General features: G+C 43.3%; 11 protein-coding genes, 1 long non-coding RNA gene, 3 other non-coding genes and 1 pseudogene across 17 annotated transcripts; 11 read left to right on the plus strand and 5 right to left on the minus strand.

Moving 5' to 3' along the window:
- The window catches only part of LOC136182434 (high mobility group nucleosome-binding domain-containing protein 5-like), a 5,980-nt pseudogene extending 298 nt beyond the window's left edge, over nt 1-5,682 (plus strand).
- A 4,206-nt stretch (nt 5,683-9,888) lies between these two features.
- Nucleotides 9,889-20,897, plus strand: LOC109983589 (alpha-1A adrenergic receptor-like). Its single transcript, XM_065963353.1, has 5 exons — nt 9,889-11,001; nt 12,136-12,387; nt 13,579-13,954; nt 17,889-18,010; nt 19,116-20,897. The coding sequence occupies exons 1-5, from the start codon at nt 10,687-10,689 to the stop codon at nt 19,407-19,409; spliced, it is 1,359 nt and encodes a 452-aa protein (XP_065819425.1). The 5' UTR covers nt 9,889-10,686; the 3' UTR covers nt 19,410-20,897.
- Nucleotides 20,898-26,858: 5,961 nt separating this feature from the next.
- On the plus strand, nt 26,859-34,743 carry havcr1 (hepatitis A virus cellular receptor 1). 2 transcript variants are annotated; one of them, XM_020633243.3, is made up of 7 exons: nt 26,859-26,959; nt 28,549-28,887; nt 29,869-29,940; nt 30,138-30,196; nt 30,294-30,384; nt 32,206-32,233; nt 34,349-34,743. In XM_020633243.3, the coding sequence occupies exons 1-7, from the start codon at nt 26,926-26,928 to the stop codon at nt 34,476-34,478; spliced, it is 753 nt and encodes a 250-aa protein (XP_020488899.2). In that variant the 5' UTR covers nt 26,859-26,925; the 3' UTR covers nt 34,479-34,743. The 2 variants fall into 2 exon arrangements, with proteins under 2 accessions (XP_020488899.2, XP_020488900.2); XM_020633244.3 differs by having other exon boundaries at nt 30,297-30,384.
- A 129-nt stretch (nt 34,744-34,872) lies between these two features.
- LOC109983517 (cornifelin homolog B-like) lies at nt 34,873-38,235 on the plus strand. 2 transcript variants are annotated; one of them, XM_020633245.3, is made up of 4 exons: nt 34,873-35,634; nt 36,949-37,084; nt 37,615-37,772; nt 37,884-38,235. In XM_020633245.3, the coding sequence occupies exons 2-4, from the start codon at nt 36,979-36,981 to the stop codon at nt 38,004-38,006; spliced, it is 387 nt and encodes a 128-aa protein (XP_020488901.2). In that variant the 5' UTR covers nt 34,873-35,634; nt 36,949-36,978; the 3' UTR covers nt 38,007-38,235. The 2 variants fall into 2 exon arrangements, with proteins under 2 accessions (XP_020488901.2, XP_065819142.1); XM_065963070.1 differs by lacking the exon at nt 34,873-35,634 and having other exon boundaries at nt 35,644-37,084.
- A 3,606-nt stretch (nt 38,236-41,841) lies between these two features.
- nhp2 (NHP2 ribonucleoprotein homolog (yeast)) lies at nt 41,842-44,836 on the plus strand. Its single transcript, XM_020633360.3, has 4 exons — nt 41,842-42,132; nt 42,614-42,683; nt 42,775-42,880; nt 44,125-44,836. Exons 1-4 carry the CDS (start codon nt 41,967-41,969, stop codon nt 44,248-44,250), a joined length of 468 nt encoding a protein of 155 aa, XP_020489016.1. The 5' UTR covers nt 41,842-41,966; the 3' UTR covers nt 44,251-44,836.
- Nucleotides 44,837-56,524: 11,688 nt separating this feature from the next.
- On the minus strand, nt 56,525-58,384 carry foxi3a (forkhead box I3a). The gene is made up of 2 exons (XM_065963100.1): nt 57,754-58,384; nt 56,525-57,411 (listed from the first exon to the last, which is right to left on the minus strand). The coding sequence occupies exons 1-2, from the start codon at nt 58,289-58,291 to the stop codon at nt 56,735-56,737; spliced, it is 1,215 nt and encodes a 404-aa protein (XP_065819172.1). The 5' UTR covers nt 58,292-58,384; the 3' UTR covers nt 56,525-56,734.
- A 1,810-nt stretch (nt 58,385-60,194) lies between these two features.
- Nucleotides 60,195-76,680, minus strand: lcp2a (lymphocyte cytosolic protein 2a). The gene is made up of 21 exons (XM_065963115.1): nt 76,146-76,680; nt 74,041-74,103; nt 73,810-73,856; nt 73,036-73,107; nt 72,903-72,928; nt 72,381-72,421; nt 71,802-71,988; nt 71,267-71,361; nt 67,937-68,006; nt 67,768-67,845; nt 66,785-66,810; nt 66,379-66,398; nt 65,371-65,481; nt 65,257-65,275; nt 65,128-65,143; nt 64,944-65,031; nt 64,086-64,138; nt 63,561-63,643; nt 62,886-62,960; nt 62,533-62,682; nt 60,195-61,781 (listed from the first exon to the last, which is right to left on the minus strand). Exons 1-21 carry the CDS (start codon nt 76,221-76,223, stop codon nt 61,632-61,634), a joined length of 1,548 nt encoding a protein of 515 aa, XP_065819187.1. The 5' UTR covers nt 76,224-76,680; the 3' UTR covers nt 60,195-61,631.
- Nucleotides 76,681-77,843: 1,163 nt separating this feature from the next.
- Nucleotides 77,844-79,057, plus strand: LOC114920280 (uncharacterized). The gene is made up of 2 exons (XR_003808592.2): nt 77,844-78,182; nt 78,449-79,057. It is a non-coding gene; the product is annotated as an uncharacterized lncRNA (long non-coding RNA).
- Nucleotides 79,058-79,580: 523 nt separating this feature from the next.
- Nucleotides 79,581-84,116, minus strand: zmat2 (zinc finger, matrin-type 2). Its single transcript, XM_020633349.3, has 6 exons — nt 83,993-84,116; nt 83,104-83,203; nt 82,581-82,704; nt 82,351-82,424; nt 82,116-82,261; nt 79,581-80,255 (listed from the first exon to the last, which is right to left on the minus strand). The coding sequence occupies exons 1-6, from the start codon at nt 84,008-84,010 to the stop codon at nt 80,112-80,114; spliced, it is 606 nt and encodes a 201-aa protein (XP_020489005.1). The 5' UTR covers nt 84,011-84,116; the 3' UTR covers nt 79,581-80,111.
- A 1,178-nt stretch (nt 84,117-85,294) lies between these two features.
- On the plus strand, nt 85,295-92,810 carry slbp2 (stem-loop binding protein 2). The gene is made up of 9 exons (XM_020633389.3): nt 85,295-85,452; nt 87,002-87,163; nt 87,769-87,849; nt 88,090-88,170; nt 88,902-89,045; nt 90,189-90,359; nt 90,585-90,747; nt 90,992-91,118; nt 92,063-92,810. Exons 1-9 carry the CDS (start codon nt 85,403-85,405, stop codon nt 92,125-92,127), a joined length of 1,044 nt encoding a protein of 347 aa, XP_020489045.1. The 5' UTR covers nt 85,295-85,402; the 3' UTR covers nt 92,128-92,810.
- A 7,068-nt stretch (nt 92,811-99,878) lies between these two features.
- fam53c (family with sequence similarity 53 member C) lies at nt 99,879-109,109 on the plus strand. The gene is made up of 4 exons (XM_020633344.3): nt 99,879-99,954; nt 101,523-101,580; nt 102,487-103,496; nt 103,862-109,109. Exons 2-4 carry the CDS (start codon nt 101,574-101,576, stop codon nt 104,156-104,158), a joined length of 1,314 nt encoding a protein of 437 aa, XP_020489000.1. The 5' UTR covers nt 99,879-99,954; nt 101,523-101,573; the 3' UTR covers nt 104,159-109,109.
- Nucleotides 109,110-110,745: 1,636 nt separating this feature from the next.
- LOC109983604 (heat shock protein beta-11) lies at nt 110,746-111,903 on the minus strand. The gene has a single exon (XM_020633393.3). The coding sequence runs from the start codon at nt 111,823-111,825 to the stop codon at nt 111,178-111,180; it is 648 nt and encodes a 215-aa protein (XP_020489049.1). The 5' UTR covers nt 111,826-111,903; the 3' UTR covers nt 110,746-111,177.
- A 2,972-nt stretch (nt 111,904-114,875) lies between these two features.
- On the plus strand, nt 114,876-114,948 carry trnaa-agc (transfer RNA alanine (anticodon AGC)). Its single transcript has one exon. It is a non-coding gene; the product is annotated as a tRNA-Ala (tRNA).
- A 2,795-nt stretch (nt 114,949-117,743) lies between these two features.
- Nucleotides 117,744-120,390, plus strand: LOC110006193 (early growth response protein 1-like). Its single transcript, XM_020661383.3, has 2 exons — nt 117,744-118,557; nt 118,938-120,390. Exons 1-2 carry the CDS (start codon nt 118,344-118,346, stop codon nt 119,963-119,965), a joined length of 1,242 nt encoding a protein of 413 aa, XP_020517039.1. The 5' UTR covers nt 117,744-118,343; the 3' UTR covers nt 119,966-120,390.
- Nucleotides 120,391-123,181: 2,791 nt separating this feature from the next.
- On the minus strand, nt 123,182-123,254 carry trnav-aac (transfer RNA valine (anticodon AAC)). The gene has a single exon. It is a non-coding gene; the product is annotated as a tRNA-Val (tRNA).
- Nucleotides 123,255-126,406: 3,152 nt separating this feature from the next.
- On the plus strand, nt 126,407-126,479 carry trnav-cac (transfer RNA valine (anticodon CAC)). Its single transcript has one exon. It is a non-coding gene; the product is annotated as a tRNA-Val (tRNA).
- The last annotated feature ends 3,311 nt before the right edge of the window (nt 126,480-129,790 follow it).

The raw sequence follows: 129,790 nt of genomic DNA on the forward strand, positions 1-129,790 counted from the left end.
ACAGGCAGGCAGGCAGGCAGGCAGGCAGGCAGGCAGGCAGGCAGGCAGACAGACAGACTGACAGACAGACAGACAGACAGGCAGGCAGACAGGCAGACAGACAGACAGACAGACAGACAGACAGACAGACAGACAGACAGGCAGGCAGGCAGACAGACAGACAGACAGACAGACAGACAGACAGACAGACAGACAGGCAGGCAGACAGACAGGCAGGCAGGCAGACAGACAGACTGACAGACAGACAGACAGACAGACAGACAGACAGACAGACAGACAGACAGACAGGCAGGCAGACAGACAGACAGACAGACAGGCAGACAGGCAGACAGACAGACAGGCAGGCAGGCAGGCAGGCAGGCAGGCAGGCAGACAGACAGACTGACAGACAGACAGACAGACAGACAGACAGACAGACAGACAGACAGGCAGGCAGACAGACTGACAGGGTGTGTTTGTGTTTGTGTGTGATTCATCGTCTGCTGTCAGACTCCAGCTGGACCTCTTCATCTTCATCTTCATCCCTTCCTCCACCTGTTGCTCTGTTTCATCCTTTTAGTATGAACAAAACTCCTCCTTCTCCTCCTCCCCCCCCCCCCCCCCGTCCTCCTCCTCCTAACTCTTGACAGTCTTTATCCTCTTCAACATGTTCTCTTGTTTCAGATACCTGAACAGGTAAAGAACATCAGCAGATAACGTTACAGATGTTTGACTTCTTCCGCTTCATAAAGTCTCTTTAAACTCTGACGGAGTTAACCTCCTATTCTCCTCTTCCTCTTCTCCTCTTCCTCTCCTCCTCCTCCTCGTCCATCCGTCCGTTCTTCAGCTGTGAGATCGTCTGCTGCTCGTCGCCATCGCTCGGGTCCATCTGGAACCACATTCACACACTAAACAAGAGCTCGCTGTGTTTGTGTCTGAAGATCATCAGAGCTATCTGCTTTAAGAGTTCGACTCAGAGACGGAGATGAGACACAGAGAACATGAGAAAGGCATTATGGAGATATTAGAGACTGTAATCAATCACATAGAATCGGACCCAATAGATCATATAGATCATAAAGATCATATAAATGATGTAACACAGATGTCTGATATGTGATGGTTTCTTACAGTTTTTTCCAATTGCTAAAACACAATTTTGCAAACTAGGCTGGTTTTATCAAAATACTTAACACAATTCACAAAACCACACACCCAAACTGCAAAATACCTCATATAGCCTGCATAATGAAGCACTGCAACCAAAACTACATATAGCATTATCAAAATAGAACTTTTGCACCAAATGGCACACACTTCATTCATATTACCAGATTTTTGTCTAACCAACTACACACTGTCGGGCATAATGAAAAGCATTCTCATCTTTAGTATTCTTTGCCATAATACTAAAATAGTTCAAATTGTAGAAAATTCTTCAGATTGTTCACATACACAGAAATATTTGCAGATACACACACGCTGTTCAAACATTTATTTTTTTATTTTTCACCAAACAAGTCAGTGCTACATATACCAGTACAGTAAAACGGCTCAAGTTGGGCTGATCTCTGTCCAGCCTCTCGCATTGTCAGCCCATGCTTGATGACATGATCAACTAAGGTTGCTCTGATTTCATTTGAAAGTTGTTGTCTTCTTTGGCCATGAACTCCTCTACCAGCTCTACCCCTACATCTCACTCTTCCTCCCCCTCTCATTCTCACCCTCCCTCTTCCTCATCCTCTCTCTGCAATGTCTTCCATTGTTGTAAAAAAAAGATGCTCACTTGTGGTCTTTTCATAGTGCTTACTTCCTGATTGAAGTGATAACAATTAACCATTGAGGTGTTTGGCCAGGTAGCACATATATAGCCAATTAGCTCATGTAGTGTCATTTTGAATGGCAGTGTTTTGAAATGGCAAACATGTGACTTTATGTCAGATTGTTGTGTCTTATGCAGAGAACCGTGTTCAGTGCATTTAAAAAGTGCAAAATGTGTGTAAAGCAGAAAATGTGTTTAGACTTTTGGAGACTTGAGAAGAGGTTTTGCTCTCTGTGTGTCAGTTTAAATAATTGTGCTATGCATGTCATTTTAGTTTGTTAGCAATTAGAAAAAAACTGTAGAGTCGGTCTGAGAGCTTCATATCTCTCTGCAGCTTCTGAACTCTCAGACTCGATATGTCAGGAATGTGTAGCCATAATTTAAAGGAACATGCTCCCATTTTAACCTGACTGTTAATAATTCAGGGTCAGAATGTGTGTGAGTGCTCCCATGTGTGTGTGTGTGTGTGTGTGTGTGTGTGTGTGTGTGTGTGTGTGTGTGTTTCAGTGTGTGTGTGTGCTCCCGTGTGTGTGTGTGTGTGTGTTCTGCTGACGGTTTAATGTTCACTCCAAATGTTCTCACTGTGCAGCCTTTGCTCAATAACATGAAACTTTCAATCATTCTGTCTCAAACAAACGAATCCTGCTGCTCCTTCTATGGAGACCAGTCTGAGCAGGAGGTCAAAGGTCACAGAGTCTGATCAGTAAGTTCACCTGAGTGGGCTGAAAACCTGCAGTCAGAAGCACACTGTGAGGTTCAGACAGGAGAGTTGAGCTCCTTCACAACTTTAAATTAAAGTGTTATGAAACAATGATTTTAACTCTGATGTGATTCTAGTAAAAATAAAAGTAAACCCATACCTTTGTGCAGGGCCGTTTTCACACTTTCTAACTGGGGCGGCCCACTCTGATTCATGCATGGGTGGCATGACGTTTGTGTGCACACGCACACAAATATGTTTAACTTTCTTACCCCTCCTATCCCCACTAATGATCTGTACTGTTAGTAACACAATTTGGAAACATGTAAATCTTGTTATTTGATTGTTTAGGGACACAAAAACAAAAGTGCAAAGTCACAATATGAAGTGCTTAGAAAAATTGCATGCTGACTCTTGAACGCTGTCTTTCAATTGCAAAAATAAATGTTTTGGCAGTTAATTCCATCACGAGCTTAGACAGCGTGCACGACTATTCGCTCTGAAATTTTTATGGAAAGAGCAAAGTGTTTATTTATGACTGAAAGTGTGACCATTAGCCCATTAAGAACAGGCGGAATAGTTGAACTTAAGCCCCGCCTCTGATTAGACATAATAGCCAATCATAGATTTGGATTTCGGGATAGCACCTAGTGTGGCCAATCAGATTTTAAGGAGGTCCCATGCCATCCCTCTAGACATGCCCCTGCCTGTATGATACCATGGCAACCAAATAGAAGTCCTGGGCCCTTTCCGAATTGTCACAGTTCAGTAGGCAGTACGTACTATTCAGTATGGAGTTTCAGTATAATGAACTTTCGTGGTCATTCAGTTTGCTTTTTTTGGGTCCACCTCAGTATACTGAACATTTCAGTATGGATACTAACTTCCGGGTTTCATGCAGTATGGATCGGATGCGTGCTTTCAGGAAATGAATTGTGTTTTACCACCCACAATGCTGTGCGAAATTAAACGTAAATCGTCACGTCACGTCCGCCTCCAAATCAAAACAAACGAGCGTGGATTAATTTAATCAATTTTTCATCTTAATTTAAAGTCCCGACTGAAATCGCTACTTTTAATTAACAACAGAAAATATAACAAATATCTGCATTATTATAAAACCTTTCCCCCTCTATGTAAATAATGATTTAACTATTTAAATGAGTCTTTATTGGTTTATTTTATATTCTGTATATTACTGTCTTTCATTTGTACTTTCCTTTATGTACTGTATGTTATTTAGTTATTTAATCTGCCTTTTACTTGATTTACATTGTGATATTGTTTTTTTGTTAACCTGACTGTATATGAGCATTACTCTTCTTGAATAAAGCTCAGAGCAAAGAAACTCAGTTTCTTTGCTCTGAGCAGCTAGCTCAAAATATGCTAAGCTAAGCTAGCCAGCTGCTAGCCTGTTTAATGTACAGACGTGAGAGGCTAACACTGAAGCTAATTCTCACCTTGTGATTAAAGCATTTACAGTAAAGTAACTGTGTGACATGGAACCCAAACAAGCTGAGTGTTGTATGAATCATGGGAAATAGATTCCCAGAGGGCGAGCTGATGTGAATGTTTGAACAGAAATCTGACGTGAAGTGATTGAAAGCTCTTTTTTTATTTCTCAGACGTTTCCTCAACTTTCAAGGACGTTTCTGCCTTGAGCGGCAGTTAAACTTGGTCCCTGGTGAGTCTGTGTATGTTTGTGTGTGTGTGTGTGTGTGTGTGTGTGTGTGTGTGTGTGTTGTGTTGTGTGATCAGCCCTGATACTCAGTCAGTCAGGTTCTAAAAACAGTCGACAAAGAGACGAAGAGTTTCAACTCAAACACAGAGTCCTTCTTTGTTCAGCTACTGCAGCTGTAAGATTTATTTCTGATTGTTTTCACACGTTCTCTTTGAAACTAATCTCAACCCATCACCCCCGTTACGTTATTCTAATGATCTGACTTTGGGAATGAAATAAGCTCCTTTCTTCCAGAGTCCAGGACAGACGATCTGAAGACGACATGATGATGCTCGTCAGGGCTTCCAGATGTCGACCTTCTTCACAGTGAATATGAATTTCAAAGAAACCGAGAGGAAACGTCTCAGTGAGACAAAGACAAGGACTCACTGAAGGATAACCACATTACATAAAGAATGTAGAAATCATGTGCAGAACATTTAATAACATTAAAAGATCAAAGGGATAAATATAGACGATGAAGACAAAGAGTAGAAACACAGAAAAAAAGATCTGAACATTTAAACTGACAGGAAGAGGAGGAGGAGGAGGAAGAGGAAGAGGAAGAGGAGGAGGAGGAGGAGGAGGGGGAGGATGATGGGGAGGAAGAGGAGGATGATGAGGAGGAGGAGGAAGAGGATGAGGAGGATGAGGAGGAGGAGGATGATGATGAGGAGGAGGAGGTGGAAGAGGAGGAAGAGGAGGAGGAGGAGGAAGAGGAGGAGGAGGATGATGGGGAGGAAGAGGAGGAAGAGGAGGAGGAGTAGGATGATGGGGAGGAAGAGGAGGATGAGGAGGAGGAGGAGGAGGAGGATGATGAGGAGGGAGGAAGAGGATAAGGAGGAGGAAGAGGAGGAGGATGATGAGGAGGAGGAGGAGGGAGAGGAGGAGGAGGAGGAGGAAGAGGAAGAGGAAGAGGAAGAGGAAGAGGAAGAGGAAGAGGAAGCGGAAGCGGAAGAGGAGGAGGATGATGAGGAGGAAGAGGAGGAGGAAGAAGAGGAGGATGAGGAGGAGGATGAGGAGGAGGAGGAGGTAGAGGAGCAGGAGGAGGAGGAGTAGGAAGAGGAGGAGGAAGAGGAAGAGGAGAAGGATGATGAGGAGGAGGAGGAGGATGATGATGAGGAGGAGGAGGAGGAGCAGGAGGAGGAGAAGGAGGAAGAGGAGGAGGAAGAGGAAGAGGAGGAGGAGGAGGAGGATGATGATTAGGTGGAGGAAGAGGAGGAGGATGATGAGGAGGAGGAGGAGGAGGAGGAGGATAAGGAGGAAGATGGGGAGGAAGAGGAGGATGATGATGAGGAGGAGGAAGATGATGATGAGGATGGGGAGGAGGAGGAAGAGGAAGAGGAGGAGGATGAGGAGGAGGAGGAGGATGAGGAAGAGGGTGAGGAGGAGGAGAAGAAAGAGGAAGAGGAGGATGATGAGGAAGAGGGTGAGGAGGAAGATTTGATGTCAAACAGATGATAAAAAGTTTCCCTGTTTCTCCAAAAATGGATAAAATATACAATTTGTATCGAAAGTATTCAAGGACAGGACTTTAGACATATAACAATTTCAAATTTTAAATAATTGTTTTTGGAAGGCAGGAGGTGACACACACACACACACACACACACAGACACACACACACACAGACACATAGACACAGACACACACACACACACACACACACACACACACAGACACAGACACACACACACACACACACACACACACACACACACACACACACACACACAGACACACACAGACACACACAGACACAGACACAGACACAGACACACACACACACACACACACACACACACACACACACACAGACACACACAGACACACACAGACACACACAGACACAGACACAGACACAGACACACACACACACACACACACACACACACACACACAGACACATAGACACAGACACACACACACACACACACACACACAGACACAGACACACACACACACACACACACACACACACACACACACACACACAGACACACACAGACACACACAGACACAGACACAGACACAGACACACACACACACACACACACACACACACACACAGACACACACAGACACACACAGACACACACAGACACAGACACAGACACAGACACACACACACACACACACACAGACACACACAGACACACACAGACACAGACACAGACACAGACACACACACACACACACACACACACACACACACACACACACACACACAGACACACACAGACACACACAGACACACACAGACACAGACACAGACACACACACACACACACACACACACACACACACACACACACACACACACACACACACACACACAGACACACACAGACACACACACACACACACACACACACACACACACACACACACACAAACACACACAGACACACACACACACACACACACACAGACACACACAGACACACACACACACAGACACACACACACACACAGTTTTACAAGCTCCTCAGACAGGTTGAGTTAAAGGAGAGATAGAGGAGTTATGATTGACGCCAACAGTGTAATGAAAAAATGTAATTATAAGGTTATTATATAACACACACACACACACACACACACACACACACACATAGAAATTCCTGCTTTATAAGTGAACAGATTTAATAACAGACGGAGTCGTCACGGCGCTCTCGAGGAAGAAAACATTCTTTTAAATGCTTTTAAATTCTTCAAATGCTTCAAATGAGGAGATGCTAATGTCAATGCTATCAAGAAACTTCTTTACTTCTGAGAGTGAAAACAATCAGAAAGTAGTTTCTATTTACACGACCACGACATGCTGGCAAAACACAAGAGCACATTGAGTGCAATACTCCCCCCCTCCCCCTCCCCCATCCCCCCATGATGCACCACAGAACGCCAGGAGAGCATTCCTGCCTGTGGCCATCACACTGAAACCACATATTACATGCTGCCTACTACAAAATCAATAAACTGCCTACTGCACAGTAACCCGACCATTAGTACCGGTACTTGCTGCTTATTCTATTATTTCTATTTCTATATTCTTATGAAGCTAACTTGAAGATGGATGAAGAAAGATACGACTTTTGGTGTCAGATGGATTTATTGATTTCTTTGTATCAAACCTGAGACGTAACTTGGGTTAGACGACTTCCTGCAGGCGGTAAAGCTGCTAAACATGAGACAATGATGACACTGCTTACGATACATGCTAACGGTATGTCTCAGTCTGTTCTGAATAATATCTGCAGTGATGTACACTCTGCTTCTCTCTCTCTCTCTCCCTCTCTCTCTCTCTCTCTCCTCTGAGTCTCAGCCGTCTTATCAAACAGTACAGAGATGCGCTAACTGGCTGCTTTGTAGCTGAAGGCTGCTGTGTGAACTAGCGCCGTAAAGACGTACACACTTCTCTCCACATGACATTTTACCCAAATGTTTTGTTAGCATCCTCTGATTGGCTGTCAGAGCCGCAGGTCCACAGACCGACGTCTCCTGTTGGTCCCTCTCTCAGCTCTTGTGTTTGGTGCCGTGAGGCCTTCAGGGGTCGTGGGAAGGAGCAGCTTCTGCTGGACGAGGATTTCCTCTCAAACTGAGATAATCAGATGTATTTGTGTTTGGATTAAAGAAGGTTCAGATGTTTGAGAGAGGGCAGACATGAATCCTCCGTCGGTTTATTCTCATACTTTAACTGATGTTTGAATGCAGGGCGCTTAGGTTTGAAGCGTTTCGACCTCCTGCACCTCTGAATCTTTAGAATCATATTTAACTGGATATCTTTGTAAAGATGAAGCCTCGCAGAGAGCTGGCTCAGACTGAACCACACTCTATAGAAAGATGGATGGAGCAACAGCCGCCTGGAAGTGAAACTCCTGCACACAGTTTGTCTGCAGGTTTTCACTCACTGTGTCTACATGGACTTCATGAGTCTGGTCCTGGTTCTGATCTTATTCAGGATCTGGGGTTTACCTGCACTCAGAGAAACCTGATTCTTCATCTCCCTGTATACATGATAAATACTCTTATCCTGCATCATGATTACTGCTTCTGATTCATGCAGGCGCCTGTGATGTTTATTTTTTTACAACACAAACATTCAGAAACATGAGACCACTGAGGTTTCTTGAGGGTTCAGCTCTATTAAACGCCAACACGGCGTTGAAGATATGACATCTCCACCTCGAGACTATCAACAGGTGAAGAGAGCAACAGCAGATGTGAAACATGTCGTCTCCTATGTCGATCTAACATCTGAACTTCCATTTATTTAAAGACAAAACTCAGATTCTCCAGAAGACTCTCGTTGACACCGCCATGTTTGTTTTCTGATACGTCACTTGGCTGAGGCGGCGCCTGTGCAGGTAGTCGGTAAGGTGTATACGTCCCAGTATCCTGTTTTCCATGTTCAGGTACTTCTTAATTCAGTTGATCGTTAGAATCACCAAGCTTGTGTCCTGTCATCAGGTTGAACATTTTCACTTTATAACGGAGATCTACGGGAAAATGCTTTCAGAGCCACATACAGACACTGTAATACCACAAATGACCACCAGGCAGCTGGAAGCAGAGCTGAGCTGTGAGGCAGTATCAAGGTGTTCGTCCATCAAAGAGCCCCCCCCATTTATTAATAATATGTTTACACATCTGCAGTGCCGCTGATGATCTGCGCTCTGATTGGCTGTCGTGGTGCACATTTCTGACAGGTCTGAAAATAGAGCTCACACACTCCCAACAGGACGCTCATATCACCTGAAACTGTCCGACCTTGGGACACACACACACACACAGACACAGACACACTCAAACACAGACAGACACACACAAACACACACACATAGACAGACACAGACACACGCGCACAAACACACACACACACACAGACACACACACATAGACAGACACAGACTGCTATACCCTGTTTCGAGCCATGATATTTACGCCCCTGTGACGTTTCTCCCCCATCCTGAATGTTGCTGAGGCAGAGGAAGAGTGCATTTGTTGGCAACTATTTTCAGCAGCGGATGAATCCACACCCCCGGAGCAGAAGTGTGTGTGTGTGTGTGTGTGTGTGTGTGTGTGTGTGTGTGTGTCATATATCCCACATTGTGAATGAAATATCCTCATAGTGTCTCTGACCCGTTAACTCTACTCTGACCTGAAGTCATCACAGCGACACAATTATTCACTTACAGGCCGCAGCATGTCGGATCATGAGACCACATGAAGACATGTTGACCTTGTTGGATTAACATCCTTATCTTTTATATGTATGTCATTTAAAAGGCAGTGTTTTTCACCTCACGGCCACCGTAGATCGATGATCAACGATTGTTTCTTCACATGAAGGCTCTCTGGGGTTTTTCGGTTTGAATATAACACCAGTTATAGGGTCAAACCAACAGGTGTTGCAGTGATGGAAGCGGACAAGAGAACTGGTTCAGATAGAAGTGATTGTACCCGACCTAAAAAGCCTCTGCATGTTTCTAATAAGCTCCACGAGCAGAAACGTGCTCAAACTAGGATCAATATCGCAGATGCTTTTGAAAAATGGAGAGAGGTTAGAACACAGAAAGGTTTACAGACCGATGCAGAGCTGGATAAACACTGAAGCTTCAGTGTTCACCACATGGCAACCTGTGTGAGCATCAACTCAAGAGAGGAGGGGCCAGGGAGACTCGTTTTGTTGACTGAAAGACAAGTTAGGGTGAGAGTGACTCCAAATCCCCCTGCATTAACAATCAGGTGACGCCACTCAGTCTCGTCCATTATTATTTAGAGTCTCCGACTCAAAGAACCACATAAGAGGTTTTTGCAACTGAGGGCCACTGTAGAGCTGCATTAAACTCTCAGTCATAAATCACATTTATGAGAGGGAGAAAGATAGATAGAGAGAGAGAGAGAGAGAGAGAGAGAGAGAGAGTGTGTGTGTGTGTGTGTGTGTGTGTGAGAGAGAGAGAGAGAGAGAGAGAGAGAGAGAGAGAGAGAGAGAGAGAAGATCACCATGAGAGAAGGATGCAGCACTTTGTGTCTCTTTTTTCCCAGCTGAAACTTTCCCACATTAAACACTTGGACCATAAAAGGACACACACGCTGCTCCGTGCTCCGCTCCTGCATCCTCTGTGTAACCCGAGCAGGAGCTCCAGTGGCCGGCAGGAGGCTGTCTGACCGCCCGGAGACACCGAGCTGACCCTAGCCTCCACCACCTGCTGCTCCGCGCGCTTCCCGCTCAAACCGAGACCGGCACGAGCGCTCTTCACAGCCATGGAGTTAGACCAGAGAGAGACAAGGGCGGGAAAACTTCACAGAAAAATAAACCAAACTGCGACCTGCTGAGGAAGAAAGAAAACTCACATCCGGGTCTGCTTAGGCGAATTCCTTAAAAACATAAATTAATCAAATATTGAACTTTAAGACTTTATTAAACCCCGAGAAGGAACAATCTGTTCTCTGGACCCCCTCATCATGGATCTGTGGACTAACTCCTCCGCGGTCCTCTACCCCGGGACACAGGCTCCACTGCCGGACTCCAACTCCTCCATCAACCGCTCCGCCGCCTCCCAGCACGTCCCCGCCCCGCTGGACCTGCGCCGGGCGGTGCCGGTAGGCATGGTGCTTGCCTTCTTCATCATGTGCGCCATCGTCGGGAACATCCTGGTCATCCTGTCGGTGGTCTGTAACCGACACCTGCGGACCGCCACCAACTACTTCATCATCAACCTGGCCATCGCCGACCTGCTGCTGGGGACCACCGTGCTGCCGGTGTCCGCCACGCTGGAGGTCAGGCACAGTCAATTATTGATCGATTACTGATCGAATAGCCTATTGATCGATTGTTGGTTGATTGTTGATCGGTTGTTATTTGTTTGGTGGAAATTTAAATGTCGACAGCTTATACATCAAACATGGATGAAGAGTAAGAAAATAGTGAAACAAAAATATAATTACTGTGTTAGGCTAAATAATCTCGATATTCTTCGTTTTATTTCACAAACTGAATAATAATAAATAAATAATAGTAAAGAATGAACTTTGGAAATTAAACACTTTGGAAATTAAACTAGGTCTTAATACATTTTCATTTTTATATCAGCTGTTTGATTTATTATTAAAATATTTAACACATCTCAAATATGACATTTGATTTATAAAGTTTTATAAAGAATAGGTTCATGTGACTTTAAATCTTTAAATTTGGTTTCAGGGAGAGTCACCTAGCTATAATTAATAAAACATACAAAGTGCAAACAGGTCACATGGGTCAAAGTTCATAAAGTGTTCAGATTCTTATCTACAATGTGACAACATGTTTTATTTATTTTATTTGTAAATGTATTTAATTCAAACAATACAATTAAAAAAAAAAAAAAACATAAATCTCAAATTTTGAATGAAAAGGAGCAGAAGGAAGACTAATCTTATATAATCAGCCCACCAGACATTTGTGTTGATCTGTAAAAGTTACAGAGTCCGGAACATTGAAATAAATGAGATGAAACAGAGCCGGTCTGAGTGAAACATTTCAAAATGTCCTTCAGTATTGACTTTGTTCACAGACTATCACCACAGTATCACCGTATTTCTCGGGTCCAAAGTGTCTCTCGACCGCTTCAATTGGCAACATATCCTGTGTGATATCGGTGGTGACAGCGTTTGTCTTTCCTCGCCATCTGTTGCCCCTCTCGCTGAATGAAGCCAGATATTTGAACATTTATTGTTTTAAATATGAAACGCTGAAGACAAACTCGTGCACGCCGTTTAACCTGCATCATCATGTTTAGAAAGGTAAACAGCGTGCAGCTTTGTCTTAAATGTTTGATGACTCTCTCGCCTCCTGCTCACCTGTCTGGTCAAACAGGTGAACTTTGTTTGACTAAAACAAAGAGCGCGCTCAGTGACGTCCTGTTTCCACAGATTCTGGATTACTGGGTGTTCGGTCGTATCTTCTGTGACATCTGGGCGGCGGTGGACGTAATGTGCTGCACGGCGTCCATCATGTCTCTGTGCGTCATCTCCATCGACCGCTACATCGGCGTGCGCTACCCGCTGCAGTACCCCACCATCGTCACCGAGAAGAGGGCGCTGCTCGCCATGCTGGGCGTCTGGATCCTCTCCACCGTCATCTCCATCGGCCCGCTGCTGGGCTGGAAGCAGCCGCCGTCACAGGTACTCATTACCCATCATGCACCACTGAACCTGAACCGATAAGCCCTTGAACACCTTCAACTGCCTGAGAGGTCTTGAAATCACGGCAAGGGTCAGAGGTCAATCCCGAGGTTAACCCCTGACTGATGAGACTCTAGGTGACTGAAGGTAAACGAGGTTTATGACAGGAAAGCGTTTAACGAGGAATTCAGGCTTTCATTGATTCTGAGTACAGGACAGAAGATTAATAATTTTTATTATTTTCATCTCTCTGTTGAAGATTTTTCTTGAGTCCATAAACGATCAAAAAGCTTGTTGAAGGGGGCGCCAATAACCTAGCGGTTATGACACGTACCCCGTGTATAGAGGCTAGACTTCATCGCCGTGGCTATTGGTTCAAATCCGACCTCGACCCTTAGCTGCATGTCCTCCCCCTCTCTCCCCCCAACACTTCCTGTCTCTCTTCAGCTGTCCGATGTCCAATAAAGGCAAAAACGCCCAAAAATGTATATCTGGTTGAAGAGCCCAGAGTGACGCTTTTAAACGTCCTCTTTTGTCAAACGCGAGATTGAAACCTCAGCTTTCTAAATATTCTGTGATGGACTGACTAACAGGTGTCAGATGGATCAGACAGCCTGAGTGAGAGTATAGCCCCCTGTATTTCAGAGAGATTATTGAATAATGAGATAAAATGTCTGTCTCTGCTCCCCTGGAAGCTTTTATTGTGAAAAGCTGCTTAACATGAAGGACTTCCTGTGGTGACGTATGAACACAGACACGTCTTCTGAGTCCTCATGGCCTCTAAGAACTCACATCTACTGACTTTGTACAAAGATGATGGTTCTGTTGTTTTTATAACACCGGTGTAATGGTTTAAAAAGTCACCGTGTTAACTGGTGACTTTCAGCAGTATGTGTCTGTGGTCGTAGTGGTTACAACAGATGCTGGAGACAGAGAAAGTGTTCTTACGAATGATGTCAGAAACATTGATCATATATGTCTGTTACCATGACAACCACAGAGGCATTCAGCTGAAAGTCATCAGTTAACACGGTCACTCTTTAAACCGTAACACTGGTGAATTCAGTTAATATTAACAGATGAACTGATATGAATGTTAACGTCTTGTTAAAGGATTAATTCTGTTCCATAAAGATTTAAACGCCTGTTCAACGTTAATCTGACCTTGAACTCTTCGCATGTCTCCTGCAGGACGACACCGTGTGTGTGATTACCGAGGAGCCGTTCTACGCCCTCTTCTCCTCGCTCGGCTCATTCTACATCCCGCTCTTCGTCATCCTCGCCATGTACTGCCGCGTCTACGTTGTGGCCAAACGCACCACCAAGAACCTGGAGGCCGGCGTGATGAAGGAGCGTCAGGAGAACTCCAACGAGCTCACCATGAGGATCCACTGCAGGAACCAGCAGGCGCAGGAACCCGGGGCGGCCGGGGCCTCGACAGCTAAGAGCTCGCTCAGCCTCAAACTACAGAAGTTCGCCAGGGAGAAGAAAGCTGCGAAGACGTTGGGCGTAGTGGTCGGCATGTTCATCCTCTGCTGGCTGCCATTCTTCATGGCTCTGCCTCTCGGTACGTGATGGTTAAAAAACATGGTCGTTAATGAGGACGGGTTTATGTGACCACGCACACAGTATGTACCAGATCAATATTTAAGGCCCCTACGATCAAGGGGGTGTGGCCTGATTCTTGGCCGTTAGGATGTTTGTATGACATATAAATATCATAACGGCCGAACGAGGCTAACAACAGGAGAACTCAGATAAATAAAGTTTGTCGTCACCTTTCATCTAAAGAGACGACTCGATTATTCATAAAAACGTTAACAAACATCAAACTGGGATCCCTGCAGAGAAACTCATCGTCCACAGAAAATGTTTAGTTTTCTTCATATCTGAAATATTTGACCTGTTTCCTGCTCGTGAGGTCAGCGTCCAATCAGCAGTCGGCGTTTCAAGGACAAAAGCCAGAAAGGAGAGTGTTGTTCTCACAGAAGGAAAAGGCAGGAAGTGGAACACTCGAGGTTCTTTTTATTTTTGGAGCTTGATTTTCCAAAACATCAAGAGTGGAGCAAAGCCAGACGCTCGCCTCGGGCTGTCGGATCAGAGGGCGAGGAATCTGACAGAGCCGATAAGATGTCAGATAACTGAGTGCGTGTCGGATGACTTGTTCCTTTAAGGCCGACCAATCGTGGTCAACACGTCCGTTACTTCCACCCTGTTGATCCTGAGTGTTTCAAGGCGATAATTTAACGATCCACCGTTTCAAACCAACGCTCAAAACAAACGCTGTTTCATAGAGCACTGCTGATCAGACTCTTAAACGTCATGTTGGCCAAGTCGACGCGTAGGCGGGTATGTTATTCACTGTTACGGCTGTCATCAGCATGCCAAGTCAACAACGACGTCCTTGACATGCGGACATTTTAACGCCATTCCTCGTCCCACCAACCCAAAGTCTGTCTGTGTTGTATGAAGCAGCAGTGACCTCCGCCGTCCAATCAGGCGTCTCTGCTCGTCCACATAGTGGGAGAGTAACCGCGTGTGTATGCGTGAGCGTTTAGAAGTCCAGTTTGCAACGTTAGCACCAGCACTACTTGGTTACATCTGCCATCGCACTAATCGTCGCACGATGACTTCACACGGAGGAGAAACCGGCGCACAGCGAGACGTTTTCCCCGTCTACACAGAAACACCTTAAACAGAGTTTCTGAACATCTTCACCCTGGAAGGAGTTTTACTAAAGGAGAGTTTACAGTGACCTGAAACGCTGTTTGTGTACGAAAGGTCAAAACGCTCGTGGTCAAAAGTACCCGCCTACCTGACGACGAGGCAGGATAATGATTAAAAACAGGAAATTATTCGTCATCCGGCGCCTTCATGTCCAAACAGGCGTGGATATCTTCAGATATAAAACCTGACTTCAGGACGCCTCTGACTACAAACCTCTAACTGCTATATGTCAACGTTAACGTGTTGGTGGACTTGTCGTCTTGTTCGATGATTCGTGTTTATTTATTAACGCGTCAGCACTCTGAGACTGTCGAGCGTTAACATCAGGGAGATGAAGGCGTTTGAAAACGTGAGGATTTGAAAAGTATCGACATGTTGAAAGGAATCTTTTCTGCAGCTCCATCTTTAAATAAATAATGTTACGATGTCTAAACCTCAGTTGTTGACGTAATCCCCGACGTGGTTTCCTGCTGCTCGGAACGAGACGTTACGAGAACTTGGCGAGACATCACCAGAACCTGAAGTCACGTTTTAGCGACGTATCAGAGCAAAGCTGCAGGACAGACGCCCACGCAGGCAGCGCTTTCAAGGAAGCTCACTCAGATGTCCCTGTGACTGCAAACAGAGCTGGCCAATCAGAGGAGAGTGGGCACGGGGGGAGGCGGGGCCTTAAAGAGACAGCAGCTGAAATGAGGGATTTTACTGACGTCAGTATCAGATCAGTAAGGAGGTTTTTGAGCTTCACATCTCAGCTCTGCTCATCAGGTGACTCAGAGTGACATCATTAGCGGTGACCGTGCGTTTAATAGATCTGCTTTAATCTGACCTCCTCAAACTCAGGAGACCTAAGAAGTTTCTCTGTGATGTCTGACAGCAGTTTATAACCCTCAAACAGGAGCTGTGAGTGTTTGAATGTTGCTGAGTCTGAATCATTAATAACCCACAATCCTTCAGGCTGCAGGCGACCTCTGGAGCGCCGCAGGTTTCATAAGAGAGAATAAAGCGGCGTGATGTGAGCGGGCTGCAGACTGAACCTCAGGACTGTGATCACAGGGGTTAGGTGTTGTTGATTCAGATCAGGAGAACAAGCTTGGATTAAAGGGGGCGGGGCCTAAAGATGGTGACCCTTAGGCACAATGAGGAAAATGTTTACACACTGACCCAACATTTCAGAAAAAACGTGAACAAAAACTTTTACAGCCAGAGAAAAGAACGTTGATGCAAACATTCACTTCAGTTTCATCTCTGTAAAAATTAGAATAAGGAAATCTTAACGTGAGTTGATGAATCGTTACATTACAAAAAACCACAGAAGAAGAGTGGGGTTAGGAGGAGGCGTCCTGGGAACAGGGGAGATATTTACATGAAGGACGTGGCTCCAACCCAAAACCTCCTCAGACTCTCGCTAAAATAGATCCTTCTGCACTTAAAGAGACCATCTCCAAACTTGGAGATACACGTTTTGCTTTTACAGCAGGACAGTGATGCATCATGGTCCACCGTCACATGTGTTTCTCATGGCTGAGTTTAGAGGCTTCATATATAGTCAGAGGCAGCAGCCTGAGGCGCAGGATGGCCTTACAAGTCCATACTCAGGGCAAAATAATCCAAACTGCTCAGGAGTCTGTTAACATCAAAAACCTGATCCTCAAAATCCCCCGAAATCCTCTGAAGTCCTCCGACACTCTGCAGATCACCTGCTCATACAAGGGTCAGCACCTGTGAGAGAGGGGAGGAGGTGAGGGGAGGAGGCGAGGAACTAGGGGACATGAGAGGAGAGGAGAGGGGAGAGGAGAACTGCACACTCAGCCCCTCATGCATTGGATTGTGCAGCTTTCCCCCTCTAACCCAGAGACCCCGTCTGATTCACAAACACACACAAAGGGTTAAATGTTCCTGTAGCTGTGTCTCTTCGTCTCTGTGTGTCGCTGCTGTTTGTGTTTAAATGATCCTTTATTCAGTCATTATAAAAATCCCTGACTCTAACTTATTCACAGTTAATTTAAGAAAACATCTTCACCTCATACCTGCTCCTCTGGTGTGGTGTTGAACTCCCCCTGCTGGTGAAAACACTGACCTGCACCTTCATCTGTTAGGGCACACTCACACTAGCAAAGTTGTCCCATACCGTTCTTGTGTTTAATCATGATTGCCCCCCCCCCAATCACAGAGTGGGGGCAATCACTCTGTGCTCCAGGACTAACCGGGCATGATCACGGTTACTTCTGGTACCTCACATCGTGATACAACACATGCATGACTTTACGTGGTCATGAAGCGTGTTCAGTTTACAAGACGGGCGGACTCGAGAAGAAAAGAAAAAGAGGCGCTGTCGGGTCCGTATCTGCACATCGGAAAACAACTCAGAGACCATGAGAGCTACTTTACTGACTTTGTGTCTTAATGAGAGTCATGTTAATCAGATACAAACAGAACACTCAGGGGTTTCTCCTGAATGAAGGCTGTCCATGTTGCGTGCTTGTGCTCGTGCATGAACTGTACCATGCTTAAGCACACCTCTTCAAAGCATGCCAGGGCCGAGGAAGTGTACAGAGCTCGAGCACGTATCAGAGCACTCACACTGGTCAAACAAACTGGACTTTAGGGGTGAAGCGTGCTGAGGCACGGTACGGACTGCTACTGTGAGTTTAATCTGACCTCAGAAAGGAGTTTAGTGTCAGATTAAAGAGATGAATATCAGCTTCCTGACAGACTGGGTCACTTCCTGTTTGTCTTTATTTACTGTTTGTGTTTGTTTGTTTGTTTGTTTATAGGCTCGTTCAGCAGCAGCCTCCGGCCTTCTGAAACGTTCTTCAAAGTGATTTTCTGGTTGGGATACTTCAACAGCTGCCTGAACCCTGTCATCTACCCGTGCTACAGCCGCGAGTTCAAACAGGTGAACAGTCATCATCATCACAATACTAATACTACTGTTAATACCAGTGCTGGACACACACACACACACACACACACACACACACACACACACACACACACACACACACACATATAGAGACACACACACACACACACACACACATATAGAGACACACACACACACACACATATAGAGACACACACACACACACACACACACACACATATAGAGACACACACACACACACACACACAGTGAAACACACTCACAGAGACACACTCACACACACACACACACACACACACAAAGAGACTCGCACACACACACACACACACACACACAGAGACAAACACAGTGACACGCACACAAACACACATGCACACACACACACACACACAGTGACGCACACACAGACACAGACACACACATATAGAGACACACACACACACACACGCATATAGAGACATGCACACATACACAGAGATACACGTACACACACAGTGACACATACATACACACACACACAGTGAAACACACTCACAGAGACACACACACACACACACACACACACATATAGAGACACGCACACACACACACACACACACACACACATATAGAGACACACACACACACACACATATAGAGACACGCACACACACACACATATAGAGACATGCACACACACACACACACACTTATAGAGACACACACACACACACACACACACACATATAGAGACATGCACACATACACAGAGATACACATACACACACAATGACACACACACACAGACACACACACATACACACACACAGTGAAACACACTCACAGAGACACACTCACACACACACACAGAGACAAACACAGTGACACGCACACAAACACACATGCACACACACACACACACACAGTGACACACACGCACACACAGACACAGACACACACAGAGACACACACACACACACACACACACACAGTGACACACACACACACACAGAGAAACACAGTGACACGCACACAAACACACATGTACGCACACACAGAGATACACACACGCTACAGCCATCACGTTTCCTGTTCTCGTTCTGATTTGTTTGTTTTTTCGTCCTGTTGGTGGTTGCAGGCGTTTATCCGGATCCTGCGCTGTCAGTGGAAGAAGAAGCGTCGCAGTTGGCAGCCTAATTATAACTCTCGCTCTCGTCACAGCTCCAACAACTCGTCCTTCCAAAATGGCTCCCAGCAGACGCTCTCCTCCGTCAGCGCCAGCCCAGGCTGCGTTAACTCCAAACTCCGCCCCCCACAACGCTCCTCCGACCGGGAACTCCTCCCTGGCTCGGCAGGAAGAGGTCGACTGAGCCCTGTGTCCCCTCTCGCTATGAATGCTGGGACGGCATCAGGGGTCAGTGTGGGGAAATGATTGAGACTGTCAGAGAACGCCATGCAGGGATACTTCCTGTTGACTCCGGTGGCCAGCCCACCATGACAGGAAGTGGTTTTAGAACACTCTTAAGACAAACAGGTATCACTGCTGACATCACTGCTGACATCACGAGACGCTCTGCTCACTGAGGAGTCGCTCAGGTGTAATGATGGGGGTCAGATTGTTCTCACTGACTCCGCCTCCTCACCTGGACCAGTTGTACAAACATCACCTGAACGCTCCACCTCCTCAAACCTTTTCACCTCTGACCTTTGAAAACAGCAACATCAGCGAGCTCATTTTAGCTTGAAGCTAGGGTTAGCTTCAAGGTTAGCCGATCATAGCCTTCACGTGACGTTACACGCTTCCTGGTGGCCGAGAAAGACTTCCTACTGTTGCACGCCACGGTGAAGTTACCAGTTTTGTATGTTTTAAACTTAAGACAGTTGTTGTTGAATGTGACGCTCTAACCAGCGAGGAGACGAGCCCGGATTCTTTTTCCACAGAAAACCCGGAGAGGAGGAGATCGTGGATTAACACTGTTAGACGCTCTGAGAGGGAACGAAAGAACAGACTTCTCGCCATCCTGACATCAGATACTGTGTTCACTTGATCTAAATACTCCTGCCTTTAACGAACCCAGAACTCTGACTGACAGAGGCGGGGATACTGTTACTATGGTTAGCTTACGATAGCTAGCTATCAGATCCATGAGCAGGTTTTAGCTGCTAATCATGCTAGCTGCTCTTTAGGTTTCACAGACTGATGACATGAGCAGCGAACACGAGGAGGTCATGGGAGCTTAACGTGTCAAACTTTTATCTGATGGTTAAAACCCACCTGTAAACAGCAGCAGCGTCGTCATCTGAGCTAGCTAAATGTAAGCGTGCTAATTTTAGCTGAACATCTGTAAGATGTGTTCGTAATGATTCACTGGTCGTACCTTTCGTACGTTAGCTTAGCATGTTTCAGTGACGTGGGCTTGTTTAGGACAGGACATTTATTTTGAAAATCTTCTTTCATGATCACATGAGAGGAAGTGACATCACTCTAAAATTTTAAATAGTATTTTGATTAATAGATTTTCACTTATTAGTTTGATCACAGCAGCACCAAGTGGACATTAGAGGAAGTGCAGCTGCTGCTCAGTGTGAACACTGTTTTTATTCTTTGTTTTTATTGTGAAAATCTTCACATGGATGTTTCCCCTGTGTGTGTTTGTGTGTGCGTGTGTTGTGGAGATGCTAACAGTTCCCCCCTGCCTCCAGTGTTTGTGCTAAGCTAGGCTAATCACCACCTAAAGCTGAAACATACAACGTGGAGCGAGATCACAAAATATTCACATATTTTAACGATGATTTAATTGAAGAAGAATAAATATGTCACTTCCTGCTTAGCAGTGTTTGTGGTTGTTGGGGTTATTTACCCCCTCTGAGTTCATCTGTTCAATTGTATTCAATATTAAAGTGTTTGATTTTCACAAAGGGTCCGGCCTCCTGTCAGATCATCATCCTGCTCGCTGTAAAAGAACCTCAGGGTTGTGAAAGTTGAGTTTCTGCAGCCCTCTTCCTGCTGACGTACACGAGAGATGACGACAACACACCTGTAAGAAGTAAACTAATCTTTTATATAACGTAAATATTTTTCATTCAGATGATTAATAAACACGGCTTTGTTACAGTCACAGCCAATAGGATAAGTTCCTTATAATGACCATCAGAGTCTTTTTCTGCGCTTCACTGCGGTGCAGTTCTGCCCTCCTACCAGCAGAGGGCGCTGATCTGCAGCATGGTGCTGTTTGTTACGGTGATTGTGAACAGGTAATTGTACCTTTTTAATGTGGATTTAAACGTTCAGGGTTTCTTACCTACAGAGAGGTGAGCACAGGGCTGTCAGGAACTAACTATGGGATGTAACTGCTGGAAAATGACAGATAGAAACACGGCAGGTCGTTTATTTTCTTCTGTACGAGGTTTGTTTGAGAGTTCATCAGTCAAGCACGAGTCAGAGTTCTTCCTTAAACAGATTTAAAAACAACAAGAATGTAGAGATCAGAAGACTCTCAGGTGGAGTAAAAAGGTGCCGTAGAGGACAAATCCATGAACTGGACGCGCTTCAGGTGTGAGCGGGTTCGAATCCAGCTCGACCAAAATAAATTCTAATTTTTGGACCAGAATAATTCACTACGTTGTACATGAGATGGTTAAAGTGAAATGCATCCACCTATTGTGAAACAACTCATGCGGAAAGATAGGAATGACCTGAAATGTTCAAGAACAGTCCCTGAGTAAATTTAGAGATCACCTTGCCCAGCCTCCACCATCACACTGTGTTCACGTCCTCCTTCATGAACAGCCTGCTCCAGCTCAGCGGTAAGGAAGTGTGGACATCAGGAACGAGAGAAATACAAAGGAGAAATCCTCCCTGCATATTATCCCGTGACGTCTCTAGATAACACTTATTATTTGGCGCTTTACAAATACTGATTGATTGATTTTATTTTCACCATAACTATCAAGAGAAGACAGTAAGAGAAATACCTTCTAGATATTTAATTAGACACAGTGATAAACACTCGGCTTCAAGAAGCAGAAAAAGTTGACACTAACATTCTCACTGTGACCACATTATAAACATGTGCTATAAACACCTCGGGTTAGGGTGCCAACATTATTATTTTTGACATGGCACACAGTCACACTTGACATGCTGATTATTGACTTATCAGGTGGGCTCCTTAATAATTGCAGCATGCATTCACAGCATTTGACCAACGATATAAAGCCCTAGGTAGCCGTCACCTACCCTCAGATAATAAATTACTTTAAAACAGGAAAGAAAAATGGCTGAGAAAGGGGAGATGAGCAAGGAAAATGTATGGCTTATTGACTCCTCCTGAGGGGTAGTCACAGCTGGAGGGTGGGAAGCAGTTTGAGGAAGAGTTGTGACAGGTATGCTGACTGTGCGGCTGCCTCATGCCGCCTGTCCGGTTGACTGTGCGGCTTACTGTCCGGCCATATCAGACCTCCTGTCTTTATAGGACCAGAGCAGGTTACACGGGGAGAGGGGGACAGAGGTACACCGGGAGCAGAGCAGGCCTTGGAAATTCTGAAAAATAAAGCATATGTCTCTTAATGTGGTTTCTTACAGTTAGTCATACAAGGTGATCATTAACACCATGTTTACTTTATAAGTACAGTATTTCAACTGGGGTTAAAAATATTATTTTGGTTGTGAGTTGTTTGTTTTGACAAATCAGAAATAAGTTTACTGTCGACTTCATCATCTTCTGTGCACATACAAAACAATGCATACTCATATTAAACAAAATGTAATCATCCTGTTACATGAACAGTGTTTGTCATGTTTCCTGCATTATGAGAAAACAACACTGGATATTGCACACTAGACAGACAGATAGATTGATAGATTCTTACATGCATGGGAAAAGATGATACTTCTGTCTGACACCTAATAATTAAAATAAAATATTTTTAATTCAAACCAATCTTACACGCAGGTTTTTAAAATAGTCATGTACCATGATATTAATTCAAAAATACCCCCAAACATTAACAAATATAATACAAATAACAAAGTATATTACATCCGTAGTGATAAGGACTACCATAGAGAATGAATGGGAAAAGTTAAGGAAGTTAAGGACTACTCCGGGATTCAATTCCCCGACGGGGAGGCAAACTTTTTTATTTTATTTATTTAAGAAAATCCGAATTTTACTAAAAAAAAGAACACTTTTTTGGAGAATCTTGAAGTTCACAGTTTCATGGTAATGTAAAATCGTTGTTTGGAATAGTTGCTCAAATAGCTACACCACAAATACATGCAATCACAACTCTTACAAAACAAATACAGACATGTAATCTATTATTTTATTAATAGCCTGGTTATATTAGACAATTGTTTAACTCTACTTTCTGTATTAACTCAAATTAAGTGGATGGGGATGTAAAGGTCTCTCTCTCAACAGACTGTAAAACCAGAATTTCACCTCGGGATTAAAAAGTAAAATAAAAATAATAATAACCCGTATCCCAGGCAGTAGATCAGCCTGTAGGGACCTAGGTTGGGAACCGAAGGGTCACTGGTTTAAGTCTCGGTGCGGACCAGATCAGAAAGTTTGTCTGGTAGCTGGAGAGGTGACAGTTCCCTTCCTGAGCTCTGCAGAGGTACCCTCAAGCAAGGCACCAAACAGCAACGCCCCTGCATCGGATCCTGTCTGGTATAGGCCTATGTGTTTATTTCTGCAGGAACTTTTTACAGTGTAGAGCTCTGCTGTCAGAGTCCGAGGTTCAGGAATAGGAAGCAGCTAAAACAAACAGGAAATCCTGTGCTGGCCGCCTATGAAACATCTGCTTGACATGTTCACACATCAAGTGGAATAACTCTTAATAGCAGTGGTATAAAATCCTACTTACCATAAATGTATATTTTTAATCATTACATATTTTATCAAAGTCATTTTTACAATTAAAGTACCAGATGATTTTTAGTTTTTTTAAGTTTGAAGATTAGCTGTGTGTGTGTGTGTGTGTGTGTGTGTGTGTGTGTGTGTGTGTGTGTGTGTGTGTGTGTGTGTGTGTGTGTGTCGACAGTCAGTGTAACTGTCCATCATGAAGATCGTGTTTCTCCTCGTCCACTTCTCAGGTACTCTCTACATATTGCTATTCTTTAATTTTGATGCAGTATTTATAACAGTAGCATTAGCATGGTTAGCTTTGTATATCATTCTTTCACTAAAACTGTAACATGTACTTGGATGCTCATTATGGTTAGCTATCAGTATTGTGGCAGCTTAAAATTTAAAAATGCCGCACAGACTGAGTGGGCCTGTACCTGTGACTCATTCGTATTAAACATTCAAAGTCCAGATATGTTTGTAGATTTATTGAACAAAATAGTGAAAAACTATTTCTGAGCAAAACGGCCAAAAGATGCCCAGATGACCAGAAATGTTTTGCTTCTCAACTCAGACAAGACTGAAGTTATTGTGCTAGGCCCTAAAAACCTCAGAGATACTTTTTCTAATGATATAACTGTCCTAAATGACACCAACCTGGCATCTGTTAGCACCATTATTTGATCAAGATATGCCCTTTACCTCGCACATAAAACACAAGGACAGCCTATTTTCAGACTATTGTCCCTCATTCATGAACAGCCTGCTCCGACCTCCACCTCAGCGGTAAGGAAGTGTGGACAACAGGAGCGTGAGGAATACAAAGGAGAAATCCTTACTGCATATTATCCTATAGCTCTTTTATCAAGCGTCTCAAGAAAACACTTGTTATAAATCTGCAATATACAAATAATGATCTGTAAATTGCCTATGGGAAGTAGAGCCTTCGGTCATCAGGCCCCTCTCATTTGGAATCATCTACCAGTCAGTGGCAGGTATGGACCAGCTCCTAGGGCTCACAGGTAACCATGTTGCTGACACTGATGCTTCAGTGTTTAGCCAGGTCTGCATCAGTCTGTAAACTTTTCTGCCTTCTAACCTCTCCATTTTTAAGAAGAACTAACCCTAACCCTCAAGAAGGAGAACATACTGGCTGCTGCATTGTTGTCAGAGAAGCCAGCACTTCAACATAGCATGTTTCCTTAATGTCTGATCATACAGTAAGGTCACATTATCATTTCACTCACTATACATCTTACTGGTTGGACCTTTAAACATTCTCAGTTATTACTAGTAATACTCCACCTACTTTACCATTATTACTGAATTAAATGTCGCTGTTGTTTTTGCTGCCCTGTTATTCCCTATCTACCTACATCTCCCCTTTCCCATTTTTTAAGACCAGCACAGTTTTGGCAGATGGCTGTTTATCATGAGTCTGGCCTTAGATTTCTGCCTCTTTAAGGAAGTTCTTCTTGCCACTGTAACTTTGCTAAATGTTGTTAAGTGCTCGTGATGGATCAACGTTGGGTCTTTGTAGATAACAACAAAGGAAAGGGTCTTATACCTGCTCTTTTGTAAAGTGTCTTGAGATCATCTTAATTTGTATATTGCTAATTCATGTTGATTGATTGATATTCAGTTAGCAAACAAATAAAACAATCAGAGTACCCTACTGCTCTGTTTTGAGATGGTTCCATTAGGGGGCTAAGGGTGTTCATGGAGGTTACTGAGTGGTTACAGGTTCATCCACCAGAGGGCAGTGTCACATAGAGTAAACCTTGATGTAAGAAAGCAAAACAGAAATGAGGACAGAGAAAGTTCATAGTGAAGCCTTTGAAGAGACGATCTGGATTCATAAATAAATGTGCTGAAGGATGTGAGAGTCCGGGATTGTTCTTTGTGGTTACTGAAGATTTATGAGAAGATGGTCAGGGTACTGAACCAGAATCATGTTGAACAGGCAGAAACCTGGAGCAGAACCACACTCATGTTGAACAGGCACAAATCTGGAACAGAACCTCACTCATGATGAATAGACAGAAACCTGGAAGAGAACCAGACTCATGATGAATAGACAGAAACCTGGATCAGAACCAGACTCATATTGAATAGGCAGAAACCTGGAACAGAACCAGACTCATGATGAATAGACAGAAACCTGGATCAGAACCAGACTCATTTTGAATAGGCAGAAACCTGGAAGAGAACCAGACTCATGGTGAATAGACAGAAACCTGGATCAGAACCAGACTCATGTTGAACAGGCACAAATCTGGAACAGAACCAGACTCATGTTAAACAGACAGAAACCTGGAACAGAACCAGACTCATGATGAATAGACATAAACCTGGATCAGAACCAGACTCATGTTGAATAGGCAGAAACCTGGAACAGAACCAGACTCATGTTAAACAGACAGAAACCTGGAACAGAACCAGACTCATGTTGAATAGACAGAAACCTGGAAGAGAACCAGACTCATGATGAATAGACAGAAACCTGGATCAGAACCAGACTCATATTGAATAGGCAGAAACCTGGAACAGAACCAGACTCATGATGAATAGACAGAAACCTGGATCAGAACCAGACTCATTTTGAATAGGCAGAAACCTGGAAGAGAACCAGACTCATGATGAATAGACAGAAACCTGGATCAGAACCAGACTCATATTGAATAGGCAGAAACCTGGAACAGAACCAGACTCATGATGAATAGACAGAAACCTGGATCAGAACCAGACTCATTCTGAATAGGCAGAAACCTGGAAGAGAACCAGACTCATGATGAATAGACAGAAACCTGGATCAGAACCAGACTCATGTTGAACAGGCACAAATCTGGAACAGAACCAGACTCATGTTGAACAGGCACAAACCTGGAACAGAACCAGACTCATATTGAACAGTAGAAACAGTAACAACGAGAATCAGCTGGCCACACGTGACAATAATCAAAGTTAGTCATCAGTGTTAATTTTTACATTTAAAATGACAGTGGTTAATTTTTTACAGCGTGCAGATCAGCTGTGGTGTGTGAATGTGGTGCATGCGAGGGCTGACAGTTTGTCAGTGTGACTCTGTTCATCATGAAGACACTTCTGCTCCTCGTCCTCCTCTCAAGTAGGCTACTTTATATTTATTTTTTGATATACTCTTCTTGTTATTTACATCTGCAGTCACTTGGAAAGTCACAATTCAAGCATCAAATAGTTAACCCTTTCTATCAATTATGTTTACTTTCCGTTACTCTCCTTTTTATGTGATTTAAAGAAGAGCAAAAACTGTTTAATGCAGGTCATTTAATCTGACTCTGAACCGCTGTTGAAGGTATGTTTTGTGTTTTTTTGCATTCTATAGATGGACAGGTAGCCCCTTCTTATTTAAATATTACGATCCCTAATACAAAGTGTGTGTTTCACTATCAAAGTCAGTGAAAGCCTTGAAGCTGTGACATGATTAAAGACCTTTTGTCTCAGTTACATGAGAAACAGCAGCAGATCATAATAACAGATACTGAAGTCAGATATTAGAGTACAGGCACTAAACAAAGACATGGTGGGTTTCTCTTGTTTTTATTTCTTATCATATCTTTTGTTCTCTTTGGTCTGTATCTAACCCTCTGAGGGACATTTCTACCTTAGCACACTCAGCAGAGTGAACTTTAGTAAAACAGATCACAGACTGAGAAGAAAAACAATAAAATATTGTAAAAAAAATAAAATCTGTAATATGTAATAATCTGTAGCTCTGTGTGAAACCACATATTAACATACTGCCTACTACATGCTAGGATAAGTTGTACTGCATACAGCATGCTAACCTGACTGTCAGTATCCTGCACGAATTATGGAATGGTTACAGCGCTGGAGGCGGAGCCCCGTTTATGCGTATAAAAACTGCTTGGTGGCACATGAAGCAAAAACAGTCGAACTCGTTACTGGGCCCACAGAGCACGTTCAGTCCTGTGGCTCAGATCTGCGTTCATCATGTCAACAAAATATCTCTGAATTCAGCTTTAACTGTATTTAATAACTTTTAGGACCGAATTATTTATTTAAGTGTTCGTATCGGGAAGATGATGTACCTAAAAAGGAATGTATACACTGATTTATAGACGTCTCATTCCTGATACAAGCTTTTGGAAAAAGTCTCTTTGGGCCCAACGGCATCACCAGACGCTGCAATACCAGGTTCTGCCAACACGTGAAAATGACTCCCTTGGCTTGGTTAGGATCCCGTTAGCCTCAAACTAAACTACGGGTCATGTGATGTACTTCTGGTCCCAGGCACGTTGAATAAGCTAGCTTCAAGCTAGCACAATCCTCGCTGGGGGTTCAAATTAAAAACATCATGGGCTTCTGGACTATATATGGACTATACTAGATACTATGGCTTTAGATTTAGAGAACATAAAACATAGCATGTTATAGCTTACAGTCCTAAAGAACACTAATCGAGGACCCACGTAACGAGTCCTGATGTCTGGGAGTAAGTGACCAGTCAACATTACTTATTGACCCCTCCCCCCAATCAAAGCGGTTTAGACCCAGGTCTGATTTCAGAACGTACACAACCGTGGAGACACTAGAGGATGAAAAAAACAATCCCATAATAACAGAATCGTTCTTCCTTTGCGTTTTCAGACATCATCTGTCATCTTTCTGCTGAACACGGCGCTGATATTTACAGGCTTTATTGTGTCTCCTCAGCCAGTGAATGCAGCAGCAACCTCGTTGGTCGAGTGGGTCAGAACGTCACTCTGTCCTGTAGGTACAACACAAAGGAAAATGGAGCGCGTTCAGTGTGCTGGGGGCGAGGACTTATTCCATCATCAGGCTGCGACAACCAGCTGATCTATACAGACGGACACAAAGTGACCGAAGAAGCTTCCAGAAGGTATCAGTTGTTGGGTCGACTGGACGAAGGAGACGTTTCTCTGACCATCCTGAACCTCACAGAGACAGACGCTGGACGCTACGGCTGCAGAGTGGACATAAGGGGGTGGTTTAATGACAAAAAACACCACATTGTCCTGACCATAGACACAGGTGAGAAACTTGTTGGTTTGTTAATTTGTGAAGTTCAGTATGTAACTCTGACTGGCAGTGTTTAAAATGGGTTCTGCAGTCCATATTCTAGACGTTAAGAGAGCTTAAAACCACCTGCCTTCTCTGGTCCAAACAAATCCAGAGCATTCAGGACCAGAATCTAAAGTTAGAGGGAGGACATACTGGCTGCTGCATTGTTGTTGATGAAAAAAGTAGAATCTGTTCTACGGGGTCTGAATTTTAGTTTGTAGAGTATTCTGGTTTCTACGTTTGCAGTCTGAGAAGTATCGACCAATCACGAATCTTTGGAGTTTGTACGGCAAGCAAAAACAGGAGGAACACAATCCACCATGATGACTTCCTGTCACCCATGAGCATGAGAGAACAGCCAACAATCTGTTCTACACTTAAGTGAACAATCTGCACCATGTCTGAAAGCCAATCAGTGCTTAGATTTCCACTCTTCCTTGAATGCATCGAAAACGATTGATCCGACCTCCGTTCAACAAATACTTGAATTGAATTAATTAATTGTTTCGAAATTACGAAACATGAAACTGAGGAGAGGTACAGAGACTTTAGAGCTAATGCTAATGCTAACTCTTGTAAATAAACAAAGTTTTATACATCTGAATTTCTTGGTTCATCACGAGGAGCGTTCATCAGTTTCTGTTGAGTCTCAGTTTAACAGTAAATAATAAGTCACACAGAGGCTTCACTCTGGATCACTTCAGACGTCTGACAGCTTCCTAAATGTTTGTTGGATGGAGGTCAGAGCGATCACTTCAAGGACGTCAGGAAATCTAAACACTGATGGGCTTTGTGACACAGTCGAGCAGATTTGTGGCTCTAATAAAATGTTTGTATCTAAGTTTGAAGTTCAAAGAAGATTTCCGGTTATAAGTAAAAAATTCCTCATGAGAATACTGTCGACGCTAAGACACTTTTTTGTTCCGTCCTGACATAGATTTTGTGTTTCAGATGAACAATCAACCACAGAAACAACACAAAACACAGAGACGACGACAGGACCAACATACAACTACACAGCAGGTACAACTGTAACACACACACTGACACACACGTACACACACACACGTACACACACACACACACACACACACAGTCACATGTCAGTCCGCATCAGTTCGCACAGATTTCAGCTCAGTCATGTGTTTTTCCTTCGTGATGACATCATCCACTGACACAGCTGCACTCACAACATCTGCTTTCACTTCTTGGTTCTGCAGGTCAGCTGACCTCTACAGAGAGCGCAGTGACTTCCTCCTCAGCCGGCATGAAGGGCGAGGTGAGATGGTCTAACTTCTTGTGTCAAAAAAACAGAACATTTTCCGACTTGCTTTTGTATGTGTGTTTATGTATATGTGTGTATGTGTGTTTTACAGCAGCAGGAGAGCAGCAATCTGATGCTCGTTCTAGTGTTGGTTTTGTTGGTGCTGATTAGTATGGCAACAGCCGGCGTAGTCCTCTATATCAGTAAGTCAGACATCAACAGTGTCCGTACACCTGTAAGCTATTCTGTCCTCATCTGTCCTCACATCTGTCCTCACACTGGCCCTTAAGCCTGTATACAGTCCTGTCATCAAGATGACCCTCAATTCTTCCTCATGTCCGTGTGCAGCTCTGTTGTTATGGGCAGCTGTGCCTCAGTTGGTAGAGTCATCGCCTCTCAACCGAAAGGTTCAGGGTTCTTTCCCCAGCTGGGCAACATGTCCGATGTGTCCTTGGGCAAGACACTTAACCCTGAATTGGTCCCACTGCTTTGGTGGTGGTGTGTGAATGGGATTAGTTACTTCTGATGGATGATACTACATAGCGATCACTACCATCAGTGTGTGAATGGGTAGGTGTGACATGCAGTGTAAAAGCGCTTTGAGTAGTCGGAAGACTAGAAAAGCGCTATATAAATCCATTTACCATTTGTTATGTCTGTCTGTCTCATTTTGACTTCAAATTTGTCCTCATATCTGTCCTCACGTTTGTCTTTAACTTTGTCCTCATCTTTATCTTCATATTTTTCCTCATCTTTGTCCTCATCCTTTACCTCACACCTGTCCTCACATCACATGCATTCAGTCTTGTCCTCAGGACAACCCTCACTTCTTTCTTATGTCCATCTGCAGCTCTGTCCTCATATCTGTCTTCATGTCTGTCCTGGTGTCTGCCCTGGTGCCTGTCCTCATGTCTGTCTTCATGTCTGTCCTGGTGTCTGTCCTGGTGCCTGTCCTCATATCTGTCTTCATGTCTGTCCTGGTGTCTGTCCTGGTGCCTGTCCTCATATCTGTCTTCATGTCTGTCCTGGTGTCTGTCCTGGTGCCTGTCCTCATGTCTGTCTTCATGTCTGTCCTGGTGTCTGCCCTGGTGTCTGTCCTCATGTCTGTCTTCATGTCTGTCCTGGTGTCTGTCCTGGTGCCTGTCCTCATATCTGTCTTCATGTCTGTCTTGGTGTCTGCCCTGGTGCCTGTCCTCATATCTGTCTTCATGTCTGTCCTGGTGTCTGCCCTGGTGTCTGTCCTCATGTCTGTCTTCATGTCTGTCCTGGTGTCTGTCCTGGTGCCTGTCCTCATATCTGTCTTCATGTCTGTCCTGGTGTCTGTCCTCATGTCTGTCTTCATGTCTGTCCTGGTGTCTGTCCTCATGTCTGTCTTCATGTCTGTCCTGGTGTCTGTCCTGGTGCCTGTCCTCATGTCTGTCTTCATGTCTGTCCTGGTGTCTGTCCTGGTGCCTGTACTCATGTATGTCTTCATGTCTGTCTTCATGTCTGTCCTGGTGTCTGTCCTGGTGCCTGTCCTCATATCTGTCTTCATGTCTGTCCTGGTGTCTGTCCTGGTGCCTGTCCTCATGTCTGTCTTCATGTCTGTCCTGGTGTCTGTCCTGGTGCCTGTCCTCATGTCTGTCTTCATGTCTGTCCTGGTGTCTGTCCTGGTGCCTGTCCTCATGTCCGTCCCCCTTAACCTGAGGATGAAGCTGTGGTCTGTCCGACATGATTGAGGTCCTGTGAATGTGACCCAGTTTTATATTTAGAAATATTTCAGCCTTTCTCTCCATGACTCTAAACTGCTTCAATTGAGATCGAATGTGACTCTGTTTCCTTTCACCTGATCTCTCTATTTGTAATGGTTTCACATCCTCCCGTTTCCCTCTTATAGTGACATTTATAGATTCTGCTCCCTCTCATGAAGAACTGGCATGTTGTTTTTTAACGTTGGATCTTTACGGCTCTCTTTAAACTCTGCGTCAGTCACAGTGAACTTTCCCCCTGGTTAACATGTTTTTTATGTCTTTGTGTCTCTGCAGCGAGACGATGGAGGCGACTGAACAAAATGTAAGTTTCATAATGTGACTCTGAGATTGGGAAACGTGAACTTCTCCTTCTCGTCTCAGAGCATCGTTACAGCCGAGGACGTCGGGGTTGATAAAAGTCATTACTCAGCACATCTCATGAGTCGACAGATTCACCCGGGGGTCTGAGACCACCAACAATCGACATCCTCATCCTGACGTGTTTCACGCCGTTCAGCGAATCTTCGCTGAGTTCAGAATGAAACTCCTCAAACCTCAGTGAGAACAGAAACTCTGACTTCAGAGGAAACACTTGATTCATTCAACATTTCCAACAGTCGAGCTGCTGACACTCCTCGAATCAGTCTGACAATACGTTCATCACAGTTTATTATCATCAACACATTTTGTTACAGTTGCTGCACAATCCTGATTAGTCCAATAAATTCAACAAATTAAACAAAAAATAAATAAATGGAGTTAAAAAAAGACACGCATCATTTAGTTTTAAATCCCTGAGAGAACGATAAACACTACAAACTTCAGGTGAATGTGGTTTTAAATCAGAAAGATCAGAAAGCTTAAAAATATGTTCGATGTCAAACTTGACTTGACTCACAAGACATACGATTGTCAAGCTATAAAAACATGCTGCTCGCTTCCCCTGGCAGGAATTTATAAGTTAGGCAACAAGCTTAGCGTGACCACACTTCCCAGTTTGACCCAGACATCCCAGTTTATTAGGCTCCTATAAACCCTATTATGTCCCTTTTTTGAATCAACCAAAACAACACACCATGCTAACAACACTGATTTGTCTGTAAATATGTCGATCAATGTCGTTACTGCTGCTGTATTAACCAATAGACAAACATCACACGAGTCAGAGGTCTACCAGCAAATGAAGATGCAGCGGAACAGGGACTGTTCAAAACTGGGACATGTTAGGGCTTTATAGCTGTTTATGTGGACTTGGGACACACAGCTGAAAAACGGGTATGGTCACGTTACCCCTGCTCCCCGTCGTTATGCTAAGCTAGCTAACTGTTAGTGCTGTCTTCATCATACATATGAAAACGATTTCACTCTGAAGTCTTTTTCATGAAAAGATGAGGTGCTTTACGACGCTGCTCAGAATAACATATATGATTTATAGTTACCACGAACCGGAAGTTTCACAGATGGAGAGCGATGAAGGGAAACCTCTGAGTTTCCTCTGATCATACTGATGATGAAGTGACATTCAGAGAGCGCTAAGGCGCTCGGACTGCAACCGACACGACCACAAATGTCAGTGCATAAATTCGTCAACCTGAAGACGGCAGTTATAAAACCACTCGAAGATGTTTATCAAAGAACCCTAACCACAGTTTAGACACATGAGACCCTCTGCAGCTACAGGACGAGCAGCTGCTGTCACAAGACCAAGAAACTGTATTCACTGCAGTTATTTAAAGGAGCAGTATGTAACTCTGACCCCTAGTGTTTAAAATGTGTACTGCAGTCCAAATTCTAAACATTGTAGAGAGCTGTCTCCCCCCTCCTCTCTAAAGTCGATGCTCACACAGGTTGCCATGTTGTGGACACTGAAGCTTCAGTGTTTATCCAGCTCTGCATCGGTCTGTAAACCTTTCTGTGTTCTAACCTCTCTCCATTTTTCAAAATCATCTCCAATATTGATCCTAGTTTGAGCACGTTTCTGCTCGTGGAGCTTATTAGAAACATGCAGAGGCTTTTTAGGTCGGGTACAATCACTTCTATCTGAACCAGTTCTCTTGCCCGCTTCCATCGCTGCAACACCTGTTGGTTTGACCTGATAACTGGTCATATCTGGCAAACTGAGGGGCGTCCAAAACGGCCGTGTGGGGGTGCCTTAAAACCGCCAAACAAATCCAGAGCATTCAGGACCAGAATCTAAACTTAGAAGGAGGACATACTGGCTGCTTCATTGTTGTCAGAGAAGCCAGCACTTCAACATAGCATGTTTCCTTAATGTCTGATCATATAGTGAGGTCACTTTATTATTTCACTCACTACACATCTTACTGATTGGACCTTTAAGAAGATAATAATCAGTCAATAATTTAATTTAAGAATTTAAATGATGGTTGAATTCAAAGCAGGCTGAAGTTAAAGTGAGTTTGTTTCTTTGTTTCAGTCCTCCGCAGCAGGTCAGCAGTACGGTTGAGTTCAATCAGAGCTCGTCCACGCTACAGCTCCACAGACGAGGATCAGCCGTGGAAAACATCTACCAGCTGGACGGAGGAGAGTATGAGTACTGCCCCTGAGCCCTGAAGCTCCGCCCACTGAACACATGACCAGCTCTGGACATAATCATGACTCATCACCAGAGCTCCTGCAGTTCCTCTAACTGCCACCAGGAGAACATTTAAAGGGGCAGCTTGGGGAATTGCTGGAGGGCACAACCAATCAGGGAGCTTCAAGCTATTCTATCGTCTTAAGAACAGAGAGAATACTTTATCTAGGTCTATCTTTATCTCTTGTCCAAAAATGGTCACTTCTGGTTCCTAAAATAAAGATTCTTGTAACTTTTTTTTGTTTTATTTTAATTTAAAAAATGAGCATTGTGTCTGACTTCATTTTTTCAGGTATTTTATTTCAATAAATTCTGATAAAAACATATACTTTACAGATTTGAGAGATTTTCTACGGAAGTCCTGAAGGGCCGAAGCCATATTTTGAATTTGAGTCCGTTTTTCTGTCATAATGAGAAATCTCTGTTTGTTTTCTAAACATCACAACATTGTTTTTTCATGCTAAGTTTATGTCTATGATATCTGCAGAAAAAAGACGAAAATTAACTCTTTATAAAAAAACGGCGTCATCCTGAGAGCACAACATAAAAGTCAAGATCTCACGAGAACATCTGAATTTACTCGAGATCAAAGGAAAACCTTGTGTATAACTCGTAAAATGATATAAACGAGGAAATCTCCAGAAAACAATCAGATCTAACTCGTTATCTCAGGAAAAAGAGATTTAATATCTCGATATGTAAACGAGTCAAGATGTCAGGAAAACAACCGAATGATCTCGTTAACGTGAGAAACCAGCGTTAGCTCGTAACACGCTACGACCAGATGAAGATGCTATCTCAGGAAAAGCAACGTTTTTTGTTGTTTCTTTTCCTGATAAATCCGTTGAGATCAACTCAGTTATCTTACGTTTGTCCTCTCAGGGCTTCTGTAGTTTTCCGTATTAAGAGAATTACAAAAACATATATGATATAAAAAACATTTATATTTTCTTCATCTCGTTCAGTTCAGTGTTTGTGATTTTAAATAGAGAAGCCTCTGAGAGACTCCGCCTCCAGGCTCCTCACCTGAGAAATGACATCAGACAAGTTGGACAGGTTGATCAGAAACCTCCGTCTGACCTCATCCTCCAATCTGGCTCATCAGTCTCTGAGTCCGACTCACACAGGTAAGATCCTCACCTGTTTCTCATTCTTTTCTTCTTTGGTGGTTTTGATCAGATTAGATGTTGATAAAGCTCTCTGATGATCATCTTTGTGTTCTGCTCTTTGTTGTGACTGAATATGAAACATGTTGCTGTTTTAGTTTTGAACTTTGTGACCATCACAAACTAACTCACTGATCTGAATCTCTGATTACTATTAGGAACTGAACCGCAGGATTTAAATTGAGGGTGTGTTCGAATTGTCATTTTAGCTTAGGAATGTTCCTAACTGAGTGAAATGACCCAGAAGCATTTAAGTGGCGGCCATGATGAGAGCCGTTCGAATTCTCTAAAAGCTAAGGAAAGGTGGGTCAATGCTTCCTTTATAACATCCTTTAGCATAGGTTACACTAGATCATCCTTTACCAAAGGAGATGAGATATGCCGCCCCACAATTCCTTGCGGCCGCATTTAAAGCGAGTCGCGCATCCGACCGTTCACGAAAATGAACGATGATTGTAAAGTGACACAGATCATGTAAGAGATAAAAAGATAAGAGACATTTTTATCCAGATGATGTTTTATTCAACATATTTCATTCACTTAAGAATGTTTTGTACAGTTGTACGTTTGTATGCTTAAAACATTCTGTGTAGGTTATATCCATAGGTTATATCTTGCAGAAATGTAACAATTAATTTCATATTTATTTTGATGTTGATTTCTGAGTGGACAGGAAGCTGATGGTTTCACTTTTCTCACTTGTAGCCTGGTAGTCTGTATTGCTTTTATTTCAATCCCAACCTTGAAATGGAATGTTTTTTAGATGTGTTTTTTGTAGTCCATTTTCTGAACATTGTAGTTTCAACACGGCAGACCCACGACATTAACCTCCGCCGGCCCGTCGCATTTAATTACGTCGCCTAGTGGATTGTCAGAGCAACAAGATCTCCTTTCCCTAAGTCCTTTATGAATTCTCCTAACATCTTTCCTTAACCTCATGACGTTTTCCCCGGGGTTAAGGTAAAGTGGATAGTGAAAGGAGATAGGAGGTACAATTCGAACGCACCCTAAGGTCCTAAGCTTCCATCTACAGGAAGCTGTTTACTGTATTTCAAAATAAAAGCAACGTTTAACTCAAACAGCAAGTCAAGTACTCTCAGCTTAAGACAGTTACATGATAGTCTGACAGCCCTCCTTCTGACACATGAGCGTACTTGTTTTGTGAAGATTTACGTTCACGATGTAGCAGCTTGTTTAGGCTTGGTTCAAAAGGAAGTATATTTGACCTTTACACATATTCTAAACAGTCAGTATGAATTGTGTACGTGTGTGTAGTTGTTTGTGTGTCCTGTGTTGTGCTGCAGAATGAACTTGTCCGTGCGCACGCAGCCTCATCCTCTGGGGGCTTTCTCTGATGACGTGGCAGAGTGGAGCTCTGGGATCTGTGACTGCTGCAACGACACCAGAGAATGTAAGCTCACACTTTCTATACTGCTGGTTCCCCAACAGTGACATAAAAATATCATAGACAATATTTTTTCAGTCATATGTCATAATATACACAACAGAGACAGGGACATCACCGACTGACGCGATTTTCTTACAGTCTGTTTACCTGTTGCAGACGTTACAGCCCGTTTACCTCGTTACAGCCTGTTTACCTGTTGCAGACGTTACAGCCCGTTTACCTGTTGCAGACGTTACAGCCTGTTTACCTGTTGCAGACGTTACAGCCCGTTTACCTGTTGCAGACGTTACAGCCTGTTTACCTCGTTACAGCCTGTTTACCTGTTGCAGACGTTACAGCCCGTTTACCTGCTGCAAATGTTACAGCCCGTTTACCTGTTGCAGACGTAACAGCCCATTTACCTGTTGCAGGCGTTACAGCCTGTTTACCTCGTTACAGTCTGTTTACCTGTTGCAGACGTTACAGCCCGTTTACCTGTTGCATACGTTACAGCGTGGTTTCTAATTACCAAGAATTGTGTTTGTGTGTTTCAGGCTGTTTTGCGTTCTGTTGTTGTCCCTGCTTTGCCTGTATCACCTCTAAAGCACTCGGTCAGTGTCTCTGTCTCCCCCTGCTTGACATCTGCGGCGCCTGCACCTGCCCCATCACCATGTCCATGAGGGTCTCTGTACGCCACCGCTATGGCATCAGAGTGAGTACAGAACTGTTCATCTATATTCAGTGTGTGTGTTTATCCTGACACCTTTGTGTGTGTGTGTGTGTGTGTGTGTGTGTGTGTGTGTGTGTGTGTGTGTGTGTTCAGGGCAGCCTGTGCACAGACTGTGTGTGCTCCGTCTTCTGTCAATCCTGCGTCTGGTGTCAGATCTCCAGAGAGATGAAGAGCAGGGAACTTCCCGCGGTGCTGGGTGACATCATCAGCCGCTGATGACATCATGGCTTTAACATCGTTGCCTCCTGTCCATCCTCGTACATATCGACGAGCTCTTTAATGTTTAGATAACTCATGTTTGACTTCATGTGTGAATGACTGTGATTGTTTAAATGTTTCCTGACTTCATGTTTGTGTTTATTTATTTTAAAGTATTTTTATTTCTTTGATTTTGCAACACTTATTTCATTTATCCTGAAATGTAATAAAACACTTCCTGAAGGTGTCCTATGAGTTTATGATCCTGCAGCGTGGCGAGGAGGCGGACGTTTCATATCGAGGATCTGTGTGTTTATATCATTTGTTTTTAACGGTAAAAAGAGAATTGAGTGTTAAGTTTCTCCACATGTCTCTCAACTGTTCATCTCCTTCCACTGGTTCAGTTACAGCACGCATCAAATGTAAAACTCTGCTGCTCGCTTACAAACGTCTCCTCCGTCCCTAAACTCTCTGATCCAGGTCTACGCTCACTCCCGCCCTCTACGCTCCGCCAATGAAAGGCGTCTCGAGATCCAACGAGAGATTCACAACAGGGTCCTGAGTCTCTAATTAGATTCTTATCCTCTGTCGCCCCTCGGTGGTGGAACGAACTACCAAATTAATTTGATCTGCAGAGTTCCTTTGCACCTTTGAGAAAAAGCTAAAGACCCACGAACACCTACGACCTTAATCGTGCTGCAAAAAAATTGTTCTGTGCTATGAATGATTTACGTCATCACACAGGTGCACCTCCATTACAGCAGCAGTATCAGATAATCAGGTGTTTTAAACTGTTTATCAAAACGATTTATATTTATATGCACATATTTCTGCTGCTTTATTCTACAATTCTATAATTCTACAATTCACTTTGATTCACTTTTATGCAAAGCGACATACATCAGAGAGTAAGTACAACACAAGCAAGGATCTAGAAAAAAAGGAACAATGTCAGTAAGAGCAAATGATCAGCTTTGAGTCCGATTGGACACACAGGTGCTGACAGGAAGTGACCAGAGGCAGAGCACAACATTGAGGGCAGTTCTTGAGAGCTCTAATCAATATAGAAACCATCTTATAAGTCATCGTTATCAAACAAAAACCATCGTCATTACCATCATCATCATCAATAATATCGAGACCATCATCATTAAGTTAGTAGGTATTCATGAAAGAGCTGGGTCTTTAGCTTTTTCTTAAAGGTGCAGAGGGACTCTGCAGATTGAATGGAGTTTGGAAGTTCATTCCACCACCGGGGGTGACAGAGGAGAAGAGTCTAGTCAGAGACTTAGGACCCTGTTGTGAAGGTTGGATCAGACACCTTTCATTGGCAGAGCGTAGTGGGCAGGAGGGAGTGTAGACCTGGATTATAGAGTTTAGGTAAGGAGGAGCTGTTTTTGACGCTGTTTTGTAAGCGAGCAGCAGAGTTTTAAATTTGATGCGAGCAGTAACTGGGAGCCAGTGTAAGGAGATGAACAGCAGAGTGACGTGTGCTCTTTTAGGAAGGTTGAAGACCAGTCGTGCTGCTGCATTTTGTATCATCTGCAGAGGTTTGATAGTATGTATGTATGTAGGAAGACCTGCCAGTAGAGAGTTGCAATAGTCGATGTGTGATATCACAAGAGCCTGTACCAGGAGCTGTGTAGGTAAGGTCTGATCTTCCTGATGTTGTACAGGGCAAATCGACAATCGAGGCTACTTGAATCTTAAAAGTTAGCTGGTCATCAATCATGACACCCAGGTTCCAGGCAAACTTTGGTTGTTCCAAGCTGGATATTGATCTGTGGTTGCATAGAGGGACTGGCTGGGATAACAAGGAGCTCAGTCTTTAAAAGATTGAGTTGAAGGTGGCGTTCATTCATCCATTTAGAGATATCAGCAAGGCATGACGAGATTCTTGCTGAGACTGTAACATCGTCTGGTGGGAATGACGGGAAGTGGTATCGTCAGCATAGCAGTGGTATGAGAAGCCATGAGAGCAGATTATTGAATCAAATGGAGAAGAGAAGGGGACCAAGCACTGACCCTTGAGGTACCCCTGTGGATAAGCTGTGCGCTTTGGACACTTCTCCCTTCCACGACACTCTAAAGGATCGCCCAGAAAGGTAGGACATCAACCAGCAGAGGGCAGATCCTGAGACGCCAAGTTCAGAGAGCATGGATCGGAGGATTTGATGGTTGACTGTGTCAAAGGCAGCAGACAGGTCTAGCAGTAATAGAACTGAGGACTGACCCGCAGCTCTGGCAGCTCGTAGCGATTCTGTTACTGACAGTAATGCAGTTTCAGTAGAGTGGCCCCACTTAAAGCCTGACTGATTTGGGTCAAACAGATCGTTTCTGGACAGAAACTCAGAGACTTGCTTAAAGACTGTGCTCAAGTATTTTTGACAGAGAGGGCAGAAGAGAAACCGGTCTGTAGTTTTCAACCTGGGCTGGGTTTAGTGTGGGTTTTTTGAGCAGAGGGGTGACCCGAGCTTGCTTGAATGCGGTGGGGAACACACCCGTTGACAGAGAGGAGTTGATGATATGCTTAAGTGCAGCATTAAGCAGAGAGGAAATGGTCTGCAGGAGGCTTGATGGTATTGGGTCCAGAGGACAGGTGGTGGGCCGAGAGTCTAGCACAAGCTTAGAGATTTCATCCTCAGTCAGAGAGGAGAATGAGTCGAGTGAGGCACTTTTGGTTGGTGCCTTTGGGCTGAGTTGGGCAGAAAACTGGTTACTGATGGTTGCAACCTTTTCAGTAAAATACGAGGCAAACATGTCTGGTGTGAACAGATCGGAGGGTGGAGGAGGAGGTGGTTGAAGCAGTGAGTTAAAAGCAGAAAACATTTTTCTTGTGTCTGTGGCATTGCATATCTTGATCTGATAATATGTTGTCTTGGCCGTTTTTAGGCTGGAGGAGAATGAGACAAGTCTTTGCTTATAGTCATTGAGGTCAGCGGACTGTTTGGATTTTTGCCATTTTCTCTCTGCTGACCTCAGCCCTGCTCTTTGCTCTCTTATGACTTCCGTGAGCCATGGGCTAGGGTGGGTTTTGCGAGCGAGTTTGGACACCAGAGGGCAGAGCTTGTTCAGAGATGAGGCTAGTGTGGAGCAGAGTGTGTCTGTAGCCTCGTCTGTAGAGAGTGCGGTAAAGACCTTTTGGGCAGGCATGGCAGCCATTACCTCATTAGACAGCTGAGTTGGCTTGAGCGATCGCATGTTTTGGTGGTATGACACCATTTGTGGCTGTGCCTGAGGGAGTTCCGGCAAGGAGATTGTGAATTGAATAAAGAAGTGGTCTGATAGATGCAGAGGGGTGACAGTCAGGTTTGCTGTCGAGCAGTTCCGAATCAGGATTAAATTAAGAGTGTTGCCTGCTTTGTGGGTAGGAGGAGTTGGGACCTGCGTGAGGTTAAATGAGGATAGGAGAGCAAGGAAGTCTGTTGCCTGGGCTTTATCAGAGTGTATATTCATGTCTCCCATTACAATCAGTAGTGTGCCATCATCAGGGATTTCTGAGAGTAGCATGTCCAGTTCCACAACAAAATCATTCAGATTACACCCTGGTGGGCGGTAAATAATAGCAATGTACATTTTAATAGGAGCAGTAACCAAGATTGTGTGATATTCAAATGAGGAGTTGTTGCTCAGTGGGAAGAGTTTATTGAATTTCCAGGTATTAGAAATGAGGATACCTGTACCACCTCCACGTCCAACAGAGCGGGGTTGTGTGGGGTTATTGTGTGTAGTGTAACTGTAACGAACGATTGTCCCCCTGAGGATTAATAAAGTCTTTCTGATTCTGTGCAGTCTGTTGTTATCCTCCGGTCCTCTGGGGGGGGCGCTGTTGTGTTCTGTATTGAGATGAACAGAAGAAGAAGAAAGTCCAACACGTGCGGCTTCCCCACAGACTGCTGGTTGTGTTAGCACTCGGAGAACTCAGATCGGAAACCATTCAACGTTTATCGATAATTATTTGATTAATTTGGATCCGAAATGACGAAGACGAAGAAGGAGAAGCTTCCGGTGGACGCAGAGGAGCCGGTGGCTGCGGACGGGACGGAGAGGTCGTACCAGGATCTGGTCGCTAACGTGAACCCGATCGCTCAACCTCTGGCCTCCAAAAAACTCAGCAAGAAGCTCTACAAATGCGTCAAAAAGGGTACAATGAAATCCTCCTCTCTGCTGTCCGTTCACTGTTTTATTCAGAGATCACCAAATCCCTTTTTAAATCTGCAGGTTTTTACTTTCTCCGGTGTGTTTGCAGACTTTCCGGCCGCAGCAGGTCGAGAGTTTGGATTCATATTTAATCTTTAGATTCTGCTGATTAATTCGGCTCATAATTATTTTTAATTAAAAGCCATCATAGAGGTAGTGTTGCTATCAGCTGCTGCTCTGCGGGTTCATGTGATTTAAAGGAAACTGTTCCAAACTAGGTTTATAAAATAACGAGTTTAACTCTAGTTTGTTTGTTACAGAGTTTTTACACTCTGTATGTGATCAAATCAGATCTTGTATGAGTCGTTGGACTATCAATAATAATTGTGCTTACGTCATATCAATAATGAGATGTTGTCCTGAGTCCTGCATGCACAGAAACGCGTGGTGACGTCATACTGATGATGATGTTTATTCTGTTGCAGCGGCCAAAGTGAAGAACATCCGCAGAGGAGTAAAAGAAGTTCAGAAGTTCATCAACAAAGGAGAGAAGGGGTGAGGCGGCCATGTTTGTCACATGTCATTAATCACATGCATGCTACACTGCAGGTGTAAACTAACCTTAAGTGTGTGTGTGTGTGCGCAGGATCGTGGTGTTGGCTGGAGACACGCTGCCCATCGACGTGTACTGTCACCTGCCCGTCATGTGCGAGGACAGGAGCATGCCGTACGCCTACATCCCCTCTAAAGTGGTGAGACAAACACACCTCTGGTCCAACCTGTGTTAGCGCTCTGCAGCAGATGAACTAACAATATCAAAATGTCATGATGTGATAATATTGAACATGGAGGAGGGCGATGAGACGGGTCACATGACCTAAACAAACACGTCACTCTCCATATCAGGGTTAAGCAAACACTTCCTGTATAGTATTGGGCATGGCTGGACCTTCTCCTCGCCGAGTGGCTTCTCGTGTTCCTCGTCGTCTAGGTCACCTCCGTGTCGGTGTCAGCATCTTTTCCCCCCCTCTCATTTCTCAACACAGAAACAGAAACGCTTCCACACGGCGATTAAAAAGCAGCTGCAGCGTCTACAGCTTCGTCGCTGTCCTCCCTCACGTTTAACACAAGTTTTCGCTGAGCTGAGGCAGCGAGCGGATTACAAAGGATGTTGGTCTTCGTAGTTCCCACTTCCCTCCGCTCTCTCGCTGAGGCTCAAACAAAAGTCAAGCTATCGTTTCATACCGCCACAGGTCCACGCCGGTATCCAGACACTTTAGATCTCACGATGTCGTGAAATTGACGATACGGTTACATCCCTGCAAATTGCGTCTTTTTTAAAGTCAAGATTAATCAGCAAATTGTAACCACGTTTAAAATTCCAGTAATGAGCTTTTTAAAACCGTTTCCGTATCGATGACATGAATCAGTTCCTCCTGCTGTGTCGACGAGTGAATCAGACGAATGTGAAGAATTTTTTTTTACGAAGTCGACTCTGAGATGAATTTATTAACGCCACGCTGCTGAACTAATGAGGTCCGAAAGGGTTAACGAGCGAACTGGCTTGCCCTATTTAACAGCAGTTTGTCGTAATGACCCGACTTTAATCGACGTCTGAGATCTCGCTCTGCGTCCCTTTCTTTGCCAACACAGCGTGCAATAAACTGAGCGGAGATGAATGTTTAATCACGTCAGATGGCGTGCAGTGTGGGATGGCGGCGGCTGCACGCTCGGTAATGACGGCGTTAATGTCAGCATTTTATTTATAGTTATTGGTTGTTCCGGTGTTAAAGAGGAAGAGGAATAAATATTTATTAAAAGTGTCAATGTTTTTATTCCAGTTTAAAATGTTTGTTCAGCCGATGCAGATTCAAGCTACAACATAAAAATGATTTCAAGATGTTTCGATCCACGGCGGCCATGTTTGACTTGATGTATTTATGACGTCATGTGTTCCTGAGCGGGTGGAGTCTGATGTTTGTTGGTCTGGTTTCAGGACCTGGGTTCGTCTGCGGGCTCCAAGAGGCCGACGTGTGTGATCCTGATCAAACCTCACCCGGACTATCAGGACGCGTACGACGAGTGTGCGCAGGAGGTGAGCGGCCTGCCCAAACCGCTCTGAGGCGGCAGCCAATCCAAGAGCAGTTCTGCGCCGAGATCACAGGAAACCCTCCTGTTCTTCTCACGGTTGTCTTTTTAACGTTTGTGTGTCTGCACCTGATTAATGAACGTAACGAGACGTAAATATGACGACGTTTCAGGCGATGGATGGCGAAGCTAGGCTAACAGTTTTATGCTAGGCTAGGCTAACAGTTTCCCCCTGCTTCCAGTCTTTATGCTAAGCTAGGCTAACATTGTGCTGGACGTCAGAGCGAGGAGATTAAATAAATCTTTTCTTTTTTTCAAACTGTAAATAAACAGTCAGCTGTTGTCTTTTCATGATGTCACTGCACGGTGATAAAAATGAATTTTCAACTTTTTTCTAAAACAAACGATTTATCATGAATTTATTTTAGAAATATCAACAGTTTTGTGGATAAATCAGAAACAATCTGGATTCTCAGTTTGAATGTTTGGAGCTTTAAAGACTTAACCTTCTTCTGTGGTTTCTCTTCAGACTCTCTGGAGGTTTCTGAGTTTCTCGTGTTGTTAAAACGTTTACTTTGAATTCTTTATGAAAGTTTTTTTTATTAAAAAAGTGAACTGACTGTTTGTAGTTTCTTTGTCACTCTTTGGCCCTTTTTCAAACCATCCCCTACACATTCTGTGACGGTGTGCACCCCGTTAGAAGTCACACTCTCAGCTGAATGAAGTCCCCTTCATCAAGGTGTAGGGTAGAAATACAGCGCCAGGCTTTGGGACTAACTTCCCTCTCTCAGTGGAAACAGGAGCTGTGTGTTACCATGGTTACTCAGCGGTATCTTGCGGGAACAGCTTTTTTTGTAGCTAATGCATTCTGTAAAAATGTTTATGTAGCCTAGATTATTCTTCTTTAGTTATATTAGTGTAGACTTATAACAAAACTATTAAATTGAGCCTACATTGTTTATTGTAATTTGTAATTTCAGTTAATTTATTGTAATTTTATAGAACAGGGTGTCCTAAATTAATGCAAAGACAAGGATAATATTGTTGAACATCAGGGCAGCAAAAAGTGTATTTTTTGTTGTTGAATTGAGATTTCAGAAAGACATCAAAAGTCGAAAAATAATGATGGTTTTTCGGAGTTAGTTCCAGAGGTGGGGGAGCGGCAACCTCTAACCATATGATCAGACTTCAAGGAAACAAAGGAGACTTTGTTGAAGTGCTGGCGTCTCTGAACAGGTCGACTGGAAGCGTCTGAAATGTTCCTCGCTGCGTTTTCAGAAACAAGTCGACTTTTGTTCCGCTCATTTTATCTTCACAGAAGAAGTTGAACTCGTCAGTTGGATGTGGATTATATTTGATGTGATGAGAAACATTATTACATCCACATGTGTTTTAAAAACAAAAGGTCAAATTCTAAAGGTCATCGGTAATACGAACGTTTCAATGGAAATCAGATTCAGAACATCAGAATCCAAACAAACATTTTCTGTTTTTGTAGATTTCATCTTTATATTCAGTCTGAGGATTCTATTTCAAAAGTTTAAGAGCTGTAGATCGGTCTGTAGGAGTCGGGTTGGGAACCAGAGAGTCGTCTGTTTAAGTTCTGGTGCGGACCAAAGTGTGGAAGTTGTTCTGGTAGCCTTTGAGCAAGGCAGCGAATCCCCAACCGCTCTGATGGTGCTCCCTGTTTAGCAGCTCGCTGTAAAATCTCTCCTCTGATGCTGTTTGTGCAAGAGTGAGAAGCATGTCTCTCAGAGTGTAACAACAGAATTAACCCTTAGGATTAATAAAGGATGTTAAATAAAAATGATGGCCTCAGGACCCCTGGTCTAACATCACATGTAGATTTTTAAGAAGTGAAAATTCTGAATTTATAATCCACACATAATGTTGTAAATAAAATAATATATTGTTTTTTTTAATTTCGTTATGTATAGTTGTGTGGTTTAAAATGAACATGTGTTTTTTTGGTGGTTCACTCTGCTGCTGTTCTATGTTTCCGCCACACGGAGGCAGCGTTGTATCACTTTCTACAGCTGTAGTTCCTCCTATGACCACCGGGAGGCAGCGCTCAAAACTGAAACCCTCCAACCCAAAGTGCTCTTAGCTTCACACTGAGCGTCAGACACCCATAGCTCTTCTCAGGAGTTTAAACTGATGCTAGACTTTAAATAATAAATGTAGGGTTGTGATCACCAAATCAAACTTCATAAACACGAGTGTAAAGACTTTATAGGTTTGATCTCAGGCTGCAGAGTCGAACACAGAGTGACTGAATGTGACCTGTTTATGTGTCAGCCCAACATCTCTCTGATGATTGGACAGATGTGTTCACCATGTCTTCATCTTTATGCTATCACTCCACTAACAGAATCTCAATGTGAACTAAAGAGTGGAGAAGAACATACTGGAGAACATGAAACATAATGCAGCAGGTTCATTAGAGCACAGAGATGGTAGAGGTGGCGTGCAGACAGTCTATGGTCGTGCAGCGATCACAGGGAATAAACGTCACCACCCCCTCCCACTCGCTCCAGGTGAATTCTCCTGATTATATCCTGCTGAGTTCTCACATCAGATCACTCTGACTTTCTGCAGAATAAATACGAGGAGGCTGGAGGAGAAACTCCGGGTGAAGAGGGAAACATTCAGCTGTGTTCACACATGACGCTCAGCAGGAAAATATCGACCTATCTAGACCTTTAAAGGAAGCGTTAGGATTCTGTCAGAGCTTCTAGAGGAGCTTAAAAACTGAACCTCTCCTTCACCACGTGTGATCAGTGTTTGCCCTGAAGACCCCTCAGGTGTTTCAATAAACCTGAACCTAACTGTGACTCTGGGGGGGGGGCCTTCTGTTTGGCCCCGAGCCCTTATATAAACCAGGTACAGTCCTGTGGATCGTTGATTATTCCCTGAAGTGTAAAGGTCGAGTGGCGTTTAGAAAGAGGTCAGCTGTTCTGTTGATTGGACGACGACGATGTAGGTGTTAGTGACCCGTCAGAGCAGTTGGAGTTGAAGGTGATCTCGATCCTTCAGCCTGAGGGCACGAAAAAAAGGAAGAGAGAGATTGTTTCTCCTCCGCCCACCCCCCCCCCCCCCCCTCCGTCCTGTTCAGACTCGTCCACAAATCTCTGAACTGTGAGGATCATAAACTCCTGTCAACACAGAGCCAGAGGCAACGGAGAGACAGACAGACAGACAGACAGGCCGCCCGACGGTCTCACCTGAACCGGATCAGATGGTTTCACTTTAACGGACGCGACAGGAAACACAGGGTCGTCTTCATTAAAGCTGTCAGTGTACCTGCATGTGGGGGCGGAGCCAACGTCTACGCTGTAAAACAACCTGTCAAGTTTCTATCTGAGGACCAGAAAACTGTCAGCTAATGAGGTGAGGGACCAGAGTTTATTTAACAAGTTTTTATAACATAAATAAATTATTTAAGACCCACTGATTCATGTTGGATGCATTTGAAATACTCTCCTCCTATTGGCTGTTTGTTTTCTTGTTTAAAGGTTTCTGCTGCAGGCCTGAACACACACTCTCTGTCACACACACACTCTGTGTGTGTGTGTGTGTGTGTGCGTGTGTGTGCGTGTGTTACGTTATGCAAATGTGAGGCATCAAGCCATCAGCCTGGCGGTTAGTGGGTCGACCACACACGCCGCAGTGCTGCCTGCTGACGTGCCTCTGAGCAAGAAGAAGTCTGAATCTGACAGAGGATTAAAACAATGACAGGGAGCAATGAAACACACTTAACTATCATAAATATGTTCTTGTCTCTTTAAATGGTCAGGGCTTTCTGTTTAAACTATTGTTCTCAGCGAGAAACTAAATCTGTTAAAAGCGTCCTGATGACGACAGGAGCAGAGAACGTTCCACTTTTAGTTTCCAAACACTAACAGACTTTTTAAATGTTAACGTCAGACATTTTTTACTTCATATACATTTATTTTAAACACAGTGTAGAAACTCTGTTTGAGCAAGTCAAACCATAGACCGTAAATACGAATGTTTGAAGTCTGAGTGTCGTCACCCGTCTGTTCCTGCAGGAGGCGCTGGAGTCCCATCGATGGCGGTCTCCATGCTGGAAATGCTGTCTCAGTCTAACTTTCAGTCAACCTAACGACAGACTGAGAGCTGGAGCTGAGGCGGGCTTTAAACCTCCTGACAAACTGTTACACCGTGCCCGCCTGTCAATTAGGTCAGCTACACGCCTTATTGTGAAAAACTCTTATCCTTCATCAAATCAAATTAGATTTGTTTTGTTGCACCTGGTAAACGTGGAGCTTTATAAATTCATGATTTAAATTTTAATATGCAGGAGAGAGGACACATACTTCAACCTTCAACTTTAAACTAAACACTTCACATTTATTAACAAAGAGAGAAAAAATGAGATAAAACACAGTGTGTGATTATGCACATAACACAATTATGTCATCAAACCGTCTGTGTGTGTGTGTGTGTGTGAAGCAGTAATACTGATGCTGTAGTAATACTGATACTGCTGACAGGTGAGTATATTCAGCAGGTGTTCAAAGACGGCAGCTCGTCAGACTGAGGAAATGTCTGTTTTAAATCTGTGCTGATTGACGAGGTGGGAGGAGCTTAAATTTACGGAGTGTGACTGATTCTGATGTTCATCCTCACACTTGCTTGTCTGTCAAAGCACTTTGTTAACCTGTGTTTTATGAATAAAGTTATTTATCTTATTTGTTTGTTGTTCTGGTGACCACAGCCAACAGTCCTGCTCCGCCCCCCGCCTCTGGAACGCCCTCCCATCAGACATTCATTATTTTATCTCTCTCTCCATTTACAAAAAAATCTCATCTCGAAACACATTATTTTAAACTGTCATATTTAGTCTGACCATTCTCCATCCTGTCTCATGAATCCTCTCATGATTTTATACATCCTGTAAATTTGTCTTTTTAATGTTCATTCTCTGCTCTGAAAGGCACCTTTAAATAAAATGTATTATTATTATTAAAAACATTTCACCAAACACTTGTCAGGAAACGTTAATGTTATTGTGTTTAGTGAAACCGTTTTTCCAGTGAAGTGCTTGTACAGTTGACCTTCAGGGCCACCATAGTTTAAAGTGGACGGTCGTGTTAAATCAACTGTTTAAAAACAAAACACATGAAAGAGTGGTGTTCAGGTTCATCAGCGAGCCGTTGTCCTCTGTGACATTTTTTATTAATGAACCGTCTGCTGACTTTCTCATGAGGCTTTCAAAGACACACACACACACACACACACACACACACACACACACACACACCACACACACACACACACATACACACACACGTGCAAACACACACTCACACTAACACACACACACACACACACACACACATTCTCCTGTTGTTATTAGTTCAGGAGAAACTGGAGGAAAAGTTCTTATAGGGGCGGACGACATGCTGAGACAGGACCACTGACACACACACACACACACACACACACACACACAGAGAGAAAGACGGAATCGGGACGTTATGTCAGTTATGGTGGTAACCTGGTTGAAATAATAATAAACTGATACACCTGAACAACATAAACTCCTTACTCCTGTAACACAGCTGTGTCCAATGTTTCTTATATTAAAATATTTCTAATAATCTAATATTTCAGAATCATTTGAAGCCTCAACCTAATCATAAAAATTTTAATTAAGTCATGTCCTTAAAGAATGACTGGGGTAATTAACGTGAAACAAATCAGACGTAAAGCAGGTGACAGTTTTAGTTCAGAGGGATTATAACAGACAAAGTTAATAGTTATCATGAATTCTGACTTTTTACAAATCTGCATCACAATGTTATTATTTCAGCAAACTCTCGGCCTGTTTATTGTCATGAAATCTCAGGATACTGCTGTGGAGGTTTACAAGGAGCTGAATCAAAATGTGCCCTTTTTTTTAGCCTTTATCAAACAGGACGACTAGAGAGAGAGGCAGGAAATGTCTGGAGGGGAGAGTGGGGGGTAACATGCAGCCAAACTGACAGAGTCCAATGTTTTTAAAAGACACGAGTAAAACAGAAGCTGAAACAGAAGGAGGTCTGTGAGCTTTGACTGTTTCCTCTTAACGCCCAGACACACCAAGGAGATCTTCGGCTGTCGGTTCAAGTTGGACCGCCGGTGAGCGCTCGTCGTTCAAGTTTTTATGGTGTATCCAGCTCCTTCGCCCCCCGTCGGCTTTTTTTCAGCCGATTCAACATGTTGAATCAGCGTTGAAGGTCGGTGAGAGGAATCTCTCTGATTGGCTGTTCGGAGGTTTAATTTCTCTCCAGCTCTCGACACAGGTTCAGGAAAGTCCCTTGAGCAGTAGTATCCATGCTTTCCCCCATTAGTGCGGTTTCTCCTTATTTGTCTCCTCCGTCTCTTCTTTTCTTTTTCCACTAAAAGACCGAGGACTGACAACGCCAGCGCCATTTTCAACTTTTTATCAGACCTTATTCTCCATTAGTAGTCTACCTATAATACGAGAGGTGAGCGACAGCAGTGTGAAAATGGTCTTCTGGTATCGTAACAATGGACTACAGCTGCCTGCGTGGAGAGTTGTTTCCTCTCACTGCAGAACGTACGTGGTGGTTGGCCGTCGGCTTTAGTCGTTAGTTTTGCGGTGTGTTCAAGTACAACTTTTTGGTCAGACGAGAGGCAATGCCACAGACGCCCTTGGTCACCACTAGTTCTTTGCCAGCTGCTCGGTGTGTCAGAGCCTTTTGAATCCTCATTTTACTGGTTGGTCTTGTTTAGTCTTCTGTTTGTGTTGAGTTTGTAATGGTTCTATATTTGTAAAGTATTACTGTTTCTGTATTTCTTTAAGTCTGATGATTCTTTTTAAATCGTAAAAACTGAGTCAGGGATGGTGGTTGCAAATTAGCCACGGCTAGAAACCTGTATACAAACTGTACCTAACCCTAACCCCCTGCATCGACTCGTTGCAAGTGTCGCTGTAAAATAAACAAATAAAAAATAAAATAAAAATAAAATGCAGAGGTCTGATTCAAACCCTCGGCCGATGTGATGACTATAACCTCCATGTTGTACACAGGGAGCTGGATATAACCACAAGGCCAAGGTTTCACTTTTTAAGTGTTACTTGAACCCTTTTCACACATACAGATCTCCTGAAAAACCACAGAGATTAGTCTACCCGGAGTGGCTTTAGGCTATATGTGAATTTTCCGCACAGACTTCACCCGGAGTTTCTCCGGCCAGACCCCGAGTATTTTTTCTGCAGAAAGTCCAAGTGACCATTTGTCAACAGCTAGGTCGGGAGAATCTCCGGAGTGGTCCTCCTGTAATTATCTAGATATCATCCGGAGTGCATATGTGAAAATGGCTTTGTATGTATAAATTGGTTGGTATAAACAAGTTTTTTAACCTCTTTTAGCAGATTCTCATCAGAATGTTTCTCGCACTTTATTTCAGTTTATTAATTGCACATATATTTGCATGAATGAGCAGCATCGATACAGTTTTTTCTTATAACTAAAGTTCCAGACCTCTGATTCACCTCCTGCAGAGCAGTTGATCCTCTGTTACACTTTTAACCTCCGAGAAATAAAACCATAAATCGTCTGTCAGCAGAGATCTAACTGTGAGCATCATACCACCCAGTCTGACATTCAAATCCTGAGGTTTAATGAATTATGTCATCAAACCGTCTGTGTGTGTGTGTGTGTTTCAGTAAACAGACGGCACACTTTCAGCCCTCCTCTTCGTGTTGTGTCATCAACAGTTTGATGAAAACTATCAGATCAGATACGACTGACACAGTGTGTGTGTGTGTGTGTGTGTGTGTGTGTGTCTGTGTGTGTGTGTGTGTGTGTGTGTGTGTGTGTGTGTGTGTGTGTGTGAGCGTGTGTGTCCTGAATTCCCATTTCTAAAAAGTCAATTGAGAAAAGTTTTATCACCAGAATTACTTTTTAATATAGTTTTCATGATATAGTAGTTAAGGTTGAAACACTGAAATAACATCAAAGACATTAAAACACGTCTGTTAATGAGTCATCGTCAGAGTTTAATGATTATGAATCAAATAAACTACTTTTTAAAACAATGCAGAGATTAAACTAAGAGCTGCAGAAATGAGTAAAGCATGATAATGATGTAATGAGCTGAATCTTAAATTAGCTTTAAGTTTATCTGCTGTTTATTTTTATTTCTTTTACCACGAACAGCTGTTACATCACTCTCAAAGGCTCAGTCTTTAGGGGTTTGGGCTGGGAAAGTAAGGGTCGTGGGGCCATGTCCCGCTGTGGAAAAATCTGGAAGTTGGTCTGGTGGCTGGAGAGGTGCCAAGTCACTTCGAGGCACCCTTGAGTAAGGCACCAAACCCCCCACCGGCTCAGGAGCGCTCACTGTGTGCAGCCCTCCTCGCTCTGACATCTCTCCATCAGTGCATGTCCACAGGATCCTGTTTGTGCGTGTGTGTGTAGCATGTTCAACGACAGTGAAAAGTATATCTTCTTCTGCAAACACACACACTTCATTCATAAAAACAGAGCTTTGAACTAATAAGACACAGGAGATGTTGGTCTACCTCTGCCAAACTCAAGACACTTTTTTGGATCTGAATTTATAATTTACAAAGCTCAATAACACAACAAACAAACAGGAAGCATTACCTACAGCTGAAACAGATGTGATGATCTTGTGTGTGTGTGTGTGTGTGTGTGTGTGTGTGTGTGTGTGTGTGTGTGTGTGTGTGTGTGTGTGTGTGTGTGTGTGTGTGTGTGTGTGTGTGTGTTGTTTCATGTTAAACGAAAACACTTAAAGACATTTTAATTTGCTGCTCACACACTCCTCTATGCTGTGTTTATTGTGATAATAAAGATCACTTTCAGCTGTCTCTAATGACATTCACTCCTGTGAGTGTGTGTGTGTGTGTGTGTGTGTGTGTGTGTGTGTGTGTGTGTGTGTGTGTGCGTGTGCATGCATGTGTGTGTGTGTCCTGAGGGCATTTCTGCCTGAGGATTGGAGGTGTGTAAACAAACAGCACACTTACGGTGCTGTTGACTTCATCCATAAATCACGCACACACATACACACACACACACACACACACCCTCACACACACTCCTCATGTTGTGTCTAAACAGAGGACTCTATCAGATGTCTTTCAGCTGCATTGATCATCTGATGGTATCTGTCTGTCAGAGTTCGCCTGTTTATGGTCACACACACATCAATGGACGACATCAATGGACACATTAACATTAACATGGATACTTAATTAAACCTGAGCTGTTAGCGGCTGTGTGATTACGCCGTCCTTTGTGTGACAGACCTCACAGAGAATAACCTTCATTTAAACTCTGATGCTGTCTTTGTATTTCACACCATGCTGCATTCAGGGAGCTCATTTTCAGCCAACACATAAAAAAAAAAATTGTACCATATTTATCCCCCAAAATAAAACAAACACTTTTTAGGTCAGGTAAAGTAAGACAGTAAATCGTTAATAGTAAAGAAATGGCACTAATTGTGAAATTACATTTTAAAATTACTTCGAATTTAATTCCGTAGTACCCCACACTTAATCTGACTGCTTTAACTCGCAGGTTTTGATTTTACACAAAATACATATTCAACAACAAATATGCTGAATTTTCCCAAGATAGCCTGAAGTATACAGACTTTTTAATCTCCAGCATTGATAAAAAAACAACTCCAACGTTCTGTTTCAGGTTCCTGCATCCAAAGTTTAATGTAAGCACAACTGAAAAACTCTAAGCTTTAAAATACACTCGAGGTACAGAGAGCTCAAAGGTTCATAAGTGAATTAAATATAAACATAGATCAATTTAGATTAGATATATGTATTTCAACATATAAACAGGAAATAATAATAATAAATAATGAATGCAAAAAAACAGTACAAGATCTAATAATATCATCTAAAAATTTCCTAAAAAAACAAACAGTATATGTTTGAAAAGGAGAAAGATTGTGTTAATATTTATTTAATTCTACCCATTCTAATCAGAAAAGTTACTAAAGTTTTAAGACAAATGTTACTAAGTAGAAGTTTAAAGAGTTCAATTTAATTACTTACTTTAAGTACTTCAGATTGGTACGGAAGCCCTGAGTTATCATGCATCTAGACATTTTAATTTATTCCATTTTCCCATGAGTAGCAGTAAATTTAGGTTTTTTTAACATTTGTCTTATCTCATGATAACGACATGATTTCAGTTTAAGCTAAAAGTTTCTTGAGATCTTGATAAATTAACTTGTTAACAAACAATAAAAGAGTCCATTTTATACTTAGATTAAAAGATAAATCAAATTCAAATTATAAAAGAAATACAATTTCATGTCTAACTTGTCTTAAGTTTCAATCCGTCGTGTTGTGTTCGAGTTTCTTTCAGATCATTAGATTAGCAGCTACTTCACTGTCTGTGGGAAATCTGAGTGCTGTGTGTGTGATCTGCTGACTGAAATTCTCTGACCTGTAATCTTCATCATCTCTGCTGCTGACTCGCCCTGCTCAGTAAAAACTGCAGAGTCAATGAAACCCATCTCAACACAAGGAAACCATGCCTGAGAAGGGATATCAGGACTCAGCAGATTCTCAGAGGATCACAGAGCGACTGTTTGTTTAATTTGTTTATTTGATGTTTGTTTGGTTGTGTGAAAGTGCTGATGTCATCATTCCCCCACCAGCTCATGGATCTCAGTGGGAACAAAGGAAGAAGAAAGCATTCTCGCCAGAGTTCAGACTGCAGAGTCAATTTACAGCTGAGACAGCAAAACTCAACCCACTCAACTCGACCCAAGTGAATATTTTAGACACACCTGAATTTGAATGAACTGTAACAACATCAGCTCACCTGCAGATGTAAAGACACATGGGTGCTGCACACTTTTATAAAATCAAATTCAAGACTTTTCAAAATCCAAAGAAAATTTAAGATTCAATTTGTTGTGGAAATGACATTTGGTGATTTGAGGAGAATATTAGCCTGATTGAGAGGCTAACACTAATATTAGCCTGATTTAGAATCTAACACTAATATTTCATTTCATTTCATTTTTTTAATTTGTCACGTACATGTCAAAACACACAACAGAAAAGGAAAAAGAAAAAGAACAATTCACACTTTATCCCATAAAGCCTGCCCCCTTACTCAAAAAGCAAATAATAAATATCTGGATGGTCTGTCCAATTACAATCAATGAATGAATACCATGCCAACATAAAACAAATCTGACAATTCAGTCTTCACTTCCTCAGAAGTTAGAAGGAAAACACACACAAAACACACTAACTGCCAATTTCATACCGTCTGATAACTTTGTTTTTATACATTTTCTTAAACTGAAATATCTGAACACAGCCCTTCAAATCATTATTTAAAGAATTCCACAATTTAATTCCAATGACAGAAATACACCTCTGTTTTAAAGTTGTCCTTGCAAACTGATGCTTCATCTTCTGAGCTAAAAACAAACATCTTTTGTAAACTTTCTGGTAATACTTTACTCTTTGCTCTGAACATAACTACAAGTGTCTGTAACTCAACTAAATCTTTCAGTTTCAATAAACCTGATCTTAAAAACAGCCCGTTGGGGCGCTGGTGGCGCAGTGGTTGGTGCGCGCGCCCCATGTATGGAGGCTGTTGTTTTAAGCGGGCGGTCCGGGGTCACATCCCACCTGTGGCTTCTTTCCTGCATGTCATTCCCCACTCTCTCTCTCTCCCTGATTTCAGACTCTATCCACTGTCCTATCTCTACATTAAAGGCACAACCCCCCCCCCCCCCCCCCAAAAAAAAAACAGCCTGTGCTCTCTATAGTGGACTTTATGAATGATTCTTACCGCTCTTTTCTGTAAAATTATAATAATAATAATAATATTAGCCTGATTGAGAAGCTAACATCATTTTTAATATAAGGCTAACTTGCATCAATGCTAGTCAGTCAGAGAAGCTTACATTGATATAGGCTAAGCATTTTGGAAAAGCGAACATATTCATAAAACAATTATTGTGTTAGTTAAATATGAAAGTTAAAAGATCTGTTTTGAGATAAATTTAGAAGTTGTTGCTGCTCAGAATAAAAGGTAGTTTGGCCTCAACAACTTCCACAGCACATTAGCTCATAGCAGTGCTCTGTATACAATAATATATTTTCTGATGTAGCCTCAGCTGCCAAATATCTTTTATGATTAAACTTTCTTATTCATCAGCCTTTTAAAAGCAATAAATCTTGTGTGTTTTTTGTCTCAGTTTGTTTGCAACTGGTAAATATGTGAAAATTAAGGATACGCTCATAATTCAAATCAGTTGTCTCTTTTTTTTAATGCCAAACACAAACATCAAGTTCATATAAACACTTTAAAACATTCAATTTTAATTTGAACATTTAGAAGAAATAAAAAACGATAAATACAAACATTCAAACACATTACAGCTCAGTGCATCTTTCAAACATCCACCTGAATGATTTATATCAGTTCTTAATGTAAACAGGTGAAACATCAGGTGTCACATCAGGTGTGTCACTGCTGGAGAACCAGAGGGTCGAGGGGCAGAGTGTCAGAGAAGCCACCCGAGAACAAAGTCTCACACTGGGCCTGAAGAAGCTGCTGGGCTTCCTGGAGCTCCGGCAGGAGGCAAGACGCCGTCTGCAGGTCGGTATAGAGCGGGGGAGAGCCGGGGAGAGGGTCACCAAGGGAGGGGAAGTGTGACTGGGTCAACTGGGAGGAGGTGAAGAGAGGAGGAGATGGGGAGGAGTAGAGAGGAGGAGAGGAGCTGCAGGAGTCCCACTGAGGCACCACAGCACCCGGCGAGTAAGAGGAGACGTATCCCTGAGGAGGAGGAGGGGGGGAGGCGTGCTTCGGTACCTGCATGTACAGGGAGGGGGAGTCTGTGTGAGGAGGGGGATGAGGAGATGGAAAGGAGTCCTGGAGGTGATACAGGAAGCTGCTGATGTCGGGGGGGCAGCTTGAGAACGCAGGAAAGTCACTGCTGCTGCAGTGCCTGCTGGGAATTTTAGGGCTGGGTTCTGAGGAGGAGGATTCAGAGAGAGACGAGGGGGAGGCGGAGGCGGAGGGGGAGGAAGATGGTTTCTCTTCAGTGGTCATGTTGTCAGCCTTCCTCTTTCTCTTGCGGCGAAAGTTTCCGTTGTCAAACGACTTCTCACAGTTTGGATCCAGAGTCCAGTAGTTACCTTTACCTGCAGAGAGGAGGAGGAGGAGGAGGAGGAGGAGATGGTTAATAAAGATGATGCAACTATTTATCTTCCTTCACAGCATGTAAGGCAAACACAACTCATGAGCTTATGCAGCCAATAAACAACATAAAGTTGGTTTTAACAATGTTTTGTTAACGGAACAGGCGGTCCTCTTATTTTACACAGAAACTGAGTGGAGTTTGGTTCAGAGGAACAATGATTACTTTGCCTGGTTCTTGCTCAACTGACTTTACAGAAACTTTACACAAGGAAGTTTAAACTCTACAGACAGATGTTATAGAGATGAACTGTCTCAAAGAGTGATTGACAGCTCAGATGTCTCACCTGGGTCGGTTTCGTCCCGGGGAACCTTCCGGAAGCAGTCGTTGAGTGACAGGTTGTGGCGGATGGAGTTCTGCCAGCCTGCCTTGTTGCGGCTGTAGAAGGGGAAGTTGTCGGAGACGTATTGGTAGATCTGACTGAGCGTCAGCCGCTGCTCGGGCGCACTCTGTATGGCCATGGCAATGAGGGCTGAGTAAGAGTAGGGCGGGCGGACCAGTCGGAGAACTTCATCTGGAGTCGACAGGGAGAACCAGGGGCTGCCGGGGAGCAGTGGAGTCTGCAGGGGAGGAAAGAAGCCTCCAAACACAGAGGGGAGTCCTGAGGGGGCGGGTCTTGGGGTGGGGATATTGAAGCAGAGGTAGGGCTCACTGTGGTCGTTTAAGGTCCACGGAGCCGCACAAAGGCCGGACTCATGAGCAGCCTGAGGACTGTAGAGGCTGAAGTCAGACGGGTCGACACCCAGAGAGGAGAGCTCCTGCTGGGGGAGAGATCGAGCAGCAAGAGGGGAGGACAGACTCTCTTCCGACACGAAGGACGCCATGATGGAAACTCTTCTTCACTTCTTCTGTCCACCTAAGTGAACATGCGACCACGCTGCTGTTACAAAGATGTGTCCGTGTGTGAGTGAGGAGGACACACAATGCTGCTGCACCTGTCCTCCTGTGAACACCTGAGATACTTATACTCTGAGGCCCCTCCCACTAACAACCTGATTGGCTGCTGTACTGTGTATCTCTCTCACACACACGCACACACACACACACACACACACACACACACACACACACACACACACATGATCAAATGAATACCTTGTGTGTGTGTGTTTGTGCTGTGGGTTAATTTGAATAAGAGTAGGTTAGATTCTTCCCCTCAGGCAGATCAGAGCCCGAGGATTTCATGCTGAGGTATGTGACACACGCACACACACGCACACACACACACACACACACACACACACACACACACACAGTTTTTACAGTTTCAGACGTTACAGCGTCTCGTCTGCTGAAAGATTCTGAAAATCAAACAGACAGAACAAACTCTTTGTCAAACAAACAAACTCAAATGAACACTTTTAGTCTGATGTTTATTTCTTTGGATAAAAAGGGATGTAAAACAGCGTCCTGATAATTGATGTATTCTTTAATCTCTCAGTCAGGATCTAATAACATGACAGCGAGACGCATCAGCTGCTGATGGATAAATCAGTATAACCTGCTGGTTGTACATCTAAATGACTTGACCTGTCCCTGTGGAACTCAGCGAATTATAGAGTGATGAGACACAGAAGTCTGAAGGAAACACAGAAAATAATCATGTTTCCCTAACAAGTTTAAAAGATGGATTTTAGCACAGTTTTAGAGACACCCATCCCTCAGGAACATTTCACTCACCTGCAATACCAACTGGAAATTTATCAAATTGAATGCCCCACATGTGATTTTCTAAGATGCTTCAGCAGACATATTTTGCAAACGATTGTTATCCTGATGTTTCCATTGAAAAGTAGCTTAAATGTCCAGTGATGAGAAATGACACCAATAATGACAGACCAAAAACTGCAGTCCCTGTAGTGTCCACTAGAGTCTGTCTCCTGCAGAGAGTCAGACCCCATGTTATGTTACTTTATTAGTGAATAGTTAGAGCCTATGAAGATGCAGGAAATTAAGCGTTTATTTTGAAAATCAAAATCTAACCTCTGAAAGTGATTAATTTGAAGAAAGTTTCATGATAAAAACTTTCTTTTTCAAAGCTTCAGATGAGTTTTGATGTCGGTCTGTTTGCTGATTCGTCAGAGCAGAAAAAGACAAACAGACCATCAGCTGTTTGAGGTGTCGCCCGTGCTATTGTTCTTCAAATGAACCCCCTCCCTCCCAAACACATACACACACAGTCAGCATGTCTACGTCCACATTAACATTTGAGTCCTGATGAAAGGCTGACATCAGACGTGTTAATGAGTCTTTAAAGAGTCTTTAAGGCAGCTGATGCTTAAAGAAGAAAACAACATTATGGCGTTTGAGAAGTTTTCACAGTGATGTATGTTTAAAGGTTGTCCTGAAGTTTGAAATATTAAAGCACTACTTGTTTGTATGTTTTATATATGTATGGCGATAGCAGCAGAAGGACGCTGTCTGCTTCCGGGTGAAAGCCCCGGCAGAAATTCTCGAGCATGCGCAGAACGCGAAATCCGATTACGATACGGTGGCTGAGTTTACATGTTGTTAGTTTGCCCACTATGAACGACTTATCTAGGAGTTCTTTTATGATTATGAGATGTCCATTATGGGCCGATTTTGGTCCAATGTAGGTCGGACTAAGATGTTTACATGCATTTTAAAAGTCCCTGCTCCGTGACACCGCCCCTCCCCCGACAGTGATAGTCTCCCACTTTGAGGGACAAGTTTTAAAATACAACTCAAGAAGATTTCAGGAGCAGCCATGATTCATCAATCTTTATTTGTTTAGCACAGGTAAATTACAAAAGTTCCTGGTTTGAATCCCCATCTGTCAGGAGCCTCTCTGTGTGGAGTTTGCATGTTCTCCCTGTGCATGTGTTGGTTCTCTCCAGGTACTCCAGCTTCCTCCCACAGTCCAAAGACATGCTCATTAGGTTAACTGGTGACTCTACCTGAAGTTAAATATTTTAACTTCAGGTAGGGTTAGGGTTAACTAGACTTCTTTCTTCAGAAAGAAACAGGAATCATACGAGTGAATACAAACATAAAATGACACCTGAAACCTTTTACAGGTGAATTAAAAAACATAAACTCGTCATGAGAGTTTTGACTTCTTATCTGTTCACCAACGAAGACAGACTGAACCTCAGGTGATTCACACTGGTGTGTGTGTGTGTGTGTGTGTGTGTGTGTGAGTGTGTGTGTGTGTGTGTGTGTGTGTGTGTGTGTGTGTGTGTGTGTGTGTGTGTGTGTGTGGGTGTGTGTGTGTGTGTGTGTGTGTGTGTGAGTGTGTGTGTGTGTGTGTGGGTGTGTGTGTGTGAGTGTGTGTGAGTGTGTGAGTGTGTGTGTGAGTGTGTGTGTGAGTGTGTGTGTGTGTGTGTGTGAGTGTGTGTGAGTGTGTGTGTGTGAGTGTGTGTGATGACAGTTGGCAGTGGCAGCAGTAATATTCGCCCTGCGGTGCCTTCGAGGACAACGCAGACAAAACAATACATAGTCTGAGCTTTAACTGACAAATGATGACAGGGATTAAAAAGGGGCTCATGGGAAAAACTATACAACAGAGTCCTAAATGCCCATTTCTTATTTTTAATTACCAACTCATGCAGATAAACTCTTGCAAACTTTGTAAACTGCAAATACATTATTAAACGTTGCCAATGTAATTGTGCAATTTACACATTGGCTCCTTTAAATATTTTTATACGGATTTAATAAAGAGATTAAACTCATTATTTTTGTGAAGTGGGAATACTGGAAGCTTGCTCTTTATTTCACAAACAGAAATACATGAATGCATCCTGAAACACTGGATTTAGCAGGGCTGGACGCAGATACAGATCAGTGCAGAGTTTGAATTTGGAATAACTGCTACTAGAGGCTTAAAGAGACAATACAACATTTATGTGACGCCAGACAAGAGGACGTCTCAAGAAAAAATTAAAATGAAAACCCCTTTATTGACAGAATAGTTCCAGAGCTTCAGAGTGTAAAAAGTTTACCGTCCCAAAAAAATGTAAAACTTTAAAAACAGAGCAACGTCACAAAAATAAAAAATGTGGAAGACGAGAAAATAAAGCAACGTGCAAAAATCTGACATTTCTCTCATGATCACACCTCAACTACTGAGGAGAACATTCATCTTCATCCTGCCTGTTGGGTTTAACTCAGGCTTAGTTTTTATGATCCGGAATGATCCAGTCAGGACCAGTTCTGTCCGGTCATGTAGTACCCGGCCGGGTCGGAGAGCAGACACTGGTTCTGCTGGCTCGAGCGCTTGTTTTTGGCGTCAATGAGGAGAAGAGGAGACTGGGAGTAATGACTGATGATGCCACTCACTGAGGGGAAAGACTGCACACACACACACACACACACACACACACACACACACACACACACACACACACACACACACACACACACACACACACACACACACACACACACACACACACACACACACACACACACACACACACACACACACTCACAGTTAAAGATATTCAAGTTCAAGTTTATGCACAATACATAAAGGTGTGTAAACAGGTTGTGAAACCAGTCCAAAAGTGCTTGGTGCAGAAGGCACAAACAAGGGTGCAAAAGAACAGTTCATAGTGCAAATGTCAGTGGTGATGTTTCGAGGCTATGGTAGGCAGACTGCAGCCAATGATCTTGGAGGCTCTGCGCACTACTTTCTCTAGCTGTTGTTTATCAATATGTTTTATAAAGAGAGTATGTCCACTAGAGTCTGTCTCCTGCAGTGAGTCAGTCCCCATAGAGCCCCATGTTAAAATGTCCAACTTTACAGCTGCAGTTTGATTATTATTATTCATTTTGATTATATAAGCACTGAGAGTTATGCATACATTTTCAGAATTAGGGGTGTGGCTATGTTGACTGACAGGTGAGTGTGTTAAGGCCCGCCCCCAGCTCAACCTCTTTGTCTATTTCTTGATTATCTAAGGGGAAGGTTAAATAAAGATTGAATTAAGGGAACTGAAAACCTCAACCTTCTCTCAGATATAAAGTGACTGCATTCTTTAGAGGACAGGCTCAGCTGTCAGCACGACTCTGTGCTCACTCAGGTGTACTTCCTGTTTACCTCCTGCACTTTGAGTCCAGTTCCCAGCAGGAACTGGTGGTTCTGCTCTCTGATCTGGATGTTGAACACTTTGTCCTGGTAAAACACCATCAGGGTGAACGGCTGATTGGCCAGCTGCCGCGTGGAGTCCCTCACCAGGTACGCCCCGTCCTCAACACAGACACAGAGGCAGACATGAGGAGGCGGAGTCACAGAAGTAAAACTACTCTCCCCTCACGTTTTACTGACCAACTACTTTTAATACAGTACACAACAACCTGTATACGTTCATCAAAATACCACTTACACCTCTCTGCATCAACACTGATAACCCAGTAACGCTGAATATATATATTTTTTAATTAGTTTGGTACCTTGTTGACTCCTTTCAGACATCCCTCAGCCTGACCTCTGGTCACTTTACCAACGTACCAACGAGGGTCCAACTCCTGCAAACACACACACACACACACACACACACACACACACACACACACACACACACACACACACACACACACACACACACACACAATGTGTCAATCAATGATATTCGAGACAGTTTTGCATTGAGTAGACATTTGGAGCAGCTGTGGATCAGTGGTAGAGTCGTCGTCTCTCTCTGCAGGTCACGGGCTCGATCCCCAGCTCCTGCAGCAACATGTCCGATGTGTCCTTGTGCAAGACACTTAACACTTGGCTCCTGCTGCTTTGTCAGTGGTGTGTGAATGTGTATGAATGGATGAGTTAATACTGATGGGCTCTTTACGCAGCAGCCTCTACCATCAGTGTGTGAATGTGTAGGTGTGACCTGCGGTGTAAAAACACTGTACAACCTCAAGTCCATTTACATTTCTTCTCAGTGAGATCCTAAATTTTGGAATTAACATGACATTACGTTAAAGTCTGTAATCTCTATTTGAGAAAATGTTTGCAGTTCTCCAATCCTTCACAACATCTCTAAACGTTCAGTCTTGTGTTTATGTTGAGGTCATTTTCAGGTTTTTATGGAATGTAATGAAAACAAAGAAATCTCTCCATGTGGTTACCTGAGATCTCGTTGATGTGGTCGGAGGAGGACGAAAAGACTGTCTGTCTGATCCTAAGAAGCTCCCTCTCGGCTCTCCAATCGCTGCAATACACAGTGCATGCATGCACACACACACACACACACACACACACACACACACACACACACACACACACACACACACACACACACACACACACACACACAATATCAGTACAGTACTTCCTGAGTCTTGCTTTTTAGGTGTTATACTGAGAGAGTCAGCACAAGAAAAACAAAAACATAATTCTACTCTTCAGTCTACCAACACTTTGAAATTTTAACTTAGTTTGATGTAGTTGAATCTTTTATCAGGGTCACTTAAATACAAATAAAACATATATTTGCCACTGACACAAAAAAAATTAAAAATGTAAATCAGCGGTGTGAAAAGAAACAGACAAGTTTATAGAAGAATTTAAACCAGAGCTCTACATCTGTTGTTCATCAATCTGAATAAAATAGTTTAACAAAATGCTGAATTGATTGTTTGTGTTCTTCTTACCAGGGTGAAGCTTTTGAGGCAGCGACGCTGTAGAGGGAACATTGGGAGGCAAACTGCTCAAAAACACACAAAAAAGCCAGTTATACATTTTTGAAGATTGACTCACTTTTGGAGAAGGCCTCTGGTGGACACTAGAGGAACTGAAGTTTTGTGCACTTCTGCATTGGCTTAATTTTTTGAGTTTGCCGCTTGGACAATCCTCCTTTTTTTCTACTTGACTTTATAGACTTGGAATAATGTGTTACACTTTCACATCTTTATCTTTCAGTCTACCAAAAACCTAAGGCCCTGTTAAAAAAAACTGAAACTGTAATCTCCTGGTTTTAATTGGATGTAATGTTTGAATTATGTGCTTTTGTCTCTTCTGTTTTAGATTTATTTTTTTGCTGTTATTGTGTTTTGTCTTGGCCATGCCTCCCTATAAACACAACTTTTAAACTCCTTTACTCGATAAAGGTGAAAAATAAATGTATATAAAAGACTCACCAGTGAACCTTTATTAAGGTTTTAAATCACTAAATATAACTCTGTAGCATGTTTGCTTGTTTGCAATTGCTTCATGGTTGGAGAAAATTCTTCACAGATATTACAAAATTCAAGGGGCTTTCCTGAACCTGTGAGGAGAGCTGGAGAAAAATGAAACGTCCGAACAGCCAAACCGACATTGGTTTGTAAAGATGTAAAGATTTAGTTTCTTAAATGGATAATTTCTTGAAACAGCTGAGAAAAAGCTTCAGGACAAAACGTTGCATTTTGTAGAAATGTTAGCGGGCCTACCTTTGATCCATGAGGTACTCCACAATTTACTAGATTAAACAGGCATGATTATTGTCATAATAATGATTTTATCATTTATACCTGTCTCCGTGACGTGGAAGGGGACCCGGGAGTCCAGGGCGAGGGTGAAGACTTTTATTGTGGAGGGGGAAGGTGTTGTTTTTAGGAACTGGAAAAGAGAAAGGAGTTTAAAGAATTTCTCACATATTGATGGTGATCGAAGAAACAAAGGGGAGTAGATAAGACGAGCTAAAATTAATCTCACCTTCATCATTTGTCTGCTGAAGAGAGAGAGGAAAGGATCAGAGGTCATTTCAAACAAATTAGCTGTCAAAATAAGAGTCTGTCAGTAAAGAAAGGTTCAAAATAAGAGTCTGTCAGTAAAGAAACGTACCTCTCTTCTTGCATCGAACCTGCAAAATAAAACGTGTATATGATCAAAAACCTAGAACAAGCAGTTTGACCATCTTACAGAGTTCCATATTTATATACAGCCAATGATGCTGACCTGTTGGGAGGAGCTCTGGCAGAGGAGTTACTCCTGCCGATAGACGTGGAGGGAGGAGGTAGAACAGGAGGTTTGGACCAGTTAGGAGGATCGGGGGTTTCGGGCTGAGCCCTAAAAACAAACAGAAACACACAACTGTGTCATGAAAGCGTCACACATTTGATATTCTCTGTACGTTATGGGGTTACATCATAAACTCCATAACAAACAAGCCATTTGAAAGTTGTTACATTCAGACATTTTACAAATCTCCTCTGTGATAGTGGCTTTATTAACCAAGACACATTTCCTTTTTTTGCATATCTGAAGGGACAAAGTTTAGTTGGCTGTGTTCAACCTTCACAGATAAACCGACAGATGGCACTTCATGGTTAGGTGTGTACAGGGGCACCTCCAGGTATTAAGGGCCCCATAGAAAGATATCTTAGAATACTTCTCCCCAGTGGCATGTAATGATGTTAACATTATTGGAATATTGTCTGAACTGCACTTTAGAACCTCTTTTATTTGCTTACACATGTCATAGAGGTGGGATGATGCACTTATTCAGTATTTAATGGAGAAGAGCCAGATAGATAGAAGATAGTATTGTCTGCACAAAATCTGATATTAAAGGCCGTGTTACAGCAACAATAGTTTTAATGGAACATGTTAATGGAAATGGATCCAGAAATAACCCTTGTGGGACACGGGGGTTAGTTCCCCAAAATATAATAAAGAATCTGCAGTCTGAAACTAATTCACATCTGATGTTATGTGCTATCTGAATTACAAAATGCCTGATTTTATTTTTGCCTGTACATTTTGTAATTTATCCTCATTATCGCCCTTTAAATCAGTTTTTACAAAGGCAAAGTTGGGGATTAGAGTTAAAATTATGGTTTTTTTATTTTGCGTATGATACAAACTGAGATTAATCTATTACTGTGTAAAAATCTTCCTGTCGATGCTCTCTGGTTGATTATCAGTGTAATTCTCATAAGTGTGAGTTAGTGATTGTATTCTTACCTCCATGAATGTGCCCCAGGCTATAAGAAGGAGAAACAATAAAACAATAAGAGAATAAAAGTTTAGACTAAATTCATGTTACACAGAACTTATTTGTGTCTGTTGAGCATCAGGAGTTCCTCAGGGTTCTGTTCTCGATCCTGTTAAGTTTTAGTTTTTCTGTCTTAATCATAGAATTGGATTAAATGTAAGTGAAACTGTAACAGACAACGTCGTAGATCTATATTTGAAAATCAGCTTCTTCCGCTTAGGGCTGTGTACAAATTACCCACTTAGAATAAATTAATGCCAGATTTATAAAAGTTAGAGATCACTTTAAGCGAAATAAAATGATTCCACCTGAACACTGCTCCATATAATGAGATTGTTTAATTATTGTGAAATAAAATCCACTTTAAAAACTCACTGTGTTCACTGTGTTGCGATGAGGTCCTGTGAACAACAGAAGACTTCATGTTAAAGTGCTTAAAACATCAGCCTATCAAATGAATAGATAAAAACTTATAATAGAAAGGTTAACTCTTCAGTTTGATTTTAATCCTTTAACTCTGTTGTTGTTATCGTCTGTCGTTTCTGCCCTGAGCTCCTGTCGAGGTTAATATTTGATTTTAAGGTAACCATATTATATCGTCTTCGTCTTCAAGAAACATTAAGAAAGAGAAGCACAAAACACATGAAGATATTTTCAGATAAATATAATATAACACCAGGGGTGTGTCCAGACTTTTTGGACTGGGGTGACCAAACTGAGGCCCCGACTTCTGCAGGGGTAGTGTGATGTCACACACACACAAATAAATATCAATTATTTACCCTTTCTAACCTCACCAATAATATCTACTTTATAACACAAGATAAGCTAATGTAAACATTGTAAACATTAGCTTAATGTTTTAATGACTTACTTAAAAATGTCCATGCAAACTCCAGCACAGTCTAACTTCTAATGTTTTGGTGCCGACATATGGCCAGTTAGTTCATTGAGTGCATTACTTTCCCGTACACCTGTACTGTGCAAAGTTTTATTTACAATTTAAAGTACAAACAAAATAAAATACGCTGCACTGATAAGTAAAGAAACATACGAGCAGTCTCTGCAAAAAAAAACCTAATAGTTGATTTTAACTGAAGTCCCGCCTCTCACTGAGCAAATAGCCAATCATAGTTTAGGATTTTGGGATGGCACCTGGGGTGGGCAATAAAAGTTCTAGGAGGGCCCACACCACCCCTCTCGGGTTTAAATTCAAATGAAATGAAACCAAACGAGTGAGATAAATGAATCTGTAAACAGATTGAGGTTTAGTTAAGTGATTAAAAAAGTTAAAATAAAGTGATTAAATGATATAAAACCTACAGAGGTGATCGTTGTCATGTTTCGTTCAGGGTTACCTCTGTTCGGGGACGGGGTGGATCCTGCATTTCTACCCGGTTTGTCTCTACGAAAGATCTGCGGAGGCCCAGGAGGAACTGGACACAACAACAGATGCACACGTCATGAACCGTTACCACAACAACAGAGTGCTTCCTGTGTGGACAGGAGCAGCTTCCTGTTACTTACAGTTTCCTGATGGTTGTCCGCCGCCAAGAGGGGAGGGGGAGGGGTCTCTCCTGGCGGGCGACTCACCTGGCTGAAAGAGGCAGAGAGAGGTCGAGTGACCAGCTGATTCATGTTTACAATGTTTAAAATCACCTCAAACCAAATCTACTAAAGCTGTTTTCTCACATGCACTCTTTAAAATGCTTAGAAGAAAGGTCTCTTAGTGGAGACAGGATGTATAAAAGAGACGCAGCGCTCTCATTGACTAAGAACCATCCAATCCAGACAGTACTTGCTAAAGATGATTTCGGAAAAACCATAGATAACATACAGAACTCCTGGATTAGATTCCAACTGAAAGTCTGGAAAGCTGTTAAGGAAGACTATTATTTACAAGATAAAATACGACTAGTAAGACTGTGTGCCTATGACCATGATTTTAAACCTAACCAACTGGACTCCAGATTTAAAGACTGGACAAGTAAAGGAATAACCACACTCTTTTCAGTTACTGATGAGGGACACTTGATGGATTTTCAGACTTTGAAGAGAAAATATGCCCTTGAACAACAGGACTTTATAATAATTATAATAATTTATAGGAGCCTACAAATCACAATTAAAAAGAGGTTTCATATCCAGACTATATAAAGGCTTTATGAAAAAAAAATCACATTCAACAGAATATGTAAAAAACAAATGGGAAAAAGAAGGCAGTTTCACTATTTCAAAAGAAGAATGGCACAACTATTGTGATTTTCAGTGGAAATGTACTAACTCACATACATGGAGAGAATTTGGATGGAAGTGTCTGGTTAGGTTTTTTATCACCCCGAAACAAAAATCTTATTTCACAGGAGAGGATCCAAAATGCTGGAAACAATGTGGGAGCCAAGATGCTAACCATTGGCACATATTTTGGGACTGTCAAACAATTAGAAATGTCTGGTCAATGATCCACAACACTCTGGAAGTCAAATTTACAAAGAAAATACCATCTGAGTTTAGTACTTATTTTTTTGGGAAAGTTGACTATATTGCTGGTCACTTCAATGTTTACCTATTTGGCATTCTGATAACTGCCTGTAAAAAAAACTATAACTAGACACTGGCTACACCCTGACCCCCCCATGACAGAGGAGTGGGAGGATACAGTCAATTAAATCTATGTTATGGAAAAAATTACCTTCTCACTTCGTTTACAAATGGATAAATTTAAGCAATTATGGTCTAGATGGGTCTCGCATGTACGTTTGTCACGGCCACACTTCCCAGAATTGGTCAATTAACAGATACTTTAACGTTGATGTTGTTATTCTCATGCATACATGTGTATGTGTACTGATGTCTTGTATGTTTATCATGCATAAGGTGTTTTGTTTTCCTGTACTTTGTTTTCTGTCTCTTGGGCCCTCCGCTTTGAAAACATGTTGAACTGTCGCCCTACATATTAAAGAAAATAAATGTAACGACACATCCCTCTTTACAGACTGTATACAGTTATAGAGTAATAAGGTACATATTGTTAAAAAAAAGAAAAAACTTGATGATGTTAAGGAGGAAAATGGTCTCAAGATTATCTAGATGTTTGCTGCAGACTTTCACTGTGGACCCTTTATACCTTCTGTTACTGCATGGCTAATTGTCTGTAAATTGTTCTCAACCATCCTCTAAATAAAGAATTGTAAAAAAATTAAAATGAGATGCGGCGGAAATCCAAGACGACAAGGAAGCAAAGTTTGATGTTATGATGTCTGTTTTCCATTCTGCTAATGCTATGTGTTAGTGATGTGTCGGTCATGAACGATTCATTCAAAACGAACGAATCATCTGGGTGAAGGAACTGAACTGAATCACTTATTGAAAAGAGTCGTTCATTTCTCAACTTCATTTGCGCTCTCCTCTCTCCCGTCTCGTGTCTCTCTCTAGACCGTAACAGTCGCTCAAAGCCCGCCCTCCCTCTCTCTTCATGTCAGTGATACCTACTGACTGAGCCAACAGGACGGAGTCGGTCGGGAGCTCTGTGTCACTAAAGCCCGCCCCTACTTATCCCTCTCATGTCTCCAAAATTGAGGAAGTAGAAAATATATTATTTAACATTTAGGTGTTGCGAAAATGTATGTGCTTTTTATAGCTGCTGTCAGTTTACAAACGGCTTTTATATCCAACTCAATTTCACTCAGCTGACTGTTTTAACATCCACTAACCATCGTGTTTCAGTCAGTACAGTGTGTGTGTGTGTGTGTGTGTGTGTGTGTGTGTGTGTGTGTGTGTGTGTGTGTGTGTGTGTGTGTGTGTGAGTGTGTGTGTGTGTGTGTGACTGAGGCTGGTGACTCGCAGTCTCGCTCGTTCATGTTCACTGAACGAACTGAGAGGAAGAGAGAGACTCGGACGCGGAGTTCTCGTTCAGTTCGTTCAGTGAACGAGAACTCCGCCTCCTCTCTCTTCCTCTCAGTCAGACAGTCAGTGAGTGATTCGTGTACTGAACGTACTGAACAGAACGGTCGGGGAAAATAAATGTGATTGTTTTAGCAACTTTCAGTTTGCAAACTGTAACTTTATCCAACTAAATTCTCAGCTCATTAGTTTATTATTCACCACCTGCTGTTCTCAGTACGATCGCGAGCAGAACTAAACGTTTTGCCGTGTTTCAGCTTATTAAATTCTGATTCACAGACAGAGCTGCAGAGAAGTACTGAACGATTCTGTGAACGAATCTTTTGAACGAATCACTTTGAACTGAACTGATTCTACTGATTCAGTCACTGAAAAGAACTGCTTTTCACATCACTACTATGTGTGTACAGACAGTATGAACTAGAGAGGGGAGAAGAACACGCGGAGCAGAAACAAATGTTTCTGGGTGGAGTTGGTGTGTTTCCTCCAGCCAATGACAGCGCAGCAGGTGAGTTTAGGAGTGGATCTAATTCAGTGATTGGACGAGATTCAAAGTGGTGAATATGACGGACGTGGACGTAGCAGCAAAGAAGAGAAAATATAATCAGAGTGAGGAGAAACACCAAGTGGATAAAGCTCGTTGGAAAAAAAAGGGTGAACCTTGTGTTGTCTTTTACTCGTGGACGTGGAGTTGGTCTGTTTCCTGTTGGACAGGCAGGTGACAAACACCGGCAGTTAGCTTGTGCAAGCGTGCATTAGTTCGCAGTGTAGGTACAAGCAGTAAACATACACACTACGTCCTGCAGTGAGTGGGGCTTCTGAGGAAGATGAGCCCAGGAGGAGGGGCCCAGTTTGAATGTTTGCAAACATTTGACTGACTCTGCCTCTAACAGGTAGAAACCTTGAACAGAACCAGACTCACCAGAGATCAGAGAAAGAAAGACAGAGACTCACCATGCGGGGAGACGGTGCAGAAAGGGAGGCTACAGGGGGGCGGGGACTCAGAGCAGGAGGCGGGCCTCTGGATGATATATGGTTATCTCTGTTATCTACAAACACACACATTAATATCATTCTTCCCAAGTGGATGAAAACATTTATTCGATTTGAGGGAAACTTATAAAAATGTGATAAATCTTATGAACAATGTTTCTTGAGGCCGTGGGAGTTGTGTAACGTGTCTTGGTGTGTTTTATTTATAACATTTCTGTGTTATTCTTACGACACAGGAGTTTTGTGCAACGTGCTTCCTGTTGTTTATGTCTCTGTTTACATGTGGCTTCTTGTTTCTATTGTTTTTCTAACAGGGAGGCAGCTAAATGTGTGCAGAGCTTGGATTCCATGACAATTTCCTCCAAGGATCGATGTCATGTCATGTGGTAATGTGTCGTGTCTTTTCATTTCTCATGTCTGAATAAGAACTAGATGTCAAACATTAAAGTGTATCATACAGTAACGTCAGAGAGTCAGAGCCCCCCCTGGTGGTTACCAACGTAATCGCTGTTTCCCATGGGCAGGGTGCTGCACAGTTTGAGAGGCAAGTCCTCGGGAGGCTCGGTAGGAGGTGGCTCATAATCATTGGCCGCGTCCTCGTTTGGGGATTCATAGTCCCCGCCGCTGCCCTCCTCCTCACCACTGTACGGACTCTCATAGTCATCATCGAAATCTTCATCATCCTGACAGAGCGGAGGACACAGAGAGGTGGATGATGAGGGATGGATGGAGGAAATTATTCAAGGATAGAACCCACAACAACCTGAAAACCACCAACCAACAACCCTGAATCACCGAGGAACAACCAAACCGCCGGGAGGAACATCCTACAACCAGGCTCTATAGTATTTATAAAGATGACATGTTTAAGCCCGTCAGAGAAGGGTTCATTTATCTCATTTAGCTTTAGAAGGATGAGAAGACCAAATGTAAAAAGAGGCTGAAACCTTTAAAACAGCAACTTTTTCTGGAATAAAGCTGCACAAATTGGAAATTCCCCGACAGGGTCAGAGTATTTTTTTTGTTCAAATGAAAACAAAAGTGGAAAAAACAGAAGAAAGGCGGCCGAACGTACAAACTCGTCTTCTCCCCAGCCCTGAACGTCAGCACAGGTGTCTGCAGACGAGGAGACAGAACTTTAGCAGCTCATTAACACATAAACATGTCGACTCAGATTAAGATCTTTAACGATTGAGCAGAAACAGAAAATAATAACAGATAAAACAAAGAGACAGAAACCTACAAAAGTGGAATCTGATGTCAATAAACTAAAAAAGAAAAGATTAATTAAAAGTTTTAAAAGCAGAGTAATCCACCATGTGTTTAATATAAAGTCATGACGTCGTGTTGTTCACATTACAAATACCATCAAAGCAAAAGAACAAATCATTTATGACATGATGAAAGGGATTTTTGTCTCTTTTCATGTAAAACTATGATTACTATATCATGTCCAAAAACAACAAGATATCAAAGTGTGATGAAATATAACAAAGATGTAGAAATAAGATTTATATAATGTTATAAAACATATTAACTATATTTAGCACAATATTTGAAATTAGATAATATTTATGTTGTAAAGAACAGTTCCTACCTGGTTCATGACTTTTGGGAGTTGCTCTGTAAAAAACAAACATTATATTATTTAGATGCAAACATTCAATCACTAGATTAACTGTGTTTGTGTCATTTGTTTTAAAATAAGTAAAAAGATTTAGAAAATATACCTTTTACCAAATCGTAAAAGTCCTCGTTTCTCCTCCTTTTTGCTGATTTCTGTGCTGATCTTTAAGATTAACCTGTCAGCATACAGAGTTATAAATAAAGGTTATTCAAACCTGTCCACAAACAGAGTTATAAATAAAGGTTATTCAAACCTGTCAGCACACAGAGTCATAAATAAATGTTATTCAAACCTGTCCACAAACAGAGTTATAAATAAAGGTTATTCAAATCTGTCAGCACACAGAGTTATAAATAAATGTTATTCAAACCTGTCCACAAACAGAGTTCTAAATAAAGGTTATTCAAACCTGTCAGCACACAGAGTTATAAATAAAGGTTATTCAAACCTGTCCACAAACAGAGTTATAAATAAAGGTTATTCAAATCTGTCAGCACACAGAGTTATAAATAAATGTTATTCAAACCTGTCCACAAACAGAGTTATAAATAAAGGTTATTCAAACCTGTCAGCACACAGAGTTATAAATTAAGGTTATTCAAACCTGTCCACAAACAGAGTTATAAATAAAGGTTATTCAAACCTGTCCACAGTCAGAGTTATAAATAAAGGTTATTCAAACCAATCCACAGACAGAGTTATAAATTAAGGTTATTCAAACCTGTCAGCACACAGAGTTATAAATAAAGGTTATTCAAACCTGTCCACAAACAGAGTTATAAATAAAGGTTATTCAAACCTGTCCACAGTCAGAGTTATAAATAAAGTTTATTCAAACCTGTCCACAAACAGAGTTATAAATAAAGTTTAAACTTACGGAGCGTGAAGCTTCGGGAACTTCTGCAGGTCGTTTTCACTCAGATTCTAAAAAAAACACCAGATGTCAAGTTCAACAACTGACTCCTCTCCTTTCATATCTCCTTACCGCCTTCTATACCTCCTCATCTCCTTTCATATCTCCTTATCTCTCCTCTCCTCTCCTCTCCTCTCCTCTCCTCTCCTCTCCTCTCTCTGTTGTCCAAGCATAAATGTTTGTTTGTGAACTCACCACAAATCTGGATCCGGTGATGGAGTTCTTCATCACGACTTTATCACAGCCGGATAGATTCATCTGAAACACACCACAGGTATGGTAATGTTAAATCAGTGTGCAGTTTGAGACGGATTCACTCCTCTCCTGAACACCTGTCTCTTACTGTAAAAAAAACTTCATAATATCGATCATTAAAATAACAGAGATGTCTCGCTGCAGGTAGTGTTGAAAAGAATCAAAGAGCTGGATTACAATAATCCCTCTGTTCGGGGGGGGGGGGTCCAGACTTTTTTGACTCGGGTGGTCCAACTGGGGTCCTGACTTACCGTAAACAGGCATAAAGTGCACGTGCACACCTGAAGAACGTAACTGACCCTTAAACAAGAGCATGGCAACATGTAAATCTTCTGAGTTTAAAGGTCACATATCCTCCTCCTCTTCAACCAGTGTAAATAAGTCTCAGAGCTCCTCAAAACATGTCTGTGAAGTGTCTTGTTCTAAATCCACTCTGATCCTGTATTTGATCATGTCTATAAACCCCTCTATTTCAGCCCTGCTCAGAACAGGCTGTTTCTGTGTCTGTACCTTTAAATATGTAAGCTGTGAGCTGTGTCTGACCACGCCCCCTCACTGGAAGGGCTTGGGTGTCTCGCTCCATGTCCTATTGTTTACGGTGAGAAAACAGACTCAGAGGGCAGAACAAACACCTAGCTGTGGGAGTGTCACCCACCTGGGGGAGGGGTTACTGCCCTTTGTGATGTCATGAAGGGAAAATCTCCAATCGGCCTGTTTGAGCACACATTTTCTGAAAAGTGGAGCAGGCAAAAGACGGAGAGGATGGACTTTTTTCATCATTGGGGGGTTTGAGACAGACTAGAGACACAGATTAGAGTTAGAGGAACATGGAGAAGAGGATTTTATTTTTTATAGACTCCTTTCTTTCCTTCGCCCCTGTCTTATGAAACATGAAAAGCGTTGATTTTCAATTCAAAGGACTAACAAAACAAAAAATGTTGCATTCACATGTCAAGGCAACTACTAACACAACCTGAACACTTAGTTGGAACTTAAGTCCCGCCTCTGACAGGGCAAATAGCCAATCATAGTTTAGGATTTTGTGATTGCGCCTGGGGTGCCCAATCAGATTTCAAAGGGCCCCATGCCACCCCTTGGACATCGTTCTGGACACGCCCCCTGCCTCTGTTACTTCCACAGCAGGCGTGACGGCAGAGCAGCGAGGTGGACTGCGTCCTCTCTTTAACCTTCAAGCAGACTCTGGAAGTGAACCAGGATGAATCTTGATCACAGATTCTAAACATGAATTCATGAATTTATCTGTAGAGGAGTTCTATCCTCTGTGAGGAGGAAAACATGAAAAACAGAAGAGTCCAAACACATCCATAGGGGCGTAATCCTGGAGCTCTTCAGCTCTCATCTGACCTGTTTAAACTTCTGCATAGAACGCCAGATGATCGTTTCACATTGAATCAAGCGGTATCATTTTGTATCGTTTTATCAGAACTTATATCTTATCGTATCATGTCATAGCGTATCTCGTCGTAGTGTCCATAACAAGTTAACCCCTGATGTGCTCCAGGATTACATCATAGCTGACTGGTTTTCTGTGTACAGCTAATGCTACCTAAAAGACTTGTGTGCCGTTTTATCTGAACTACAAACAAACCAGAACCTCCTGATAGTGAACCGGTCCAGAAACTTCAGATTCAACATCAATACTCAGACTGAATCAGAGCTCACAGTGAGCTAAATATCTGTGTGATGTTACTCTGAAGCTAAAACGCTACAACAGCCTCCTCCATGTTTGACTCGCCTGCTCTCCATCCAATCAGAGGTAAGCTCTGTCAGGACATCTCGCCATTGGTCAAACGGTGCACATCGGACTACAGCGATTTCTTTGGTTTTAATAATTCTACCGAAAAGTTCTGAGTCTCGAAGCTGCTGAGACAAGTGTCTGTGTGTCTGCAGCTGGAGAGGAGGACGAGAAATAAAGGAAGGTAGAGAAAGAGAGAGAGTGAGAGAGAGAGAGAGAGAGAGAGAGAGAGAGCGAGAGAGAGAGCGAGAGAGAGAGGGAGGGGAGGGTAGATGGATGGATGTCTGACCTTCTTCAGGTAGTCTGCCAGCTCCTGAGAGCTCCACCCCATCACCTCCAACCTGGATGGCACTCGGTCTGAGCTCATCCTGTGCCCTCCAAACCCTCTCAGAGACTCGATGTCTGTCCGTCCAGCTGATGTCAAACCCAAACGTTCTGCTCTAACAGACCGAGGCGACCATCACCAAACGCCTGCTGAGGACTTCTGTCTTCCTGCTTCTTGTCTTCAGTTGGCCGTTGACTCTGTGGCATGTGGGCAGGCCTCGATCCTCACTACTCCTTCCTGCTGAGCACGAACCAAACTTCTCTGAAATTGTCTCCAAAAATAAAATAACCGTCAGCTGTCTTCAGAAAGTTCGACTTCCTCCAATCAGCTCGCAGCTCTCTTACAGTCTGAGAGTTTTCAGCGAAGAGGACAGAAAGAACGAAGCGACGTTCAGGCCGACATGACACCAAGGAACCAAAATGGCTTCCTTCTCTCTCTCTCTCTCTTTCTCTCTCTACTTCTTCCCCTCTTTCTATCTGTCAGTATCTGCCTCTCTTTCCTCCCCTTCTCTCTCTTTCTCTCAGAGGAAGTGACTGTGCAGAGGAGGGGGGGGTGATGAAGTGTGACCACAGAGCGGAACAGACGTTGCAGTTGCAGCCGCAGCCGCTCTCTGCAGCTCTACGATGTACACTTAAAAACAGAGAGAGAGAGAGAGAGAGAGAGACAGAGACAGAGAGAGAGATAATCTGATCTCTGCAGCTTCACCTTCATCCTGGAGCTCAGGTCACATTAACCGTTTCCATCAGTGCGTTCAACCACCTCAGTGGCGTTCAGACTGATGGAGGGGATCACTGGTGCCTTTCAGGTGTTGGGTTTCTGTTTTCTGCCGATTTGCACTTTCACTCAAACGTTCAGAAGGAGGAGAGACGGTTTCACTGCGCTGTTCTCTCAGAATTATAAATGATTAGGATATTATTCTGTCTCGTCGTCTGTTCATTTAAAAATGAAAAAAGTCATTCGCAGCGGAGGGCCATCGATGCAAAAAGACGTGATTTCTACTCATTATTAGTTTTCACAGAAACATCCTTCATACGGCCGTTTACAGACTGTGGGATGTTAGGACTGTTCAGAGAGGTCGTGAAGGGAGCAGTTTCGCCTTCAGTCTGAATGTCATAGGGGCGTAATGGGGGGACAAAGTGACCCCCCACCCCCCTCTGTACCGTCTTCAGAGTGTAAGAGAGGAGAGACAGGATCAGCTGAGCCAACGAGGGAGAACAGCGCTGTGTGTGTGTGTGTTGCCGTGCTTCCTCAACGCAGAAACAGACTGGGACGCCAATATCACGCTGTTGCAGAATCAATATGAAAGAACAAATAATTGACGACGGCTGAGCTTAGTCAGAAGTTTGGATGCCTAAAAACTGAAGATTACCCCGTACGGGTGTCTAGGACAAATATTTTGGTTGCCATGGTAACAAACAGGAGTCTAAAGTTCTGGTCGTGTGTTAACTCTGAACTGTAGGATGCTCAGAGTGAAGGAAGGTTGTGTGTTTGGTTTTGGAAGTGTAGAAAATAAAGACCTGCTGGATCATTTGAGTGTGTTGGAGCTTGTTCGACTCGCTTTCTGCTCTGCGGCGCCCCCATGAGGACGCTTCTGTCCAGGTCTTCTTTTCCACCTTCCTCCCGCTGAAGGTGTGCTATGGTGTTGACTAGCAGCAGGTGAAAACCTTCTCTTAGACATTTCTCTTCCTGTATCACCTCCTTCTTTGTGACCTTTCAGCTTATTTAACTTGATCTTTTTAACTGTCACAGGAAATGCCCTCGCCTCCTTCCTCCTCCGTCAGTCACGTTGGCGGTGATGTCACACATCCAGCTGATCTAAAACGGAGTCTGATAAAAGTCCAGATCATGTGACACGTTTACCTCGACCAGCCGAACCCTCACAGCTGGATTTATAGCGCCGCCTTGGACGTGATGACTAGGACACTGACGGAAGAGGTGCATTCTGGGAGCGCACACGCCAAAATAAATCACCACATGCAGAAGTGACGCTCAGTGCTAACAGTAAGGACGTGGCTGCAGCCTGAAGAAGTCCAGTTTCACACGACTTCACTTCCACATTCAGTCTGTCTGTGTGTGTGTTTGTGTGAGTGTGGTGTTTGTGTGAGTGTGTGTGTGTGTATGTGTCTGTGTGTGAGTGTGTATGTGTGTGTTTGTGTCTGTGTGTGTGTGTTTGTCCGTGTGTGTCCTTGTGTGTGTGTGTGTGTGTGTGTGAGCTCTGCAGGCCGTCTGGTCTAAAAGAACTGAACTTCCTCTTCTTCTTCCTGTAGAATAAAGTCTGTTCAGGCTTCACCAACAACACGACTTCCTGAACAACCATGGCAACAACCCATAACAATTCTACAGTTCACTTAGCAGACGCTTTTATGCAAAGCGAGTACATCAGAGAGTAAGTACAACACAAGCAAGGATCTAGAAAAAAGGGAACAATGTCAGTAAGAGCAAATGATCAGCTTTGAGTCTGATTGGACACACAGGTGCTGACAGGAAGTGACCAGAGGCAAAGCACAACATTGAGGGCAGTTCTTGAGAGCTCTAATCAGTATAGAAACCATCTTAGAAGTTGTCGTTATCAAACAAAAACCATCATCATTACCATCATCAATAATATGGAGACCATCATCATTAAGTTAGTAGGTATTCATGAAAGAGCTGAGTCTTTAGCTTTTTCTTAAAGGTGCAGAGGGACTCTGAAGATCGAATGGAGTTTGGAAGTTAATTCATCTATAACAACAACAACAAACAATAAACAACATTTGTGTGTTGTTGTTTGTTTTAAAGTTTTACTCAAGATAAGGGCAACAAACATTTACAATTTTGAATCGTATATTTGATATTCCATTATTTCACTTTTCCAAATAAAAAGCTTTTATTTTGAAGGTTGGTCCTGTCTTAAGACCTGAGTATACTTGCTTTAAGCTACATGACCTCATGACAACAGCCCTGCGTTACCTGCGTCGGTTTGGAGCGTTAGTTGTGCACATCCTCAGAAATGAATGCTACGCTTCCGAGAGATGCAATATGCAAATAACCACTAGGGGCAGTGTAGAGCCGAAGGTGATGAGACAGTGGAGGAAGGTTTTGAATAAAGGTAAACAGATCAAGTTGGCATTTAGCAACAGTATGTCATTGCCGTTGCATAGCAACAAACATGAGTACACAAATAGCCCCCTCTAGAGGAATCCTCGAGTAACGCCTTTTGAACATTTACGTTCACATCACAGCCGGATGCTTACACGTACGAGAGGTTTAAAAGAAAGAATATTTGAGACTTTCATTCAACTGATCAAACTTTACCTGGAGGAACATTTGATGAGCGTTTCTGCTTCGTCACTTTACTGCAGTGTTTTTTGTGATGCATTCACTGACACAAACAGTGTCGGAAAAAATGAGAACTACCAATTATTTAAAAAAAAGATGTTTATTACAACAAGAATTCCCCAAACAAACAACCAACGAGTTCAGACAATCAAACTAAACTCTACGAGGTCGGAGTTTAAAGTCGCTCGTTTCTTAAATTAAGTCGTTGAAACTCTTCAATGATTTATATCCAAACTTAGTTAAAAAACTTCCATGTTGGGAGGGTGTTACTACTGGAAACTAAACCATTGATCTGCAGTCATAGTCTCGTTTTTCACTCTGCTTCCTGCGTACACAATCAGCTCAACATGGACTTCCTGTCTCATCTTTACCTGCTGGGTTCAGAAAGGACAGTGTCGAGGATCAAACTACCGGAAAGAAGGAGCCTGGATGTAGATAAAAGGAATATTTTAAGGAAAAAGTTCTGAACCAGGAGTGTGGAGTATCAGCTGCAGCAGAGCTCCTCCATCCCCGTTCTGGTCTCAAAGTCCAGCTGACTGAGGGGGCGGAGATAAAACCAGGTTCCTGTCTTGGAGCGCTGTGGTTGGCACGTTGGAGTCGGGCTGCAGAGCGTCAGTGACCCTTCTTGGATGAGCCAAAACCCGAGAACCCCATCACAGCCGCCATCTCGTCGTCCTCCTCGAAGTCCACGTCGTCCTCCGCACGCCGCTTCCTCTCCTTCAGCTTCTCCTTCTTATAGGCCTTCGCCTTCTCCTCCTGACACACACACAAACACAAACACATTGTGAATTCATTTAGGACAGTGGTTCTCAAACTTTTTAGACTGCGTACCACCTCCGAAAATATTTGGCTCTCCAAGTACCACCATTATGGTAGATGTTAAAATACACAGTAGGCCTATTTCTACACATTTTACGCAGGAGGTTATTTATTATTGACTGTTGGCAGCCACACTATAGAACTACTAAGGGCTAGCGTTAGAAGTGGCACTTAAACTCCACACAACTCTGACATTTGCCCAAATCAAAAAAAATTGCAGCACAATAAAAATGACAACTTTATACCAACAACCTGTTTGAAAATATTTAGTCTCCAGTGTTTCCCACACAAAGACGACTGGGCCCAAGTATATTTCCAACCTGTTCTCATTTAATTTTTCATTTATTCAAAGAGAGGTAGCAGGGAGAGAGAGAGCGCGCGAGAGAGTGCAGGCGCGCGCTCCGCAGGCTTCGTGCAACCAGAGCCGCTTTATTATAACTGTCTGCGTATAACATAGCAAAACTACCTTTTTTTAAAAATCCCGCTCAACTCCTGCGGAGTGTTAAGATGGCAAAATAGAGCAGAATCACATCAGCTTCAGAGCAAGAGAGAGAGAGAGAGAGAGAGAGAGAGAGAGAGAGAGCGACTGTCCGTACATGCATCAAAAACTGAAGCTTCTCCTGGCTCCGTTATGTACAGCTGCTTGCTGCAGATTGTGCTGAACTCCAATAAATAACAGAATATCTGTTAATGTAGGCCTACATTAACAGATATTCAGCTGCTTGCTGGTGTTTCAGTGCTGAACTATAACGGAATATCGAGTGGAACTTTTCAAAACGCGAGGCGTACTCCTGTTGTTGTTTATGTCTTAAAGTTGTTTGTTGCAAAAACTAAATTAATTTAGAGGGGAAAACACATTTGATATAAATACAACTCAATAGATACAAGACAGATAAGATAAGAGTATGACAAAAAAGAAAAATTGTCATTTTATGTTGAATGGGTTTTTTTTATATTGTGGAGATTTCTTTGTGTACAAGGACCCTGTCATCATCACCAAACTCTTCCTGAGTTTAAGTACCAAAAACTGCAGTTCCTCCAGTGTCCACTAGGGTCTGTCTCCTGCAGTGAGTCAGTCCCCATAGAGCCCTCTTAAAGGTAATATAATAAATTAGTAACAAAATGTTAAGCAGCTCTGTGAGCTTCTGTATTCTGGTAAATAAACTGGTCAGCTTCTCATTCGGTGGGAAACATGATGGTTAAATCTCTCATTAGCAGTTAATGAATTAGCCACAGGCTCTGAGCCTGTTAGCTTTGATTACTTGGCGTTTGCCAACTCCTCCCTCCCGGCAAGAGAACTGGTTCAGATAGAAGTGATTGTACCCGACCTAAAAAGCCTCTGCATGTTTCTAATAAGCTCCACGAGCAGAAACGTGCTCAAACTAGGATCAATATTGGAGATGCTTTTGAAAAATGGAGAGAGGTTAGAACACAGAAAGGTTTACAGACTGATGCAGAGCTGGATAAACACTGAAGCTTCAGTGTTCACCACATGGTGACCTGTGTGAGCATCGACTCTAGAGAGGAGGGGGGAGACAGCTCTCTACAATGTTTAGAATTTAGACTGCAGTATCCATTTTAACCACTAGGTGTCAGAGTTACATATTGTTCTTTCAATAGGGTGCAGATGGCTTAGCGGTTGGGTCGCACCCCTTGTAGTGAGGCTGTGGTCTGTCAAGCCTGCGGCCAGAGCCCATGTTCGGGTCCTACCTGTGGCTCCTTTCCCCCATGTCAGTCCCACTCTCTCCTTTTCCTAATTCATCCTAACATCAATCAGCTGGGGCTCCTCCTCCTCACCTCCTCACGCAGCTCCTTCATTCGCTCCTCAAAGTCGTACTCCTTCTGCTTCTCCTCCATCTTCTTCTTGTTCACCTCGAAGCGCTTCTTCACCTGATCCAAAGACGAGCGCTCCACCCGCATCGACATGCCCAGGTTCCTCTGGTCTGCTCACACACACAAAAACAGTTACACACACACAAAAACAGTTACACACACACACAAACACATCTGGTCTTCATCGCTGTGAACTCACGTTTTTTCCCGTTGATGTGATCCAGGAAGTTGATGGAGTCTTTCACCACACAGTCGCACACGTTACAGTAATAACTGTTAGAGAAGAAGAAGGCAGCCAATCAGAGAGAGGAAGCTGAGCGGTCTGATAAACGCTTCATGAATATCCTTAAAATCGTGAACATTTCTCCCCGTGTTTGTCGTGACTCCATCTGTGTCACATGACCCTGTTAGTACCATCATGACACGTACCCGCCCATCTCGGCCTGAGGAGTCGTCTTCGTGATGACGATGGTCTTCCCCAGTTTGGACTCCAGATCCACCTTATAGTCTCTGTGACGCAGGAGGTCCCGCTTGACCGGGGGCGCAATTTTCCCTATGTGAGAGAGAGAGAGACAGACAGAGAGAGAGAGAGCGAGAGAGAGAGAGAGAGACAGAGAGAGAGAGAGAGCGAGAGAGAGTCAATCACAGGCGACATTCATCCTAACACTTGTGTAAAAACAGCGGACAGTGAAGCTCGGACCAAAACAAAAACTAGACAAACACCTGAGCAGAAGAAAGTAAAGAACGTGTTTTAAAGGGTAAAAAACTCTTCAGAGGGAGAAAAAAAAATCTAGATTGTCCTTCATCTTGACCAAACGTCGCCAACATATCTGTGCATGACGTTTGATTTAGACCAGATTCATATTCAAGTTTTAAGGTTCCTGGTTGTGTGTGGATCGTTTGTCGGACACAGGTGTAACAGTGATAAAATGTTGTTGTTTTATTTCCTCACCATCTCGCCGCTCTCGGTCTCGCTCCTCAGCCAGACGTTTCTGAGCGAGGTTTTCATACTCGTCTTTGTCCCACTTCCGACGGAAGTCGTTCTTACTGGACTACAAGAGAAGAAGAAAGCAAAGCAGTCGACACGTCATGTAAATAAAACATCTGCATCATCACACAGAGGAAGAAGAACCCCGAGCACACCTGGTACCGACACCGTCACATGTTCTACATCCAGAGTGCAACCTGCTGTCCTCAGCTCAGAGGTTCAGAGTTCATCACTGTCAACTGAACATGTTTATAAGTTCATTAATCCCTGCAGAGTGTGTTCAGTGAGACAGCAGAAGCTCTGCACATCATTAGTCTCTCTGGTATTTAAAGAAGCTGATGTATCTAAAATTCTTCATGTTGTTGTTTTTCTCAACATTATTTAATAATGTTTATTAATTTGTGTTCAATGTGAATGATGTTGATAGTTGTTTTTATACTCTGTGTATCAATAACATTCTTAAATGTACCGTCACATGACCGGAAGTCTTGTTGTTGATTATGCTAACGGGACACAGGCTAACATTTAGCATTCCGTGTTAACAAGGCAGCAGATTAAAAACAGCCCAGAATACGTTTTTAGATGTATTTAAGTCCTCGGTAAACGTCGATAAGATACATAATTGAACAAGCTTCGTTTAATAAACATGGTTTAACAGAGACTGGGTAACATTGTTCTTTAGCAGCTAGCTGTTGTCCCGCCTGCTAACCCGGTGATTTAACGTAACCCGGGTTAGCTCAGACCGGTTAGCAGCTCCGGTTAACGGACACAACGGAGCTGAATCTAAAACCACGAATCATTAAACTACTTTTATATTTTAAACACATGAAACAGGATCAGACACATAACTCACCCCGCTGCCGGACGCCATCTTGTTCCCTCTGTGTCAGAATACGGCAGTGGTCGTGATTTGATATCAAACAGCGCCGCCTGCAGGAGCGGAGCGGCAGTACCGGGTCTCCACCGACACCAACACACAGGGAAGTGATGATAATAAATGTGTTTTTATCTTCTTTGAAACCTCCACATTTCCCTCATGAACGAGGGAATCTCTCTCACGTCTCTAGTAAAAGATCAGCTCGTTGTTTCGAGATCAGGTGAAGTCTCCTCGTGGTCGCACGCTGCAGGTATCTGTCCACCTGAGTGCTCCTGACCTGCAGGCTTCAGTCTACACAGAAGAGAATAGAATTACTTTATTGATCCCAAACTGGGAAATTGTGGCGTTACATATATATATATATGAGTATACGGTATATGAGTAAAAACACAATACTAGCAAATCTAAACACAATATAATATTAAATACAAAGTAAATAAGTACAAAAAATATCAGAACTAAGAATGTGAATATATACAACCAGGATTTAACTAAGCATTACATTCTTAAATAGGAAGATTAAATATGAAAGATTGAATGTAAATGTACAAAAACAGAGTTGTAAATGGTTGTAAATTAAATATAAAAGATTAAATGTAAATGTTCAAAAACAGAGTAGTAAATGGATAGTATTGATATAAGTTAAAGTGCATGAGTGTAGACATATTATAAGCAGAAACTATACACTATAACGGCGAGTAGACAGACAAATGAAATGAACATGAGTGCAGGGATAATTTGTAAATTTAACATGTGCGGAACAGATTACAGGAGAGACAGATATTATCATGATGACAGTTCTCTGCTTGCATGAGGTGAGCTGTTGTACAGAGTTTATGGCCTTTGGTAAGAAAGATTTCTTGTATCTGTCCTTGTGACAGCAAAGTTGAATGAGATGATCACATGATGAAGAGGAGGGGAAACGGCGCCCCCCTGTGGCGAGCTGGTGGAAATGGACATTTCGAACTTCAGAACTAGTTCAGTGTAAACAGTTTGTGCTTTTCTTCTCATACTGCAGGTCAATATAAAGTTATAGTAAACCCAATCACTTTGCACTCTATGTTCATTAAACAACATTTAATATTAAAATAAATTATTAAAAAGAAGAAAACACTGACTACAACCTGCTGCGACTCAACGGCTGTAATAAATAAATGATGAATATTTATTAATTAATATATTCTCCTTGAAGATGATGCATGAAGATAAGATCGTCCTTTAATGATCACGTGACTCCATCATCTGATCCATCGGACCGGAAGAAGCCCCGGGTGAGTGCGCCGGCAGGCCCCGCCCCCCTCAGGTGCGTCTCATTAAAAAGCTGTGAAAGAGGAACGATGGCGTCTGTCCGTCTGAAGAGAAGGCGCCAAACTCAAACTGCAAAATATGTCAACGAGCGGAGTGGAAACGGTTCAGAGCCCGCTGCTCTCCTCCAGGTCTGTACAGCTCACCTGAAACACGGGATACACACCTGAGACACCAAACACACACACACCTAAACCCCAAGTACAACACACAGAGCTCACCTGAGTCACGCTTAACGGTAAATTGCGACAGAGAGGCTTTACACGCGGAGACTTTTGACTAAGTTTGAAAAACCTCTTCAAACTGAATCTTTCGTGTTTTAACTTAAAGTGCACCTTTGACACGTTTCCTTCCTCCGCAGGTGTGTGTTTGCGCGCGTGTGTAGCGTTCAGGTGTCTCGCAGTTAATTTATACTGATTAATCTTGACATGCAGAGAGCCTGCTGAGCTGCTCTGATTGGTGCAGACTCTACCTGCAGGCAGCGCTCAAGGCAAAAACACCTAACATGAAGAATCATTTCTTTGCATTTTCGAGATAACGCTCCGTGAAGATCAATAAATAAATTCTGTTTGAAAGTTTCCGGTCATAATTAATAAAAACTGAAATGCTGAAAAACACAAAATTAACCAATATTCTTTTCTTTTTTTTTTTTTTTTTTTTTTTTTTTTAAATTCTAGTTGATTTATTAACAAATAAGTACTTATTTTCAGGTTACCCTAAACCTTCTAATAATATCCCCAGGTGTTTTATTTCCCTCAGTCTATGAAACGAACCGAATATAAATATTTACAAACTAAACTCGTGGACAGCAAGGACGGAAAATATACTAAAACTGTAAACGAACGCCAGAAAGAATATTTAATTGCGTAAACTAAATCAGAATGTTTGGGCTTTTTGTCCCGTTTTATTTGAGACAGGACGGCGAGCGAGCTGGGAATGAGCCACAGGTCGACTTCAGACCCAAGCCGACTTCATTTAGGATGTGGAGCGTGCACTAACCATTAAGCTATGTGTACCCAGATGAGCTTTTATTTGAAGTTTTACAGTATTCTAAAAATTCATATTTCTGATTGGGCGTCGGTAGTGTGCACGTGCCCCAAGTACAGGGACCATGGACCTCCAAGCAGGCAGCTCGGGTTCAAATCCGACCTGTGGCTCCTTTCCCACATGTCATCCCTCTCGCTCTCTCTTTCTCTCGCTCTGATGTTGGGATGTTTCATTAGTTGACTATTCACTTTTTTTCCCTACAAAATGTGATGCTGCCTCAGCTGATGTCAGACATGGAGGCAGAGAGCGCCCTCTGCTGGTTTAAAGGAGAATTACAACATATATTTTTGTCTGAGTGATTTAAATTGTCCGTCAGCTTTTAGTTGTAGTGTGAGCTATCATTGCATCCCTACTTCCTGTTTAAGTGTTATCATCAGACAGGTGTGAATGAGTGGATTACAGGTAAACTCCTGCGGACCGGCACGCTGTCTGAAAACATCGGTAACTTCTCCCTCCAGACAAGTTATCGATGTTTTTTGTTATTTAAACTGTGTTTGGGGTTTGCCTGTAATCTTCAATGCCCAGTGTCGATGACTTATGTTGTCTATTTTTTGTTGCCGTGGTGACAACAGGTTTTGATATCGTTACATTTGAGCTTGTGTCGGATCAAAGACGGAAATCCCGCTCTCTCAGTTTCTGTTTCAGCCCGTGGTCGTGTGTGTGCGCGAAGGGATGGTCGGCCGCTGTGTGGAACGGTCTCAGTGACCCGCTGCTTGCTGCAGCTGCCTCCGGATGCTCCGCCCCCGAGCCGTGGCTCCTCCCAGGATGCAGCTCTGTCTACGACAGCCTGGTCAGGTGAGAAACACCTCTTCATTCAATAACTTCTATATTTTAATTTGGCTGCAGACTGTATATATACGAAATGGATGTTGGCTCTTAAATAAAAGCAAAGCCAATGCAGAGTCCGGCGTACAACATACGACTGACTTGTTTACGACATGCGACCACAGCTCACCATTCATTCATGTGACTTCATTTTGACCATGAGAACTTCTTCTGTTCAGTCTCATCAGAGAAGAACGAGTTACAGACCGGATCAAACGAGAGCAGAGCTGTTGATCTCAGATACTTACACCCTGATTACTTCTGTCTGATCATTTTATTCCTTTACTCCTCTGTCAACGTCTCCTCTTTTATCTCCTTTGTCTTCTTCATCTTCTCCTCCTCCTCTTCTTTTTGTGTTCTTCTCCATATTCATTGTGTTCTACTCCTCCATCTGCTTCCTAATCTTAAATCATTTTCTCCTTCTCTTTTGACTTGTTACTCTTCTACTTCTCCTGCTTCATCTCCTCCTCCTCGTCCGTCTTCATCTTTTTCTTCTTTTAATCTTCTGTGGTCTTCTCCTTTGTGGCCTCCACCATGTTCTTCTCCTCAATGTTCTATTTTTTCCTCTTCCACAGTAACGTGTCTCCAATCCCGTCTCCTCCTGCTGCCAGCGGCCTGCGAGGACGAGAGAGAGCCGGCAGCACCAAACCTCGCAGGTTAAAAAAAAATATAATTATCAAAGTGTTTCTGAACAATGACGATCACTAACAAGAATTAAAGAACGGAGCACTGAACATGCTTTCAGGGTTTAATCATTGTGCTAACTGCCTTTTAGCTTAGCATTACTGCTAACTGTCACTTAGCTTAGCATTTAGCATATCAAGTAGAAGAAGGGGGAGGTGCATCTTAAATTTCATCATTGTGTATGAGATAATGAATCCAGTTTGTCGGTTCAGGCCGTCCATCCTGGAGCGCTGCATCCTCAAAGTGTCGACCAGCAGTGTGGCGGTGGGGACGGACGACCTGGACAGTAAGAGGTCAGTCAGCTCTGAATGCAGACGTTGGAAACCACAAAGGAAATAATGATTAAACACCTGGAGACAAAGGAGAGTCTGTTAGTCCAACAGAGGGAGGGCGCTCTTAAAGGGGGCGGGGATTTAAAGGGGTGGGTGTCTTCTAAAATGTCGGATTGATTATAAGACAGACGGAAAAGTTTCAGTTTGGATAAGTTGCCTACGGTGGCCCTGAAGGTCAACAGCACAAAAATGTCATGATTGCTAAAAACATTTCATTTAAAGTAGAGTCTTCACCCTGATTAATCTCATGGTATTTTTGTCCCTTCAGGCTCACCGTAGATAGTTGTCCTCAGTGTCTCTGTGTAATGTCAGTGATGTAAAAGAAGGACACTGCTGCTTCTCTGAATGTCTCATTTCACTTTAACAAACTCTCAGACAGCTCAGCTGACGAGTCCAAAGTAATATCCACCTTATGACATCACACATTGACCTTTGTTACTGTTCCTTTGAGCTGTTTGGGATCGATAACCACTTCGTGTTTCTGTGCTTAGCTTCATGTCCTAACCTACCATTTACAGGAAGGGCCTTACTTTATTTCAAAATAAAAGCACACAGCAAGTAAAGGACTCTCAGATTAAGACAGTACAGCATTACAAAATGAAAACACAGAGCTGAACATGTTCAGTAAGAGCAGAGCCAGAGGTCTGAAGCTTCACAGGAGACTTTTTAAAATGACCTCTGTCTTCATGCAGACCCCCCATCAGTCGCTGCTACCCCCGCCTCCCCGACCCCGCCAACACAGAGACCAATGCTGCGGTTCTGAAGCGGCGGCAGAAACAGATCCAGTATGGTAAGAACACCAGCGGCTACCAGAACTACCTGCAGCAAGTCCCCAGGTGAGACGATCCACACAGGTACAGATGACATGCATGTCCTGAGTGACATCATCACGCAGACTTTTAGATTCAGGGTCGTGTGGTGAAGCTGCTTCACACTCTTTATTTTTGTTAATTCCTCACCCACGTTGTGTTTTTCTCCACTTGTTTGTTTGATGCTGAGAATAGTTGAATAGTCTTGTTCACACCTGAACAAACCTGCTGAAGTTTCTGTGCTGAGCGTCATGTGTGAACACAAACAGCTGAATGTTTCTCTCTTTATCTGGAGTTTCTCCGAGTCAGAGTGAGCTGATGTGAGAACGCAGTAGGATATAATCAGGAGAATTTGGAAAGACGATCGTTTTTTTCTTTCTTGTATTTATATCAAATGTGTTTTTCCCTCTAAATTAATTTAGTTTTTGCAACAAAGAACTTTAATCTGTTCAATTTATCCACGCACACAAACACCAGGCATATGTCTCGAGTTTTGAAAAGTTCCACTTGATATAAAAGCGTCTAAGTGAATTGTAACATTGATATTTCGTTACTTATTTATAAGAGTTCAGCAGCAAGCAGATGTACATTAAAATTTTTAGAACAAAGCCATGAGACGCTTCAGTTTTGATTGGCACAAGAGGGGTTTGCGGACAGTGGAACTTCTCTCTTTCTCTGAAGCTGATGTGATTTAGCTCTCTTGGTTCCCGTCTCTCCACAAGAGTCGACATAGGAGTTTTGCTGCACGGCGCATGAGCGCGCCTGCGCTTGCTGTCTTGCACGTGCAGCAATTTTTTCTAATGAATGGAAAAAATAAATAAAAACAGGTTGGAAATATACTACGGCGGCCATGCTTTTTATCACGTCATGTCATACATCTGAAGCACGCATCCCCGCCTCCCCCTCCTGTCCAGTTACTCTTCACGCTATGAGGAACATCTGTGAGGAAGCTTTCAGGAAAACATCCTTTGTTAGAGAAAAGATGGATCAGAACCTGCAGAAGAGTCTTGCTGTGTTTGACTTTTCAAAATGTTGGTAGTTCTATCGGCTCATTAAACATTTCTAATCACCTTCGTCCTATGCAGTTATAAATCAGGCATCATGCTCTTTGTACATTTTTTCCTGACATTTAAAGTAAATAATGGCTGTTACACTTTGGTCCTTCTTCAGACACATGAGGGACCCTAAGCTCCACCCATCGACTCCCAACAAGTACAGGAAGTACAGCCGCCGCTCCTGGGACATGCAGGTGCGTCTGTGGAGGCGGGCGCTGCACCTCTGGGACCCTCCGTCCGAATCCCAGCCGGACGCCGAAGAGACACAGGACCCCGTGGAGCAACTGTAGGTGGTTTGAAGTGTTGACTTTCTGGAGCTTGTTGACCTTTTGATCCCAAATGAATTCCAGTTTAATGTTTCAAGTTGTTCATCGTGAATGAATCCTGGTGAGCTGTCGGGTTTCTCTCAAACCTAAAACCTTCAGTGAGCGAGCTTCATTCTTACACTCTGTGCCTCGTTAGAGACGGTGTTAACACTTCGCTGTTTCTAAACTGGTTAGTTTGTGTTCAGGCAGAGCCAGCTGGCCAAGATGACCTCTGACCTGTGTGAGGATGGAGGAGACAAGCAGAGAGAGAAGGAGACTCATGCAGCCTCCAAAGCCTCCTCTGTGAGTCTTCTATCGGCCGGGACGTCTCTGGAGCTGCCCGGACCCTGGACCAGCCCGCTGTCCCCGGTACAAACACAGTCCTCAGGGTTGTCATGACGTTTAAAGTCTAAATCAAACGATATACCTGTTTGATACCACAGCGACAGAAATACAAGTTTATTTAAAGCTTCTGTGGTCTCATTGATCCTTAAAATAACAGATTCATTGTTTTTTGTTTTTTTTAAAAGCACTCATCAAAGAATCCATTTTGACGACCTCATCAGAGATCAGAAACTGACCTCCTGGATGAAACTGTGTTTGTTTCCTGCAGGAGGAGGACGGCAGCCTCAGACCTCTCCGCTCTCCTCCTGGACTGAGCTTCTCCTTCAGGAGTCAGCTGATCAACGACAACATGAACGACTGGATCCGCTTCCTGCTGGAGGCCGATGAAGCCCAAGGTGAGGTGCTCAGATGGCCGCTTCATCGACACAGTTGGCCGTGACAAGCATCGATCTTCTGACACGACTGTCTGAACCAAAACAAATGCCCATTGGTCATCTTAATGCTGATGTCAAGCTCACGGGTGGGCGTGTAGCCATTTGTCAGGAGATTCACAGATCCGGTGGACTCTGTGCGATTCAGGAGTGGCATCATTGTTCCATTTTTATTTTCCTTCACTTTATTACGAGCATCAAAGTCTGTCAGATCTATACTGCAGCCTCCCGTCTCTAGTTGGTGCTGTAGCTCCAGTCAGTGGCTGCTGCCATCTGGTCTAATGCTGAACTATGACCCTGAAGTAAACAGGACAGTGTAAGAATGGCACGGTGCAGTTTGTCAGTATGTTGATCTATAAAGCTGTGACATATTGACCAGAGTGATGTGTAACCACATTTAGCATCAGCACGTTCACCTGTAAGGAGGACGGACAGGTGCTGTTGTTAGTAATGCTAACGTTAGCCGCGCTCTGCAAACCTATTTGACATTGTTTACAGACTGTCAAATTCAACCCACAATGCACTGCTGTTTAGTTCCGATCGTAGTTCTCACCTACAGTGAACTGAACTCTGGAGTACTCGGAAGCGGACCGAGACCCCGGTTAAGCCGACCAGAGTTCAGTTCTTTGGTCCTCTCCATGGTTTGTTTAAGCATTTACACCACCCCAAACCAAACGGACTATCTGACAAAAGGTCACCAGAGTTCGTTTAAAACGGCTCAGGTATGATTGCACCCTAAATGGCTTATTTACTACATTTTTGTATTGAAGTTGTCGTTCTTGTAGATTAAATATCTGACTGTCTTGTTTGTCACGTCTCTTTCTGACGTGTTTTTCTCGTAGATGTTGTCAGTCTATCGTTGTTAATTTGAAGGTTTCGTCTCTGACTCTGCTGTGTTTTTCTTCTAGATTTGGGCTCTGATGACCAGCAGGTTCCTGTGTTTTCAGACCAGCTCCTGTGGAACCCTTACTGATCTCCACCGCCTGAAACAAACACGCTTGAGTCGTCTGCAAACAAGTCCCTGATGTGATGTGGTCGGTCTGGACCTGTTAGTGCGGGTCTGTGTGTGTCTGTCCGTCTTTTTAAGATAGTTGAAGTTCGACTCTTAAGGACAGCAGAATGTGATCCGAGAACATCCAACCCTCTGTGATCTACTCCGAGGAGGACTGACAGGAACCTCAACTCCTCCCCGGAGGTGTTGAGATTTCCCAGCTGCTCTTGAACGCCTCCTCCGGTGTGGCAGCTGAACGCTGAGCATTGTACTTTAGTTTGCACTTAGTATATTTCTGTTACCTGCACCTCTCACCTGCATCATGTTTTGAGTTGAATGTCCCTGCACTAAGCAAAAGCTGCCGTTTCTACTTAAAGTCACAGATTCAAAGTAAATGTTTTAATTTCATGTTTGTGTCACGCAGTGGCCTCTCGGCTGTCTTCCGTCCACACTCACCTTCATGCTCAGCTGCCAGTCTGTCCCTCCTCTGAGCCGTCGTGTTTTTTCTCAAAAACAAAACGGGGATAATGGGGGGGGGAAAAGAGCTGTCGCTTTGTGTTTTCTTTTACTTGTGTTTATCAATTTGTATTTTGTGCTGCTTGAATCTGGAGAGCAAAGCTGAAAGATGTAATTAATAAAGATGTAAATAAAGTGTTAAAAATTCACTCTGACTCTTCTGTGATTCATATTCTTTAATATTCAACCCAGAGTGACACCTTCATCAGGGGCGTCTCCAGGACCTTTACGGCCCTGTGAACAGGTCTCACATAGGTCTCCGCACAGTCTGAGATATTACTATAATCACACCATTACATTCATGAGCTGATTTACATTAAGACAGACAACATTTCACTTGTTTAAAACTTTCAGATGCCACACATTTTAAAATGATATAATCAGTTATTTCAAGGATCAATCAGTCAGATTACACCTAAATGATTCCATAAAATGACCTTACTGAACCATCAGACTTTAAGGAAACATTGCTGTGTGCTGGGTTCTCATACTTAAGGTTTATTTTTGGGCTTTAATTTCTATATTCATTCGGGACAGTGGATAGTTTCAGAAATCAGGGTGAGAGAGTCTTATGACATGCGGGAAAGGAGCCACAGGTCGGATTCAAACCCAGATTGAAAGCTTTGAGGGTGGTAGTTTCTATATTACAGACTGTTAATATTCAAGGGGGGTGCTGGAGTCCCATCGATGGTGGTCTCCATGCTGGAAATGCTGTCTCAGCCTAACTTTCAGTCAACCTAACAGGCTGAGAGCTGGAGCTGAGGCGGGTTTTAAGCCTCCTGACACCGTGCCAGCCTGTCAATCAGGTCAGCTACACGCCTTATCAGAGGTACCTTACTTAAGTAGAAATTTTGGGTATCTATACTTTACTGTTTCACATGCTCAGAAAGATCTGGAGCTAAAAAAACATCTCCACAAACACTAAGATACGTATCTTAAACTCCAACGTTAAACAAGTGATGCTGTATGGATCCGAAACATGGAGAACAACAAAACACACAACACACAGGCTGCAAACATTCATCAACACCTGCCTCAGAAGGACATTAAACATCTGGTGGAAAGACAAAGACAACAATGTGGACCTGTGGAAAAGAACAAGCCAAGACCCCATAGACTTAAATCCAAAAGAGAAAGTGGAGTTGGATTGGCCACACCCTCAGAAAACCTGCCACAAACATCCCCCGACAAGCCCTGAAATGGAACCCCCAGGGGAAAAGGAAAAGAGGTCGCCCCAGGAACAGCTGGAGAAGAAGTGTAAAGGCAGAAATGTCAGAGAGTGGGCTCAACTGGGGAGAGCTTGAGCGAAAAGCCACAAGCAGAGTGAAATGGAGGATATTTGTCAGCGGCCTATGCACCCAAGAGGAGCAAAAGGCTTAAGAAGATACTTTACTGGAGTAATTATTTTTCAGCTGTCTTTTTACTTCTACTCCTTACATTTTCACGCAATTATCTGTACTTTCTACTCCTTACATTTTAAAAATAGCCTCGTTACTACTATTTCATTTCGGCTTGTTTTCATTCCAGCTTGTCATCGCTCAAAAAAACACACACAAAAAAAACCTATCCAGATAAATCGCGCCATCCGGATAGAGTGAATTTGATTGTGGTTGGATGAGAAGTATAAACAAATACCATTCCGACACACTATTGGTTTGTACGCGATCCATCGCACCTGCACATGACACAAATCACGTCACACTCCAGCAAGGAAATAGCAGACGTATGTAGCCTAGTACTAAGATGTCCGTGGCAGAGACTCAAGAGAACTCGAGCGAAATGTCCCAAGTTTGTACATATACATTCCAATAAAGGTTATCGATAACATGCCTCTGAAGTTTGACTTCATGCACCATTACAATACTTATAGGAAACTAGTCATCATATCTTCTGCTCCATGAAACACATGTTAATGCTCAGTAGTACACATATATGGTTCTTTAATGTATTTGCATTGTACTGAAATGTGTTCATTTTCAATGGGCATAAATGCGGCTGAATCAGGTGCATCCCACATTTTTCAACTTCAACATTTTAATATAACATTTTAGTCATTATGGCCTTTAGAACAATGTTTTTTTGAGGAGGTGGGGTAGTGCACTATATGACCCTGTGGCGCAGCCTAAACTTTTGTCCTTAATGATATTTTTTCCCCCTTACATTACTTTTACTTTTATACTTTAAGTAGTTTTGAAACCAGTACTTTTACACTTTTACTTGAGTAAAAAGCTTGAGTTGAAACTTCAACTTCTACAGAAGTCTTTTTAAACCCTAATATATATACTTCTACCTGAGTAATGAATGTGAATACTTTTGACACCTCTGCGCTTTATTGTGAATGACTCTTATCCTTCATCAAATCAAAACAGATGAGTCATCAAAACATTCACCCCCCGTACAGTTTGTGCTGATCGAGACATGAGCTAATCAGACCTTTTTGGTTATTTGAACCAGGCTGTAAACATGTTAATCTCTGCTATAAAAACAGACTTTTTGAATGGGTGTGTATGTGACTTCCTGCGATTCTGCAGGCAGGACTCTAGTGGATACTCGAGGAACTGCAGGATTTTATACTTCAGCATCGGCTTCATGTTTAGCCCCGGAGGTTGCCGCTCGCTCTGTACGTGAACATGTGAATTAACCATTAGTCCGTCGGCGCCCCAAATATAATTTTTTTCTCCGCTGGTTTCTTCTTCTTCTTCTGCTTTAACCTCCTGTGGTGAAACATCAAAAAGTGTTTCTATGATATTAACTTTTAACACCACATGTATTACACTGCACGTTATCATCCTCTGTTTGTTTTGTGCTCTCGTCTCTAGGAGTAAGTGTCATGTCCCTAGAGAGTTACCGTAGCTGGCGTAAAGCAGTTGTTGTTGCTGTAATCCGGGTCGATGATCACACGTGTGTATGTTGAATAAAGCTGGAAACATTACATCTCTTTGTACCTGTGACCGCCCGTCCACCAGCAGGGCCTGCTCTGTGTTTTGCCCTTCTGTCTGTGTGTTTGTGTCCCCGCAGGTCGCTGGTTGGGCGGTGTTGTGCCATACCTGGGCAGACCTGGCCAGGCTCCTTAAGACCGGGCTGTCAACCTCTCACTCTCTCTCGCATCCTTCCGGAGCGTCACACCATCACCTCAGCTCCTGACTGGTCCCATGTTTTTGTTGTATTGTTGTGGTATCTTGGTGGTATTTTTGGTAATAAACCTGGCACTGTTTGGTTTAAAACAGTGCAAGTCAGGTAGTCAGGTCTTAAGAGCCGGGTCATGACAGTACCTCTGATCAGCCTAAAACAACGGGTTCCCGGGCGCACGAGCACTAAAGCGTTACTCGAGTAATAACGTCTACAGCCTGTACTCATACAGGCTATAGGACCCATCGGAGTCAGTTTCAACCCCACAACCCACCCCCTACTACGCCCCTGCTCCTTCACAATGACACAGTCCAAACCTGAGAATGAGAATTTGTTGGAACCATTAAAAGAGTCAAACACAAACTGAGAGGCATGAAATGTTTTTACATCTTCTGTAGATTAAACTGAGTAACGGAGCAGACTCCTCCCGCCACACGGTGTGCTGCTGCAGACAGCATCATTGTGACTGACGGTGAATCATCTGTCTGTGTGCGTGCGTGTGTGTGTGTGTGTGTGTGTGTGTGTGTGTGTGCGTGTGTGTTGTTTAAACACAATGATCTCTCTCTCTGTTTCACCTGAATGTCTGAGTGATTTGATAAAAACCGCAGAACTGACCGACAGGCGCATCAGACCGCAGAGCTGCTGCTGCTGTAAACAAGCTGCTGAGCTCAGGCTGTAAACTACATCTCCCAGCATCCCCCAGCCTCCAAGGGCTAATTCTAAGACTGCTGAATTTATTTTTTATCTGTTAAATTCTCTTTAAATACGTATTCATGAAATAAAAGTGATGATGCGATATAAAAATATAACGTGAGAATAAAAAGCAGGTGCACGCGCTGTGATGATGAAGATAGCGCCGCCCCTCCTCCTCCTCCTCCTCCACCACCTCCTCCTCCTCCACCTCCTCCTCCTCCTCCTGCTCCTGCCGCCGTAAATGTTATTTATGAATGCCTGCCGCTCACGGGCGTGTGCGCGCTCACTCTTTATTATTATGTTTTAATCATCGCAGCTCAGCGGACACTGATTTCAGCCGGTATCTGGTGTCTTCCCGTCCCCGCAGAGCCCTCGGTGAGCGTATAGATCCGGATTTAATTCATTGTGGAGGTTTGGTGCTGACAGCGGCAGCGGCAGGCGGAGCGGTGCGTTCTGCTCTGTGATAACACTGGGTCAATACACCGCGCTCCGCCGCTGTCTGCCGGCCCGCCGCATCACTGGAGCCGTCTCACCTTCGCATCCGGAGGAGCTGTCCGAGAAGGTAAGCACCTCTCCGGCTGACAATGAACACAATAAGCGCTGTGTTAGTGGATCTGTCTATGCAAGCTAGCTGCTGCGGGCTGATCCATCCCGCAGCATCCCGCCGTGTTTTTCATCCTGACGCGCCGCTCACAGGCCGGCCAGACGGTATCATCATCCCCGTCATTATTCATGATAGGTGCCGCATGTTGTGGCTGTGATGTATCCAGAGAAACATTTATGTTTATTCAGAAACAAGCTCTGTGAGTTGATGGCTGGAAGAGAGACGGCAGCGAGAACATCCGCTCTCATATTCTCCGTTTGTTTGTGAGATCACCGCTGCTACCGCGGCTACCGCTGCTAACGCGGCTACCGCTGCTAACGCGGCTAACGCTGCTAACGCTGCTAACGCGGCTAGCCGGCTAACGCTGGGCAGGTCAGTTAGCCTCCGTTAGCTAGCTGCTGCCCCTGGATGCAGACAGACGGCCAGTGTAGCTGCCTGTTAGCCCCGCAGCCCCGCGGAACACACCGGCCTGAGCCCGGAGGCTGCGACACTGTGCTGGGGGAACTCTGCTCTGTCAAATGCGGAGTTTCAGGGGGCAAAATGGCTGAATTTATTGTGCCGACCTTGAAAGTAATATCGACATGACATATTATTTATAGCAGGCTAACTGTGCAGGTGATGCTGAGCTGCTCGGTGATGTAACCGGATGCCTTAATGATCGAAAACCTCAATTATTTTATTTTTCTACACCGAGTTCATGTCCAAAAAGCATAATGTCATTCACAGTTTAATTCTGCTCTCCACAGGGAGAAACGCTACATCAGTGTGTTAGCGTCCCTCATTGAAAACAATGAGATCTGTTAGCCGCATGCTAGCAGCAGCTGAGATGCCCAGCGGCCTCAGTGAGTCCGGCTCTGCTCAGACTGCACAATGGCCTCCCCTGTCAGGGACAGCCTGTCATCTGCAAACACTGAGAGGCATTATTTAACCTCATCTAGCACGGGTTATACCCGGGTTAGCACCGGACACATAAGTGAGGGGGGTCTGTACTGAGTGTGGCCCCTGACCTCATGTTCCCGGAGCCCAAAGTGTCCATGAGATTACAGTGAGGGGCCCTCATGTTATTTACATACTGACACATGTTATGTTTGCTTTAGGAGCGAGACTACGAACCAGCATTTTAAACTTTGATATGATTCTAGTAAAAATCAAATGATAGATATCACAGCAACAAAAACAGAAGTCCTAGCCCCCCAATATTAGATAAATAGTTTTTCTTAATAATTGCCCGACTGATTAATCAGCCGGCCTATTCGCTCATCTAGTGACTATCAGTATCGGTTAATTTTATCTATGATGTGCGCCGATATTACTAGATTTATTTACCAGTCAAATAGCATTTAATTTTAGTGTGAGCGGTGATGCACGTACACGCTCAATTACTTTCCATCTTATAACTTCATTATAAATATTTCCCACGAGTGTATGATAACTGCATTTGATAGATAAAAGCAATAATTGTCTTCATCTATATGAGCTCTATCTCTACACATCTAACATAGATTTAAGAAATATATCGGCCGATATATTGGATACTTTCTCTCCCGGATATGGATATCGGCCCAAAAATCCTGTCTCCATCGGCACCAGAATTACTAGTCAGTTAAAAGAATTATTCCGATTTTGTGCTTAAACTGCAACACAGCCTCCCACCACTAGTCGGGGCTGTAGGACCTGGATGTAAACAAGCACAGTGAACAGAAAGCATCTCATTGGATCGGAGCAGTTTGTCAGTGTTTAGATCTATAAATGGAGGTAACGTTGTCTGCAGGTTAAACATATCGACCGGATTGATGAGTGACCACATTCAGACACTTGGACGCTAACCTGCAGGGAGGACTGCAGCTGTTAGCAATGCTAACGTTAGCCACATTCTGCAAACCAAATTATCTGCAGATCATTTTGACTAAATGATTCTCAGTTTCGACTGTTTTCAGTGAGTTTTCAGTTTATCTGAATTTAAAACTTCAGAGTTTCACTGACGAGGAAATCAGTGGACTTGAACTTCTGTAGATCATTTTGACTTTACACCTCGCCTCACCTCACCTCGCTCTCTAACGGTCTTATCTGGTCACAATACCAGATTAAATCTTTGATTCTAGTTAAAATCAAACAATATGGATTCCTGTTTGTCACCAAAGCAGCAGAAACACAAGTCCTACACATTTCTTATTTTTAATGACCAAACTCTGAAAGTAAACTCGACTCGCTGTCTCACTTACACGTTGGCGCTGTTTCAGACGGTCGAGCCGTTAAGAGTTTTGATTCATTCATCAACGCAGGAACAGTGACTTCAGTGTGCAGGAGGATGAAATGTTTTTGTGAATAAAGTCTGTTGGCTTTGAACAAAAAGGTGAATCTGTCTGACTACAGGTGTGAAATAAAAAATCTGATTATCTCACCTGTGATCTCTGCACGCTTCCTATTGGCTGTTTGACCTGAAGATTCAGACTAATTTACAATATAACACTCACTCTCCTTCCTCTTCAGGTGTGTTGCCGGGGGCAACGTCTGTGTGATGATGTCCTTGTGAGAGTGGGCGGGGCTACCAGGCCCTGAGGTGGTGAGGAGGAGTCGTCTCAGCCATTGGCCCCTCCCCCTTTGTTTCTGAGACTGACCAAACAGACGGATACAAAAACGGGTGTAGCTCTCCCCTCCTTCCTCCTCCTCTTCCTCCTCTTTCTCTCCCCCCCTCCTCCCCGTTCGCCAGCCCTCCTCCCTCTCCTCCTCTCCCTGTCTCCTCCCCTCCTCCCTCGCCCATCTCCCCCCTCGTCACCTGCCACCATGTTACGGTCACGCTGCTGGTGGAGAGCCTGAGGAAGCAGACTCTGGAAGGCGACCCTGCTCAGCCGGGGGACTGTTACCTGGTAAGACTTGCCTTCACCCTTACCTGCATCCTCACCTACAGCCTCACCTGCATTCTCACCTGCAGACTCACCTACAGCCTCACCTGCATCCTCACCTGCAGACTCACCTGCAGACTCACCTGCAGACTCACCTGCAGACTCACCTGCATCCTCACCTGCATCCTCACCTGCATCCTCACCTGCATCCTCACCTGCATCCTCACCTGCATCCTCACCTGCATCCTCACCTGCAGACTCACCTTCTCTCTGCCACTCACAGAAAATCAACCTAACTCATTTTTTACTCTCCTCAGGTCGGCGCTCACTTCACACATTTTTTAGTGATAAAAGAAAATTAAAGTCACATTTTAAGTTTTAATTTGATTTAATATAATTTACCCTCTTGCGTTGTCATGGTACCAGACAGGTCAACTCCTGCACACGGTCTACATTGAACAAACAATAATCATACTTTGTTACTTGTATAGAAATGTGCTGTACAAATAGAGTGCTTCACAACAGACAATAATCTGCTGGTCTGATCTCCTCTGGCAGACTGTTCCAGAGTCTGGGGGCTTGAGACACTAAAACACTGTGGAATAGCCAGTAAGGCTCTGCCAGGGGATCTCAGACTGCGTCCTGCTTCATAAGGGGTTAAATCATTTTGGTATAGAAAAGTTTTTACATATCTGTAAAATTCAGACCGCTCTCTCTCTTTGGATTAAAAATATGGCTGAAGATCTGTAGTTCTTCAAGGCTTCAGTACTCTATACGATCCATCGTTCATCGGAAAATCCTGACATTCAAATCGTCTTCATCAGAGGAAAAGTATGTCTCTTCTTTGACAGTTTTTGTTTTTAAAATTAAAATTTCTCCTTAAAGTTCTGCGAAATCTCAAACCCTGAAGATCCAAAAGATAACAGGAAGTGAAATTCTTAAAGGGAGGAAGGCGATAAAAGAGGCTAAACGCCTCGACACATAAGAGGGCGGCACAAACTAAAGAAAAAAAACATTTAATGTAAAAATCGAGATTCTTATCTTCTGAGATTTTAAATCGATTCATAACTTCAAATTATTATTTTTTTTTAGGCTAATCAGTCACTAATTGCTAAGTGCTAAGGCTAGCTTTTTAACTCAGCAGAAACAAATAGAGCAGCAAGAAATTCAGCCCGTCTCACAGACGACTGGAGGGGATCCTGAAGTATTAATTCAACAATAGACTTTGAATCCATGAATCGTTCTGGATCGAAAATAGATTCTCAATCGAATCATTACCCCAAGAATCGAAATTGAATCGTGAAACACCCGAAGAGTCCCAGCTCTAACGCGAACGCTGTCCAACGCCTTGGCGTTAATGCAGGCAGCACAAACGCTGTCCTGATGAGCTGTGCTCCAGTTTGTAAGCTGTAAAAAGACAGTATCGTCATTTGTTAATACTTCAGGGTTCATTGGCGAATCAGAAGACGACTGATTGTGAAACTCTATGAAGATGGGCGGTTTAGATTTCCCCTCGTCTGTACTGCAGAAATATTCACTGAGTCATTGTTAGAATAAGAAATCATGTTGACACTATGTTCTTTGTCTTTCAGTCCCTGCTGGACCCGAAAACCCTCGCAGAGTGCTGGCCCCCTGATGGCTTGATGCCTGGTGAGAGTTTAACTTTTAATTCATAATAAATAAATCTGAAATCAAAGGAAACATTGAAGCAATCCCACCCTTAGACATAGGAAGGTTAGCAGAGAAGACGCTCTGTGAGTATGTGAGAAGATACTTCATGTAAGCTTTACTGATCAACACAGGGGCCTACATCTCGCAGAATTCAACTCTGAAGTGAAAAAAAGACAAAATTGATGAACTGCCTACAAACATTCACAGCGGGTGCATCCGAATTGCCAAGTACCTACTCAGTCTGTCAGTAGGCAGTACCTACTATCCGTGCTGTATACTGTTTAGTACCTACTATTCAGTAGGCAGATATTTGTTCCTACTTCATCTGATTCATTCAGTAAGGAAGTGACGTAATTTACGTTACCCGAACCGGCCGCATCCACCCGTTGTTTTTTTTGTTTGTTTGTTTGTTTTGTTTAGAAGAGTAGTAATGAAGAAGAGTAATGCGCATATACAGTCAGGTAAACAAAAAAACTATCACAATGTAAATCAAGTAAAAGACAGATTAAATAACTAAATAACATACAGTACATAAAGGAAAGTAGAAATGAAAGACAGTAATATACAGAATATAAAATAAACCAATAAAGATGCATTTAAATAGTGAAATCATTATTTAAATAGAGGGAGAACGGTTTTATAATAATGCAGATATTTGTTATATTTTCTGTTGTTAATTAAAAGTAGCGATTTCAGTCAGGACTTTAACTCTAGATTAAAAATTGATAGTATAGTATACTGAGGTGGACCCAAAAAAAGCATACTGAATGACCAACGAAAGTTCAGTATACTGAAACTCCATACTGAATAGTACGCACTGCCTTCTGAACTGTGGCTATTCGGAAAGGGCCAATGATTAAAAAAAGTGTGTGTGTGTGTCCTCAGAGAGCAGCTACTGGCAGCTCTGCCCTCCCTCTAAGTCTGGCCTGCAGGGGGGGTTACTGAGCTCTAGTTTCCCCCCCGGCCCCCTCCCCCTGGTGCCCCCAGATGCTCACCTGCAGGAGGGGGGCGACCCCCTGGACGGCCCCTCTCAGCCTCAGCAGCACCGGACCCTGGCCCCCAGCACCTCGGCGTCCGAGCTGTCTCTACCCGGAGCCCCCGTGGCCCCTCCTGGCCCCGGTCCCCCTCCCCCTCCTCCCCCGCCCCCAAAGCGTCACTGCCGCTCGCTGTCGGTGCCAGAGGACCTGTCGCGCTGCCGCTACACCTGGAGGCCTAGCGCGTCACGTGTCTGGACTCCTGTCAGCCGCCAGCAGTGCCATGGGGGGGCTGGGGGAGGAGTCACAGGTGGAGGGGTGGGGGCAGGAGGAGGGGGCATAGGGGCTGGCGTGGCAGGGGGAGGAGCCTGTCCTCTCCGAGCTCCCAGCTCATCTCTTAACTCGTCGCTGCACTCTTCGTCAAGCCCCACCTTCTTCAGCCTGGCGCTGTCTCCAGACTCACCGCTGCCCTGGAGCTTCCCCTGGGACCCCAGTGAGGCAGCGGCGGGAGGAGGAGCCTGCTGCTGCTTCTTCCCGTCCCCGTCCTCCTGCTCCTCCTCTCCCTCCCCCCTCCACCCGCCTCCCCCTCCTCAGAGGCGTTTCTCCCTCTCCCCTGTGCTCATCAGAGACTCAACGGCCTCCACCTTCCTCCCCCCTCATCCTGTGCCGAGTCATGCTGTGGCCCCGCCTCCTCCGGGCTGCGCCACCATGGCCGGAGTGGCTAGGGGGGTTCCTGTGCCCGCCTCCCCATCCTCCGCCTGCAGCACGCCATCGTCTCTGCGCCGCAGTCTGCCACCGCAGCTGCCACGCTGCCATTCGCAGCCCTGCGACCTGCTGCTGCTCAAGCCGGGTCTGAAGAGACGCCGAGACCCCGACAGACCCTGCGCCAGGCCCGTCCTCGACTTCACCAAGATGTCCCAGGTATGAGAAATACCGCGCTTTTATTAGTTTATTATTTATTAGCTGCAAAGGGTTACTCCTTAAAAAATAACAGAGAAGGGGACACTTTGTAACTTTGTGTTCTTTAAAAACTATACATTACACAAAATTGGTTGCAGAGGACTTCTATTTTTGTTGTCGTGGTAACCAACAGCTGTCAATATCGTTACATATTTACTAGAATCAAAAAAACTAGAATTAAAAAAAAAAAAAAAAAGACAGCTCTGTTAAAAGTAGACTCTGTTTGTAACTTAGAACTGATTTGATTCTTGTTTAAATGTTTTTTCTTGTGTCAGTCTCCACACGCTCAGTGACTGTCTGTGTTTTTATAACTTAACTTCCTGCAGACGCGCAGCATCGACCCTCAGTGTCTGGAGCGCGGCGGCGGCAGGCTGGCCTGCGGCGGTGACATGTGCATGGGCATGGAGTCCTTCATGGCAGACTTCCGGGGCTCCTGCTCGCCGGCCGAGTGCCTGGGCAGGTCCAGCATCGGGCCGCTTAGCGAGAGCGACGAGGAGTGCCGCGAGGACGAGGATGATGAGGACGACGGCGAGGAGGAGGCGGAGGAGCGTGAGGCGGCGCAGCAGGCCGTGTTTGAGAGGGATTGTACAGAACTGGACCTGAACTTAATTGAAGAAAATTGACACATTTGTAAATGGAAGGCTGTCCTCTGTTTCAGTTTGATAATCTAGTTTTATTTTGAAATGATCCCGCCCCCTTCCTCTTTCCGGACCATCTCGACACTCTGCACCTCCTTGCCCCCAATCAGCAAGGCTCTCAGGAACAACACCTTCTCTCATTGGACGAGCTGGTAACGAGGCTGATTGACAACGACGGTGATGATGTGACTGCCGGCGACGACAACTCGACGCTGTGAGAGAACTTCAGCTCACCTGAGATCAGAGGAACCTGCACATTGCGAGTCCCGCCCGACCCAACACGTCGGGTCACTGCTACCTGAGATCGCTCCGTGACTCGGACTCGGACCGTGCAGGTGCTTCTCGACCTCCAGGTGTGTTCACTCACAGCTGCTAAGTCTGAAACACTCTGAGTCTGATGAGACAAGCGCTGCACCACAGCACCAACCTGAAACATCACCTCTACACACACACACACACACCAGACCTCTGATGTGACGTGCTGGGTCTCTTCCAAGCTTGTATGAAATGATTCTAATAAACGCAGCTGTATTTATCATGTTGAGGCTCGTAGAAGAAGATTTAAAATCCTAGTCGTCAGAACCTGAGTGGACTCGTTATTATTTACTTATAAGTGGAGCAGCAGTACGACAGCGTTTAAATGTCCTCCGTCCTAAAAGTGTTATCACCATCAGTAGGAGACATCTCTAAAAACAAACAGACCTGATCACAGCTGCATGTTTCAAGTCGTTTCTCTGACGCTTGTTGAAGCTTTGGGGGCTGCAAGCTGAGCTGCTGCTCGACAAACAGCCACTCAAAAAACTCCAAGCTTCACATTCAACCGACATTGGATCATGTATGGTCCTTACAGTTCTACAGTCTTAATCGTATCACAAAAAAGGTAATTTTGGCTGCTAGCTGAGCAGCTGGCTTGATGCCCTGCAGCTTGATGCCCAGCCCCTTCTGTTAACTAAAAAACACCTTGAACTTCCTGTTAAAGGTCAAAGGTCGCTCAGGTGGCTTCAGTCCAGAGCAGATTCTTCCTCGCGGTTATGGAAAGTTCAACGACTCTTCGGTCGTGTTTGTTACGTTTCCTCTCGCCTTTCTTTCTCTACTTTGATAATCCGTTCCGAACAGCAACGCAGGAGCCTCATTGGTCAACCAAGCTGTCAATCATGACGCTCTTTCCCGCTCCTTTTTTCATCAAATAAATGATTAAAACTAAACTTCTCAGCGTGATAAGAACTAACGAGAAAGACCAAAAACCATGTTTGAGGAACATTTATCTGACCTGTTTTTAGATTTTATAGTTTGACTAGTGTCCCATCTGTTAACATTGAGTAGGCGAAGCTTATGAGCTCCACTGCAGACACTCAGCAGGGGGTGCTCTGACTCTTTTGGCCTCACTTAAGTCAAGGTGTGCGTTGTTCGTTCTTTATAAATTATTTAAACCGTCGCTATGATTTTTAGTTTAACTCAAAAACAGTGAAAAAGAAACAATTCGATATTTATCTTTTTAAATCACGTAAACTGATTATATCGTTAACATTCAATAAGGAGCGTTCTGATTCATTTACTGTTTTGATTATGAAATAAATCTCTGACAGCATCTCAGATATAAATCTTTATTTGACCTTTTTGACTAAATGTATTAAAAGATATTTATCTTTATAACACTGATCTGTTCAGAGTCTGGTGCACAAACGTGTGTGTGTGTTTGAACATGTCACAGAGACGTGACCTCAACATGGTGATGCGTTCAGGTTCGCTGCTGCTAAGTGGCGTTGTTCTGTCAGACTTCACTGAGGGCGGGTAGCCACTGATGCTGTCATTCACCTGAGTGGTCCCACATTCCTGCTCATTCACTCACCTGTGTGTGTGTGTGTGTGTGTGTGTGTGTGTGTGTGTGAGAGAATGAGAAACTTCTGCAATTATTAACCACCACAGAAGAAGATGACACACCTTGAGACATATGATTGACCTCTGACATTTAAGTTAATTTAATTTATTAAAGTGAGGGACGTTGATGTCTCTTCATTGCTACAAACACTTTTCGATACCACGTGCTCTAAAACGATAAATCTTCTGCAGTTTGTTTTAATGATCGATAGAATCAGAGCATCTGTTTCAATCGTGTAGGAGAGGAAGGAATCTAAAGCAGGCAAACATACTGCATACAGTTTAAATTAAACAAATACATCAGCAACATCTTTGTCCGGAAATGTTACCGATACTGTTCAGTATGCGCGAGTTTTTTACGCGCAATTTACGATCACTAAAAACAAGAAATTACCAAATATTTGGTGATCAGGACTTCTACTGTGTTCCTGTGGTGTAAAACTAAAATCTATATCGGTTGAGTTTTACTAGAATCATATCAAAGTTTTAAATTCTGGTGCCATGACAACCATACGTCTTCATGCGCTCACAGAAATCAAATTTGAATCTAGATTGTATCTTGAGCCGCCAGGAGTGAATGCCAACGGGTTATCATGATGTTGTTCTTGTTCCTTTGGTGGTTTAATAAATCGCTGTAAACACACACAGAGAACATAATCCGCACATTGAAGCATTTCACACTTTCACTGAGCGTCACTGCTGCATTCAGGGCCACATGGCTCGGTCTTCATATTTGACATGTTGTGTTTAGACTGTCTTCACTTCCCTCTGATAATTTCAGATCCTCTTTCAGGTTTCAGGTTGATTTCCTTCCCTCTAGGCAACCATTTTCTTACCCATCATTTTTATTAATATAATGTTTATATTATTTTCCTCTCATGTAATAATATGTTAAATAAACCCACGTGTCAGAGCTACTTATCACTAGTGATGCATTTAAGGGCACTTTAATGTGTGAGAGTTGACAGTCAGACATCGAAAGGCACTTAAGAAGCTCTCTAGGAACTCAAAACTACAAGACAATCATCAAGTAAACTGGATCATTATTTAGGAAGAGTCAATTCACTTCAGCAGAACACTGTTAGATCTCAGATGTCGAACTGTCCCTGAATGCACCATGCAAATTCAAGTGTCTGGCCAAAAAACTGAAGGTTACTGAACATTAGCGGTGATGGATAATCATTCCAGATTTAGGATACTTTACTGTTAAATTCTCAGATTTTGGTTGAACACAGTTGCAGTGATTTATCTTTGTTAAACCACTCTTGGTAAATTCCCAAAATCCATGTTAGACGTGTTCTTCCCATTCTGATTTTGTGTGAATGCAGCATCGCTACACTAAACGATATAATCTCTTATTTTAATTACAGATGGTATCAAGACGAACATACACTTTGAAATATCTATTTCATAGACCGGTGCGTCTGTAGGAGAGGAATTAATTGGTCTCAAGTTGCCGGTAAAGTTCTGTAAAGAAATGTTGCAGATGTTTTTGTGCAGCTTAGAGAGTGCAGAGTTTACCGCTCTCCTACGCCCCGGTGTTATTGAAGAGAAGTAGTTTAAGAAAAGTAAGTGGTACTTTAAATTCTCTTGATCATTACAATAACAGAAATTGTACAATTTGAAAACGTGGTATCAAAATATATTGAAAACATTGACAACCTTATTGCTCAAACAGTTTCATACACAGTCCCCATTTCACACAGTTTCATACACAGTCCCCGTAACACACACACACACACACACACACACACACACACTCTGCCCCCGGCTCACACATTTACAGATCATGTCCCCGTAAACCAAATAAACACTTGGACCCTGACACACCAAGCAGACGGCAAAGAATTAGCAGCGCTGAAGGCCGCCTGTGGCGTCTGCGCACGATGCCTTTTGTCTTGACACACCGTAAAGACTTCAGCCGACCGCCAACCACCACGTATGTTCTGCTCCTGCATGACAGGAAATACCTCTCCATGCCAGCAGGGGGCGGTAGTCTGGAACGAGGAGGAACGCAGATAAATAAACTGTTTTTGTGATACCAGAAGACAATTCTCTCACCGCTGTTGCTCATCACTTGTAATATAGGAACTTCTAATGGAGAATATTGTCTGTTAAAAAGTTGAAAATGGCGCTGGTGTTGTCAGCCCTTGGTCTTTTATTAAACAAGAATAGAAGAGGCGCTTCCGTATTTCTTCTCGTGCACTGGCTCTCCTGTTTTGCTTAGCTGAACCGCCAATCAGAGAGATTCCTACCCCCAACCACGCCGGCTCACGCCGATTCAACATGTGGAATCGGTCAAAAAAAGGCCAAGTGGGGCTGACGGGTAGCGACGGAGCTCGACAAGCCGCAAAAACTAGGGCGACGACTGCTCATCGACGGCCGATGGTCTCCTGGGTGTGTCAGGGCCTTTACACACACATGATCACAGGTAGTGTCCCCATAAACCACATAAACCAACACATCATCCTGCAGCACACACACAAACCTTGCCTCTGTAACATACACACATATGCTGTCCCTGTAACTAATGTCCAGTCCCAGGTAGTGTCCCTGTGTCACACACACACACACACACTCAAGCCCCTCCCCCATCTCTCCTGGTTCGTTCGGTTTGTTCGCTTCATTACACTCAACATAAGCCTTAACTGAACATATTCTATTATTCTGTAAATCAAAACGTTAAAAGATAAAAAAAGGAAAAGACAAAAACTTAACAGAGAAGAAAAGGAAATGTGTACTGTAGCTGTTAAATTTTTAGTCCCTCTGTTTATCATTTTCTGCTGTTTTTTCTTAATATTTCTAATCTGATGTCTGAGCGTGACGAAGTGTCGGCCATGAACGCAGCGTGCTTAAAATAATAAAAAGAAGCTCGAGGACGAAGGAGGAGCTGACGTGTACAAAGTTAGCGGAGAGACTCGGACATCTCTTGTCTTTTAGAAATGTTTTTTATTGTATGTGATTAAAAAAAAAAGAACAATGACAACATGGCAATTTGAAAAGCAGTTTGTGAATAAATTAAGTTTATTGAGAATTATTTTACAAAGAAAGTAGAGAACTGGTGTCCTGTGGTTTATTGTCGTCTGTCTCTTTCTACCATTTCAAGTTTAGGTGAATTTAGAAAACGAGAATAACCGTCCTTATTTTTACCCAGCAGGTCCTCTGTGGGCAGCGTTGGGCAGTAACACATTACTAATGAAATTCCAGTAATAATATTACAGTTACTGACGCAAAAAATAACTCGTTACTACCTTACTGTTGTTGTTATTACCCCACTTCTGATTTAAAATGCAACAAACCCCAGATTCATTTCACCGCGCATGCTTTTAGGAGACATAATTGACAGTAAGTGTTTTTTGAATCCTACAATTTTGCCCCCTGGCAGTGAGAATTAAATGAGTGTAAAATAAACCCCACTAACAAGCTCTCTGCAGCCGCGGAGGATAGCTGTAGCCCTACAACGCCTACAAAACAACCAAGACTGGATTTTAATCGTGGACAGCTACAAGCCCAAAAGAAACTAATGAAACGTGTCTTATTATGATTATGAATCTCCAAAGGATATTTCTAAAACCTTTTAAGATATCTGAAACCTGTTGTGCTGTATAGACGACTTCCCAACGAGCTCTCATTGGTCGGGAATCACAACAGGAGTTCTGTCTTTTCAAAATGGCTGCTAACTATCCTGCCACATTGTGTAGAGAGGTTAGCGATTCTTCTTTTTATTCACCTCTAGGGGCAATTTATCGAATCCAACATTCAGAACTTCTAACCGCCGTAATCTCGCTTGTGTCGATTATTCGGTTATTTTCAGGGCATTCACGTGACGGCACGTCCAATCCGCGACATGGAAGTAACGTCCGTCGTTTGGACACATTTTGTGGAAGAAGACACCGAACAAAAAGAAGTCAAATGTAAACACTGCAGAAAAATTGTTTGCAAGAAATGCAAGTTATTTGTTTTCTACTGTTTTAGAGAAGTTCATTTCTACTTCAGAACTAAAATGTGTCGCTTTCATATCAAGCTTTGATTTCAGTTTGAAATATTCAATTAATAACCTCAGAATAGTTCATCAGATATGAACTCTGTCATTAGAAAACATCCCAGCTTTAATAGTGGAGCATGTTTACAGTAGAGACCTCGTCAGTGAACTATGAGGGCAAAAAGTTACTAAATAATCGTTCATTCATCATAATCGAGGTCAAATGTTCAATTAATCGTGATGTTGATTTGAGGTCAAATCGCCCAGCCCTACTCACCACCACATCGGGAAACAGACGCACGTTAATCCCATTGTGCGTGTAGACTTACAACCAGTAATATAGGAGACTTTTTTTTGATCTGTTAGACTTCATTTATCCTCAAAATGTTTACTTTTCTTGGTCTCTGGAGGACATTTGAACACAGATTTGATAATGCACAGTAGATGATTATTAACTTTTTACACCAAAATAAATGTAGATCATTTTTACATTTAAATATAATGTTTATATTTTTATATTGTAATGTTTATTTTTGGTCTTTTAAAGCCTCTACTGTAGAGACAGGACAGCAGAGAGAGAGAGAGCCTCCCGGTCCCTACATGGGGCACGCACTGATCTCTAGGCCACTGGCACCCCCATAATATGCACAGTCATCATTCATCACGTGCCGGAGAGGAAACCAACAAGTTTGACCAAAATTAACAAGTCGTGAAACTTCACACGAGTTTATTAAAAAGATTCATTTTTTAAATCAAAGGGCGAGTAAAGAATATCAGCGTCCTGTTCCCCGGCTCATCAGATACACAATGCTGGAGCTACAAAGATAGGAATATACATATGATGGTTCACTCTGTTTGATAATTATCATTTCAACACAGTGTGGAATATTTACACTTCTATCAAGAAGGAGATTGATCATTTTTATCGTCCTGTCTCTTTAAACATGACAAACAGGAAGTCTGAAACAAATCTAACTTCATTATGACTTGTCAAATATCACAGGTGACCTTATTAAAGAGTTAAAATTAAAGTGCCAGTTAATAATACGAGCTTCATGTCCCCTCCGTCCTTCACATTTAGAAATGCACACTGAAAATACAAAGATGGGGGGGGGGAAGAAACGATGGTTCACTCTGTGTGGTTTCAGTTTTTAGCAGGACAGCTCTCTGCGGAGGAGGAGGAGGTGCTGCTCTCCTCAGCTACGCTGCTGGACGAAGTGATTGCGGGGGTCGAGGTGATGTTGATTGGGATGACCCTCTCCTTCCCATCATGCACTGGTTTTTCCTGCAGTCCCAGAATCTGCAGACGTCCCCCCACCAGCGAGCAGGTGACAGCCTCCGGGTCGACGCCGTCGGGCAGGTCGAACTCCTGCCTGAACTCCTGACACCTGTACGAGTATGAGCCCTTCTTGTCCTCTTTCTTCTTCTCTGTGCGTCCGCTCACCCTCAGCTTCCTGCCCACCTGTTTGACTGACAGCTCCTCTGGGGAGAACTCCTGCGTGTCCAGACTGAGGGCAAAGTTGCCCCCATCCCTCCCCAGCTCCTGGAAGGCGATGGGCTTAAAAAACCCTGCAGAGGAGGAGGAGGAGTCAATCTCCTCAAAGATCTTCTGGTGCAGACGCTCCATGTACTCCATGCTCTGCCTCATCTCCTGCATTTGACGGATCATCTCCTGCTCCAGCTGGAAGAACAGTGGCCGGGTCTCGGGCCACAGGCTGCGGACCGGCCAGTGCAGGTCCAGGAAGGGCGTCATGGCCATCGGGGAGGGCTGGAAGACTCGGGGGCACAACATCCTGATGGTGGCGGTGGAAGAGGTTTAGCTTTAAAATCAGCAGCTTCAGTCTGGGGTCTGTTTGTCTGATGAGCGTCTCTCAGCTGCTTATATACCCACACAAGCCAGCCGGAAACTTCCAGCAGCATTCCTGTGTGTGTGTGTGTGTGTGTGTGTGTGTGTGTGTGTGTGTGTGTGTGTGTGTGTGTGTGTGTGTGTGTGTGTGTGTGTGTGTGTGTGTGTGTGTGTGTGTGTGTGTGTGTGTGTGTGTGTGTGCTCACAGTCTAAAAGCAGCCCGGTTGGTATTCCTGCAGCCGGCTGCCACATGCCGATATGTCTCAGCTTTGTCCTATTTCTGCTGCACGCTCTGTCATGGTCTTTATAAAGCAGGTGAACGCACACATACACACACACACACACACACATACACACACACACACACACACACACACACACACACAAAGAGTGCTTTTATTTCTTTACTTAAGTAATAAACTTAATGTAAGTTGTCTTTCCTCTATCAGACCTGTTCGCTCTCCGGTCATTAAAAGTTTGATGATGTCATATTTTATTTTTGACACTTTCCTTTCCAGCAATCTGAAAGATGTTATGATATCAGCTGCTCCTCTTACTGTCATGATTGGGATCAGAAACAGCTTACGGATGAATTTGGAGGAGACGTCACGGATACGTGGAAGCATCGTGTTTTGTGTCCTTGGGATTGGCGGGCAGAAGGCGTCCGTCCTTAATACACAAAAACATTCTTACACATCTTTGTATTCCACGTCCTCGACATGACTGGATCGTAAAATGTGTGACATGTGATAAGTTTCTTTTTGGTATAAATGCTGGGTTACCTTTAAGGAGACGTTGGTTATCTGGTGTTGAATTATCCGGTGATACTCGGGCAGATGTTTGTCTTTCGAGGACCTTTGTTTCAAAATAACGTTAAAGGGGCTATATGTAACTTTCAGAAATACTGTGTTTGTAGTGACACTGGAGGCTGTTAGGTGAACCGCAACAGTAAGCTGTGCTAGCTCTCCCTCGTGTGCTCGTCATATGTGCTCATACGTACACAAACTAGCATCATCATCGGTCGTGAAACACTGGATATTTACCGGCATAATGTTAACAGAGGAGGTAAGTGGTCATACACGTGAAAGTCTGTGAAGGAGTCTGTGTGTCTGTATTCATTCTCCATCCTACAAACGACAGTCTCGGCAGGCACTGGCTGAGAGCAGGAGTGTGTGTGTACTTTTTCACATCAGTTAACCGTTCGCTTATTAATGGGCGATAAAATTTATTCATGTAAAAAGTTACATATAGAACCTTTAAACATCCTCCTGCAGCTGCTTGTTCAAAACAAAGATAATGCAGGTGACTAGTTAAAAGACCTTTGTATTTTCCTGTACTAATAATGTTCAATCTCCTGAATAGTTTTATCATCAGTTCTAACATGAACTAATGATGGGAAGTAGTAGTTTAGACATTAATATACTTTGATGTTTCTTATTTCTGCCAGTTGTCCTTCCTGCATTTGTTCCTGCAACTGTGTAACTTTAGTCTCTGGGAGCCTGTTTGTCTTAAACGTCTTTAGATTATAAATATAGTTTCTTCAGAGTTTGTTAGATATGACGATCTGCTGACAACAGATGCAGTGATGATTGTGATAGACTATATGACGCTAACTCCGCCCCTTTTATGTGGATGCGCTCTCTGAAACTCTGGGTTTACTTATCAGGTTGATAACCCGCCTCAGCTCCAGCTTCAGAAATGCAAGCAAGTTCAGGGTTTACCGTACCAAACCTCACCAAATGTACTGAAGGGTACTGTAGGGCTCCTCCCACAGAGCGAATTCACAGTAATCAGTAGCTTAAGATTAGTAGCCTAGTCTACGTCAAGAAAGACATTTAACATCAAACAATTTATTTCTCTGAAAAATCCATATTCAAATATAGTGAAAATATAAAGTTGCCGAAGTGAAAATAAGGATCCTGCCTCAGTTTTATAGCCTAAATAATGCTAGATACTTTTGTTTCAAATGTAAGATGCAAAACATTAGCTGTAATAGTGTCCAAGCAGCTACCTCCGGTGTTGAAATATGAAGCCGATGATGAAGTGTAAAATCCTGCAGTTCCTCCAGTGTCCACTAGAGGCTGGCTGCAGAAGCACAGGAAGTCACATAGACACCCATTCAAAAAAGTGTCTTTTTACAGCAGAGATTAACATGTTTACAGCCTGGTTCAAAAAACCAAATAGGTCTGATTAGCTCATGTCTCGATCGACACACACTGTACGGGGGGGGGGGGTGAATGTTTTGATGACTCATCAGTTTTGATTTGATGAAGGATAAGAGTTATTCACAATAAGGCATGACCTGATTGACAGGCGGGCACGGTGTAACGGTTTGTCAGGAGGTTTAAAACCCGCCTCAGCTCCAGCTCTCAGCCTGTCGTTAGGTTGACTGAACGTTAGACTGAGACAGCATTTCCAGCATGGAGACCGCCATCAATGGGACTCCAGCGCCCCCTGCAGGAACAGACGGGTGACGTCACTCAGGCTTCAAACATTCATATTAACAGTGCATGGTTACAACTATAAATTGAAGGATTTCTCTGGCTTTAATAACTGTTGGAAATATTTGAGGTAATGTAAGTACTCAACAAGAAATATATCATGTTTAGTCCATTTTTAATTAATTAAGACTTTTTAGTGTACAAATTCGACATATTACACCTTTAATGTGTCAGACTGATGATAAATGAAGTCAGTAGCGAGTCACAGTGAAGTGTCAGCCTCCGGTTGTACAGTTTTAACCGATTAAAGTTAAACAGCTGTTTCTAATCGACCCACGGAGAGCGTTTCTATTTTTGATTTTACAGTGAATCATCTCGCACCTCCCGCCCTTTAGATTCCGGCCAATCACATCAGTTCTGGTCCCTGTTCACCCAATCAGACGTCGTCCGCTGGAAAGACAGGAAACAGGTCGGCTAGCCATTTCCAGTAATCATCGTGACTCCTCTGAATGTGCTGACTAGAAATAGTGACAGCGGTAGATAGGAGTTGTCATCGGGGGATTAGCTCAAATGGTAGAGCGCTCGCTTAGCATGCGAGAGGTAGCGGGATCGATGCCCGCATCCTCCAGGCACTCCTTTTCCAACCCGATGTTGCCTTGATCCGGGAAAACACGGCTAATATCAATCATCGTTAAACATTCACCGGCACGTCGGGGGCGTCTGAATCTCCCCATGGTTTGCATGTTAAGACCCAAATATTCAGTTAAGTTCGTCCGCTATCTGTTTGAGTCTCTGGATCGATCCTTTGAGAGAAACATGTCTGATTGTTTTAAGAAAGGGTTTTATTTGGAGAGTTGAAACTCCCAGACAGGTTTACAAGAGTTTAGAGCTCTGATTTCACGGGCTCCGGTAAACATGGATATCTAAAATATTTGAATGTTTATTTTTTGCACATTTTGAGACCTCTATATCGTCTTTAATCAGACATATGCAGTGCACAGATCATCCACCAGGGGGCAGAAGGCTGCCACACAGGATATCAGAAATGGCAGTAAATCTTAAAGTTCTTAGTGAAACTTCAGAGGAGATATTTACTGGACTGAGTCGACATGTCGTTAACCCTTTACAGGCTTTAATGGAATCATTTGACATGCTTTAACTGGGATATTTATATTTATTGTGTTTTTTATATGCAAAATTTTGTGATGAAAATACACACGAGTAATCATCTTCTATTCCATCTGATCTATTTAGAAATGACACAGTAAGGGTAAGAGCCTGAAGGTTTCATGATGTCACTGTAAAGAGGTTACAGTGAAAATACTCAAGTGTTTTCAAAGTGATGTCAGAGTTAAGTTCTAATAATGACATCATCTCAAAGGGACACGGGTCTTTGACTGGAAGTTTTGTATTATTGCGAGGCCGCGCTTCGAGCTGTTCTTATTTTTTATAAGTCAAATGATTATCGTCTGTTCGATGTGTTGAATGATGGTGGTCATAACGACGGCGTCATGGCAACAGAGAAAACTGACTTCAGAGCACATGACCAGAAGAAGCTCAGATATACCTGCAGCCCTCCTGAGGATCTGCTGCTAACAAAGAGCCGTTTTCACGCAGGCGCTCCTTTTAGGAGGACTGCTCCGGATATTCTCCTGATCTGGTTGTTCACACATGAACCTCACAGCAGAGACTAACCCTGTCAGTCAGTAGGGGGGGTCCTCCTGAGGAAAGACTTGACATTAAAAGATGATGCGTACAAAGCAGTAGAGTCCTCTATACGACTCTATAATGAAAATATGTGTCTGTCTATCAATGCTATGTGTAGTTGAACAGAATCACAATCTGAACTAAAGAGTGGAGAAGAACATACTGGAGAACAGGAAACATAATGCAGCAGGTTCATTAGAGCACAGAGATGGTAGAGGTGGCGTGCAGACAGTCTATGGTCGTGCAGCGATCACAGGGAATAAACATCACCACCCCCTCCCACTCGATCCAGGTGAATTCTCCTGATTATATCCTGCTGCGTTCTCACATCAGCTCACTCTGACTTTCTGCAGAATAAATACGAGGAGGCTGGAGGAGAAACTCCGGGTGAAGAGAGAAACATTCAGCTGTTTGTGTTCACACATGACGCTCAGCACGGAAATGTTAGGAGATCGTGCATCGATTATTGCAACTCTCTACTGGCAGGTCTTCCTACATGCACTATCAAACCCCTGCAGATGATACAAAATGCAGCAGCACGACTGGTCTTCAACCTTCCTGAAAGAGCACATGTCATTCCGCTGTTCATCTCCTTACACTGGCTCCCAGTTACTGCTCGCATCAAATTTAAAACTCTGCTGCTCGCTTACAAAACAGCGACAAAAACGGTCTTACTTTAACTCTCTCATCCAGGTCTACACTCCCTCCTGCCCACTACGCTCTGCCAATGAAAGGCATCTTATCCAACCTTCACAACAGGGTCCTAAGTCTCTGACTAGACTCTTCTCCTCTGTCACCCCCGGTGGTGGAATTAACTTCCAAACTCCATTCGATCTGCAGAGACCCTCTGCACCTTTAAGAAAAAGCTAAAGACCCAGCTCTTTTATGAATACCTACTAACTTAATGATGATGGTCTCCATATTATTGATGATGATGATGGTAATGATGATGGTTTTTGTTTGATAACGACAACTTCTAAGATGGTTTCTATATTGATTAGAGCTCTCAAGAACTGCCGTCAATGTTGTGCTTTGCCTCTGGTCACTTCCTGTCAGCACCTGTGTGTCCAATCAGACTCAAAGCTGATTGTTTGCTCTTACTGACATTGTTCCCTTTTTTCTAGATCCTTGCTTGTGTTGTACTTACTCTCTGATGTACGTCGCTTTGGATAAAAGCGTCTGCTAAGTGAATTGTAGAATTGTAGATTTTCTGTTGTTTTCTGCAGGTGTGAAAGTCCTAAAAGAGTTCAAATCTCACCTTTTAATGTCTATAATCTCAGAAGAGATTTGAACGACACTGTTCTGACTTTTTGCTTTGTTCAGTGAGAGGCTGAGAAACCAACCAAGATTAAATAAAACTGCATGCTTTTAAAAGCAGCAGCACTAACTCTTAGTTTAGACTGTTGACTGTGATTCTGTACTGTCCTTGACTTCTTGTTGTGTTTTCTATTCAGTCATAGTGTCGCTGAGCTGCTCTCTGTGAGATCTCTGAAACATGACATGCGCAGGTTTAAGTCATATACTGTACTGAATGACTTCCCGCCTGAAAAAGCTGAGTCCTACTTTGACTTCAGACACTGTGACTGTTCAACCTGCAGCTCTCAGATCCGTCCGACAGGAAGACACCCATATAAGGTCTGAGGAAGTGATGACGCGGCTGGAAGCGCTCCATGTGACGTAGAGGCCAAAAAAACAGCTCTGCGCCGTGACGTGTCGCGGGGGCTTCCGGCCATGGCGCTTGGCTGAGCGCCGTTAACGGCTCCGGTCCGGCCGACAGCAGTGAGCACCGAGCCGGACCGAGAACTGAACTCTATCGGATCCTTTAGGGTCCAGATTCAGAGTAACAAAGGGAGCGAGTTGCACCGGAGAACCGAGTCAACCGGAGCTACGCGCCTACCCCCCAAATATGGGCTTCCTCCCTGCCATATATGGAAATTTACGTCACGCAGGAGTCTTTATAAAGCCGGGAATCCTCATTGAAGGATCCTGACAGGACTGAAGTTCAAGGTGTCAACGCGAGCTCTCAGAACACTGACCGGAAACAAATGTTTATGTTTACTTTTCTGTGATGACATCATCACAAACTTACTGAATCCTCCAAACCCGGGACCCGTACCAGGACCCGGACCCGCGGACCCTCCAGCCTTGGAGCACCAGCTGCCTCAGCAGCAGCTTCAGCCCGGCCGGAGTGCCTCTCCACGGGGTGTAGCGGCGAAGCACAACCCGCTCCCGGCGCAGGATCAGAGCGGTGCTCACGAGCTTCCGAAGCGGCTCAGCTCTCCAGCTTCCTCGTCCTCCTCCTCCTCTTGCAGGGAGATGGCAGCGACCAAAGCGGAGCTGTTCCTCTCCGCTCTGCAGATCTCGGACCCCCTGGCCGGTCTCCCGCAGCCCCTCTCCCCGCTGGACGGTTTCTCCAAGCTGGAGGAGCTGCGCATGCTGCTGCAGAACGCCGCGGCGGGAGGCTCGCTGCTGGCCGCCTCCGCTGCAGAGGGAGCCGGGCTGCTGACCGGGGATTCCGGGGAGTACGCAGGTGAGAAGCGCGAGGAGTGGGGTTATATATAATATATATAAGTATAAATGTAAACACCTTTAAAAGGTTCACCTGCAGTTAGAAAAATTTAAATATGGAGAAATAAACTTTAATAATGAAATAAGTTGGATCATAAGATGACTCTGATCAGCTGTTAAACTCATTAAAAGTGTTTAAAGGTATTTTTAGACATTTGATGAATATTTAAAGTCATCCAGTCAAACCGTTAATCTTAATGAGATGTTTCTAGTTTACACATGTTGCTCTGTTAATAACATGAGAGGTCAGTCAGCTGACTCCTTACAGCCAATCAGATCACAGCACACTTCTGTCTGCTGTTACCTGTCACTCACCTGTCTCTCGCTCCCTCTCTCCCTCAGACTCTCTATCAGACCTGTCCGACCTGCAGTCTCTCCCCCCTCTCACCCCCCGCCTCCCCCATCTGGCCTACAGCGGGCGCTTCTCCTTCGAGCCTTCGACCTCCTGCGGCGGCCTGTGGACAGAGCCTCTCCTCAGCCTGGTCACAGGATTGGTCAGCATGGCATCTCCTCCTGCTGCAGCCTGCTGCCTCTCTTCATCTTCATCATCATCGTCACTGTCCCAGCAGAGCTTCAGCTGCGGCAGTGATGTCACCTCTATCATCTCTTCAACACCGACCTACACCACCGCTGCCGGTTCCTCCCACCTCCCTCCTGCTGACTCCCAGACGGCCCTCCCATCTTTCCAGCCACAGGGCCCCCCTCCCGCCTACCACTCCTCCTCCTCCAGGCTCGGCCTTCCCTCGCCTGTGGTGGTACCAATGCTCCCGGATTACCTTCTGCCTCAGGCGCTGCAGGACAGCGAGCTAGCTGTTGACCAGAAACCTGTCCTGATACAGAATCCGCCTCCCCTCACGCCGCTCTCCACCATAAAGGCCTTCTCCTCCCAGATCCAGACCCAAAGCCACACCCCACAGGACCAGATCGCTAAGACCAGCAGGAGCAGGAAGTCACCTGCAGGCCGGCAGTGCAAGACTCCGCCACATGAGCGTCCATACGCCTGCCCGGCTGACGGCTGTGACCGTCGCTTCTCCCGCTCCGACGAGCTGACCCGACATGTGCGCGTGCACACTGGTCAGAAACCGTTCCAGTGTCGCATCTGCATGCGCAGCTTTAGTCGCAGCGACCATCTGACCACGCACATCCGCACTCACACGGGCGAGAAGCCGTTCTCATGTGGGGAGTGCGGACGCAAGTTTGCTCGCAGCGACGAACGCAAAAGACACGCCAAGATCCACCAGAGACAACGAGAGCGCAAGACCTGCTCCCCCTCTGCCTCCCTCCCCTACACCTCCCCGTGCTCCTCATACTCCTCCCCCGCTCATAGCTCCTCCTCCCCTGCTGACCCGCCCCTCCTCCCCTCAGTCTGAGCTCCTCCCTCACAGCCCCAACACCTGCTGACGGACAGGAAGTCACCTGTGACCTTTGACCCCTGACTAAACTCACTGAACACAAACTTCAGGTCAAAGGTCAACAGAGGTGAGGAGCAGCTCGTGTTGATTGGCTTGTTTGAGCCTCCTCAGCCTCCGTAGTTCCTCTGACGATGTGAGAAAGACTCTCAGGACCAAACCTCATAACCTGCTGATTCAAGCCGGCCTGGTTTCATTTATGAACGAGTGTAAATAACTTTTGTAAACACAGCGTGTACAAGTAGTATAACGTTCACTCATGAATGTGTACAGTATTCTACCTACTGCGTAGGTTTCAGATGTTTGTATGTTTACATGCAGCTCAGTGTTTGACTTCCACTGAACGTTTGTTTCTTTAAAGCTTAAAGAATAAAAAGTCAACATCCTGATCGAGCTTTTATTTCAAACTCAAACTGCATTCATGAGATTTACACTGACACACCTTTTTATCTCTCTTGAGTATCCAGCACAGATCTTCATCCTGCAAGGTAAACAGTCCCACAATACAGTCTGGGGCGGCTGTGAGTCACTTGGATAGTCGGTTGTCTCTCAGCCAGAAGGTTGGCGGTTCAATCGCCAGCTCCTGCAGCCACATGTCTGATGTGTCTGTGGGCAACCCCAAATTGCTCCTGCTGCTTTGTCAGCAGTGTGTAAATGTGTATGAATGGTATTAGTTACTGCTAATGGACTCTTTACACAGCAGCCTCTACCATCAGTGTGTAAATGTGTGGTGATCTAGTATGTAATATTTGTAACCTGCAGTGTAAAAGTGCTTTAAGTAGTCAGAAGACTAGAAAAGAGCCATACAAGCTCAAGTCCATTTACCTGCTGCAGGATGAAGATCTGTACTGGACACATTCAGACACGTTTTGAACTTTAAGTTATTTAGAGTCCAAAGAAAAAAAAGACGTTAGTTCAGATAGAATACATCACGTCAATCATAAAGGATCTGATATAAGGTCGTCAGGTGCAGACATGTTGACAAACAGCTATCAATAAAAACAATATTACAGCAACAATCAATGAGAGCACAGCATGCATGCCGACTGAAGTAAACATTTCGAACAAACATTAAAACTGGAGAGGAAGAAAAAAGGAGGAGAAGTTAAGTTCAAAGTCAGCGAATACACAGTACACACTCTGGTATTTTTTTCAGCAGTAAATCCAGTGTGTGTATATCTGTGTGTGTGTGTGTGTGTGTGTGTGTGTGTGTATTAAACAGCCAATAGGATCAGACTTGGCTCCCTGAAGGAAAGCATATTTCAACTTTAGCCAAATATGGTGTTTCCTGTCGCTGCATCGGACATCCTGACGCCCAAACAAGGAACTTCCTGCTCCTAGTGCCGGGCCCTTAACTGGCGGGACGCCCAGACTGTGTGTGTGTGTGTGTGTGTGTGTGTGTGTGTGTGTGTGTGTGTGTGTGTGTGTGTGTGTGTGTGTGTGTGTGTGTGATGTAACAACTAGTCGTTCAGGGATGGCAGGTTAGACTGGAGTGTGTGTGCGTGTGTGTCACAGATTACCTGCAGCCTGAGATGAGGAGAACAGTGGCTCCCTCTGGTGGTCAAACTCTGTCAGTGTTTGATAATCTTTTATTTTAAAGCAGACTTTGCTCTCATCACTAACTTTAAACTTTTTCTCATAAAGCAGTAGTGATGTGTTGTTCGTGACGATTCATTCAAAAAGAACGAATCATCTGGGTGAACGAACTGAACTGAATCACTTACTGAAAAGAGTCGTTAATTTCTCAACTTCAGTTGCGCTCTCCTGTCTCGTGTCTCTCTCTCTGGACCGCAAGAGTCGCTCAAGCCCGCCCCTCCATCTCCCTCTCATGTCTCGAAAATTGAGGAAGTAGCAAATCCTTTTTTAACATTTAGGTGTCGCGTAAATGTCAGTCAGTCAGTCGTTCACTGAATGTACTGAACGGGAGCTCTGAGTTTCTCTCTCCCGCTCAGTCAGTCAGTGATTCGTATACTGAACGTACTAACAGAACAGTCGGGGAAAATATATATGATTGTTTTAGCAGCTTTCAGTTTGCAAATTGTAGCTTTATCCAACTAAATGATCAGCCCATTGGCTTATTATTCACCACCGGCCGTTCTCAGTACGATCACGAGCAGAACTAAATATTCGGCCGTGTTTCAGCTTATTAAATTCTGATTCGCAGGCAGAGCTGCGGTGAAGCTTCATGTAGGCCTACAAGTAGTAAGTCAGAGGTTCATGCTGTATGGGGGTCCCTGTCAGTGGCTCATGCTGTATGGGGGTCCCTGTCAGTGGCTCATGCTGTATGGGGATCTCTGTCCCAACTAGTATTGCACCCTGATCCCTCATGACTCGTAGTTTTAATTGGATACAAAGTTGAATATTTGTGTGTCAGGTGTAGTGAAACGGACGTAAATGAAGTGATGAACTCTTCGTTAATTTTTCCCGCCGTAAAGAGCCTGATAACGTTCATTTCCCTCGGTAAAACAGCTGTTTATTAAAATGATCACAGGATCACGTGGTCACACTGATCTTAAACAATCTGTTTAAGGGGCCCTGACACACACCAGAAGAGAGAGCCAAAACACTCGACAACTCAAAACCTTTAATGTGAAGAACATCTTCGCTCAGCATGAGACAGAAAATGTTCAAGTTGATTGGATTGAATCGGACAACTCTTAAAGTTGACATGAAAGATGAGTTTCCTCTGTTAAGCGTGTGGTTAAGAATCCACTTCTACAGTGTTTGTGAACATATATTTGGGTAACCTGAGTGTCTACTGACCCATAAAATGTGAAATAAACCCATCCAGTCCTTTGTTTGTGGTCTGCATAAGTCTTACAACACAGAGAAAAATGCCCCATTTTAAATGTGCTCTCCTTGTGATGTCACAGTGGGATTCTGGTGGGATCCCTCCCCCTCCCCTGATATCTCCACCCATGGACTCCACCCCCAGCCTAGAACAAAGCTTTTGCGCAGGTCCGCCATTTTTATTCCCTGGTTCAAAACATGTTTTCAAACTCTTTGAAATAAGCAGTGAGTTTGTCTGAGAGAAATGGAGGAAGGGTGCTGTGAAGGGACAAAAATGTAACTGCTGGGATATGTTAAAGGCGTGGTGTGAGTTGTGTTCGTTTATATAAATGATTCAAATCAAAATTACTTTTAAAACAATTTTAATAGCAAAAATAAAAAATAACATGTTTCCGCCCGGTCTCGAACCGGGGACCTTTCGCGTGTTAGGCGAACGTGATAACCACTACACTACGGAAACTGGTGCAAAATAGTGACCACTGATAAATAATAAACATAATTCTTTACCTGCAGCTCTCCTCGTGTTTTCTTTGTTTAAATATCTGTCACTGAAAAGTAAATTGTCCGTTATTACTAAAGAATGGTCAACGCACATCCGGTTTTGACGTTTAACTTTCAAACTAAACGTGCAGGACTTCGTAAAGGGCCTGGTTTACTAAAGGTTAGTGTGCCGAAAAACGTGTTTAAAACGAGCAGCAACCTCCGGTGTTGAAAAATGAAGCCGATGCGGAAGTGCAAAATCCTGCAGTTCGTCGAGTGTCCACTAGAGGCAGGCTGCAGTAACACAGGAAGTCACTTACACATGACTGGCAAAAAAACTAAACAATTCTACAGCAGTGATCTTGTAGTTCTCCTGTGATCTCGTAGTTCTCCTGTGATCTTGTAGTTCTCCTGTGATCTTGTAGTTCTCCTGAGATCTTGTAGTTCTCCTGTGATCTTATAGTTCTCCTGTGTTCTTGTAGTTCTCCTGAGATCTCGTAGTTCTCCTGTGTTCTTGTAGTTCTCCTGTGATCTTGTAGTTCTCCTGTGATCTTATAGTTCTCCTGAGATCTTGTAGTTCTCCTGTGATCTTGTAGTTCTCCTGTGTTCTTGTAGTTCTCCTGTGTTCTTGTAGTTCTCCTGTGATCTTGTAGTTCTCCTGTGATCTTGTAGTTCTCCTGAGATCTTGTAGTTCTCCTGTGATCTTATAGTTCTCCTGAGATCTTGTAGTTCTCCTGTGATCTTATAGTTCTCCTGAGATCTTGTAGTTCTCCTGTGATCTTGTAGTTCTCCTGTGATGTACAGCAGTGTACCTACTAATACAGTTTGGACTGTCTTGTACGAAAACTGGAGGAGGTCTCGACTGTAAGAAGTTCTTGGTTGCGTTATTTTGTAAAATATAAAAGTCATCACATGTCAGCGCTGGCTCTGAATGATGCGTCTGTTGTGGTCCATGTCGCTGCGAGGCACAAGACGTGAAATACCGGCGTCCCCCGTCCAGCCTGTGGACCTCCTAAACCCTGAAAACAGCGGGACACATTTTTAATTTGACTTTAAGACTGTAATCATCGTCAAAAACGTCCGGAAGAGACTTAAGTGAGGAACAGTAAATATTCAGAGTCGTCTCCTTTACTGTAAATTCAGACAGTAAAGGTCGAAAGCCGAGCAGACTGATCGCCTCTGCTCGTAACATTTAAATAAAGGTTAAATGAACGTGAGACTACATTGATGTGGCCAATCAGTTTTTATAAATGTTATAAATATTTTTATTAAAGCTACGTTTACAAACCTGCTGGTTATGATGGTTATGATGGTTATGATGGCGTGGAGTGGTCAGTAAAGTTTAATGTCCGAGACGCTCCAAAGTCCATCTTCATTTCACCACCTCGCCTCCTAACTGTATGTGCACGGGTCAGCATTTTCTTACTGGTGTGAACATTTCACCTTCAGGTTCGTTTCTATAGATCACAACTTTGCGTGGGAAGTGGCGTACGCCAGTTTCAAATCCCTTCTGTGTTTACATATTTTTAAATGAGACCCCGGACTGTCATTTATCAACAGTGCGTAACTCGTCTTCTCATTGGACGGACAGAAGAGAGGTGGCCATGTGGCGTGTTGAAGTGTCAGAATAAAAGCTCAGCGGATCGTAAGGATAAGCACTCAGGATAAAAGTGTTGGGATGTTTACACGGGAACAGAACAAAGAAGGACGGTACATTTTTATTGGATTACATATGAGTTTCAGATCGTCCAATGAGAGGAGAGCGCCGAGCCAGGGTGAAAACTGTGAGGTTGTTATCCTCGTGTCGTAGATACTTCTCGCTTTTAAAGGGTAACTAAACCCCACATTTTCAGTTGTACTGCTCTACCCTGGAATTTTTCGCTTGGCCAATTTAGAAAAACCCAGTTCCACTTCCATGATGTTGGAAAAACAATCTTTGGAGAAGTGATGGTTGCACCACCAAGCTGTAGGCGGGAGATCGCGGTCTGGTAGCCCCAAAGCAGGCAGCCACTGGCGCCTAATTTCCAGGTCCGCTGTACAGCTGTACAACCTGGAGCTGCTTCTGCAGCCGGGGCAGAAACTGCCGACCCATCCTGACCACTATCTAATAAATACTCTAAAAATTAAATGCTAAATCAAACAACTAAGTTGGCTAAAAGTCACTGTGCTAAACTACGAGCTCAAGCTAACCTACCTAATTAAAGCTAAGCCACTAGCTAACTAATATTGATAAGATCTAACAACCAATCTACTGCCTACAACCTCCAACTAACTTTGTAAACTCACAACTCTACAATCTACACTAAATTAATCTATACTATCAGCACAATCCAACTACTAAACCACTAAGCTATTGATCGCGCAGCTCTCTCAATCCAGTTTGCCACGTCAAGTGATGAGGCTGTTATAGGTTTGGTGAGGTAGGCATTCACTCCTACGTAGGTATGTCCTCCACACAGCCGTTAGACTTTTTCAAACGGAAGGGCAGTCACTATGCACATTTCTAACACAATATTTGGAATTTCAATACTTTGTACTCAAATGTCGAGATTTGGACTTGAATTGATCCATAACACTACTTAATACTCAAATACAGAGGTTTATAATTGAAAAAAATGGTTTTAGGGTTTAGTTACTCTTAAAACAGTGACATGTTTTTATTTCGGATTGTTTTGTGTACGTACGCACGTTCTTAATTTAACTCGTTAGTCAGAAGAACATTTTCTACTCACTGTTGATAGAGTGCCCACGACCTTCAAGAACACACATAAGTCCTTAAAATGTTTTTAAAAAATATGTGTGAATATATTTTACAATATGTGCTGAATTGGTCTAATATATTTAATTATGTAATGCTTTATTCTGTTTAGTTAATACAAAACATTTAACAATATATATATAAACTCATAGCAAGAGTCAGATTATATTATTAATTAAAAATGTTAATGCAAAGTCAACGAATAAAATCCAGTTGTGATGGAAAACATGTTCTTTTTAATACATGTCTACACTCTGGAAGTTGGCCTTGGATTGGGCTTTATTAAAAAAAAAGTTCAACTAAAAATGCAATCATTATGTTACATTAATGAATGCTAAAAAGTGTAGGCTTTTATTTTGAAAGCCACCCGTACCGTTTCCGTAGTGTAGTGGTTATCACGTTCGCCTCACACGCGAAAGGTCCCCGGTTCGAAACCGGGCGGAAACACAGTCTTTGGTCGATTTTAAAGTAATCTTTACGATTTTATAGTGTCAAACTTTGTATTTCAGCATACAGAAAACTGTTTCCTCTTTGTAATTTTCATTTTTTCTGTTTCATGCAAAGTCAGTAATGTTACTCTGGGGCTTTTTATTCAGACCCCATAAAGCATATGAGACAGAAGGTTTTGTATATAAATGGCACATTTAAGTTGAAAAGAAGCTATATTATTTTAATTCCAAGCAGTAAAAAAGACAATAAATTTCAATTTTTTCATGAAAATAGTTTAATTTACAAGCAAGTTATAATGGATGGTGGGTGGAAGTAGGGTGGTATAAGATAAAAAGCAGCATCAGAACATTAAGTGAAAGTTATAAATACAAGGTTAATATAACATCCTCTTAAACCAGTGATTCCCAAAGTGGGGCCAATGGTTATGACAGTTGAAGACATCGAGCTTAAATAAAAGCAATCCACATCGTTTTGCATTGCCAACAAAGCATGGCAAATTGTGTTGTAGGACTTCCAGGTAAATGCCAGGGTGACAATTAATCTACAGCAGAAGTCAGAACTTTGAAAACAAAGACAAGAAAATATGGTAAGTCATATCTTGCCCTCAGCTCTAGCTGTACAACGGCAGTTAGAAAAGATAGCTACACTCCTTACTTTGCCACATGCTACATGTGTGAGAGTTTTTTCTGCAGTTGCCTCAAACAAGACAAAGTACAGATCAAAGGTGAACATTTAAAATGAACTTAGAGAGGCAGCTGAAGCAGACAGAGGCACCCCAGACTAAAGCAGATCTGTAACACAAAACAAAGCCCACACCAATCATTAAAAACTTTTAGGACTGAAAGTATAAATCTTAAAAGCAGATTTTCATTTAAAAAAATTATATTATCAGCTATATAGCCATCAGCTCTGCTGTCCCAAATCTCCTTCAAGGTGCTCTTAGCACGAGTGCCAAAGCCAACCAGCTGGTCATCTTCCAATGAGGCTGCCATAACAACCCCTCCACTTGCCTCATAGGTTCGGAGAGACTGGATCTCAGCAAAACTGAGGGAATAATTGACAAAGGACTGTAGGCTGTCCTTGCTATGCCCTGCAGTCACACTGTCACCTGATGCTTCCTCCTTTTGCAAGTTCTTAATATGATACATTGTGTACCCTATATCATTCTCCAAAAGCCACCTGAAAGACTTCCCTTTATACTTCCCAAACTGCAGGATGTAGTCTCCCAGCACCTCCGTACGGTCTGAGGCATCCCCTCCTCTCCGACGGACCACAGCCAGAGCATTCTGCTGAACAAGGTCAGCCCGTATGGGGGCAGACTTGTCCTGCAGAGTGGAGTCCTCCTTAATTCTTCTGGCTTCCTTTGACGGCTCCTAGAGGAGAAATCCGAGTGGTCCCTTGCGGAACACAACACAGACTTTCCCCGGGAAGAACAACACTTTCTTGTGCATCTTTACCTAAAAGAAAATAATAGAATTTTAGATTTATTTTAATCAGATACAGTGAGAAGATATTTGTGAAAAAAATACCAGAATATTTCAGATCACATATTAATCCCACTCAAATAGAAATGGCCAATTAAATATTTTACAGCGGCAAAACTTATATGATCTTCACTAAAAAATTCAGAAGGCCAAAAAGACAATAGTTTTTCACACCTTTCTGATCTTCACCTACTCTGGGATCTAAGGGGGTGGAAGTGTGTGTGTGTGTGTGTGTGTGTGTGTGTTTCTGTGGGGGGGGAGAGCACAGCATGTGTGAGCAAGAATAGAGGGGGGGAGTGAGAGGGGCAGTAGATGTGGAAAAAAACTGTGTGTGCCTAAGCACCTGAGTTTAAGTGTATGAGTTTGGAGAGTGGGCAAATGGGGCAGGAGAGGAGTTCCTATCAAATAATTGAGGAACAAAATGACATTTGATATTGTAGTTAAGACTTAATTTGACTCTGAAAGATAGTGTAACACCCATGGTCCTGATAAAAGTTTACTTTACTTGACCATTAAATAGATAACGTTTGTTAAAACATAATGGATAAGTTTGAGACAATCTCAAATGCTTTTGGTTTGGGATAGACTGTAAAATTAAGATGATAGCATCAGTCTCTTAACAGAGCGATACTGAGGTAATGTTAACTCTTCAACACATTAGTCAGACACCGACTGACCACGACAGGAAAACTATGCATAATAATATATAAAACGATCACGTACATTCATTATTAAACCTTTCTTTCGCCAGAATGTATACATTTCTAACTAGTGTACGTACAAGCCGGTAACCAGTCTCGTTAGCCTACCGCAACATATCATTATCGATACGGGCAAGCAAGATTAAATAAGGCCACAACATGTGTACACATGTATATAAAATATGTTATTGTTCATTCATCATTGTCACGTATACAACACAGGCAACTTAATTTTATACTACAAGCTTCGTATGCTCTTCGTAGCCGTAGCCCAAGCTAGCGATGCTGAGGTAACTTTAACGCAACATCAGAAACGGACCATCATTATGTGTCATAAATACACATAATGACATAAAAACCATAGAAATTAGCGAGTTTATCTTTGATATAGTGCTTCATTTCACCACGAGCACATCTGATCTGTTACCGAACAGGCGATTCTAGTTAATGACACAAAATCAGTTTCGGTAATGTTTTGCGTATATAAACCATATAAACATGGAAACTGAAAAAATTACCATGTTCATTCATAATTTATCACGTTATTGCACCAATATTGTCTGACAGAGAAAAGCCGGTAAAGTCCTGCCACATCAGGCTAGTGCGGACGGTTATGTTACTGTACATAAACGAACTACCTGCTATAAAACCTCGGGTGATAAGTCCATAAATTGACCCTATAGTTTTAAATTTATGCCAAACAAAGTCTCTTACCTTTGATTAGTGAATACTGCGTGATGAGAATAAGAAAGTAGACAGCGTCTTGTCTCCACCGCAGTTCGCTCCGAATGACAGGTTCTGAGGGCGCGCGACTTCTGAAGAAAAACTCGGGACAGCGCCACTAAGTCGTAGTGGCCAAAAGTATATTACATCCGTAGTGGTTTAGCACTACCATAGAGAATGAATGGGAAACGGTTTAGGGCTTTTTACTTTAACATCTTACCTACACCTATGACACATTAAATGCTAGATTCTCATTTGTTGTAACCACTGGTGTTTTTCTCTGTTCTGCTTTAACATGCAGATCATTTTTATTTGAAGACTATTACATAAAAGACACAAATAAAAAACACAATGGACTCTGGAAACCGTACTGGGAATCGATATGTTCTCATCTAAAGCA

The sequence above is a fragment of the Labrus bergylta genome, chromosome 14, assembly GCF_963930695.1.
Source record: "Labrus bergylta chromosome 14, fLabBer1.1, whole genome shotgun sequence".
NCBI lineage: Eukaryota > Metazoa > Chordata > Actinopteri > Labriformes > Labridae > Labrus > Labrus bergylta.

Bases quoted from the DNA above. Each gene is read 5' to 3' on its own strand.
- havcr1 (XM_020633243.3), top strand. From the start codon at position 26,926: ATGAAGACACTTCTGCTCCTCGTCCTCCTCTCAA. The intron at 26,960-28,548 runs GTAGGCTACTTT...GTGTCTCCTCAG, and splicing joins GCTCCTCGTCCTCCTCTCAA to CCAGTGAATGCAGCAGCAAC. The intron at 32,234-34,348 runs GTAAGTTTCATA...TCTTTGTTTCAG, and splicing joins TGGAGGCGACTGAACAAAAT to TCCTCCGCAGCAGGTCAGCA.
- LOC109983517 (XM_020633245.3), top strand. From the start codon at position 36,979: ATGAACTTGTCCGTGCGCACGCAGCCTCATCCTCTGGGGGCTTTCTCT. The intron at 37,085-37,614 runs GTAAGCTCACAC...TGTGTGTTTCAG, and splicing joins CTGCAACGACACCAGAGAAT to GCTGTTTTGCGTTCTGTTGT. The intron at 37,773-37,883 runs GTGAGTACAGAA...GTGTGTGTTCAG, and splicing joins GCCACCGCTATGGCATCAGA to GGCAGCCTGTGCACAGACTG.
- zmat2 (XM_020633349.3), bottom strand. The intron at 82,705-83,103 runs GTGAGGAAATAA...TCTCTCACATAG, and splicing joins AGACCGAGAGCGGCGAGATG to GGAAAATTGCGCCCCCGGTC. The intron at 80,256-82,115 runs GTGAGGAGGAGG...TGTGTGTGTCAG, and splicing joins TGAAGGAGCTGCGTGAGGAG to GAGGAGAAGGCGAAGGCCTA.
- LOC110006193 (XM_020661383.3), top strand. From the start codon at position 118,344: ATGGCAGCGACCAAAGCGGAGCTGTTCCTCTCCGCTCTGCAGATCTCG. The intron at 118,558-118,937 runs GTGAGAAGCGCG...TCTCTCCCTCAG, and splicing joins GGATTCCGGGGAGTACGCAG to ACTCTCTATCAGACCTGTCC.
- foxi3a (XM_065963100.1), bottom strand. From the start codon at position 58,291: ATGGCGTCCTTCGTGTCGGAAGAGAGTCTGTCCTCCCCTCTTGCTGCT. The intron at 57,412-57,753 runs GTGAGACATCTG...TCCTCTCTGCAG, and splicing joins CCGGGACGAAACCGACCCAG to GTAAAGGTAACTACTGGACT.
- LOC109983589 (XM_065963353.1), top strand. From the start codon at position 10,687: ATGGATCTGTGGACTAACTCCTCCGCGGTCCTCTACCCCGGGACACAG. The intron at 12,388-13,578 runs GTACTCATTACC...TGTCTCCTGCAG, and splicing joins GGAAGCAGCCGCCGTCACAG to GACGACACCGTGTGTGTGAT. The intron at 13,955-17,888 runs GTACGTGATGGT...GTTTGTTTATAG, and splicing joins CTTCATGGCTCTGCCTCTCG to GCTCGTTCAGCAGCAGCCTC.
- slbp2 (XM_020633389.3), top strand. From the start codon at position 85,403: ATGTCAACGAGCGGAGTGGAAACGGTTCAGAGCCCGCTGCTCTCCTCC. The intron at 89,046-90,188 runs GTGAGACGATCC...GTCCTTCTTCAG, and splicing joins TACCTGCAGCAAGTCCCCAG to ACACATGAGGGACCCTAAGC. The intron at 90,360-90,584 runs GTAGGTGGTTTG...GTTTGTGTTCAG, and splicing joins CAGGACCCCGTGGAGCAACT to GCAGAGCCAGCTGGCCAAGA.
- fam53c (XM_020633344.3), top strand. The intron at 103,497-103,861 runs GTATGAGAAATA...AACTTCCTGCAG, and splicing joins ACTTCACCAAGATGTCCCAG to ACGCGCAGCATCGACCCTCA.
- lcp2a (XM_065963115.1), bottom strand. From the start codon at position 76,223: ATGAGCTCAGACCGAGTGCCATCCAGGTTGGAGGTGATGGGGTGGAGC. The intron at 65,482-66,378 runs GTAAGAATACAA...GTTTGTTTTTAG, and splicing joins CCTGGGGCACATTCATGGAG to GGCTCAGCCCGAAACCCCCG. The intron at 62,683-62,885 runs GTACCAAACTAA...GTCTGTGTTGAG, and splicing joins GTCTGAAAGGAGTCAACAAG to GACGGGGCGTACCTGGTGAG.
- LOC109983604 (XM_020633393.3), bottom strand. From the start codon at position 111,825: ATGTTGTGCCCCCGAGTCTTCCAGCCCTCCCCGATGGCCATGACGCCC.
- nhp2 (XM_020633360.3), top strand. From the start codon at position 41,967: ATGACGAAGACGAAGAAGGAGAAGCTTCCGGTGGACGCAGAGGAGCCG. The intron at 42,133-42,613 runs GTACAATGAAAT...ATTCTGTTGCAG, and splicing joins CTACAAATGCGTCAAAAAGG to CGGCCAAAGTGAAGAACATC. The intron at 42,881-44,124 runs GTGAGACAAACA...GTCTGGTTTCAG, and splicing joins CCTACATCCCCTCTAAAGTG to GACCTGGGTTCGTCTGCGGG.